The sequence below is a fragment of the Dermacentor albipictus genome, chromosome 3, assembly GCF_038994185.2.
Source record: "Dermacentor albipictus isolate Rhodes 1998 colony chromosome 3, USDA_Dalb.pri_finalv2, whole genome shotgun sequence".
Classification (NCBI taxonomy): Eukaryota; Metazoa; Arthropoda; class Arachnida; order Ixodida; family Ixodidae; genus Dermacentor; species Dermacentor albipictus.
In genome coordinates, this window is record NC_091823.1 from 163,571,220 (window position 1) to 163,697,744 (window position 126,525).

General features: G+C 45.9%; 1 protein-coding gene across 2 annotated transcripts; it reads left to right on the forward strand.

The window, feature by feature from the left end:
* The first annotated feature begins 24,013 nt into the window (after nucleotides 1-24,013).
* LOC135905166 (uncharacterized) lies at nucleotides 24,014-120,982 on the forward strand. Of its 2 annotated transcripts, XM_065436179.2 has the most exons (8): nucleotides 24,014-24,209; nucleotides 47,505-47,608; nucleotides 48,329-48,531; nucleotides 68,113-68,281; nucleotides 79,824-80,105; nucleotides 90,628-90,772; nucleotides 117,893-118,162; nucleotides 120,228-120,982. In XM_065436179.2, exons 1-8 carry the CDS (start codon nucleotides 24,053-24,055, stop codon nucleotides 120,344-120,346), a joined length of 1,449 nt encoding a protein of 482 aa, XP_065292251.1. In that variant the 5' UTR covers nucleotides 24,014-24,052; the 3' UTR covers nucleotides 120,347-120,982. The 2 variants fall into 2 exon arrangements, with proteins under 2 accessions (XP_065292251.1, XP_065292252.1); XM_065436180.2 differs by lacking the exon at nucleotides 79,824-80,105.
* Nucleotides 120,983-126,525: the final 5,543 nt, after the last annotated feature.

Consider the following 126,525-nt stretch of genomic DNA (forward strand, 5'->3'; position numbering starts at 1 on the left):
TAAGGGATAAGAAAATGGAAGATTGGGTGAGGGAACAAACGCGCGTTAATGACATCTTAGTTGATGTCAAGAAAAAGAAATGGGCATGGGCTGGACATGTAATGAGGCAGGAAGATAACCGATGGTCATTAAGGGTTACGGACTGGATTCCAAGGGAAGGGAAAGTTAGGTTAGTCAGAAAGTTAGGTGGGCGGATGAGATGAGGAAATTTGGAGGGACAACATAGCCACAATTAGTACATGACCGGGGTAGCTGGAGAAGTATGGGAGAAGCCTTTGCCCTGCAGTGGGCGTAACCAGGCTGCTGCTGATGATGATAACTGTGTTCTATTCTGCAAGAGATATTCAATCCGCTTAAGCAAGTTACAATGAAGATGGAGTGTGCTAAGTTTCAGTAATAGTAGTCGATGTGAGACGGTGTCGAAAGCTTTCGCGAAGTGAAGGAAGATGCAGTGAGTAACTGAAGCTCAATCTAAAGCGGAAGACAAAGCATTAGTTAGGGTAAATAATTAAGTCTCACTAGAATAATTTTTGCGAAAACCATGCTGCTGTGACGCAAAAAATTATTAGAATCGAGAAAGCTAATCAGGTTGCAGTAGAATATGCGCTATAATTTGCATGGAACAGAAGTTAAGGAGATCGGCCGATATTTTAAAGGGTTATGTGTATCACTAAATTTGTGGGCTGGAATCACCTTCGCCACCCTCCAGTCGTCCGGAAGCGCTGAACTCTGCATAGATAGCATAAAAATATATGACATGAAAGCAGATGAATACGCTACAGTACTCTTAAAGAATTTGTAATTTATGGCATCAACACCTGCCGATAAAGAAAGTTTAGCTTTCTTAATCAACTTGTATATGCCATCTAAGTCGATCGAAATCGGCTGCATCTCAGGGTACGTAAAGGCACGTGCGGACGGTGAAGTGTCTATTAGAGCGCCAGAAAAAGATAGAGAGAATATGTGTTTATAATCCCTTGAGCAAAGCTCACGGGGGACAGGAAATCCATCGTCAGTTTTCAGAACGATTTCTTTGGGTTTGCATAGGTTAATATCGTTCCAAAATTTCTTAGGATAAGTTGTGACCAGATGAGGTAGTGTTTCATAAAAAAAGTAATTCTTGGCTGAGCGGATGGCCATTTTATATTCAGATGCGATAGCTACGTAGGCAGCTTTTGCTTTAGTTTCCCCAGATAGCTTGAAGCGCCGAAAAATGCGTTTTTTCTTGTTGAGAAGCCGTTTCAAACTGAAGAGGCCAACAGGAGAGCAAAAGGTGAGAACAAGATTAGGCAGCACTGCCTTCACCTGTTTATTGAAATCGTGTTTATTATTTGCGTAGCGTCAGTTCACTCACTTTGTTATGTCAAAGTGTTCCTCTGCTCTTTTAGTCTTTAATCTGGTAGACCTGCCTGACTCTATGTGTGTCAGAGTTTGTCTCCCATCAGATATAAGTTCGACATAACCAGTGCACTTCTGGAACCATAGGACATACATATAGTTCAGTGCAAATGAGCGCTGCGAATTCAACCATTTTTATGAAGCAGCTTGCTCTTCGTGCTCACAAGGCTAGAACAACAGCAAAGTGATTCGTGCACTTGTGGAGCATTTTTTGGCACATGCTGTACACTGTCAAGGCCTGCGCAAAAGTTGCAGAAACGACAACCTCTTGCCTGGCATGCATGATTCATGATCGTGTGTCTATAATTTTTTTCTCCGTGTTTTTTCATCCCATGCCACCACACCCATCTTTTCTTGTTTAGTTTTTTTGTTCGTGTAAGAACCTGTCAATGCTGTTTTTTGTGCTTCCTCATTTTCTATGGCAGTAACTGGCATGAAGTGTCGCTCGCCTACGTTTAAGTCCCGATGACTTGATACAGCTGCGTAGACAGTTTAATCACAGTGTATTGGCTCTCGAGCATATAAAATTAAGGGAAACATCATTTAGTTTTGCTGCCCTTGTAGGAAGGATCCTAACTCTGAGTGATGAAACTTCCCTATGGTACCAAACTGCTCATACCTGACAAGTTGTTTCCGATGACTACATTTTCTTGTATATCAAAAGTTCACACAGTCACCACATGCCTCAAGGAACTTTACAGAATGCTTTATTTCTATTTATTTCGTTTATTTATTTACAATATATCACAGAAAGAGAGAGGTGCGTAAAAAGAAGGCAGGAATGTTAATCAGTCAAGAGTCTGGTCGGCTACCGTGCGCTGGAGGAAGGGAGAAGGGGAACGGAGAGAAGGGAGAGAGAGAGGGTAAGGTGATGTGCACGGACAGTTATTGAGTCAAAGATGCTCGTGCAAACCATATGTTCTCAGAAAGCAGTGAAGCGCCTTCTGAGCCGATGATCGGTGGGGACGGTGCTCTGCTACTGTCTGTTCACTCAGAGGACGATCATCTAGTTTCCTCAATGTGTTGGACACATATTGTCTTTGTGCTTAAAATTGAAGACCGTGGCACAATGAGTGGCCAATGTTCACCTCGCATCCGCAAACATCACATGCAGGACTATCAGTCATTCCAATTAGTGCTGAGTAAGCTTTCGCGAAGGAAACTGCCAGATATTACTGACACTGAAGAGACGCTTCGCGTCGGTGCAGTCTGGCCGGAGATCTGAGTTGTAGTGTAGGGTTTAGTCTGTGCAGTCTGATGCGCCTTGTATGTGCGGTATTACACTCTGCTAAGGAGAGCATGTGTGCTAGCATGCGACGTTGTCTCGCCGCGTCGGACCTTGTGAAAGGAATGGGGACGCAGCGGTCTTCTTTGTTGTATGTCCGAGCTGCCTTATCTATGTTATCATTTCCAATGATACCGCAGTGATCTAGTATCTATTGAAATAAGATATCATGGCCTTTTCCTCTCAAGTGGTGGACAACTTCCACGATTTCATACACGAGCTCATCGTGAGTTCCACGTCGGAGAAACGACTGCACACATTGCAAGGCCGGCCTTGAATCACAGAAGAATCATTAATTGGAGGGGCAGAGAGCTATAATCTGAGTTATATCAGCAGACAACAAATAAAAGCACCGGAGTGTTATCAGTGTACTACCCAGATCTAGGCGGTATATATTACATGGGAATGTGGAATCCTTAAGCAATTTTAAAATGTCTGCCCAGTTGTTCACGAAACTGGTTACGGTCAGTGGTCGTGACGATGGCTTCGGGAAGATCAGTCCAAAGTGCAATGGCGCTTGGTAGTGCAGATGAATTAAAAGCTTGAGTGCTTCCGGGAATGCGTTTGATGCTCATGTTATTGTGTAGACGCCGTGATGTGCAGATGGGAGGGAGACTTGGTAAGTGATGAGACGGTAGGATGAGAAAGAATCTATACAGTAGACATAAAAGTGAAACAGAGCGATAGGGGCTAGAGGTCTAGTTCTTGTTTAAGGTTAGTAACACTGAAATGGCGGTTGTAGTTAGATTATATTAATTTAGTGGCCCTATTACAATTTGGATCGACTCTATCTTCTTAGCAAGTACTGATGAGGAGACTAGTCTGTTGCAGCAAACTCTCGCTGCAGGCAAACGAAAGTTATATAGGCTAATTTGCGTACATATGAGTTAGAATTAGCCAAATTATAATGCAAATAGCCAAGCGTTTAGATGCCTTAGCGCAAATGGTACTTGTGTGCTCCTTCCAGGAGAAGGTATGAGTTCTCCTAGGAGGGTGTATGAGGAAGCATGACGTAACATTGTATTATTTCTAGAATAAGGGATTCTAGATGTAGAGTGATTACGACTGAACAAAACTGCCTTGTTTTTAGTTAAAGATCATTAGCCATTTATCACACCAGGAGTTAATAGCGTTAGGATTGTTTCGAGGGGTAACATGCTCATTAGATTTTTTAATAACCTGGTAGACAGCTCATTCATCGGCAAAAAACCTTATACTGGAAGTTATGTTAGTGCTAATGTCAATAACCTAAATTAACAATAGCAAGGGGCCCAGGACACTACCTTGTGGTACACCAGATGTTACATCGCTGAAGGAAGAAGAAAAACTATTTGCGACTGTGAATTGAAGGCGACAAGGTAAGAAGTTTGTAATCCATAAGAAAGTTAAACTAAACTCCAAGAGCAGATAATTTTGCAATAAAATGGCAATGTGCTAGACGATCAAACGCTTTAGAGTAGTCTAGGAAAATGCGGTCAGTTGAAGGCTATCATCGATGCTACAATGTAGATCTGTGATTAATTCAAGTATTTGTGTTTCGCATGTTAAAGTTTTCCGATTCCATGCTGGTTAGTGAAAAAGAAATTGCTAGACTCAAGTTGGTTGTAAAAGTGTGATGAAATAATGTGTTCGAGAAGTTTGCAGCCGATACACGTCTGAAAAATGGGATGGTAATTTTCAGCTGCCTGTCGACTTCAATATTTAAATATAGGAATACCCGTAGCAGTCATACAGTCGGCTCGTATATGTCCAGAGGTTAATGACTGCTTAAATAGGTGGAATATTATTCGACCTGAAATGTAAGAAATATTTTTCAGTATTTTAGGTTTTATGTTATCAACGCCAGTAGCTGTAGATAGCCTTGAGGTTATAAGTCACACACATTATGCCTTCCAGCGAGATTGCAATCGGCTCTATAAAACGTAAGTCCGTTTCGGGAACCGATGGCACTCTGGAATAATCTGCTCGAGTGAAAACAGATGAGAGAAGCCATTGAGTTCTGATGCATACTTTTGATCAGAAAGTCATTTAGGTCATCACGTTCTAAAGTAACATCACAGCCCACGTCATTGGGATCAATCGTTCAAAACTTTTTAGGGTTACACTTCAAAAGAGAAGACAGGTCATGCGAGTAGTATTTATTTCTAGCTGTTTTTTATAGCCTTAGAATGTGCTTTTAAATATTCTTCTTATTTTGCCCAAGAGGACAGAGTTTGGAGGTGTGCATAGTTGTGAAGAAGTTTCTTTTTATTTCTTAATTGTCGGAGTGTTTGATTAAGCAATGGGTTTGCTTTATCATTACTTATTTTATTTAAGGGAAGATACTTGTCCCCCAGAACCAAGATTTTGTCTTTCAAAAGAATCCAGTACTCATTTACAGAGCGAAATGAAAAAAAGTACCGGAATGTCTGATTGAAAAAAAAAACCTCTAACTCAGCATTTATTTCAATAAAGTTGGCCTTGTTATGATGAATATTTTTATCTAATTCCTGAAAAGGTAAGTGGGACGTTAAGTTGCAGCGGTAACATATTATGATCACGAAAGCCATTGATATGCGAAATCGAATTAGGATCATAATTTAATATGAGGTCGAGGATGTTAGAACCACGAGTGGGTTGGTTAACGACTTGAAACAAATTGTAATCCGAAGTTAGGATGACGAAATCTTTCGCAGCATAGCAAGAGGATGACGAGAGATCGGAAAATGTTCGAAAAATGTTCCCTGTCAGGTGACCTGAGTTGTTGATGTCAGACAGTGTTAGTGAAAGACAGCGTAAGCTTGAAACTCCTACAGTGGTGTTGTCCTCACCACATGAATTGCCGCGATGGCCAATTTTGTCGGAAACCATAGTTGTAGTCAGAAGAATGGCAGAATGAGAATGTCATTTATGAAAGCTCCACCCAAATGCTGCAGGCTATTTTTCGGCAGGCATGCCTCACACTGTTGGTCATATTTTGATGCTGAGCTAGTTTGATGTCATCTTTTCATAGCATTTTTCTTCGTTTTACATTGCTGTTTCTTGATTATTTGGATAGCGGCACATGCTTTCTTAGAAGCCATTGCTTCAATATGTGTTTCCTAGGAATAGAATTGTTGGTTGTCTATACCTGCTTCACACTCAGAAGTATACTTATGTGATGTTTTGTCAGCTGGCCTACATGACACATTGTGATTCAGACACTTATAATTGAAAGGCAGCGTTTATGGTACTTAGTGATGAAACTTCAAAGTAATTTTTTCTATTAAACATTGCTGAAGATCGCTCTTCCTGGTGTCTTATCATTTGTGCGAACCTGAGGCATTTGACAGACACTCGTGTTGTGTACTTGTGCTTGTATCTACCATGGCAATCAAACTAGTCACTTCATTTGCTTTGGACAATTAAGCCAAACATAATCAAACCCTTCATCAAACAAACCTTCACTTGGGTACTTAGCTCTCCCTGTGACTGCAATAGTGCAGAGGTATGTACCAATGACATAATCCTTGTTGATTGGGAATACAGTACGTTAAGAAGCACATCTGTGTCAAACAGATTGAGCATACATAATGAGAATGTTAGCATTTGTGCTGATGGACACATGAAGAATTTCATAATTATTATAAACTTTCTGGATCTTCCTCTATTTTTAGCTTGAACAATTGGATGACCTTAATTGCCCTTATTTAGGTGGGGTAATGGGATGTTGAGCATTAATCCGGCAGATTTTCTCTTGTTATTTGCAGCTGCTTTCCCTTTGATTAGGTGATGAATCTAAGTAATGTGTATAAAGTAGCACTGAATTCTTACACGTCAAGTGAAATAATACCGTTATATCTGTGTTAAGTGTCATTCCACAACACCACTAAACGATATTAAGCTACTGCATAGGATAGTTTCAAGCGTGTTGAATATACTTTAAATTTATTGTTACCCGCTCCTTTTTTACTTCTTTTCCAGAAAAGTATTAGATGTGTAGGCTTGGTATTTAGGTGTGCTGCGTTGGGGCCAAGACCACAAAGTGACACGTATTAATTTTGTGCATGCCTCCTCAGGCAGATGGCATTAAGCAACTAACTGCTGGCGTCAGGTACCTTCGTCACTATACGTGGCTAAGCACGTAAATAAGCGATCAACAAAGAAATATGCCTCAGTTTCGTATGTCCCTGCGTTGTCTTCTTTAACTCGTAGCTTCTCGGCAGCGTAGCTCGGCTAGTCCTAACATATCAGGTTGCCGGCATCGCCCTCTGCTCGGCAAAGCACAGTCTGCAGTGAACGCTTCGCCAGCAATGGATGCTTTTGCAGTGACTGTACAAAACACCCATATAAACTGGTGACATTTTACATAGGGTACAGAGACAGCTATAATCAACTAGAATATTCGAGTTCACTATACAGCAAACTGATGCAAAAAGTAGTTTGTCTCAGTTTCCTGTAGCTCGAAACGCCACCTGCTTTCGGTAGGAATGGTGTCAAGGCGGCTTCCTGTTACGAAGATGCCAAAATGAACAGATGCAATAGAGTAAATGATGCTGACTAAATACACAAGATCTCTACGTTGTGCCTGGTGCTCTCTCGGGACAAAAGATGCTTTACCGGCACACCTGCAGAAGTGGAGCGCTAGTCACACTTCGCCGTTTTCTTAAGGCCAAGGCGCTAGCCACTAAATCAGCGTTACCCGAGAATAATAGTCAAGCAAATACGTTTGTACCTTTGGCTGTCCGACCACCCAGAGCCGACAAGCAGGCTGTCTAGAGAGGCCATTAGCTGATTAAAGGGGCTAGTGCTGAGGACTTCTGCGGGAAGTGCATAGGCTTGAGGATTTCAAATTACCGCGTGGTTGCATCGAATGAGGGGGTGGTTTTGCAACGTTAAAGGCGGAGTTTCGTGGAATAGTGCGACGTCATGGGCGGGATTTTACAAATGGTTCAGTAGTTGTGATTGCCAAGAAGAACAGTGAATGCACTTGATGAGTGCAAGGGAGAAATGAACTCGATAGAAAGTAGAACTGGACTATTGTGGGAGAGACTTGGACATGGGGAAGAGACGGACACGTAGTCGGCTAGAGCCCTTCTTGTGATTCATGTAAATTTGTATGTAAACCCTTTTTTTCATCTGTGGGGCGCCGCTCTGGACCTCACTTTCACCTGACATATGACACGGCATCAACCATGGCACCTTTGTGGCCGCTCGGACCTCCCGACTTCACACAACAGTGTACAACACTGATGTATTCCATGATGCTATGAAATCATATTTACTCCCACTTGACATTTATGCATTTTGTAGATTTCCTTTTGTACTAAAAACTGCATTCTTCGTTCTTTAGAGACTTATGCATTGATAGGCTAGCTTTCTATTTGACCAGGCTTGTAACAATTGAGCAGGCCGTACTTATCCCTATTCAAAGAGACAAGGTTTGTCAAGCATAAAGGGTCCCTGAAATGGTTTTTGGCCTATACATAGACAGTATATCACCTTTGAGTGCTTTCTTACAAATATTTTATGGCAGTGCATTATAATAAAACAACTACAAACATTTCCCCTACTCTTAAGCCATGGCATTCCCCTGCCAGTTTTGCACCTTGAGGCCATGGCCATCATGTGGTTGATTTGAACTTTGTCTCCCGGTATCTCTCTCCCTCGCACATTTAATCTCGTTAGTGTGGTGATAGCGACTTCAAGAAGTTCACAGGATTCACTCACATTTCCCACAACGTGCAGTCGCTGCAGCTTACTCCCTGCACGCGTCTGCAATTCAAGAAGACGAGCACAGCACAGTGCTGGTACCATTCACGTGTTTGCTACCAAAAAAGATATGCATTACTACACCTATTTTTCATGTGAGAACCCCTCCACATTACTTTCACATAAAAACAGTCGAACTCATCAGCTGTTTCCGTCCCCGCGCGAGTCTCCTGAAGTGTGCGGTGTTACGACTTTGCACCGCTGCACCACGATTACGACTTTGTGGTCCCGTAGCGCTCGTCACCCGTTTCGTGACAGAGCATTGGTAGCGAAGACTCCGAGCTAGGCGTCGATGAGAATAACAAAAGGGGCTTTATACACTATATACAGGTCATTATACAGGACATGAACGGGTCGGCACTGGGGCCGAGATCTCACAGTAAACGCGCCTGTTCCCGCACGGCGACATCCGGCGAAAACGCGTGACACATCTCACCCCAGTCGAGGGCGGCACTGTGCTCCCGGTGGGTCTGCGGATCCGGTTTTCGAGGCGACCGCCTCGCGGCTTTATACTCCCCGAGAACCATTGTCACTCAAACGGCCCAATACAAAGCCAGCACCAGACGGTCGTCCGAGAGGTCCAACCAGCGACCGCGCTGGCCACACGGTATAAAGATTGCGCGCGCGGTGACCTCCAGGCAAAAGGAGGTGCGGCGCCGGGCTGTCTGGCACTTGCTGACACGTTTGAACATGCTGCCCGCCGATGCTTCTCCGCAGGACACCGCTGCCTGACGGCTCAGCATCTTGACTTGTCAAGGGAGAATTTGGGCGCCCGCAGGATAAATTCTGCATCTTGCAGATTGGGAATCCGGGCTTGTGGTAATGGCACAACAGCATCCCCGCCCTCAGATAAGGCGCCGGGAAGACGAGCTGCCTCCACGTGGCTCGGATGCCAGGCGCGCACGTTCGTCAGGCTCGTCCAAGTTCACGTCCAGTGTCGGGACGCCAGGTAACTTCACGTGCCTAGGTCCGACTCGCCAGGACAGGAGCTAGCTCTGCTTACCGCGTTGTCGCCAAGGCACCTCGACCAGCTCCGCTCGGGTCGTTCCTAAGCCCTTGCTTCTCGCCACTGGTCCCGGTTGGTCGTTCCGCAGCTTGCAAAACCGACCGGCAAAAGGCAACACCTAACACGAACAAGTGCCCTCTGTCTCCCGTCAAACACCAGACAAGGCCATAATCCAAATCAATCTAACTAAATTGCTATCCCCCCTTTTGCTCCTGCTGCAACAAGGAGGCAGGTGTAGGATCTGGTACACAAGGCTCAAACAACCAGTTTTCAAATTAACAACACACCAAAATATCAGAAACAATTAATAATCAGCAATAATAATGACGAATAGAATGGTCCCCTTGAAATCACTTGGACCGAAAACAAACTACTGAGGAACCAAATGAGGTCATTCATTTTTCCCGGCGATATTTTCGCGGAATCCGAAGCTGCCTATATTTGCGACCCTGCTTATCCGTGTAGCGACGGTACAATAAGCTCGATTCCTTGCCAAATGAAACCCTCTTTTTTTCACTTCCCGTTTGACGCTCTTCCTCAGATCGGCTAGTGAACAGTCTTCCTGTTGCTCGCGAATCAGAGTTTCTCTTTCAACTGCCGCCTGCTTCTGCCAGCTGGCGGAAACCGTAGCGAGTGTGGAGCACGCGTCGCCTAATTGCGGCGTCGCGTCCATATCGCGGCTAGCACTGCACGTGTCACTCCCACTCACTTCCAGGACCCGCTCGCCTAGGCCAGCCTCCGAGCTCTGCCTCTCCCGTGACTGCTCGCCACTCAAGTTGCCTTGATCAGTCCGTGTGCCGCACCGCCTTTCGCTCACCGACGCAAAGTCAAGTTCCCTCGACGGCGGGCGCGCTTTGGATCGCGTGAGCGCCATGTACGCCACGTCGGCAAAAAATGATTTGCCCTGATCCTTCAGCAGCTGCTCCGAGTTATTTGAGAAGAGGTAGGAAAATTGCTCCGGGAGGGCGGCAGACACAGCGGCTTCGGTGTTAAGTTTCCCAAACTCTCCTTCAATGATAACCGTTGCGATCGGTAAACAGACACTCTCCTCCTCGGCCACTTGCCGTATCCTAGCGCACTCTCCCGTAAAATCACTCGAGGAGACGAAAGACGGGTGGACAACGTCCATAGTTGCTGCAGAGTCTCGAAGTGCATGGCACTTCTTACCGTTTACCTTAATTTCCTGCATATACGGCTCCAATAGTCGTATGCCTTTGTGAGTTTCCTGTATTGTTGCAAAAGCAATTTTCTCTTCGCAGTTCGCAGCGATGTGCCCTTGCTTTTTGCAATTGTAGCAGGTTAACGGTTTCCGTTTTTCAAAAGAACGCGTAGTATCGTTTCGCTGTTTTGTTGCAAAAGCAATTTTTTTTGGGCAGTTAGCAGCGATGTGCCCTTGCTTTTTGCAATTGTAACATTTCCGTTTTTCGGGCTTTCCGGAAAACCCATCTCTCCTATCTGCTTTTTCTACGCGCACTGCCTTGCTATGCAAGCTGCGGCGGGTGTAATACTCTTCCGCTAACTCTGCTGCCTTGTTTAGCTTAACCTCCTTTAGCCTATCTTGCAGCCAGAGCCTGACATCCTCATCAATGAAACGGTAGAACTGCTCCAACGCGATGCATTCGACGATTTTGTCGCGGTCGTCGTAAACCTCTTCGCCCTTCAGCCATTCCACCAGGTCGGCTTTTAGACGAAACGCGAAGTCAACATTCGACTCCTTGCCCTTTTTGCATACCGGAACCTCTGCCGGAAAGCTTCGGGCGACAATTTGTACTGCCGCACTAGCGCTTCCTTCACATCACTGTAGCTCTCAAACGCCTCTTTCGATAAGCAAGTTATTACGTCTGATGCTTCCCCAGGAAGCAAGGCTAACAGATTCTGTGCCCAGAGGGATTGCTCAATGCTATTCCGTTCGCCCACATGCTCAAATTTCACGAGGTATTTGGCCATATCCTCTCCGACGACAAAGGGTGGAAGTTGATCGCGTATTCTTGGAACGTTAGAAGTGAGACTAGGCGCCGGCGAGCTATTTCGGGTTTCCAACTCTTTCATTTTAAGCTCGTGCTCGCGACATTCCCTCTCTCTCCTATCCTCCTCTTCCTCCTCGCGACGTTCCTTTTCTGCCTGCCACTCCCGACGTTCCTTTTCTTTCCTTTCCTCCTCGCAACGTTCCTTCTCCCTCTTTTCCTCCTTGCGACGTTCCTTTTCTTTCCTTTCCGCCCTTTCTCGACGTTCATTGATATCCGCCCAGGCCTCTGCGGCTTCCTCAGCCGTTACGTCCCCAGTCCTCATGACCTCAAGAAACGCATTCTTTCTTTTGGTTGAGCCCAACTCAATGCCCAACTCCTCAAAAATTTCGAGAAGTTCCTTCACCTTGCACTTCTCCATCGTTCACACTGTCCTCCTGCTGTTTACCCTTTTTGAATATACCTGCCGTACGCTACTATAACACTGCTAGTAAGACATATGCAAGAATTTCACACACTGCCCCGTTTACCCCCTCATCATCCCCTGGTTTTCAAAACACTCTCACTAGGCTTGAAACACACAAGGTTATCACAATGCAACACCAAATCCTTCCCTGAGCTACTATAACCTGTGTCAGAGAAAGTCTGGTGTTTGATGTAAACTTCAGGCACTCACCGCGCCGAGGTAGCTGATGCCGGTCAATCCCGCAGCTGCCATCCACTGTTACGATTTTGCACCGCTGCAGCACGATTACGACTTTATGGTCCCGTAGCGGTCGTCACCCGTTTCGTGACAGAGCGTTGGTAGCGAAGACTCCGAGCCAGGCGTCGATGAGAATAACAAAAGGGACTTTATACACTATATACAGGTCATTATACAGGACATGAACGGGTCGGCACTGGGGCCGAGATCTCACAGTAAACGCGACTGTTCCCGCACGGCGACGTCCGGCGAAAACGCGTGACACATCTCACCCCAGTCGAGAGCGGCACGGTGCTCCCGGTGGGTCGGCTGATCCGGTTTTCGAGGCGACCGCCTCGCGGCTTTATACTCTCCGAGAACCATTGTCACTCAAACGGCCCAATACAAAGTCAGCACTCGACGGTCGTCCGAGAGGTCCAACCAGCGACCGCGCTGGCCACACGGTTCAAAGTTCGCGCGCGCGGTGACCTCCAGGCAAAAGGAGGTGCGGCGCCGGTCTGTCTCGCACTTGCTGACACGTTTGAACATGCTGCCCGCCGATGCTTCTCCGCAGGACACCACTGCCTGACGGCTCAGCATCTTGACTTGTCAAGGGAGAATTTGGGCGCTCGCAGGATAAATTCTGCATCTTGCAGATTCGGAATCCGGGCTTGTGGTAATGGCACAACAGCCGTACTCTGAACGAAACAATGAACAATACATCGGCACAATGTAATGCTTTGGGATGAAAGTTATCCGAGAGGACACCTGACTTTCAAACGTATCCCCCTGCGACTATCACAATTTCATATGCTACCGTCGCAAAAAAAAAACGCAGCAAACTCACCTCAGACACGGCTCCCTGGCTACCAATTCTGGCGATTCTGTCTTGCTAGCTCTGCTAAGGGACGAACGGAGCACAACGTTTTCCCTCGTTGTACCTAGGCGAAGACAAATGCCCAGGAAGAGCGCTTAAATCCAATTTTGATGTGCTCGTGCAGACGAGAGGCACGAGTCCGTGCCCTGACGTCACTCATGCGGCGCTCGCAGTGCACCTGTAGTCCGCTCTCGGGGCTAATAACTCCCTGTTGAGCCGCGATCGTCAATTAACCTTGCGCCCAGTTCCGAAATACGCAGCTGCTATCGGATCCCAACACCTCCCTTCCACCTCCCTCTCTCCCATTCACCACGGCCTTTCGCGAGACGGAAGACGGCACGCTTGCTCTCCGCCTTACCTCGCGCGCGCCAGGGTAAGCTGCGATCGTCGGCTGATCTGGCGTGCTTTTACTCGCACATGCAGCACACGCCACGTCAATGGCAATATCGGCCTTGGATTTTATACGGAACATCACAACATCATGGCTACGACAAAAAAGCGCCTGGATTGTTCATATAATTGCTCCGCAATAAAACAGCACTAAAACTGAAGTCGAGAGGGTGACAAAAGCAGAAATGAGAATGTTCATTTAGAATAAAATAAACTCTTGCCACGAAATGTCTAAGCAGATGGCTCTTGATGAACTGGCAAAATGAAATGAATGCCGATGGAAAGAAATGTAGTAAGGCCATTATAAATAATTTGCCGTAATAATATTACAGAATCAGCTTCTGCGGAATATTTGGGGGAAATCATGAGTGAATATAAACCGTGATCAAAAGCCATGTGGTGATGAGTGCTTTATATGCGTTTTTTATTCCTCCAGGTGATTTCACCTACCGCCACCTGGGAGATGAAGATTCGCATTGAAGATAACATTATCTACTCGCCCTACCCAAGCTCTGAAATTCCAGTGTGCTCTTTTTACACTCTCGCAAAGGAGAGGCTGCTTGTGGATCCCGATAAGATTGCTCTTGTAAGCACAGCGTTTCCTCTTTTTTATATTATCGAGTAATATCCGGAATTCTACTCCTCTTAATGGCCTTGTGTACGTATATAATGAAATGGAAACGCTGGTAAGGTACAGCGATATTGGGGCATTCCAAGGCAAAATCAAAAGAAGGTGGCCGGTACGATTACTCACAAGCGGAGCTAGCAAAATTTCTTCAGCAGACCTGATTTTACTAATTACCCCACCCACGTCTACTTGATTCGTCTTTCGAAGTGCGGCAATATGACAACCTGTTTATTACCTTCGTTGAAAGCAAGGAAGGGTGATGGAAAATTGCAGTTCTAAACGCCAACCCTAGGATAGGCATAGGTTCTGAGACTGGAGAAAGACCTTCGGCGTGCTCAACCCTTGCATGACGCGGCTTCAGTGTTCGCATTCCGTGCAGACTCTTCAGAGTAATGACGAAAGAACGCGGCAGAAAGCTACCTGCTGAAGACAAAGGTTATAAAAGAACGAAACGTCCTTAACACATTCAGCAGAGACTGGTTAAGAAGCACGGATGAAGGGAGAAGCGAGAGAAGTGAAATTGGGGGAAAGTAACTGACATTGCTGATATTGTCAACGCCTAGTCTACATGTGTTTAGATTATTGGTTTCCTTAGGTGTTTTTTTTTACACATCCGGTTGCTAAGCTTAGGAAAACTCCTTACTTCGAGCAGCTGGTCCTTCGGCTCAATGACTACTTTAAAGACAGTTTCGAAATGCTTCTCGTGCAGAAATTGCAATATTGGCTTAGCGAACTCATCGTCCTTCCGCCAACTTCCAGAAGTGGGCGCCTGACCCATTCTTGGCATAGTAGCTCCAAGTATCCTCTACAGAAACAGAAGAGGTGGTGAATACTTGCTCATACGTGTTCTCACGGGACCTGGAAAAGCAACTACGTATCAGGAGTATGACGCATAAAAATAAGGGAAAAACGGCTATTCCGTAAATATTTTCACAACACGCAATCAACCTACAAACAAATGTGCTGCACGTAACGAATAACATGGCCCACATTCTGCCTAAATGTTAAATTGCTGCCGTTATTAAGGCATCGGGGAAACTTTTGTTAGCATTCAATATATCGCCTTGAGAAAGGGAGAGAACGACGGTTTCCCAACTTTTGTTTACCACATAATTAAGTTACGCAGTTAATTCATTCCTGTACCTTGTCCGGAACATTCATGTTCATGAATCTCATTTCTTCGCAATGGGAGCTCTGACTTTCTTTCCCTCACGACACAGTGAAAACTCGCACATAAGGTTTAAGCAGGAAAACAAACGCGATCCATCTTTTTGCGGTCATGCGCAAACACAGCTGCAACGCTGCGTTGGAGCGCAGCCGTGCTTGCGTTCCGCACGCTCTGACAGTGCCTGCCGGCACCTCCGGTGCGCGCGGCCGTGGCGTTCAGAAGAAGGCGACGGTGGCACCACCTGGAATTTCAATAAAAAATGCTTCATCGCGGAGCCTTTGTTGGACCCACTCTCCCTTTCTAGCACTCTCTCCTTAAGGCCAATTCAAACGGCGCGATTTTTACTGAGCGACACAGCGAATTCCACCGCTCAGCGACCGCCACGGCGTCGCGGACTTTTCGCGGCCGGAGTCCAGCAAGTTGGTCGAGGCGTCGCTGAGTCTCAGCGATGTGGGAGCGGCAATGTGTGTGACGAAACAAATCGCCGTCAAAATAGGCGCTTTTCTGTTTTACCACGCGTTGGTAGCTCTGTGGAGCAGTGCCGTGCGCCAACTGTTATGTTTGAATAGGGCGTACCCACCGAGCTCCATAAACGTATTTTTTCTTCCGCTAGCACAATTCGTTTAAAAGGACAAGCTGCATGCTATCCAGGCCGGAAACAGACGCCGCCTCAACATGAGGCACGTACCCACTTGATCGCCACGGTGGTCAACCTCTTCATCGCTACAAATTTTGCCAGCTGCTTATACATGCGCACGCAATAGTAGCTTGTTCTTCTGCAAAAGCAAATACTCCTCCAGGAAAAAGTTGTGGATTCCATAGTAACAACGAAACTAGAGTGCACTAAACGGAGCCACCCCACCACAGCCGCACAAACCGTACGCTCAGAGTTGGGGTATTATGCAGTGCCTCACTCACCACATCTGCAAGCTGTCTAAAGTCTCAGCGCTTTTAAACGTTAAGAAATGATGTACTTATTCTATTATCAAATAATGATAGAAACACTCGAATATCTCACTAGTTTCCATGTTGTTCTTATTTAACGATGCAGGCATTGGTACTTCGTGAGCAGGGGGCAACCATGCGCATCGCTGCGACGGAAATCGCGCTGCCGCAAGCGCATGTAGAAGCTGTCAGCGAAAATCGCTTGGCGACTTACGCGGCAGAACGATTTTTTTAGGCCCAATTGCGCCATGTGAAGCAACCTTTATACGCGGCCCGGTTGGGCGGACCACACAGGGGGCGTGGCTGGCTGCATCCGCCATCTAGTGGCATGCCGACGCTGTGAAACGGTGTCTGCTTGTAGAACGCCGAGCTGCTGCATTATTGTATCGGTGCGTTCCTCTCACTCAGCAATTTCTATTGCTTTCATGACGGTAAAGCACTGGCCGAGTTGTATTAGGTGGTGGCGAAGCTGATGCGACTGCAAGCCGCAAAGCTGGTCTTGAACCATGAGTGAGGTCGGTAGTGGTGCCAAACTTGCACCGTTTGGTGAGCCGTTGAACATCTTGAATGAATTCCTTAGTCGGCTCCTCAGGGCTTTGTACTCTGAGTTTGAAGTGGATGCGACTGCAAAATTCGTTTGCTTCACGAAAGTGCTTGTCGAGCACTTGAAGCGCCGCTTCGTATACGTCAATTCCTTTGAGTCCTCTGTCCCTTCGCCGGCTTCGGTGTGCGTCTCACCATCGATGAGGTTGTAGTAAACGTTGACGCCTTGCACCCCCAGCGCGTTGAGAAGGAGCGCTTTCTTGTCGCCAGGCGTAGCGGTCTTGGTGGCGGCGTCGACGTAGGCCTCCAAAACGCATCGCCATTTGAGCCAAGGAATAGCCGGTACGCCTGGACATGACACAAAGGGGGGGGGGGGCATTGTCGTGTTTGAAGCAGTAGCAGGCAGGGCCGAAGGGTGTGGAAAACAGCAAAGAAGACAGCGCAGTAGCGTCGAAGGTCAAGCAGCTGACGTCATAGTAGTGTTAAAAAAAAGCAGGAAGTGGCGAAATGCTGCTTGCAAGGAGGGCAGTAGAAGTGGAAGATGTAGTGGAGAATGTAGTTGGGAGGCGCAACTCACATGTAGCAGGGATGCACGGGGATTATCCTCGGTCGGGAATGGCGGCGGAGTGCGTTACGCAGCTGCAACGCTAGTAGCGTCGGGTCCGGCGTCCGCGGCAACAGAATGGCAGAACGGTAGATTCGTCAATTTTTCTGAGCAGCATGGCAGTATAGTCCAAGATGTGTAGCCCGCACGGAAAGTTAATCCTCGTCGCCAATGTTTTGTCGGCATGACCGCGCAAAACGTCGTGCCGGCAAGTTGGAATGTTTTGTCGGGGTGGCCGCCAAGAAGGCTACTCAGGGCACGTTGGGCACGCCGCAGACGGAGACCGAGGCTGAGAGAGTTTATTGAAGCGCGGCGTCCTAAATTGGCACAGCGTCACTATCACAGCGCCCTCTGAGGGCGAGTAAGTTTCGGTCTCGAAACCGAAACCCCTATGTAACAATAATCAGACCTCTCAAACCCTGGCAGTCCAGAGGGCTCACGACAGGGCCGTCAGGTTCCACCTGATGGTCCCCGAGTGGGCCTAGCCAGGTGGCGTGGCGTTTGCTTACGTCTCTAGTGGACAAAATAAAGTTATTTCACTCACTCACTCACTCACCTCGGCAATATGTATAAAGAACTAACGTATGGAAAACAGAAAGATATTCGAAAGTCGGTGGTACTGAATTTCGAACCTACGACCCCATGCCCTGATGCAGCGCGTCTTATCCACTTGGCTAAACCAGCGCATATTAGATAGCCTATTTATGCACTCTCCGTTATGATATCATGCAACGTGGACCGAAGTTTCCATTGCCATGCCCGGCATGACGAAAGCGGTGACGTTAAAATTTCCACGGCTTGCTCGCAAGCGTCCCCATCATATTGCTGCGTCCAAGCGCCTAAAAGGGACGCGGATATCAAGAAGAGAAGGGAATAGGAGAATGAAGACTGTGCAGCGGCCATTCTTGCTGTTCGTAGCCTGCTGTTCCTGCTCTCGCAGGCCTAAATAGACCCCTTTTCCCCGTGCTTGTAACGAATTGGTGGACGGTGCGGGGTACACCCCGTAACCATGGAGCCTACGCTGCTACAACTTCGCCGAAGCCTTCGAATTGCCGGACTTCCGCCACCCCTACCTCACATGCCTGAATACGCCTGCCACATTGCCGACGGATCTGACACGGCTTCAAGGCCAGCTCCTGGTGTTCCTTGTCAATAGTGCCGTGTGCCACTCACTTTCGGAAGAAAAGCCGCAGAAGATGTCGACGAGTGGCTCAAGAACTACCGAAGGGTGAGCCGGTCTAACGGTCGGAACTCGATCGCACAGTTGTCCAATGTTGTGTTTTCTCTTACCGACACAGAGCTCGTCTAGTATGAGAATCACGAAGACACGCTCACTTCATGGGAGCTTTTCGTCGAGGAGCTCAGAGCGTGTTTCGGAGACTCTAGTGCAAGATAGAAACGCATTGAACAGACGCTTTCGCAAAGAGCTCAGATTCCCGGTGATGCCTGTACGACTTATATTGAAGAAGTTCTGAAACTGTGTAAAGATGAATGTCTGAAGATGACAAAGTTGGACATTTGTTGAAAGGAGTAGCCGAAGACGTCTACAGTTTTTTGATCGGTAAGGAAAGCTTGTATTCCCTGTCTGACGTCATTCGCCACTGTTGGACCCTTGAGACGCTCAAGATGCGACGGATAATATCGAAGTTTGGTCGCCTGGCTAATGTCACAACGGTGGCAAGTGTAGACCCGAGCTCGTGTGTTGACCTTCCATCAAATATGGCAGATTGTTCGCGAAGAGTTGCTCCATCGGCAAGAGACGTACCGTTGCACACCTGGAATCACTGGTGCGTACTCACCACACGAGATGAGAAACACGCCATTTCGACCGCATGGTAATCCACGGTTCACTCAGTGACCGCTGAGTATAGGTCTACCCCACAAGCGAGAGGGACCATGAGCTATCAAGATCATGACCACGACCAACGCCCTCGCCGTACGCACGCCTCCCGGCGGCCGGTGCCAAGCCATGATGAATGTGACCCACCTGCTGGCTATGCAGTCGGCAGCAACATGCGTGACTACATGGAGGAACATAAAAATTTGTGGCATCTGCTGGTGTTTTCCAATGCGGTGTCGGGGGCAACATAGCGAGGTTTCGCAATCGTCGCCCAACAACGTGGAATGGTCGATCCGGCTGATCAACAAGGACCACACCTCCTATGAGGACCACTCAACAGCCGTACACCCCCTCTTGGTCAGCTGGCCTCCCTCTCCGCAACGATTACTGGCAGAGAAGCTTTCGAAGCCGCTCGCCGGCATCTGACAGGAGTTTGACGCCACCGCTATCTTCTCGTGCACCACATTTACGTCAATCTCCATCGCCAGTGTGCCGCTCTGCCTCGCCTTCAGAACCGGAAAACGAGCTAGCGTGGCCGTAGGGGGTGAGGTCGCTCGACACGTGCTATCGGCAGAAAGCGCCCCCTGCAGTTGCTATGATTAAGAACAAAGTTCATATACTTGTTGATGGTGTTTCTACAATGGCTTTAGTTCATACCGGAGCAACTGTATCCGTAATGAGTCTCGGTTTTAAAGGTCGGTTGGGGCGCAAAATTGTATTTTGGTGGGACCAGGCTGCAATGCATTGTGGAGTGAGCGGTGAGTCGTTGCGCCCTGTTTGCGTGTGCACTGCTGAAGCATCCATGGCTGGTGGAGTTTTCGCCATCCCCGATTGACGTAGGGAGTGATTTTGGGATCGACTTTTTGCGACAGTGTGGTGAGACCGTCGGTTGCCACATGGGGGAGGCTTGCGTCGATGGCCGTGTTTCGTCTGGGCTCTTAGAGGAGACTTGCAGTCAAGGTGAAGTTTGTGTATCTGCAGATACTGTTGTGCCTGCGTCCACCTCTGTGTACGTGCCGGTCGTATGTCGCGGTGAAGTTCCAGACAGTTTCGGTGGCTCCATAGAGCCAATGCACCTAAACTGGGTGAAGAAATTTTTGTCCCTCATTGTGTGGTATCCATCGGTTACGGGCGTGCTGGCTTGTGGACGGCCAACAGCTCGGTAGAACCCGGCCTTCTTCCAGACGGCTTGAAACTCGCCTGCTTTACAGAATGCACGACTTCGTCTGTAGTCGTACTAACAGACCCGCCGTGTGAACCTGCTGACCTTCGCCACGTCTCAGACAAGAGGTTTCTGTGTATGATAAACAAGTCGCTCAGCACAAGGGAGCGCCATGCCTTGGTGGATGCGCTTTCTAAGCATCTGTCAGTGTTTGACTTTGCGCAGCCTGACAACGCGTTCTCGACTCCCGAGTCGCGAACACGCCACCCTATGGATACGGGATCTGCGCGCTCGATCATGCAAAAGCCTTATTGCGTGTCGCCTAACGAGCACAAGATAATAGGGAAAGAAGTGAGTGACATGATGAAAAATGAGATAATACAAAAGTCTAGAGTCCTTGGGAAAATCCGGTCATACTCGTCAGAAAGAAAGACGGTAACTGGAGATTCTGCGTCGATTATCGAAGATAAAACGCCGTGACTGAGAAGAATGTCTATCCGTTGCCCCGGATTGATGATGCAATCGCCTTCATTCGGCCTCTTATTTTTGTTCAGTGCACCAACGCTCAGAACATTGACAAATCCCGATACACCTGGCAGACAAGGAGAGAACAGTCTTCATAACCCCGGATGGATTATTCAAATTCATTGTGATGCCATTTGGGTTGTGCAATGCTCCAGCAGCGTTTGAAAGATTCATGGACACCATTCTGCGTGGGTTAAAGCAGAACATCTGTATGTGCTATCTTGACGACGTTCTATTCGGGCGAACATTCAATGAGCAAAATACGCGCCTGGATATTGTCATCGACTGCATAAAAAGCGCTGGTCTCGTTCTGAACTCCAAGAAATGTAACTTTGGTGACCGTCAAACCGTAGTGCTGGGTCATCTTGCTGACAAAGACGGTATTCGGCCTGATCCCCTCAAGACGGCAGCTGTTGAGGCATTCAGTGCACCGCACTCAGTGAAGCAACTTCGTAGTTTTCTAGGTCTTTGCTCTTACTTTCGCCGATTTATTCCACGGTTTACTGACGTCGCTTATCCCCTGACAAATGTGCTACATAATAACGCACGGTTTGAGTGGACACCCGAGTGCGATTCTGCACTTCGTCACTTTAAGTTCTTGCTAACATCCCGACCTATCCTTCGCCACTTCAATCCTACTGCGCCGACAGAAATCCACACAAGTGCCGGTGGCGTTGGTCTGGGGGCCGTCTTGGTCCAACGCTATGACGACGATCAGCACGTGATTGCTTATGCAAGCCGCTCATTAAGCAAACCTGAACGCAATTGCACGGTGACAGAGCAAGAATGCCTCGCTGTAATCTTTGCGGTTCAGCGATTTTGCTCGTACTTGTACGAACGCCCATTTCTAGTCGTCACAGACTACCATTCCCTTTGCTGGCTCATGAACCTTCGCGACCCTTGTGGTCGACTGGCGAGCTGGTCTTTGAGGTTGCCGGCATATAACTTCACTGTTTAATACAAGAATGGCCGAAAACATGCTGACGCAGACTGCCTTTTCCTTATGTCGCTTACCACGGCGGACTGCGACGCAGACGATTTTGATCATCTCATCGCTTCTGTGACATCTGCTTTTCCAGATATCGATGCGTTCAAAGCAGAACAACGAACAGACACCAAATTTGAGCCACTCTTCATTTCTGCCCATACAAGTGCACCAAGCAGCTACTGTGTACGTGACGGGCTCCTGTACAAAAGGTACTTCTCAAGCACGGGTGCACGCTTCCTTCTAGTGGTGCCGGAGCGTCTCCGGCCAGCAATCCTTCAGGCTATGCACGATGACTCTACCTCCGACCACTTAGGCACTGTGAGCACCCTTTATCGCATTTAAAAACGCTTTTACTGGCCCCGCAGGCGACATTCGGTTGAGTTGTATGTCGCCAGCTGCATGCAGTGCCAACGTTGGAAGTGCTCAACCACTGCCCCATCTGGTCTCCTTCAACATTGCCGCCTCCCAGCTCACCCTTTCGGCAAGTTGGCATTGATCTGTTAGGCCCTTTTCCTCAGTCATCTAAGGGGAACCACTGGATAATTGCCTGCGCCGACTACTTCACACGATATTGCGAGACGGCGGCTATACCATCAGCCACTGCCACCGAAGTGTCGCTCTTCTTACTTCACGTTATTGTTCTGCGGCATGGACTGCCTGCTATTTTTATAAGTAACCGGGGACGTCAATTCACGGCGGATATCATGGAAGAGCTTGTGCATTTATGTAACTCGCACCTCAGGCACTCGACGCCATACCATCCGCAAACGAATAACCTCACTGAGCACACTAATCAAACAATCACCAATATGCTTTCCATGTATGTTGCGTCCGATCATAAGAATTGGGATGGAGTTCTACCATTTATTACTTACGCCTAGAACACCCACAAACACGAGACAACCGGCTAAAAGCCCTTCTTTCTTCTATGTGCTCAGCCGCCTCGGTATACGCTCGACACTGTCCTCCCTTTTTACCACCATGACAATCCTACGGTGGCCTATAGGCTATGCCTCACTGAAGGGGCTCGGAGACTTGAGCGTCTGCGGGCTCTGGCAACGCAAGAAAACTCCAAAGCCCTCTACGACACCTGACATCGGCCTATTACATATCACCCCGGTGATATTGTTTGGCTTTGGACTCCCACAAGGAAGCGCGGTTTGTGCCAAATGCTGCTGGAAAACTAAGATGGACCGTATGTTGGTATCGACAAAGTCAGTGAAATGAACTATACTTTAGCGTGCCTCACGAACACTGGCAAGCGTTCTGCTGGCATACAAGTCGCGTATGTCGCACGGTTGAAATCATGCACGCTACGACAAGCTAGTTGACTCGCCCAGTCGGGTTTGTCTGCGAGGAGAGGTATGTTGCGTCCAAGCGCTTAAAAGGGACGCGAGGATCAAGACGAGAAGGGAAGAGGAGAACGAAGACTGTGCAGCGGCCATTGCTGGTGTTCATCGCCTGCTGTTCCTACTCTCGCACGCCTAAATAAGCCACTTTTCCCCGTGCTTGTAACAATATTCCATTTAGGTATGTAGAGGTAGCACGACATCGTGGATCGAAGTACACTGGCCTTGTGCTATCTTGGAGGCATTGGCCAAGCCTCTCAACGCACTAGCTCGCCCCCGAAGTGTTCATAACTAGAAGGGCTGCTCAGCGGCGTTGAATTGCACAGTATTCTATTCACATTTACTACTCATAAGAAGTGCTCAAGCGTCCTGAGATTTTTTTCACTTTTTGGGCCGAGGGGAGGTTGAGTGGCCCTTCATTTTTATGTAAGCCAAAATTGCAACTCTTGTTTTTTTTTTTACTTGAGCATCCCATGCGTCAATAAGTAAGTGAAACTGAGCAAGCCACCACAACGCTTAAGGAGAAGCAGCAATTCCGTACCGCTGTCATGAGGAGTAACCGGCGTTGTAGCTTAGTGGCTAAGCGTTGCCCCCCCCGGCTGTGCTCGAGGTCACGAGTTCGTGCCCGACCGCGGCGACCGCGTTTCCATGAGAGATCAAGACAAGTATGGTCGTGTGCATGCATTCAGGTGCTAGTTAAACAACCTCAGGTGGTCGAAATTTTTGTGGAGTCTCAGTTATGGCCTACCTCACAACTTAATCGTGGTTTTGGGCACGTAAAATCTCAAATAAAGTTTTCGTGTGGGGAAGTGTTCTAGCCTAAAGAACAAGCGCGGGAACGGCGGGAAAATGTAACAGCTTTCATGAAGTCAAGATTGCGCTCACATTCGCAGCACTTCTGTTTGTCCTGTGAATACTTGCAGTTTAGTGATGCGATCAGTCTCACACGTGCTGAGGCACTGGCGGGCATGGAACGCTACGCCTTTGGTTTCCGGCAGCATGGCGTGCTTTCGGGAGACCGGATGTGCATTCACCTGGACAATACGGTGGAAAATTTATTGGCTATGTACGGCTGCGTCCTAGCAGGAGCTACCATTGTCTTAGCGAAGACATCGCTGACTGAAGGTAAGTAGGGAAATTATTCAGCATAAATTCCCAGTGTGTGGATCTCGCTAGAGCGCTCTGTGTACAAATACCTTCCTGGGAAGGGTGTGGAAGTGTTTCTGGAAAGCTAGTTGATGATGGGCACACCAAGGAACGCCTTTACGAAAACTTAATATTGTGAAAGACTGCCAGTTTTGCCCAAACGGCGTAACAGTGAAACGGATCGCAAGTTTTAGCGCAGCGCAAGACATATTTAATCGGTGTTCTAACAGTACTCGAAAATGACTTGGCGCGATGAAGCACAGTAGACTACTGCGGTGCAGCAGAAACAGCACTTCGCTACATACCATGTATCTAAAAAAATTGGCTGGGGCTTAGCCAAGGTTAAGCCTGGATATCTAAGCTGGAAAAGGTTAAGCCTGGAAAAGGTTAAGCCTGGAAAAGGTTCGGTGAGGCTTATGGTTTAGCTTATGGTTATGCTTTATAATTTAGCCTATGGTTATGCTTACGGTTCAGCTTATGGTTGTGCTTTATGATTTAGCCTATGGATATTCTTACGATTTAACTTATGGATTTGCTTATGGTTTAAGTTATCGATATGCTTACGGTTTAGCTTATGGTTATGCTTTATGATTTAGCCTATGGTTATGTTTACGGTTTCATTTATGGATATGCTTTGGTTAGCTTATGGTTATGATATAGGTGTGCCTTGTCTAGTTATGCAAATTGCTTATCAGTGATATATACCATAAGTTATGCAGGATTATTAAACTTCTTTATTCATCATTGTTGGCCACATCGTTTTGCGATTTCAGTACAGCCATAAATACAGCTCTGTGTATCGGTAGTATCACTCTCTTCTCCTTCCATGTTGAATGCACACGCCTATTCTCTGGCAAGCGGTTATATAGTCGGCCTCCGCGATAAACACGCGCTTGCGGCGAACGTCAAACGATGACGCATAGCTCGCGGCAGCGGCCACCTGCTCCGACTCCGAACCCGCTTACGGAGCCAATTCAGACATGCGCCAGCTCGCGCGGAGCGCGGTGTCAACTAGCGTAGGGAATGGATGGATGGAAAAACTTTATTTTCGTCAGAACGCATGTGCGGACGACTCCGTGCTAGATGGCCATCAGCTCATGGCTGACGGCGACCTGGGTGGCCCACTCCACAGCCCTGGTCTGGACGACCGGGTCTGAGCCGGCCAACACGGCCTCCCACTGCTCGAGAGAAGGATCGCGCATAATATCCGCCGGTGGCGGCGCTATGCTACAGCTCCATAATATGTGGTCATAGGTGGCCAGTTCCTGGCACCATTTGCATTCTGGCTAAACGTCCGGGTAGATTTTGCTTAACACGTATGGGTTATAGAAAGATCTCGTCTGCAATCTTCGCCAGACGCTTTCCTGCGCCTTCACCAATTGCTTGTCCGGTGGAGGGTAAATTCTGCGCTCAAGTTTGTAATGGTTAGTAATGTCGTGAAAGGACACCAGCCCATCTCTCGTGGACCTCCCTGGAACGTCCGGCTCACCTGCTCGGCTGACGAAACCTCGAGCATTCATGTGAGCCGCCTCGTTCCCAGGGTTCCCAGAGTGGGCCGGTACCCAGACAATTTCCACCTCCGTAGTCCCTCGCCCCATGGCCCGATTTAGTAATCCTGCCGCTGTGACAGAGATTCTGCCCCTCGCCAAATAGGGAAGCTTTTCGCTTCAAAAGCTGACGCGATGAGGAGTGCCAGCAGCGGCATTAAGGCGCCGCGCCTCAATGAATCGCGAGACGAGATCACCGGAAAACCGTCAGCGTTCGCTAAAGCCAAATGCAAAAAATAGGCATAGACACTTCGAGCCGAACGTTTACTATCCGCTGAGCTCATAGTAGTCGTCGCACCATGGTATGATATGCACATAGCTCATCCAGAAAATTACAATGTGCGCGAACAACTTACATCGCAACGCTGTGATGATTTTGTCGCCGTGGCCTTTCGGGATTAAGAACGAGGTGGTGGGTTCGATTCCCAGTGGCGGTGGGTGCCTTTTGATGGGAGCAGTATGCAAAAAAAAAAAAATCCTCGTGCACCGTGCACTGAGTGTACGTTAAAGAACCACAGGTAGTCAAAATTATTCCGGAATCCTCCAAGACGGCTTGCGTCGTAACATGTTTGTGCTTTTGTGATGTCAAACTCGAGTGTAAATTTGAAAGCGTAGTTCTTAGACGCCCGTTTCGTCGGCAAGCATGGGGGATGGGAGTGAAGGATGAAATTGAACGCGGCGCACAGTGGGGGATGAAAAAAGGCGTGAGCAAGTATCGGCGTGAGAAGGAAAGTGGAGGAAGGGAGGGAATGACAAAAGGCGTGAGAAAAAAAGCGTAGCTCGGCTCGAAATGTACTTGCGCTACGACATAGCGCAAGTACATTTCGCATCGTAAAGTCCCTTAAGTTTTAAAGTACCGCCAATCTTTGAACTCTGCCGCTGCCGCGAGACCTCCTCCCCTCCTCCGCGCCCTTTGTGCGTACCCCCCCCCCCCCCGGGGAACCAGTCCTGCCCCCATTTTTCTACAGGCGCAGAAATTCGCAAATCTTGCGTTTTGCTTGTCGTTTACTTTTTTGATGGCGCCATTTTTCTTCTAAGCTCGGCTGGTATGGCGCAGCGAACGTTGCACGCTTTGTTTCCTGCGCTGTTGTGGTAGGGCTACTCCATGCCGTAGCCCATACAACAAGAAGCCTGGAGATAGTTATGCAGTTTTCATGATACCCGAAAGAAAGCACGACGGCATGCGCCAGAAGCAGTGGTTGCACAAGATTGGCCACAAGAACTTTGTTCCGACAAACAACAATGTTGTTTGCGAGCTAAGGCACTTTTCTTATTGCTCTTTCAAATCATCCTCTGACGTTGCATTTTGCTAATTCTTCCGGCCTGGTCACCTCAGTTTTACCGCGACAATTTCTACGTTGCATAAAAATGGAGGTGTCCTCAGTATGCAGAATATTACAGCGAAGCTGTATACCTCTACTGTCCAAGGAAAGTTTCGTGTCGTTGTAAGCAAAAAACTCCCCCCACATGGGTCGATCCCGGTGATAGTGAAATGCAGGGCCGACCCGCGGCAGAGGTGAAGCAGGCGTTAAGCACTCCCAATACGTGGGCCGATCCCGAAGGTAGTGCAATACCGGGCCAACCCGTGGCTGAGGTGAAATAGGCGTTAAGCAATCCCCATACGTGGGCCAATCCCAAAGATAGTGCAATAGCGTCCCGATCCAGGGTGGAGGTGAAGCAAGCGTTAAGCACTCACCATATGTAGGCCGATCCTGAAGATAGTGAAATGCAGAGCCGACCCGCGCCTGAGGTGAAGCAGGCGTTAAGCACTCCCCATATCATCATCATTCATCATCATCATTTTTTTTATTTTCACCACTCGATACAAGGTGAAAAGGGAGAGAAGGGATATGTGGGCAGATCGCGAAGATAGTGCAATGTCGCGGCGACCCACTGTTGAGCTGCAGTTCGCCATTAGGGGCCCACATACACAGCTGCGCTGGTCATCCTTCTTCACAGAGTGGAAGTGCACTGAGATTTTTCGGCCGGTACCTGTAACTTCGCACGTCGTCAACTGTTATTCAGTCGAAAATGCAGCACTATAAGTTCTGCTTTCCGCTGCGACCAATTATGCGCGAAGATAAGGTCTTTCGATCGCACATTTTGTGACTCTTAGGATCCGTTGCCTGTTTTACTGAAAATCGGAAGAGCGGCTTGTCGAGAAGCTTTTCTTCCAGCTTCAGTGACGGTCAATTAGATACAGTGAATGCAGGCCCTGAAAGAAGTAGCGCCAAGTATAACCGTGGCATTTCAGGCGATCAGCGCCAGCTAGTCTACTTTGCGTTCTAATACGTAAGCATTCTTTGGCGTGTACTCTGGTCCCGTCACGCGAAATGTAATGCCTTATATCGGTATAAATATGCAGAATTTGCACAGTTAAGACATTTAAAATTTATGGTAGCGTAAAGGTAGATGATTGGTAGCTCTATAAGCAATAAGAAAGAATTTAAAGCCCCAGAAAAAGTAATAAAAAAAGCTCAGTGACCTTCCCTTCTCTGAAGGGTAACCAGCGAAGCTGTGTCTGTGGGCCCCTTAATGGCGAAGTGCATCTCCACTGCGGGTCGGCCCGGCACTGCACTATATTTGAGATCGGCCCACGTAGGGGTAGTGCTCAACACCTGCTTCACATCCACCGCGGGTCCCCCCGGCATTGCACTACCTTCGGGACTGGCCCACGTATGGGGAGTGCTTAACGTCTGCTTCACCTCCGCTGCGGGGACCGCTAGGTGGCGTCGACTAGAGCGGTCAGCTCAGGATGGGCTCCCATCTCTTTTCGTTTTTTGAGAGTTATCTTGTGCTGTGACCTGAACTTCGAGGACTTCACGAGGTTCGGCAAGCTGTGAGGACACTGCAGACATCAAACTTTCCAGTGAGCACCTCGCCAAACCTTTGTGACGGGCCAAAACGTGTGTGAAGTGTGAACGCTAACGGCGACGGTGAAGCGGCGGCCGCTGGTACGCGGAACGCGTCGGCGACGCGGCCGCGACAGATGGCGACGCTTACGCCGACTCCAGCTACGGAAGCGCCGAGAACGCCGACGACAACGTTTAATGAGGCAGCAGGCCCCGAGAAAACACCCAACGCGCAACTCACCTCCTCGGACGTGGACCGGGATGAGATGGAATACCAAGAAACCGCTAATGAGGATTGCATGGTCCTCCGGAGTACCGAAGCAACTGGCGGACCCCATGGACGCCAAGACGACGACGGAGATTGGCAAACGGTTTTGACCGTGCGCCAAAAGAAGGCGCTCGCACGAGCGGGCAAAAAGGCCACTCTTTCCGAGGGTGGCTACGAATCATCGGGCCCATCGTTCAAGCCCCCGGTACAACCAGCGAATAAAAAGAAATTCAAGACAAGGCGGCTTCCACCACTGCCTAAGGACGACATTAAAGTGATCGTGCGCCCTCACCAAGGTCTCCCTATCAGGGAACTTACGGCGCCACAGATCGCAGAAGCAGTTATAAACGCCTGCCAAGGAAAAGTGAATGGAAACCAGTTCCTGCTGAGATTGAAACCAGGATCAAACATTTTTATTATCTCAACCCCTACAGAAGAGGTGGCGAATATTGCAAGAAGAATTACAGGCCTCACCTTAAATGGTCGACTGCACGCAGTGAGTGCGTACGCAGCAGTAGGCGAAGACACAAAGAAAGGAGTGATACATGGCATCGCTCCTCACACAAGCCCTGAAACCCTTCTAGCCAACCTGCGTCTTCGTACGCAAGGCGTCGACATACTAAGAGCTAGGATGTTGGGTGAAACGAAAACAGCGGTAATTACCTTCTTTGGCCCCATCGTACCGCGATACGTCTACTATATGGGAGGGGAGCTTCCCTGCTTCCCATACAAGAATACCATACAATTCTGCAAGACTTGCAAGCAAACGGGTCACAGAACGGACGTCTGCCCGAATCCCCACCTGCCGGTATGTCACAACTGCGGCACTCGGGAGCCACAACCAGACCACGACTGCAACCCTGTTTGCGCTACCTGCGGAGAAAAGCATCTCACGGGATCCAAGGAGTGTAAACGTCGTTTCAAGCTACCACCACAGCGACCGCAGCCAAAATCACCAAACCGGATGGCCGTCAAAACGCCGGGCAAGGCGATCAAGTCATCGTCGCCAAAACGGAGATGGTCTGACACAGACGATACGGACGATGACGATTGGCCTCCACTGCGGACTCAAGGGGACATTCCAACGTCGCAACCCCAAATTCGAAAATCAAGATCACAAGAACGACAGAAGAATCCAGACCAAGGGCTCTCTGACCACTCCGCCTCCAGACACCACCGAATGTCCTCTAGATCCCCTACCCCATCCAGGACTACAGTGGCAACGGGAGACTCGACCCAGCATAAGGTGAGCTGGGCGGGGATGGCACAAAAAGGGGCTCCAATAACCGCCAACCCTGAGTACCAAAGAATCGTTTCTGAAAATCGTCAGCTTAAAAAAACAGTAGAAGAACTTAAAATAGAGATGGCAACGCTGAAGGCACAATTTCAGAATACCAAAATTGGGCAAGCTAAACCAGCACAAGGGGATAAACCTGCCGCCCAACAGACAACAATTAGCAACATTGAAAGAATGATGAATCAGGTAGTAGAACAAATTCAGGCTCTGCAAACGTTTCAACAGCAGTTATTTGCTGAGGTGCAGAACCACAAAGTTTATGTAGACGAACAAATGTCTAAACTGCAGCAAACATCACGCAAAAGAGCCAGCAGTAACCCCGGAACACCGACGGCGAGAAAGGTAAAAAACGGGGCTGTTTCCGATTCGACGGATACCGAAGTCGTACCTAACCATGGCCAGTAAAACAACCCGAACCACGGACACCGCTGAGATATGGCAATGGAACTGCCGCTCTTTTCAGAAAAGAGCGGCAGCGCTACAAGCTTATTTAGACGCCGCCATTATTCAACCGGACGTCATCTGTCTTCAGGAAGTTGGAAAGGGAGTAGTTAAGCTTAGAGACTACTACACCTTTCAAAATCCCATGTATCCTAGAGTGGCGACGCTGGTGCACAAGAATATCGCGGCCAGTGAACACTATTATCCCCAATGCTCAACGGAGCACCAATTGATCGAATTACACACTACAAAAAGGAGTAAAACCAAAACGTTTATTGGCAACGTGTACAGCCCACCGAAAGAACGGCAGACTGCGTTTCCCGAGATGCTTGAATGGGCGCTTGGACATCTGGAAAAAAAAGACAGGTTTATTTTAGTCGGGGATTTTAATGCTCCCCACACCAATTGGGGTTATAGGACAAATACAAAAAAGGGCAGAAACCTAGTAGAAGCAGTAGACAAATATAACATGCAACTAGAGACCTTACCCCTCGCCCCCACGAGACTTGGAAATAGCGTCTGCGGAGACACGTACCCAGACCTCACCTTTACATTTAACGTAAAAGAGGGACAGTGGAGGAACCTGGATGAAAATCTGGGAAGTGACCATTATATTATTAGTTACTCCACTACGACTCCCAAATTAAGAAAGCCTTTGAGAAACGCGAAACTTACAGACTGGACTGCATATAGACATTACCCGACCCCTCAGCATCCAATAGATTCAATAGAAGAATGGGTAGACGAAATGATGCAGGCATACCAAACTAACACAAAGCACGTCGCGCTAAGCGAAAAAACACCGGTAGTGGATCCCCACCTCGTCCATATGTGGGAAGGCAGGCGAAGTCTTACTAAACGATGGAAGAGACAGCGCTTAAACAGAAAGCTCAGAGCTAGAATAGAACAACTGACAGAACAAGCAAATGAGTATGCTAGGCAACTACAAGCGAACAACTGGATACAATTTTGTGACTCGTTACGGGGAACGCTCTCAACAACCAAAACATGGGCAATTTTACGGAGCATGCTTGATCCATACAATACAAAAACAGTCACTACTAGAGCATTACGCACATTGGTAGGAGAGTTTAAGGGGGATGACGCATCCTTGATCCAAACCCTGGCAGACAGATACATCGGGACAGGAGGAGATAACATCGATAAGAGAGAGTACAAAGGCATGGATAATCCCAAGCTTGATGCACCCATAACGAAACAAGAAGTATATGCCGCCGCTCTTGCATTAAAACGTAACTCAGCCCCAGGCGAGGACGGCATCACGAATGCTATGTTAAGAAATATGAGTGATCAGCAACTGGAACGCCTAACCCGGTACTTCAATGAGAAAATCTGGGAAACGGGAGAGCTTCCTAATCAATGGAAAGAAGCGACCATCATATTAATACCTAAACCGGGGAAAGCTAGAACATTGCAGAATCTCAGGCCAGTATCGCTAACCTCCTGCTTAGGCAAACTTTTCGAAAAGGTCCTTCATATCAGGCTTACCAGCTATATTGAAGGGCACGAACTTCTCTCGCACAACATGTACGGCTTCAGACAACATCTTTCTACACAAGACATATTCGTAAGGCTACGAGATGACGTGCTGCAAAATGTACCTACAGGGGGAGAGAACATCATAGCAGCGCTTGACTTAAAAAGCGCTTTTGATACGATCTCCCATACCCTCATACTTGAAGAGCTCGAAAGAATGGGCTGTGGAATTAGGATCCACAATTACATCCGCTCTTTCCTTACTGAACGTAAAGCCACAATAGGTATGGAAAATATTCGATCTTCCAAACTCCCAATGCCTAACAGAGGCACACCACAGGGTGCCATCCTCTCACCACTTCTATTTAATGTCGCAATGAACCGCTTGGCACGACAACTAGAGAAAATTAACGACCTCAACTTCGCGTTTTACGCAGACGACATCACGTTATGGGCCTGCAAAGGCTCGTTAGGGCAAAAAGAACAAACTATCCAGGAGGCTATCGACTCGGTGAAGGACTTCGCAGAACAAAACGGTATGCAATGCGCTCCGGAAAAATCTGAGTTTATCCGGATCCACGGGCGTAACTACAGAAACAAACCGAACATCCACCTAACTATGGGTGACCAGACGTTACCAGAAAGAAATATGATCAGAATACTAGGACTATGGTTACAAAGCAACAAAAGAGCCACTCACACCATTGCGACTCTAAAATCAAGCACGAGGAGCATCGCTAGACTAATTAGCAGAATTACAAAGAAAGGTAAAGGGCTCCACGAAAACGAAACCATAACACTAGTCCAGGCTTTTATTCTTAGCAAAATAACATACGGACTACCATATCAAGAGCTAACCCCGTCGGAAATCAAAGAAATCGACCTACTAATACGTGGCGCGTATAAGGCAGCGCTTGGGCTTCCTAAGAATGCGGCAAACGAGAGGGTGCAAGCTCTAGGCATATACAACACATTTGAAGAGTTAAGAGCAGCCGTTCTCATGACACAAAGAGAACGACTATGCCTCACAAGCACAGGTAAAAACGTTCTGTCGCGTTTAGGTTACCCATTGCGACCGCAGTACTCCAGGAACAAACGACCGCAATGCCGGATCCAATACGCGAGCGCATAGTGGTCTCCCCAATCCCACGCAACATGAACAAAACTTATCACACAGCGAGAAGACAAGCGAGAGCTAAACATCTTCAGAAAACCTTCGGCAGTAATCAAGATGTAATGTATACTGATGCAGCTAGATTTAGCAAAGGACATGTAATAGTGGCAGTTCAACCCACACGCCAGGGAACGCTTCACACATCAGCCTCGATACGTACTAGGTGCACTGCTACAGCGGAAGCAGCGGCGATTGCTCTCGCTATCGCATACAAGGAAAAGCAAAGCAGCTCAGCTTTAATAATGTCCGATTCACAAGTGGCATGCAGAATGTACCTACAAGGCAACATACCACAAGTCGCCCTTAAGATCATAGGCGACACATTGAAAGAAGATCATGCAATATTATGGTGTCCTGGCCACGAGGGTATCTCGGGAAACGAACAGGCACACACTCTAGCTCGAGGCTTTACTAACCGAGCTGGAGATACGCACAACGATGAAAAAGACGATCGCCTACTGGTCCGCGATATACTGGAGCACCAGCGAAGAACCCGGCAACAGTACGCCCCACCCCACAAACTACTCAATGTAGAGGAGGCGCAGAAATATAGAAGAATACAGACGGATACCTACCCACATTTGGGTAGATACCATAAAATAAACCCAACCTTGTACACTAACTCTTGCCCGTGGTGCGGGTCATGGCCTTCATTGCCTCACGTAACATGGGAGTGCGCCAAAAGACCTCATGCCATTAATTCACCTTTGGTACTCACCTTGCTAAGGGAGCCCTGGGAGGCCATCCTCGCTCTTGCTGACCTTGAGGCCCAGAAAGGCCTCTTGGACCAAGCTGGGCGGGTCGCGATGGCCACTGGAGTCTTGGAATAGGGACCCACCCTGCACCGCTCCCTTCCACCATTTTTTTTTTGCCTCATCAATAAATGTTTATTCCTCCTCCTCCTCCACCTCCGCTGCGGGTTGGCCCGGCATTGCACCATCTTCGGGATCGGCCCGCCTATGGGTAGTGCTGAACACCTGCTTCACCTCCGCCGCGGGTCGGGCCGGTATTGCCGTATCTTCGCGATCGGCCCACCTATGGGGAATGCTTAACGCCTGCTTCACCTCCGCCGCAGGTCGGCCCCGCATTGCACTATCTCCGGGATCGGCCTACGTGCAGCGAGTTTTTGCATACCACGCCAACAACGACACGAAACTTTTCTTGGACGGTAGAAGTATACAGCTTCCCTGTAAAAAATATTCCCGTACAGATATATAGGGCTCCTTTGAATATGCATGGGGATGCTTATAGTGGGGGAGTTGGGAGGGAGCGGGTAACTGATGTTTCGGCTTGCGTCAACTTGAAATTTGGAGGCATTTCCATTGAAATTTATGGGTGGGCCAACTGGAAATTTGGGAGTTGACAAACTTAAATTGTGCGATAAGCTAAGTTGCAATCTTGGGGTGTGCCATTATAAATTTTGGGGGTTGGTCAGCAGAAGTTTGGGAGTTTCTGAACTTGAAATTTCGGCGTGGACCAACTGTACATTTGGGGTGGGCTAAGGTAAATTTCAGGAGAAGCCAAGTGGAAATCTGTGGGTGGGTCAACTTAAATTGGGCGGGGAAGGCTCACTGAAATTCGGGGATATGCTTACGTATACTTAGACAACTCCAGTAGAGTTTCTGCGCTATTTTCCAATTTCTAAAATTGCTTCGAATTGGCGTGCGATGCATGCATGAGTAGGTTGCGATTATTATTTATTTTTCACATGGATGCAGGCAATGTGCAGGGGGTTGCGCAGGATCGCGCACGCTTGCTCTTACTGTAATTGCGCAACTGTCCTACTCAGTTTAGCGGCCACAGCGCAAAAGCTGTTTTCACATTTAGAAGACAAGCATATGGACGGATGATGCACTCGCAACTAATTGATTGTAAGAAAGCACGATTGATGTAATACCTGCGGCGCACATGCGTGCACAGGCGAGAAAAAAAAAACAAGACGCAGAGGGATGTTTCTCAAGCAATACTAGATCAGTCCCACAACGTAAACCATCTTATTATGCGGCACAAAAAATTGTGGGGTATACAACTCGCCTCAAAGCTCCTGCTTCATGAGTATGCCTCATTCATACGGCATTCATACGGAACGTCCGAGTGAGTAGGCGTCTGGTGTGTTGCAAGACCACAGACCCCTGACCCAAGCACATGAGGGTTGAACCATCCCACGTGTAGCTACGCGCGACCCGCCGTGGTTGCTCAGTGGCTATGGTGTTAGCCTGCTGACAACAAGGTCGCGGAATCGAATCCCGGCCACGGCGGCCGCATGTCGATGGGGGCGAAATGCGAAAACACCCGTGTACTTAACTTTAGGTGCACGTTAAAGAACCCCGGTTGTCCAAATTTCCGGAGCCCTCCACTACGGCATGCCTCATAATCAGAAAGTGGTTTTGGCACGTAAAACCCCATAATTTAATTTTTTTTTGCCACGCGCGGTTGAGCCGTGCCCGGGAAAAAGCGGATCCTGTGGGTTTGGCCCAAGCCGGAGGTGTGGACCTTTAGTGGCCCCTAGGCAGAGGCAGCGCACACTTTTGGTTTAATGTATACGGGACTTGCTGACCGACCCACCCGGGGGAAATCGGTAGTTTCTTTTTCCTGCACTTCCATCCTATCTTCATATTACTCACTCGATTTCTATCTTTCCTGTCCTCTTATTTCTTTGTACTACAGAATTTACGGGCAGCAACGGTTAACCTTGTGCGACATAACCGCCCTTCGGTATTAATATTTGGTTATAGCAGCGGCGTGCAGCTAGCATATGCAGGACCTGTCCTATCCAGGTTTAGCAGCATCCCTCATTGGGCTCCATAGTGGGCACTGGGTGGTCGGCCACGCTCGAACGCAGCATTGCAGTTGCGTTCGAGCATGACCGCAATCAGATGGATCGCGTTTGTGGTTTTCCTTTTTAAACCTTATGTTCGTGTTTTTAATGTGTCGTGAGGGGACGAAATTCAGAGGTCACATTGCGAAGAAATGGGGTTCATGTACAGGAATGGTCCGGACGAGGTACATGAATAAGTGAACTGTATAACCTAATTAGGCGTTTAATTAAAATAGGTAAACCGTCGTTCTCTGCTTTTCTCGAGGCGATATTTTGAAGGCCAACAAAAGTTTCCCCGATGCCTTAGTAACGGTAGCAATTTGACATTTATGGAGAAGGTGGGCCACGTTATTCGTTGCGTGCAGTACATTGTTTTGTAGGTTGATTGTGTGTTTTGAAAAGATTTACGGAATAGCAGTTTTTTTCCATATTTTTATGCGTCACACGGCTGAGACGTAGTTGGTTTTCCAGGTCCGCTGAGGAGCAAAGCAAAACACATTGTTTATATTTGCTTGAATTAGGAAGCATACTATCGGCTGCCTAGGTCTTCAAGCTCGCGCAGGTTTCCATTGTCACATGCCTCCAATGTCAATGACAGTTCAACCGAGAGCGGGTCTGTTCTCCTTGTTGACCGGCCTTCATAAGTTGCATGTGAGGCCATTCTCCTTTGCATGGGCTGGTCTTAGAGATACTCCGGAAGATACGGCAAGATTGTGAGTACCGCATCAGACCGAAGCGCCGGATTTGCACGCTGTGTAGATACTTCCTGACCTTCAAGTATATGCTACCTATATCCAAGTTATATGCTATAGTAGCCTAAAAGTCCGAAGTTTTATGACTGCCTAGTTGATAATTTTCTAAGAGAAAAAAGGGAAAAATCAGCGAGAATCATGTCACCTTTAATGGTCGCAAAATCAGTGACGAAAGCTTTTAGCCCATTTTATAGAGTCATGTTAAAAGTTTCCAATTTGGCCAACGGTGATCTGTTCTGGAACTCCGTGATAGAAAGCAGAGTGAAAAGCTACCCAATGTTGGGTCCTTCGGATACGTTCCAGTGAGTGTCACCCCGCACCGTACTACGAACACCATTCGGGCCGGGTGTCATTTCCGATGATGATCTGGTGGAGCTAACCGATACAACTTTTCCTGGGATGGAGTGGCCAGGATTTGATCAATGTTAAAAGAATTAAGATGAGGAGTGATGGAAAAGAGAGTAAAGCTAAGCATCTAATTCTAGTGTTTGGCTTAAATGTGCCTACCAGAGATTATCGAGACAAGTCACATTGGGATCCGGGGAGGCCTTATATCACCAATCCCCTTCAATGGTTCAAATGCCAAAAGTTTGACCACAGTTATCAGAACTGCCAAGGCCGACTAAACTGTGCCAAATGTGCCCATGAACATACGTTTGAATTCTGCGAGAACGGTCCACACTGTGTGAATTGTGATCGTGAGCAAGCCGCGTACTCACCGTCCTGTACGTCAGGAAAGAAAGAGGAAAAAATTGTAACAATTATAGTTATGGAGAACATATTCAAGGAGGCACTAAGGCGGGCGTCCTACCTGCTGAACAATAATAGCTTTGCCTAAGTGGCGCGTCAGGAGGAAGCGTCACAACGTCCCCGGCGGCTGTCCGGCCCAGTGTGCCGACGGTAACGCCATGCGCGCCTCCTCGGTGTCTGCGGCTAGCGTTGCTTCGCCTTCAGGGAGAAGGGTTCATCGACCTCAGGGCTGGTGGCCTCAAGAGTTTCGACACATGAGACCAGGCCCTCTCGTCAAACACACCGGTTGCAAAAGCGCCTGTCCTGTGTCTAGGAAAAGATGCTGGACAAAACACCCATTCAGATGGCGCTCTTAGCGCCAAATGAGCCGCGCCTATCTCTCGAACACTCCAAAAGAGAGAGACCTCGGATTACGGCACCCGGAAAGGGGTCTGTTAGCTTAGTCGTGTCTGTTAAACACACAGCAGAAAATCCATTTTCATCGGGCATACACATATTACAGTCGAACATCAGAGGACTCCTCCACAACCTCGATATTGTTAACGAAATCCTACGTATGTTTAATGCAAAGGTGCTGTGGGTTCAAGAAACACGCCGTATATCTACACAAAAGAACTTAATACAATACGCCATTGTTCGGAAAAATCGAGGTCACGCTGTCGCGTTGTCTAGTGGTGTAGCAATAGTTGCAGACAAGTATGTCGCTTGTCAACAGATTGCGCAACGATGTGGCGCTTCATATGACCCTTGAGGCAGTGTCAGTTCAGCCAATACTTTTCAATTGGTTGCTGTATGTTTTATATACATGCCACCAAACTATCATCTCGGAAAAACTAATTTTTATATGGTTGATGAGCTTCCAGAACCCTACATACTTGGGTATGATATTACCACTCACAACACGTTGTTGTGAGACCCGCAATGTGACCCGAGAGGTCAACTTATAAATAACTTTCTTCAGAACTCTGAGACGTGCCTGGTGCCTGTCCAATAAGAAGGAACCAACATATTACAATGTTTGTCACAATTCATGTTTATTAGTAGAGCTGCCCATTGGCGCTCCTCTCCATTCCCTGATTTAGAATGGCATGCAATCAATATTTCATTTGTAAGTGACCCCTTCTCGGTAACTATAGGCCTAGTAACACATCATGCCCCTCTCTTGAAACTAGCCTCAGCCGATTGCAGGTGTTTTAAGGTATCCACCTACTTATCACGAGATTTTGTAAGTAATCTCAGTATAGATCATGCCGTATCATCCCTTACCACTTTTAGTATTGACACAGTGGACAATTTCATCCGTTATAGAAAAGGTCGTTCCAGTGGAAGACGAGTGCCGTGATGGAACGATGACTGCAGACAAGCTCTAAAGAAGCAAAAAAAAAGCATGGGGCATTCTGCGCCGACAACCAACTGCAGAATACATTACTGAATACAAATATTACAAATCACAGGGAAGCACACGCTTTCTCCCCTAAGCTGGGAGAACAAGTGGTTTATAGGATTCGGAAATCGAATCCCATAACCAATAAACAAAATCGTGGGATTCGCTCAGAAGGCTAAAGGGGCAGCAGCTGCGTCCGCTGCCCTTCGGTGATAACCAAAGAAACAGGCCGGAAAACCACGCAGACGCTCTCGGTGAACGCTCTGAGTATGTATCTAGCTTCGCGCACTTTTCACAGCCATTGCTTAAAGACGAAGAAGTAGAACACGACACTTGACCGTAGATGCAGAGGAAAGGATCTATTTAGCCGTCCATTCACCGTCACCGAGCTTAGGGCAGTATTGAACTCCTGCAAAGTCTCCGCGCCAGAGTCAGGAAGATGGCATGTTGAAGCACATCCACGCCGACACAAAAATTACATTTCTCGCAACTTTCGACAACACTTAGGCAGCTGGACACCCGCCAGTTACGTGGAAAGAATCAATCGTTGTCCGAGTTTTGAAATAGGGTAAAGACCCACCCGTGGTAAGAAGCTACCGTCCTATAGCGCTTACAAGCTGGATGTGTAAGTTTTTGGAAAAATGACCAATTGACTTCTTTTGCATTTCCTAGAATCAAACAACCCGTTTGATTGCTACCAATGCGGTTTTCGAGAAGGCCAGTCAATAGCCGACCATCTTGCTTGCATTGAGGTAAATATCTGCGATGTGTTTGCCCATAATAAGTACTTTTTATGGGCAAATAAGTGTCATACGTGACTTCACATATGATACCTAGATATATGTCTTACATTCATTCCACATATAAAGTTTCTGAACGCCGAATGTCTGCAAACAATGAACATTCTTAAAATTCTGGTCCCACATGACATGGAGCAGTGACAGGGGTTGCCCAACTATCCTGTATAGGAGCATCATGCGGCCACGTCTGCATTATGGTTCCGTGGTGCATCACTCTGCCTTCCCAAGTGCATTTACACTTTTCGATCCCGTTCACCATTTCTGTATTCGCCTGGCCACAGGCACCTTCAGGAAAAGTCCTATAGTGTTTATATGTAGAATCAAATGAATGGTCACTCCAACTGCAAAGAAAATATATAAGCTTCAGATATTTTCCGAATCTGCGATCTAGTCCTGAGCACACGTGTTATGAAACCGTTCCCTATTTGACGTCTGCCACACTATTTCAATGCGGAATTTCAAGGAGAAAGCCGTCCTGATACACTTGAGGAAGCTGAGGAAATGAATGTTCGACTACATGTACATCCACTGAGGGCCCCAGAAAGGCTGTTGCCACTGTGGAATTTTTTTTTAAAGTTAGTTTTACGTGCCAGAACCACTTTTTGAGTACGAGGGACGCCCTAGTAGGACAGCGGAAATTTCGACCACCTGGGGTTCTTTAACCTAGACCTATATCTACGTACACGGGTACTTTCGCACTTCGCTCCCATCGAAATGCAGCCGCATGGCCGGGATTTGATCGTGCGAGCTCGTGCTCAGCAGCCTAACACTATAGCCACTGAGCAACCATGGCGGGTGCCACTGTTGCTGTGACAATTGATAGAATGCGACATGGCATTTGTCGAAGTTCCAAAACATGCTGCAGAGGTGCACATTTTTTTTATTCAGATACCCTAAAGACCCTTATGGGCATTACATAGGGGAAGGGGGGTTAACAAGACATGTCAAACACAATTAGGGGGGGGGGAGGCAATATAGAACAACGTGTTAAACATCAGCGAATACAACAAGAAAATATAAAAAGAAAAAAAGGATAGAATTGCATACATGATGAAAAAAAAACACAACAACAACACTCCGTACTTACACGGGTAGTTTGGTATGTATCGTATCCGTATATCCGTATGTATCGTATTCATATCCGTATGAACTTCCTGGAACTGCAGTTGATGTGCTCTTGTCCAGAGTTTTATACCAACGCATCAGTCAACTAATGGAATATTCTACGCGGCGGCAGTGGGACCATCCTTCTGGGAACCAAATGCTCTGCACGCAGATACGAGCATCTTCAAGGTAGAGGCTCACGCATTACTCGCGGCTTGAAAACGCATACGTGCACTAAAATTGCAAACAAACTGTTGTATTTATGGACTCTCTTAACCTAGTAAGAGCTTTAGTCTTTCCACTTAAACGTACGAATGAAGTAGTTAGTCACATCTACTCATCTCTGCGTGCGATGTATGCATCTATCCAACAGTGCAACACAAGACACAGACAAAAGGAAGGTTAAAACAACCTTACCTTCCTTTGGTCCGTGTCTTGTGTTGCGCTGTTACGAACCTTACAACGAATCCTAACCAACTGGCCAAAGTTGCCATTTTGATCTAACCAACATAACGTCATATGTTGGGTACCAAGGCACAGAGGAACAGTGGGTAACATGCTTGCAGGCAAACTTGCTACATTCATAACCACGAGAGCCTGTAACTCTACCATAGCTATGCCTACCACAGAGTTGAAGCCTTTCTGGCGCCTTCGGTAACAAAAGCGCGAGAAACTGATGTAATGCTCTGTCGAAAGAGAATAGAAGCAGCATACGGTACTCATTCTTACCTGCTCACTACTGGTGATCCTACTCTCTGTGGTAGGTGGCGAGAAGCTGATGGTCCTGCACGTCTTGATGGAGTGTCGGGAAGTAGGGTGTGTACAGGAAGAACACTTTCCCCTAGCACATCGATCCCACATTCCCCTTCATCCGGTACCTTTTCTTCAAGCAGAACCAATTCTTGGTCATAAATCTGTTACAAAATGTAGATTTATTAATTGCTTTCAAGCCCACGAGGTTCGTAGAACATCCTCTCACCAGAGGCTGATGCTGCGAGAGTAGCGACATGTATGGCACATGCCCCAAGCGCTTGTGCTTGAGGGTTCGGGTGAGGGAGTAGTGCTACTTATAGCGACCTATTTTAGTATGTGACTTCTTCGTAGTTCTTTGTTTCTTCATAGCACATGTAATGTAGCATTGTCTAGTTTTATTTTGAGTATACTTACGCACGTTTCAACGAATGTGTTTGCACGTCTATGTTTAATGCACGTTTCAATAGTTATTATCCATTTGCCAGTGACAGCCTGTTATCATAGGCCTGGCACTCTTTGGCCAAATCTGACCCTTGTGCCAAGAAACTTCAATACACATCATAAAATAAAGCATGGGGAAAGTTTCGTCTGTGCCCAAATGCAGAAAATTTAGTCGAACTCGAAAGCATCAAGTAGAAGGGAATGCGGACGCGGAGGCAGGCTAGGAGACGAAGCTGGTGGAAGTTTCTTTCACACATAAATTCTTACAAGGAGGAGGCGAAAATTTTCCCAGGAGCTTAATATGCTCCCAGAAGGCTAAAGCTCTACAAAATGCGCCTGTTGCTTTTAGGTTATTACCAAGGGAACCTAATCTTGGAAGACAACACCCGTGCCTTTGGCGTACACTTCGAACGTGTACCAGCCTCAAGACACTAATCACAACCATTTCGTGAATGCGAGCAAGTAGAAGAACTTAATTCACTGGATCGTAAATGCAGACCGAATGAACCACACAACCACCCGTTTAGTATTGCCGAGCTTAAATTTGCCTTGAGCGTATGTAGGAGCTCTGTACCGGGACCTCACAGAATCATCTATGAAATGGCCAAAAACCTACAAAACCGACACACACATGACACTTGTGGCACTTTTAAACTCTACTTGGGCTGCCGCATATCTTCCATCCACACGGAAAGAAGCTAGGTAACGATCCTTGACACAAGATAAAGAACCATCTGACGTATGAAGTTACCGCTGAACAGCACTCACAAGGTGCTTATACAAACCTTCCGAAAAAGTGATAAATTGTCATTTTTACAACTTCTTGACTTGAACGAAATGTTTGACCCTTAAAAGTGCAGTTTCAGAGAGGGTCAGAGTACTGTCTACCATCTCGTGCGCATTCAGGCACACATTCCCTACGCTTTTATCCATGAGAAATTATTTTTCTTTCTTTCTTTCCCTGTTATTAGATATGGAAAAAGCGCACGGCACAGCTTGCCAATATGGGATTTTACGACATCTCTAAGAAATGGGACTCGAGGCAGTGTAGTGGTTGTAACTGAAGGGTACTTATCACACCACACATTTTGTGATAGGGTTGACAATAATGTTCTCTCTAAGCAATTTATACAAGAAACTGTGGTACCGCGAGGTGGGGTGCTCAGCTGTATCTTTTTTATCGAGAAAGTGACTTCCAGGGCGCCTCAATACCACAGAGTATGTTTTACTCGGTATACAAAGATGACGCGCAGTTAGAATTCAAGTCATGTAACCTAGCAATCTGTGAGCAATATGTCCAGCTTCGCTTGAAAAAAGCCTGTAATTGGGCAGAAAAAATATGCCTTTAAGCTAAGTGCTCCTAAAAGATACTGTGTCATTTTTACGTAAAAGAGAGACTCATACTTTCAAAGCCCAATCTAGAACTACACAGACAGCACATACAAGTTGCCACAGAACACACATTTTTAGCCATCATACTAGGCTGAAAGCTAACTTTCCTCACACACATAAAGTATCTTAACAAATGCCTAAAAGCAATGAACATTCTTAAAATATTGTGGCAATTTACGTGGGATACTGATAGAAAATGTTATGAACCTATACAAGAGTCTCGTACGTCGCCATAGTCTGCTACACCAAGCGCTCTAAAGATGCTGCATCTCGTCCACCCTCTAGTCATCTCCTTTGCCACCGGTGCCTTTAGGAGAAGACCTGTGTGAAGCCTACGCGGACGCTGATGAGTGGTCACTGTGCCTGCAACAGTCATGCTCCAGCTTCGTGCACTTTTTGAAAGTAAATGCAAATTTTAAGAGTCCCTTTTATACAACCGTAAACAATATGACTGGTGCCAGACGCTTTCATAATTGACCTGCAGTGAGATAGCCTTTCTCCTTGCGTGTGAGGAGCCTCAGCGAAGGTGCTAAGTCCTTGAGCATAGTCTCATTGCTCCAGCGCAACCGTAGCCGTTGTAGCACTGGCAGGTCATATAATGTGACACATCGCTCGTAGAGGTTGCAAAACAAGCTCCAGAGGAACATATTTGACAGCATTTCCTCTAACTTCAGTCAAAATATTCATTCCAAGCATTTTACACTGACGTATCTAAGTCTTATGCAGCACTTGATTAATACTTCTTTGAATCAGATGTTCTGCAACCGGGAATGAATATCTTCGCGGCTGAGGCGTATACGTTATTGGTGGTTGTCAAACACATCCAGAAACCAAAGATACAAAGAGCTATTTGAATTACTATAAGGTTAAGTGCCGTCAAATCCGAAATGTCGTTCACGAAATATAAGAATCGTGCACCTAATGTTTTTTTATTCAAATTCGTGTATATTGTATATTTCTAACCAGCATGTCTGGGCATAGAGGTATTGAGGGTAATACCCTTGCAGACGAAACTGCCATATTAATAGCTACGAAAGCCACCATTTCTCTGTACACCCGTGAGCAAAAGTACACGGACCAGAGGGTTGCCGAAAAGCTATTTCTTCGTAATTAACGCGCATAAGCGGGAAATGACGAGTGCACTAGAAAATTTGTAATGCCAAATTTAGACTGCAGCCTTTAATTTCTAGTTTCATTCAGAGATATTGTAGAAAAATGAGTTTTATCGCGCTGTCCCTGGTCCATATACTTTAGCTCACGGGTGCACCTGTCCCTGCTGCAGACTTGAAACCAATATTATGGAAAAAGCTTAAGTGCTATCGGCAATGCTTATGTGACACTGAAACATCTAATAAGATGCATTTCATGAAATCACAGTAAGGGAATTGGCCACCCCTATCAAAAATATCTCGAAGCACGGTCAATCATAGGTCGACATAGAATGGACCACACATATGACCCACACTCGTGCTCGCTGACTGGTGATAAGCCCGGCTATCGGGGGTAAATTTGGCGAGGCACTGACTGTCCTCAACGTGTTGTGCATTAGAGGCTCAGTGAAAAAAAAAAAAACTTTCGTTTACCCCACAGCCAACAAAAGCCGCTATGTCGAGTAACGTTAAAAGGCAATGACCTGCTTTTCGACAGTAGCCTTATCTTTTTTTTTTTTTCAGCAGTGTCGGTGTAATACGTGTGTTACACCCAAGTGATCTTTAGTGGAGCCTCATATGAGAGTATCTCTATCAAAGCGATATTACCATTTGAACAACATGCTTCCCGCACCTTGCGCTCGGGGGCCAGGTGAGGCATAAGTGCAACTTGCATATACATAGAATTTTATGATCACTTCCCCACAAACATGTAATGTACGTAGTACACTCTATTTTTATTGCCATATCTTCAGTACATATATATATTACGCTCTTAGGCACCGACTGATCGTAAGCTATATTGCATTCATGTTACAACCATCTGATCATGTACCCCTGTCAGCTCATTCCACCGTCTGTTTCCCGCTTTTAGGCCAGAACTCGCGCTTGCGCCATCAAAATTCATTATTATTCAATCATTGTTTAATGAGTTTGAAGAACTCATAAACAAAGCCTAGCCCAAACAGGCCCTTGGTGAAATAGTTTTTGTAATTGCCTAACATCAAATGAAATTTGGTTTTCTTGCTGGCACGATGGTAGCTGAAAGCGCCAGTGATCATCAAGACAATTATTTCAGGGCGAATGCTATTGATTTTTTATTGTTGACGAAGTGCTTATGTTAAAACGAAGTGTCTATTTCAGAAGGAATTTTTCTGTTATTGGCAATCTAATAAAAGTCTTTACTGAGATCTTTCTGTCTTTACCTAAACAGTGGCGTGTATACAAATTGTGGTCCGCAGAATAACACATTTTTGAGCTGCTATCACTTGGAATGCGAGCAATTTCACGCTTTCTTTTTTTCTGATTAGTTATGAATAGTTACCTTTTTCTTAAAGCTATGAAAACTGCGTAAATTCTCCTTAGATATGTTTTACATAGCACACTTTAACAAAACGGTCGACAAAATATGGCTTTATATTTAGTGTGTAGCGCGTATGCGCGTTATTTTCCTATTACAGCGAAAGCTGTATATTGCTAGCCGATTCGTCCGTCCATCCTTCTGTCGCAAACGCTACATGGGCCAGAGGCGCTCTTTCCCTCCGATGGAAAGTTTACAAATCCTGCGACTTGGGCTAGTTGCATGGTTGTACATTCTTTCTTTTCTATGTTTTAGGCTTTTGCTTTTGACAAGCGAAGGTGAATATTTGAGCCAACCATTCACGGATCTAACCCTGGGTGTTATTCAAACAATGCATTCTGGCGAGAAAAAAAGCAAAGGCGAGGCGAATGCTTGATGTCTTGGGGTGCAGGTTGATCCGTCATCAACCCACTCATGTAAATGTACTGCTAAAGTGTGCGAAATAAAACAGTTGTTAGTTTGCGCTCCTGTCTGTGTCATGTTCTGTGTTCAGTGTTTCTAAACAGCACGGCAAGAAAACTAACCATGAAAAGGTTTTACCCGAACGTTGGACATATTCAGTGCTTGATACTTTCTCTGTGACATAATGTAATAGGAGAGGTTCATGCCTTTAGGTTGCACGGGTGATCCTCGGCAATCGAGAAAAAAAAAATATCACCGCAAGATCTCAAGAAAAAGCAAGTTAGCATTGACACAAAGTTATGTGCACGAGTCCAGGAAGGTACAGAAGATAAACAAGTGTATCCTGAAGTTCTATATATATATAAACATAAGTACTTCGAATTGTGTCTATACATATACAGAATTTCACAATTTTACAGACGAATGCACAGACCGCGCCTAAAACAATACACACCATATTATATAAATCTTTGACAACAAAGCAAGCTTAGATTTACAAGACACATATCTTTCATAGGACACTGAAATTTGCTATACTCCTAAGATACTGGTGTTTTGTATAAGACCCTTTAAAGTGACAAGCTTTTTGCCTGAAGCCCCGCTGTTTGTCATTGGGGAAATATTATTTTAATCAAAGGTAGGCACTGGCTCGCTAAATTGTGGGCGGCTGGCCTCCCTAGTCACCGGCCCTTTTCATGCACTGAGAGAGAAAGTGTTCATGTAAATAATTTTGAACTTGATTTCTCACTTCGATTTTTACTTTGCATGAGTGATGATCACTGGCGCTCGATGATCACCGGTTTTCCGCGTAAACAGCCATTGAAGTACAGCACTACTTTTCTTGTTTCGCTCCCATCAGTGTGTCGCTCTGACTCCTGAAGGTTTGACTGTATCACAGAAACAGCAAGAACCTCTATTGTTTTATTTTGCAGCGCCATCAGAATGCAGCCGCCGCACCCAGCATATCTACCCGCATCATAGACATTGCCAAAAGATTGCAATAGCCAATGAACAAATACGTCAGGTTCCTTGTAAATGCAACCTTGTTGGAACGAACGACTGAGTGCGTGGTTGCTGGCACATTGCCTTTGCAGGAGAAATCCGCTACCATGCAGAAGACGGTGACTGCACGCATATCATCACTGACGAGCAGTATGCCGTGAAGGTCAAGGCAGCAGTCGCAAGACTGAATATGAAGGTAAGAGGTCACGTGTTTACGAACTGCCTCGCATGCTTACTTACGGAACACCTGCGTAAATTTTCCTGTATTCCGAAGGGAAATCTGACCACCAAGTAATTGGCGTAACTTGTACTGTAAGCTCTGGAGAGAAATTTACCAGTTTCAAATTCCGCGCACAATAAAAAAAAATTGTTACGGCTAATCCATTTACGCCCCAAACAATGTAACCATTGAAGCTGCGGCCAATGAGTGTCAAAGCAACAGTGAACGTAGTCACAAATAAGTTTTTGAACACATTACATTGAAATGTGTGTTACCTATGCAAGATAAAAGCTTTCCGGCAACCCTCGACAAGAGATGCGTGGCGCATTTTGGGGAAAAATCTGCCCCCCAGATGTCAGCCAAGATGTCAGCTTTATGAGACACAGCACGTGTGTCTCATAAAGCTAGGTTTTCCGGCTCACTTTAATTGGAGCACCAGTTGAAATAATCCTAGCGCCAAAGAAATATTCTCCCCCCAGAATATTTATACCTAGCATTTTATCCCGCGTACCAATCCTAGTTTATTATGCTCGCAGGGGACAATACGACGTTGCCTAAATTCGTCTATAATAGATATGTGCCAGACCGCGACTAGCCGCGTACGTGTGTCTGGTGGTGTCTTCGGCTGTAAGTGTAATTCATTTTCAGTGCCTTATATATGCAAAACGTTCGCACTCGAATGTGCACCTCTCGCAGGCTTTTTTTTGCATGGGTCGTGCCACGGGCTTTGTGTCTGCTTCCGACTTTTTGAAGCTGGACGAGCAAGAATTCCACGAGTGTGCCATTGCCGACCCTCGTAGCACCGTTCTAGCTGTGTGCTACACGTCGGGAACCACGGGGATGCCGAAGGGCGCTGAGATTACGCACTACAATCTCGTTGCATGCTACTACATGATGAGGTAAGAGACGCAGCTGTACATTAGTGTAAGACATATCAAAATCAGCAACCGGCCTATTTGTGTACATGCCAGTAGGAAAATGGCAACGAGCCTTATTTTTAAGGACTGTACAACCTTATGCACTTCGTATGCTCCGTTCCACACGGTGGGAAGCATCGGCAAGAGTTGCGTCGCTACTTTGTCGATGGCCTAAAGAGAACAAGAAATAATGAAAAATGCAGGAAATGTTTACAAATACGGACTAACATTTTAATATAGAAGGTGTGTTCAGCTGCTCGCAATTTATTATAGTGGTTTTTGTAATGGTAATTAGAGAGGGGGCGTTACACCGACATTTAGAAAATAAAATTACAGAACTCATCTTAGGATGACTGTCGATGGTAGTGTGATTGGAAACCAGGCGATGCAGCGACGCACTGTATTGCTGATGTCAGGTTTGTTTAAAAGTTGTAGTGTTCATATTTCGGCTGCGACTGTGAGACATGCATTGCCTCTGTTGTCTGTCCGCTTTGGCAAGGTTTGACGCACTCGCTTGGCAAGGTTGCCCATGCACATGACGCCATAACGAAGACTGCGACGAAGTCGCAGTGAAGGCGATGTGATGGCAAATGAATGACATGCATGGAAGCATAGAGGCGGTATGACGACGACTGCATGGTTTAATCAGATGACAATCCTGAAATAATGACAATGGTATGACGACGACAGCACGACGGCTTCGGCATGAGGGCCATGGGATCGCGACGACTGCATGGCGATGATTGTTGGACGAAGACGCTACAATATGAAAACCAATGCATTGTGCCTTTATGACGACTATGCAATGACGACAACCGCATGGCCACGATGTGAGGACCTGGCTGGCGACGAATGTATTATCACGAAATGACACTTCAAGATGTGCACAGTGTCAGCAAGACAGATAGCTGGACGAGATGTCGTCGATACTCCAAAGCCTGCGTCCTCAGTCTCCGCTTCATCTTCTTTAGCACCCGCATCTTGCACAGCGTACGTCCCAGTCGTAACTTCTATCATGGCGCTGGCTCGCGACACCTAGTGTCATTTTTCCCCCGCCAAAAGAAGCGCTTTGACATGATGTCTACTAAACTAGAAAGCACAGAACAACAGAGTTGTGCGCGCATAGGAAGCGTCGGACAACATTTGGCGTTCTGCAAAGTAAAAGTGTAGGAGGCGGCAGTGGTCAGGAATGTACCACTTTAACGCACGAACTACGATTTGAGGCGAACAACGTGGATTGGCATTGTATGGTGCTTTCGACACCGAGGCGACGCACCACACGCAGACTTGGTGACCTGGCTCGTATTCGGCTTGCCGATGCCGAAGGTCGTAGCGCCGTGTGCCTGCATGCTACTGCACTGTGATGTGTGCGCGTGAGTCGACGAGCTTTGTCTGCGTGTTGAGTAAGCAGCTCAGCGTCGGAAGTATGTGAGGATCGATGTCATGCGGAAACATTGCGTCTATCATCGCGTCTATCAACGCCTCGATCTTACGCCTGCAGACGAAACGGAATGGCGCGAATCGTGTGGTTTATTGAATAGCTGTGTCATACGTGAATGTAACGTATGGCAGGACGTGGTCCGATGTTTTATGCTGGACGTGTACATATAAAGACAGCATGACCTTTCTGTTGTCTGTCGGTGGGCTTTGTTGGTGTCTGTTGGTGTGTGGTCTGTTGTGGTGTGGTGTGTGTGGTCTGTTGGTGTGTGGATGAGAGCTATTCGCCTTGCGAAGCTGCGTGCAGCTCAGCTTGAAGATATCCTCTATGAATTAGGCTGTAAAGGCTGTTCCTCTGCAGGTGATCACGTATGATGGGGCACCATGTCTGAGCACTGTGCGATCTCTAATAAACTTGGCAACTTCGTAGGCCGGGGCGTATATTGTAGAGCTTTCTTCCGGGCGTAGCGTGTTAGGTCGTCTTTGGCGACTATAATGTACTTCTTTACGCTGGCTGATAAGGGAAAGGGCCCCGGCAGATCAAGGCCAAATTGATCAAATGGCGCGCTAGGTTGTCCGATGGATTGCAGTAACCCCGTTGGCCGTAATTATTGATGGCTATTTGCTGCGTGCACATTCGCGGCAGCTTTGCCCGCAACGCTTGACCATGCTAGAAAGTCTTGGCCAGTAGTACATCTGTGCCTACTCTAACAAGAGTACGTAAAAATCTCACGTACCCAGATGTGGGCTCATCATGATAGGCAAGGAGAACGTCATCACGGAGGTCGGCTGGTGCAACCAGCAGAAGCTCTTTGTCCCTGGCACTCGAGTTTTGCTTGTACAACGTACCCTTTTGAAGGCAGAAGGTCGGGTGGGTTCTATGTAATCGATGAGAAGGCGCATTTCAGTGTCCTTGCGCTGCCGCAAGATCAGACAAAATGTAATGACAGCCCCGAAGAATCCGCTTTCTTGGTCCATGTCATTATTGCAAGGCTCTACGGGAGCATATGAAAACGTGCCCGCATCTTCCTGTTTGCGGCCCGATTTGCAGACGATGGTAGCATCAAACTCCTGCAGAGTGAGACTCCTCCGTGACAGTCACCCGTGCGGGTCTTGTAAATTGGCAACCCACACAAGGAACGGTGGCCTGTTACCGCAGTGGAAGGGTGAGCGTATAGATCATCATCATCATCATCATCATCATCATCATCATCATCATCATCATCAGCCTGGTTACGCCCACTGCAGGGCAAAGGCCTCTCCCATATTTCTCCAACAACCCCGGTCATGTACAAAATGTGGCCATGCCGTCTCTCAAAACTTCCAGATCTAATCTGCCCACCTAACTTTCTGCCGTCCCCTGCTACGCTTCCCTTCCCTCGGAATCTAGTCCGTAACCCTTAATGACCATCGGCTATCTTCCCTCCTCATTACATGTCCTGCCCATGCCCATTTCTTTTTCTTGATTTCTACTAAGATGCAATTGACTCGCGTTTGTTGTCTCCCCCAATCTGCTCTTTTCTTATCCGTTAACGTTACGCCCATCATTCTTCTTTCCATAGCTCGTTGCGTCATCCTCAATTTGAGTAGAACCCTTTTAGTAAGCCTCCAGGTTTCTGCCGCGTAGGTGAGTGCTGGTAAGACACAGCTATTATACACTTTTCTCTTGAGGGATAATGGCAACCTGCTGTTCATGATCTGAGAATGCCTGCCAAACGCACCCCAGCCCACTCTTATTCTTCTGATTATTTGCGTCTCATGATTCTGATCCGCCGTCACTACCTATCCTAAGTAGATGTATTCCCTTACCACTTCCACTGCCTCGCTACCTATTGTAAATTGCGGTTCTCTTGCGAGACTTTTAAACATTACTTTAGTTTTCTGCAGATTACTTTTTAGACCCACTCTTCTGGTTTGCCTGTCCAGGTCAGTGAGCATGCATTACAATTGGTCCCATGAGTTACTAAGCAAGGCAATGTCATCAGCGAATCGCAAGTTACTAAGGTATTCTCCATTAACTTTTATCCCCAATTCTTCCCAATCGAGATCTCTGAATACCTCCTGTGAACACGCTGTGCGTAGCATTGAAGAGATCGTATCTCCCTGCCTGACGCCTTTCTTTATTGAGATTTTGTTGCTTTCTTTATGGAGGACTACGGTGGCTATGGAGCCACTATAGATGTCTTTCAGTATTTTTACCTACGGCTCGTCTACACCCTGATTCCGCAATGCGTCTATGACTGCTGAGATTTCGACAGAATCAAACGCTTTCTCGTAATCAATGAAAGCCATATATAAGGGTTGGTTATATTGCGCACATTTCTCTATCCCCTGATTGATAGTGTGAATATGGTCTATCGTTGAGTAGCCTTTACGGAACCCTGCCTGGTCCTTTGCTTGACAGAAGTCTGAGGTGTTCCTGATTCTATTTGCGATTACCTTAGTAAATAGTTTGCAGACAACTGACAGTAAGCTGATTGGTGTGTAACTTTTCAAGTCTTTGGCGTCCCTTTCCTTGTGCATTAGGAATATGTTAGCGTTCTTGCAAGATTTCAGTACGTTCGAGGTCATGATGCATTGCGTATACAGGGCGGCCAGTTTCTCTAGAACAATCTGTCCACAATCCTTCAACAAATCTGCTGTTACCTAATCCGCCCCAGCTGCCTTCCCCCTTTGCATATCTCCAAAGGCTTTCTTTACTTCTTCCGGCGTCACCTGTGGGATTTCGAATTCCTTTAGACTATTTTCCCTTCCATTATTGTCGTGGATGCCACTGGTACTGTATAAATCTCTACAGAACTCCTCAGCCACTTGAACTATCTCATCCATATTAGTAATGATATTGCCGGCTTTGTCTCTTAACGCATACAATTCCTAGTTTCTTCTTCACTGCTTTTAGGCTTCCTCCGTTCCTGTGAGCATGTTCCATTCTATCCATATTATACTTCCTTAATGTCAGCTGTCTTGCGCCTTTTGATTAACTTCGAAAGTTCTGCCAGTTCTATTCTAGCTGTAGGGTTAGAGGCTTTCATACATTGGCGTTTCTTCATCAGATCTTTCGTCTAATGCGATAGCTTACAGGTATCCTGTCTAACGGAGTTACCACCGACTTGTATTGCACACTCCTTAATGATGCCCACAAGATTGTCGTTCATTGCTTCAACACTAAGGTCCTCTTCCTGAGTTATAGCCGAATACCTGTTCTGTAGCTTAATCTGAAATTCCTCTATTTTCCCTCTTACCCCTAACTCATTGATCAGCTTCTTATGTACCAGTTTCTTCCGTTCCCTCCTCAGGTCTAGGCTAATTCGATTTCTTACCATCCTTTGGTCACTGCAGCGCACCTTGCTGAGCACGTCCACATCTTGTATGATGCCATGGTTAGTGCAGAGTACAAAGTCTATTTCATTTCTAGTCTCGCCATTCGGGCTCCTCCACGTGCGCTTTCGGTTATCCCGCTTGCGGAAGAAGGTATTCATTATCCGCATATTATTCTGTTCCTCAAACTCTAGTAATAACTCTCTCCTGCTATTCCTAGTGCCTATGCCATATTCCTCCACTGCCTTGTCTCCAGCCTGCTTCTTGCCTACTTTGGCATTAAAGTCGCCCATTAGTATAGTGTATTTTGTTTTCACTCTACCCATCGCCGATTCCACGTCTTCATAGAAGCTTTCAACTTCCTGGTCATCATGACTGGATGTAGGAGCGTAGACCTGCACAATCTTCATTTTGTACCTCTTATTAGGTTCACAACGAGACCTGCCACACTCTCGTTAATGCTATAGAATTCATGTATGTTACCCGCTATGTTCTTATTAATCAGGAATCCGACTCCTAGTTCTCGCCTCTCCGCTAAGTCCCGGTAGCGTATTTGGAAAATCCAGAAGGGACAACGCATGGCAACCGCAGCGCCACGCTATTGGCTGCCGCCTGCGGGGACGCGCCGTGGCGTCATGCCTAACAACGTACTCTCATCACCAGCGGTTTCGCGTAGCTTGTTGCGTGTCGTGGCCAACGCCGTGGCCAACGTTTTGTCGTGGCTGGCACGCAGACGCGGCTACGTGAAACTGGCGTAACTGTGTGCTGGCGCGGTCGCGAGCCGAGGGTGACGCGACTTTCCGTCCCATCCATCGAAGCGCCGTCTCCGCCCTGCCGATTGATAGGAATCGCGATCTACGCTGGTGCGACAATTTACGCTGCGAGGATCGCTGGGCGAAACCCATGCCGACAACCGATTGATAGGAATCGGGATCTACGCCGGTGCGACAGTTTACGCTGCGAGGATCGCTGGGCGAAAACCATGCTGACAAGATCGGAACCTGTGAGATGGAGTCGTATTCCACCACTACTACTAATGATACGCAGCGCGATGCCCTCAAGAGGAAACAAAACGCCCTTGCGATTACTGTGCTGCTCACGTCCTGTTAATGCAATTCGGCATACATCGACACGGCGTGCAAGCACTGAATAGTGTTTTAACGTATGTGCGCTGGCACAAAACGTTATAAACAGTCCCGAAAGAGCCTATATTGCATTGGATGTTAAAGTTCACCCTAGATATCAATAAATGTTGCAGGTATGTGCCAATTTCTTCACCTAATTGCAGAGAACTCTCTCGGGCCGTTATTGCATTTTTATGGCTTCCTCCATGTCCCAATATGCTGAATTTCAAGTACATTGAAGTTGTTGCAGATGCGAAATGCCACTTTTATGATGTATTTGGTTCGCCTGTTAAATATAGTTTAAAAAGTTCTGTTCAAAAAGAAATTCCCATCTTTTTACAACTGGGATAAACAATGTTAGAGGTGGAAAGCTGTATAAGTGAAAACTAATACTTTAATTTACTAGCACTGCTTTAAGTGAATTTCTAAAGCACAGCAATTTTGCTTGCCTTTTTCTGTTTTATAAATTAAAATGTACATCTTTGAAAGGCAGCCTGACCCTCTTTAAATTCGAAATATTGGGCACAGACTGGGAACACTGCTTTCCAATACACGTGCTGAAACTGCCTTATCAGAACACCCTAGTACACAATGCAGATCCATTAAGAAGTGACAAGACAGTTTGACAATTTTAATCATTGAAAGACTTAGCGAAACCTTTTTTGGGTTGTTTTTCCTTGCTTTCAGACACTGCACATTGCCCTTTAAGGCATGTTTTCAGTGTTTCTTTTTTTATGGGGAAGGCGTGTTAACATCTTTTACACCATGTCAATTATGTTGTGCCGTAATGTGTTCTTGGATGGAGTCTTGCCCTTTCATTCAGTACAATATAATGTAGTTTATTGTGTCAGGCCATTATACATTTGAGTATGAGTGTAGCATTTTGCTAAGTTTTGCCTCTGTCACCCAAGCTTGCAAGTTTGCTACCCACTGCTGGTGACGTGTGACACGTGACTTTTGTTCAATAAAAGGAAGTCTATCACTTATCCTGTGCACGGGTTGTCTTCTTGAATTGCAATTTGTTGTCTATATTAGTTCTTTTGTTGCATCTCGGATTAGGAATGGCTATCATAGTTGACATCATTTAACCATATTGCACAAATGTAGATATGTACTTGCAATATGTGGCCACCATAAGTATAAATAGAAGTTAATAATTCAAGAATAGTGCCTTTGAATGGCGGGACAGCCATGAAATGTAGCTACAAGGTACCGGCGCTGTAAGTAGCACTGTTTGTGCAGAATATAGTTGAACTCAACTACTTTCAAACATCACTGTTTTTGTCTGCATTTGTATAGCTCCAATTCCTGTGAACAACACAAATCTGGTGGAAGAGTGGCTTGCACCTGCAGTTGGACCCAATGAATAGCCAAATCTCTGCACGTTTTCATGTTATTAGCATATTATTAGAGGCGGTCATTCTTGTAGTAGCCTGTTTGCCCAGTGTAGAAGCCACTACGGGTGTCAGGATGTTGTACACATCTTCGGCTTTGCAGGGGACACAGCATCTGGCACATAGTTTGTCACAGGCCATGTCTTTGGGGCAAGTTGGGTTTACTCACTTGCAAAGGGAGAACCAAGCTTGTTGGATAAGAATTAAATCGCCTGTACACTCAGTGACCTTCATTTTGTGTGACATATATGGTTATTGCTACCCTTGCTTTATGCACTTCTTGTCCGACAGCAGTCTTGCTTTTGAAACACTCGGGACAGCTTTCAGCAAGCTGGACAGGAATAGCACTGAAAAACCAGCAGATGTTAATTGTCGCACTTGTCATGTGAAACTTCATACAGTATGATGAGGGCGGAAATTAATGAGGGTGTTCCACAAGGCCTTGTAGCGCATGTCATGAGTTTGGAGCAACGTGATGTATAGCACTTTTCTGATCGCATACTATAGGTTCAGCAGGTGTGGCCATGGTTTAAGTGCAGTGCAAGGTCAAGAAAACAGATATCTATGAGCAGCACCCTGGTAAAGGAGACGCTGAGAAAACTAATGGGAAGCCTGTTGTACATCTAATTGACCAAGTTGCTGAATTATGGGGTTTTACGTGCCAAAACCACTTTCTGATTATGAGGCACGCCGTAGTGGAGGACTCCGGAAATTTCCACCACCTGGGGTTCTTTAACGTGCACCTAAATCTAAGTACACGGGTGTTTTCGCATTTCGCCTCCATCGAAATGCGGCCACCGTGGCTGGGATTCGATCCCGTGACCTCGTGCTCAGCAGCCCAACACCATGCCACTGAGCAACCACGGCGGGTGACCAAGTTGCTGGCTTCATCAGGCAAAGGGTGATAAAGAGAAGGAAGTCATCAACACATCAGAATGTTTTTGCATATAGACACTGCTAAGGTTCTCAGGCACGCCAACAAGTCTTAGTGCGTAGGCTATGCATGACCAACTACATATGCCTTCTGTTTGGACAAAGAACTGCTCATTGTAACTGGATGAAGATGGAGTGGACAGAAATAAATGGCAGCTCCATTAATCTGGTTTCACTGGCATCAACACTGATTTGTAAGTGCGCATCGCCATACTCCACAATGCCTTCTTGGGTGACATCAACAAGGACCAGCTTGAGGCAAAGGGTAATAGACATCTTTACAAGCTAAAAATGCATGCATGCATGGAGAGCACTTTGTGTACAAAAAGTAGGCACTTCCACAGGAACTGGAAAAGGAACATATTATTGACAGTGGGCAAAGACAAGCTTCTCTGCTACTATACACCCAGCATTGTTGCCATGTAACGACATCTGAAACAATCCCTCTCAAAGAGGAAATCATCTTTGTGTATCCATAAAGAGGGTAGCAGGCAAAGCCCCTTCAACAATGATGCCAGCTTCAAAAGGCCCACTTGCACATCCTGAATGCTTCCTTCTTAGACTTTGCTGGGTGCAAGCACTCTACTGTCCAAATGTTGTCATTGAGAGCACTGTTCGTTTGGTTGCAATACAGTTCTGAAGTGATTGCAACAAATTTCCCTTCCTAGTTGGTCTGGAGGCCTACGGTGCTCATGAAGCAACACCATGAGATAAGCAAGGTGACAGGATGCCTCCAAGCCCTTGTTTGTTTATCACACTGTTTTGTTAGTAACAACCATGAGATCTGAGACCAACAAGCTCACGTTCGGCACTCTAATGGTTATTGTGGAGGATCCATAATAAAAAGCACAAAACAGAAAACTCAACAGAAAGGATAAGGCAACATTTAACACTTAGTATTGCTGCAGCCCACCCCCTTTTAGTCTGGTCATGCTACATTTTTTTCTATAGATAGGCATGAACTTATCCTGTGCGCAGCTTACTGCAGAGAGCATAGGTGATGTTCCCAATCGGTGTCCGATGTTTATATAGACTATGTGCTGGCTCAAAGAGGATCGAAACACTGCAATGGAAGCTTCTAGTAGAAAAGGTACCTCGAAGAAAAAAAAAACTGTGCTACAACCATCTTGGCAACATCTTGTCTTCTTAATAAAGATTGTGCTTCCGTATCAACTTCAGCCCTCCAGTTTAGAGTAAGTACCAGTGCACTTATGAACAACGAATCAGTTCTCAAAGAGCACGTGCAGTCCAGCCAGAAGCATAGGCATGAATCCGCATTGTGCTCCTGCATTGAAGGTGAATAATGCATTACAATATGGCGAATGTGCCTTAGTAAGCTTCCTGGCAATATGAATTTGTAATGTACAAAGAATTGTCAATAAAGCTTACCAAGAGCACAGATGCACTTGCAAATTATATCACAATTGAAAATAATGAGTAAACCTATGTGCCCTTTCCACTCTTATTATGCTTTACTGCACGATGCTACACCCCTGTATTGCGGTGTAGCAAGCTACGAAAGAAACGTTGCATAATTGAGCTTTTTAAGATTACCTTTTTCGCAATACTCCTATGTACTGCGGTGAAGCATACTAAAGGGGAAAGGGGCCACTGTCACTGGACATAAAAAGAGTTCTTTAATTATACACTCGCGCAACCGCCGCCTCTCAGGTCACCTGAGTGGACATACTATGCTGGGTGATAGCGGTCCCCTCCCACTTTTAGTATCCTTCAGCGCGCAACTAAAATGTACTGCGGCGAAGAAGCAGTACATTTGTACTCCATGGGTGAATAAACAAATGGTTTTTACAACAGTACAGAAATAAACGCGCACCATGCATCAGTCTACCACATGGAAGAGGGTCGCAACAAAAGGTAGCTGATTCACACAGGCTGTGTAGCCCGCTTATCAGTCGTAAAGGCTATTATGGGAAATTCAAAATTTCAGACACACAGAAATATGTTTATATGTTTACGTTTATGTTTAAGACTGCCAGAACTTCCACAATAGGAAGTAATTTACAACACACAAATGCAAACAACACAGACATATGCCTTGTTTTCAACTCGGTCATCATGCAAATGACACATAGCACGGAAAAACGCGAACATGCTGTGTGTTAGCATCGTAAACTTCATACTAGGCAAGGAGCACACCACAATCGCGCGACAGCCGCTAATGAGACCAAAACGGGAGCACATATCTGTGAACGTGCAAATGGAGACCCCTAAGCCACTCTGCTCCTCCACCACCCCCCGCTGCACGGCTGCACCACTCGTTTCAAGCACAGCACACTTAATTGTGTACACAATCAGCGCTGAACAGTGCATGGGCGATCGACGCAGTCGCATTTACATGACTTGTAGCGAGCAGCACAACCCTCAATGTCCGTTAAGCAAAGTCGGACACGGCGACGCCACATCGCGGTTCGCAGAACTTCGCTGCCGAGGCGCTAGAAGCACGGGTCACAAGGCAGATTCTGTACTGCCAGAGCTCACCGAGGCGAAAGTCGCACTGCCGCACCACCACTACTCGCGGCTTTCCGCCAAGTAACACAGAACCTACCACCAACACACAAGCAACGCAAGCACGATCACATAAGCAACGTCGAACAACGCACGGTCCGCGCGAGCCGGAGAACGAACATGCCGAGAACGAACACGCCACGGCGTCGCTCGGCGCCACCATCATGCCTTCTCAAAAACCGTAAACAATCCTGTCCCTAGGCACCTATTATCAGGTCACGTGAGGGATTTTTGTACGGAGAGCACCGGGAACGAGAGTTATCGCTTGGCGCCGTTGCTAGGAGTGACATCACGGCGTCCCGCAGGCTCGTAAGCCAATAGCGTGGTGCTGCGGTTGCCATGCGTTGTACCTTCTGGATATTCCAAATACGCGTCCCGGTAGCACAGGACATGCCCGCTTTTTAGCACTGTATATGCTTCTTTTGTTCTTCTAGCTTCACTGAGCCCGATCATATCCCATTTACTGCCCTCTAATTCCTCGAATAGCACTGCTAGACTCGCCTCACTAGATAACGTTCTAGCGTTAAACGTTGCCACGTTCATATCTCAATCGCGGCCTGTCTGGAGCCATTGGTTTTACTTGTCACATTAGTGTTACTTGTGTATTAATCGTGTTGCGGCCATTCGCCGAATTTCTGTGAGACAGTTGTCATATAGGACGGGAATCGTGATATGCGATACGTTGGTGCCCCGTGATGGGTGTCTGACGTATGTTAGAAGTAGATGCGAAGCACTCCTTGAACCAAAGTCGCAACTCATGCAGTGCTTTCAGCTTTTCCTCCGAAGGGCCTGAATTGATTTCAATATTGCTGCGTGACGGGTCTTGGCCGTCCATTGTGATAGACGCAAACATCTTAGCAAGAACAGAGCAACACCTACTACTTGCTCAGCAAAAGCAATAGCACTACGACGAAGTAGGTACCGATGTTTCTGGCCGAAATTCATCACGAGAAGCGAAGTACGTGCACCTCGAAGCATGACGAGATTGCGGGCGGCACATACACCATGACTCGGCATAAGAGAAAAATTGTCCTCTGCAACAGCTTCGCCGTGACCTCGATAGTCCCACAGGACGGCTACCAGGGCACTTGCGCCTGGTGGTAACGCTATACCGTCAGCGTAAACCTGAAGCACGCTACGACGGCGATTGTCGAGGCTGTTCGCTGCTCTTTTTGCCGAGACGGTGACTGTGCGCTCTCGGAGGTCCACAACGGCTCCATACTCTCACACAAAGTCGATGCCCCAGATGAGATCCCGAGAACAATTGCGGAGCATAAGGCGAATTGCCGGAAACGCAGACCCACCAATTTGTACTTTCAATGTACACATGCCCTACAGTGTTACGATATGCCTGCCAGAAGTACAAAGTTGCGTACCAGACTAAGGCGTAATAACCTTTCTAAATTTTGTCGCTAGATTCCTGGATTATCGGTAGTCGGCACCTGTATCCAATAACGCGTTAATATTGTGGCCGCTGAGCACAACATGTATGTTTAACGAGAATTTGTCAGAGCTAAGTTGCTGTTGTCGTTGAATTGTGTTGAATAGACCGCACTGGCGTCGATGGGAGGTGATGTTTAGCGGACTCACCCCCGAAGGTCGCTCTTGTTAGTTTTCCCGGCGAAGGTTTGGCGACCGTCCCTGCGCTTCTATTTGAGGGCTTGGAGGTGCTGGGCAAGATGGCCTAGGAGACAGTGAGCAAGATTGCCTCCATGGGAACACTGGATTACTCCGCTAATTCCAGTATTCCTTTGTCGCCTCGGTCTCGGTGAATCCGTGGTGAAAGCTTGCAGTCCGAGCCGACGGTAGGGCAATTCGCGGTATAGATGAGCTGCTTCGCCACAGTGACATCAGGCCTCTCTGCAGGCCTCTCTGCCGCTGTATGCCAGACGTCAGATTTCCTCTGGACCGGGCGTCGATCCCCCATGCGTTGGATCGGTTGGCCGGATGGGAGCATGACGGGACGTATGACGTGGCGTAAGACTTGGCGGGAGCGAAAGGCGTTGGAGCGGCAACAGAGGCTCGCTCCTAAACTTACTTATATGCTACACACTGCAACTGTGCTAACAGAGGCGGCGCACTGCTGCTTGGAACGGAGTCTTGGATGGCTTGCTGAACTTCATTTTGCACGAGAGCAGAAATGGAACCAAGCGGGGCTGAAGAGGACAGCATATTCATTGAAGCTCATCACGCACCACAAAGCGCATAACGTCCAGAATAAAGTCGATGTTTCCAAAGGCAATAGGCTCTGTCGGTAAAGCAGCGTTCGCTTGCCTCTCATACGGAGCTGAGCGGTAGTCCGGCAGTGAAAGAGCGCTCTCATCGTGGTGGCTTCCGTCAAGAATTCAGCCACGGTCTTCTGTGCGCTTCGAACAAGGTCAGCAAATAGCTGTTCCTTAATCTCACGCATCAAATGGCGCAGCTTCTTTTCCTCTGACATGTTTGAGTCCACCCGATGAAAGACGTGCCTCATATCCTCCACGTACGACGTCACACTCACATCAGCAGATGGTATGGAAGGGGAGCGCCTGTTTGGGTCGTTTGCGGCGATCAGCATTCTTGAAGATTTGCAGCAAGGATTGGCGGAAATCGAGGGACTATTTATTGAGCCCTTCTAGGTTATCATACCAAGTTCGAGCGCCGTTCTTCATGCCAAAGTACATGCTTCTCGTCTTTGTCGCGTGTCTCCGCTAGTTGATCACTGCAACGCGCTCAAACTTAGCGAACCAGTCTTCTACATCTTCGAAGATATCTGCGTGGAACAATTTCGGCACTCGTGGATACTGAAGCAGGCACTGAGTGGCCGTTGTAGCAGTACCTTGCATAATGGTCCGTGGAGGCGTCGATGTTCCTTCTGAAAGAAGTCCTTCCATGCCGATTCGTGGGGAAGCCGATGTTGTTTCGGAGAGATGATCACGCTCAGCAGGCAATCCTCGGATTGGCCTACTGGTCCTGTGGACAGGTCTATTCATTAATATAGGGCTGGTACTCCTGCTACCAGGAGAGGATTGTGGCATCGGATAAACCGTACTTAGAACCCATGCCAGTTTCATCACGAAGTGATACTGATAGTAAGATGTGCACAGCGTCGCCAAGACAGGCATCTGGAGAAGATGGCGTGGATACTCTCACCTGCATCCTCTGTCTGCTAGTTGTTCTTCTGTGCCCGCATCTTGGAGGAAGTGCGTCCTAGTCGTAACTTCTTAGAGGTGGTTCGTGACACCTAGTGTATGACGAAAATGGTGTGACGAAAGTAGGAAGACCAAGCTGGAGTGAAGACGATGAGACGTACACGGCCGTATCGCGATGACGGTTTGATAACGCATTCATAATCACTGTATGGTGAAGATGGCGTGACGACGTCGGCATCAATGCAGTCGGATCAGAAAGCTGGATTCACAACGATGCAAGGACCACGAGGGAATCATGACGACGAGCAGAAACCTAGACGCCCATGCTATTAGAAAACATGGACTACTGGGCCAGCCTATGATGCGTGAAGACAACGGCATATGCATGACGACTGCATTGTGGCTACAATGACATGACAAGGATATGACGATAATGGGATGATGAAGCGCGCATGAGGACGACGGTGTTACCAGAGGCGTATAACGCAGCTGCGCTGAGGATGATGGAACTATTACGACTAACGTATGACAGCGAGCGTATTACGACGATGGATCACATCAGCATGGCGAGAGCCGTAAGACAAAGTTGGAATGGCGAAAATCCAACGACAACGTTCTTCCAAGATTCGGGTACGCTCGAGGTCATGAAGCATTGCGTATACAGGGTGGCAAGATTTTCTAGAAAAATCTGCCGCCCATACTTGAACAAATCTGCTGTTACCTGATCCTCCCCAGCTGCCTTCCCCATTTGCATAAGTCCCAAGGCTTTCTTTACTTCTTCCGACGTTACTTGTGGGATGTCAAATCCTGTAGACTATTCTTTCTTACATAATCGTCGTGGGTGCCACTGGTACTGTATAAATCTCTATAGAACTCCTCAGCCACTTGAACTGTCTCATCCATGTTAGTAATGATATTGCCGGCTTTGTCTCTTAACGCATGAATCTGATTCCTGCCAATTGCTAGTTTCTTCTTCACTGCTTTTAGGCTTCCTCCGTTCCTGTAAGCATGTTCAATTCTATCCATATTATACTCCCTTAATGTCAGCTGTCTTACGCTTGTTGATTAACTTGGAAAGTTCTACCAGCTCTATTCTAGCTGTAGGTTTAGAGGCTTTCATGCACTGGCGTTTCTTAATCAGATCTTTCGTCTCCTGCGATAGCTTACCGGTATCCTGTCTAACGAAGTTACCAGTTATCGTGCTGTGCAGCAGTTTAATACTATGCAGACACGATCGTCACAATACGACTTACACACCATTGCAGTCTAGCCGTCTCAATCCCCACACGGTAAGCAAAGACAACGTCTTTTGTGTCTTGCCCGGATGCCAAGTAGCTGGAATGCAAGTTGGAAAAAAAATTGTACTCATGTCTCAATTGTTCGCAAATTAATTATAATGACATGACTTTTCTTTACAATGATTTCCATGGCTTTGGGGCCACTTATTTGGTGACATACGATCAAAATTCTTATGCGTAAGTTAGCTACCACCTTTATTTATGCTACATGTGCGAGCATTCCTGAATGCATGTTTTACAAGTTGCGCAAGGTCAAAAGCGTTGAGGTAGCTTTTGTGCGATATCACTCGATGGCAAAGTTTTTCGATTAATTTAGCTAGAACTGCTACACTGTTGATGCACCAAGTGCAAGCTTTCAGCCTCTGTGATCATGTGATAATTTGTTTTTCAGGTATCCTTTTTCACGCGCATTGTCAGTAGCTTCATTACTATTTCTCTTGTTTTGTATCAGTTTTTTATGTCCCATCCTTTATGTTTTTATGAGTTTATAAGTATTTAGCTGCGTGTAATGAACTAGATCATATATTAGTATTTTTTGTGCATGCTTATTGTCAGTTGCTTCGTTCTTTCTTTTGTTTTGCTTCAATGTTTTGTGACCCCTCCCTACTTTGGCTGAACAAAAGGCGTCGGGTAGTATTATATAAATAAATAAAATAAAATAAATTATACTATAAATGACAAAGAAACGGTTTTCTTTTGTATTCCTCCAATTGCACATTATTACTGCAGGGGAAATATCCCTTACAAACCTCAACGCTATAGCAAGTCATTTTCCAGGCTCCAGAGATTTCTCGAATGTAGTGCTGCCGTGTGAGGTCCTCTGCGACAAAGCCCAATAGTGTCAAAGAGCTGCGGCGTCATGGGAAAAAAACTTGTAGAAAAATCCGCGGTCATCCTGACGCATTCGTTGCATCTGTAAAAAATAGTGCATCATTACTTGACAGAAGGCCCATGCCCTACACACAAACACGCGCAGAAACCTAGACGCCCAAGCTATTAGAAAACATGGACTACTGGGCCAGCCTATGATGCGTGAAGACAACGGCATATGCATGACGACTGCATTGTGGCTACAATGACATGACAACGATATGACGATAATGGGATGATGAAGCGCGCATGAGGACGATGGTGTTACCAGAGGCGTATAACGCAGCTGCGCTGAGGATGATGGAACTACTACGTAGCTGTACACTTTTCACTGACACACAGGCATAGCCACTAGCCATGATAAACTTTACCCCCTGCTTTGTTTATATGCTTGAATACAAACACTGTGTCGGCAAAAGGGGAGAGCCTGTCAACATTATATTAAACAAAAACAGTGCGGCCACTGCCGAGAAACTTCCGAAAGCAGTCGCACAGCATTTTAGCCTGCCAGGTCACCATGAAACACATTACACTTCATATTCTACAGGCACACTTCCTAGAGACAAAAAATATAGGAACTCCTATCTCGTTCACAAGTTCGTATATGACAAACAACACATATAAAAAGGTGTTCTTGAATCCATGTGCACTAAATGCACAAGCATAACTAGAAGTCCTTAACTCCCTTTGTAGGGGTGTGCTAATACCGAATAGCAGAATTAGAATAGAATATCGAATCAAATGAAGAAAAAATAAGCTGCATATCGAAAAAAATATCAAATATAGCGGAAAGTTTATTGCAAAACTTAATTCTTCCAAATTTTGTGCAAGAGAGTGCTACACAAGCTCTGTATAAAAGTATGGTCTACTATTAATAATGAAGGGAGCTCCAAATTAGTATTCCAGCAGTGGTTACACCTCTGTTCTAGTATATGAAGGTCTGGAAAATACCCCTTTTATTAACAGATTGTCTGTTGAATAGAATGAATGCTTCTTTCCCTCTGAAACTGAATAATTAGTGATGGTATGTTGTACTGCATACAAGGGTTAGACAGATGGCTCTTGAAACGGCGTGAAATATCGTCACCGCGTATCCGGTGGCTTATCAGCCCGATCTTCACCTATGCTTTCGCGCTTTTGGAAGTACAACCTGCTCTCGTCGTTCCCTCTGTTGGCGTACGTCACGTTATCATTTCGATCGTTGCTTTCAACCTGGACGGACCTTGTAACGACAGCGCGGTGCCGTTCTGCAAATTGTGGCGTTCGCGCGCTGCAAGTACGGTCCCCGCATTGCTATTTTAACCCTTTCACTTATGTCTCGTATATGTGCGCACTTAAAAACGCTGATAAGTAATTGTTGTCCCAACGAAGATAAGTCCCCATCTCCAAACGCTGGCTCCTAGTTCTACGACTGTAGATCATCGAATGGAAAGAAGTTACAGCCGTAAAGTCTTTCTTCTTTACGCCGCCGAAAGACGGGCCGGACCCACCAACGTCGCTGCAGACGCTTTCTGCGCCCCCGCCGTCTTTGCAAGAGCAGCAGCAGCAGCAAAAGCTTTCTCATGTGGTACATTGCGGGCAGAGAACGTTGAAGCCCGCGAAGCAAACGGCTAAGCAAAGGTTCGACCGCTGTGTCGGGCGAAGTCGCGCGCAGCTGTCAACTGCAGTCGTGGGCGAGCAGATGCTATCGCGCGTGATGTTGATGGTTCATGTAGCTTTGCTTGCCATAGGGATGTGCAGACACAAACGGCGCGTATTTATCAACTTAAAAACCATATAATAGCTCTAACATTGATAAATTAAATAGAAAAAGCTAGCCATAATGAAATTAAGGATAAACTTTCTTCAAACCCAAAGACGAACATTTCCGCCATCGCTGGTCCGCTGGTCTGTCAGCCCTGTTCTACGCGCAGTGAAGCGCGCACGGGTACGCGTATCGAGTGGCTGGCCGCGCTTCCCCTTGTCACCCGCGCATGCACTCGGAGACTCGTACGCTTACGTGTACTGGTAGCGAGACGCGTATCCCGTGCTACGTGTGGTTAGACCTTTAGGCGTCCATTCCTGCGACGAGCGTCGGCGTCATCGGCGGCGGCGCAACCGAGTGAACGAGTGCAGTGAAGTATGAAAAAGTGAAAAGGGCAGGAGCGAGGAGGCGCGAGGAGGAAACTGTAGAGGAGGGAGAAGCGGAGCCTAAAGCTCCTTAAACTTCGTAAAGTAGCGACACTCTCCTCCTCCGCCTTCACTCCTCGTTTCTCCTTTCACGCTCCACCCTCGACCGTGGCGCCGCCAACACCGCTCGAGTGTAGCAACGGCGCCAACATGCACTCCTCGCCACTCCGTAGACGCTTCTAGAGCAAAAATGGCGCTGATGCACGGCCCGAAGGCCCACGTGATGCTGTTAGGCCAATAGCGACGCGGCGTCGGCCTCGGCCAGAGCGCGCGAGGAGGAGGTGGCATTCTTCAAAGCGTGGCACAACTTTACAAAGTTTAAGAGGCTTTAGCGGAGCCGTCAGGCGGAAAGTGGAGGACGGTATGGCGAAAGCGTGGGGAGAAAAGTGTAGTGCGGTGACGATGGCTACGAGACGGCGCCCGAGTGGCGCGTCTCATCTGAGAGGTCTCTCGGCGGCAGGGGACCTCCCAGACGACGCACCCACGCTTCGACCAAGCGCTGGCTTTTCTGATTTTCAGATTAGCAAGGCAGTCGAGCCACGCTTCGATCCGTTTGCGACGTGCCACACAGAAAGGCTTTCCGCGCCTGTCTTTACATCTCGAAAAAGAAACACGTAAACAGCGGTGCTCAAACTTTGTATTAGGGTGTATCGTAATCGTCAGTGAATTTTTCTGAAGCATAATGTCCCCAGTCAGCGTATGCGAGATATTCTATTTACTCAAATTCGGTATGGCGTCTCTTTTGCGAAGTAGCGGGCGAAGTTCTCGCATTGGAAGTTCCGTGTACGACTGCTAATCAAAATAGAATATGTATATCCTCACGTAAGGACCCCAACACCATCTTGGCAGCTCAAAATTTGGAGAAAAAAAATTATCGGAGGAGCAATCGCGTGTTGTGTACCAATGCCGCGCACGCGGATCGACGAATTTTCGTGCGCTGCGCACTTCCATGTGCCCTGAGAACTGCGCGTTGCCCTCTGATGCAATGGTACATTCGGGGATCCGAGGTGTGCAGTAGTCGCCGGTAGGACCGGTACCATTTTGTCCAGGAGGATCGATTCCGTGTAAGGGCCGGACTTCGTCAAAATTGTAAAAAAGGGTGCTGCCCTTACACGAGTCTATGCGGTAAATCCCAGAAATTTTGGCATTAAGTAGACACTGTACAGTCAGGAATTTGTTATGGTTTATATTGCTTTAGTAAAAAAAAAAACTATCTGTGTATTTGAAAGAAATACGCAGTGCTAGTGGAACACCGGTTAGACAGCTACTGAAGCGTAGAATGTTGTACAAATAGCAATTTGTTTTTGGTGAGGAAAAGTGGACACGGTTGTGACTGCAGCGCTCAGTGTACATCTTCACGCAGGGGAAACTTACCGTGGGACGAAGGAGACATCTTTTTTGGCACATTGCCGATTACACACGTGTCGGGTATGGCGTTCGTCATGGCAGCTTTGCTGGATGGCACTTGTTGCGCTATCGTATCGGCCAAGCTGACTCCTGCAGAAATCCTGGACACTGTCGACAAGTACAAGGTACGCACTTTTTCAAAGTCCACATCTTCCTAATGGAAACAATGAACTCTTAATTTGCATCACTTTGTTTGCCATCGAATTCTTGCCTTCTGAAGAGGGTGAAAATTGTACTTGTTGGCACATGTTTATTTTTGTACTGTAAAAAAATGCAAAAGCTGAGGCAAGGCCAGAAAACAGATTTTGCGCGTATGCTATCTGGTATAAGTACGTTTAGTGACGCTGATTCCGAGCGGGGCAAATATGCTTTGCCGTTGTACAATGATACGCTAGAAGATACTCGGAAAACAAGTATTTGAAATACAGATGCGAGATACTACCACAATCATTGTATCTGATACGATACTTTCGTTTGTATCTTAAGGTTCTTCGGTACATTGGCAAAATTTATATAATTTAGCAGAAAGCGCATATGCACAAAACCTTTTGCTTTGACAATTTTTAACTCCGACCAACCTTGCTTAAACGGAATGTAATGTCTTTGAATATCTCAAAATATTTGCCTTTCTTGCACAAAGTATAATATTTTCATTCCTAAACAGTTTATTGTGGTTGTTTTAGCCGCTTAAAATGAAAACACTTTATACGCGGCGCTGCCAGTGGTTTTATTGCTTGTGGCTTTGGTAATTTATGAGAGTCGCAGCTTTGCTTGCCGACCAGCTAGCGGATCACCTTACAAGAACGTCAGTAAGAAGCCGCTGCATATCCGCCGTGGTCGCTCAGTGGCTATGGTGTTGGGATGCTGAGCACGCGGTCGCGGGATCGAATCCCATCCACGGCGGCCGCATTTCGATGGGGCGAAAACACCCTTTTACTTAGATTTAGGTGTGCGTTAGAGTACCCCAGGTGGTCGAAATGTCCGGTGTCCTCCACTGCGGCGTGCCTCCTAATCAGAAAGTGGTTTTGGAACACAAAACCCCGTAATTAAATTTTAAGCCCCTGCACGATGACGCAAATACCGCAGTAGACCTTTATCGCTTGCGTAAACGTAATACCATGTACGGAATACTGGATCAGTGGACAGGTGTACAGTCGCGATCAATTTGAAGGGGATCGCTCGAGCGGCGACCAAAACTAGGAGCAGTGCCATTTTACGTCATCACCGTCGGTCGGGAGGGAAACATCAGACAGCTCCCCTCTCTCTCTTTTGGTGTTCCCTGAAAAACTGTCACTCCCGTCACCGTTCACCGCATAACCTGCGAATTCATTTCGATTGCGTTATGAGCTATCGCACAGAGGCGTCATTGTTAGCCAAGATATGCATGAGGAAGCGACGCACACAGATCATTGCCATGAAAAGGAAACAAACACAAAAATGTGGCTAGTTCGTCTTGGGGGCTATGGTTGCAGCCTGGAAGAGCATAATAGGGGAAGAAGGCAGCGCAATATTTATCTTCGCAGTTCCTAAATTGGCCGCTCTGCTGCTTGGAAGGCCCGCCGGTCGATGCTCGCGCGATCACCTTCAAATTGATCGCGACTGTACGGCAGCAACAACGCTGGTAGGGCCATTTTTTTCTGATTCATCGGATATACAGAGAGCACGTAAAGCTACACTGGCCTTTAAAATTCTATATTGCTGCGGGTTTAAAGCGTTCGTTAGCGAATTGTTCATTTATTCAGGTGGCTTAGTAGCAGCAATATCAGCATTAGAAGCGGGGTTCAGCCAACCATTATACGTTTGCACGGTAATGTTGCGATAGCAGTATCTTGTATCTCAAAATACACGACACATTCTTCGATGTACCGGAAATACAGATATTGATATGTCGTGCCAGACGTCTCATGATAGAGAGACCAGATACCCAAAGAGTATCTAAGATAGTGCCTAAGATACATGTTAATTCCATACTTCCCAGCACTGCACTGAGTTCAGGTATTCACATAGATTTAATTTTTTTGCAATCAGTTTAAAGAAATAAGACACAAGCCGATCGATAAATAAAGCACATGTACGCAGGCCATATCTAAAGTGAATGGAATTGTGACGGGAATCACATAGTCATACATAAATGAAAGCGAAGCAGCGGGTTTGTGCACACCAATAAGAAAAAAAAGAAAAAGTGTCCTATACGGTAAAAAATAAAATTATGGGGTTTTACGTGCCAGAACCACTTCCGGATTATTTATTTATTCTATTTATTTATAGAATACTGTCAATCCCCCATGGGGATTTTTACAGGGGTGAGCAACAAGTTACATCAATGAACGCTACTAAAACATTCTATAGAAGAGCACATAATGATTGGATACTATTCAAGAATAGCAGCAGTACATTCATACATAATAATACACACAAGGAAACCAATCTACATCAACCAGCAGGAAAACTAGAAAGAAATGCAGGATAGGAGGCATCATTGAAATACAAAATGCACAAAACAGAAAGTGTAGGCAAGTGCTTTTCTATCAAAAACTGAATCGGGATGGATTGCATGGCGAAAGCAATTTAGTTACTTATATTGACAACTTTTAGGCTCATGCAGCATGCTCAATTAAATCCATAAACTTTGCTAGTGTTGCTGCTGTTTTGCGATTATATCCAGTGCATTCCATTCACGAATTGAGCGTGGGAAGAAAGAATAACGAAACGTATTATTATTAAACGGATATTCTACAAGTTCCCATGCATGGCGTCTTCTGGTCCATCTGGTATCACGAAATTTAAAGTAAGAGTCGGGGTTTATACGGAAGATCTGTGCAATAGTTGGTATAAAAATTTGAGCGGAAAAAGCTTTGCGCGACTTTCAAGGGTAGCTAGACCAGCACGCTGTAACAGAGCAGTAGGCAAGTCAAGGCGTCCGTATCTGTTAAAGATAAAACGCACCGCTTTCAGCTGCACCCTTTCCGTAATGACGATATCGTTCGCAGTGTGAGGGAACCACACAGTACTGGCGTATTCTAAGACTGGGCGGACAAAAGTGACGTATGCAAGAAGCTTGGTTTCATGTGTAGAATATGACAAGGCCCGTTTAATGAAGAGCAGTTTGTTTCATACTTTATTTGACACTTGATGCACGTGCTCTGTACAGCTGAGATTAGACGATATTAGGAGACCTAGATATTTATACTGGTTTACATTTCGAAGTGGCACATCGTTAAAGTGGTATGAAAAATCAAGCTTAGACACTTTATTTGTAATGGACATGAATACGGTTTCATCAGTGTTTATTGTCATTTGCCAACCTACACACCACTGAGCTATATTATTCAATGCATTATTTAATTTCATCTGGTGATCGCGGTGTCGTACTTCATTATAGAGCGTGCAGTCATCAGCAAATAGGCTGAGTTTCACGTCAGCATAGTTAGTTATGTCATTTATAAATATTAAAAACAAAACTGGTGCTAATACAGATCCCTTGGTAACGCCTGATAACGCTGTAGCAAGGTCGGACGAGTGAGAGCCGTACTGTACAAATTGGTAGCGGCCAGTTAAGTAATTAGTGATCCATTGGTAAATTGGGCCATCAGCTAATATGTAATTAAGTTTAAGGAGTAGTTTAGTGAGTGAGACGCGGTCAAAAGCCTTCGAGAAGTCGAGAAAAACGACGTCAGTTTGAATGCGCTCGTTAATGCCGAGGACCACGTCATGCATTGTTTCGACAAGCTGTGTAACAGTGGATAATCCAGACCTAAAGCCATGCTGATTCATGTGGAGGATATTGTTCGACTCAATAAAACTTATTAAATGAGTCACGCCGTAGTGGAGGACTCCGGAAATTTCGACCACCTGGGGTTCTTTAACGTGCACCTAAATATAAGTACACAGGTGTTTTCGGCCCCATCGAAATCAGCCACCGTGGCCGGGATTCGATCCCGCGACCTCGTGCTTAGCGGCCCGCACACATCCCCCCGTTGCCGCAGCCATAAATTCAGCTACCATTTTACTGAGTTTAGCATGATCGCGAGCAAATTATGGATCTATGGAAAATTAGCGCACCACGCCCGGTCTGGGGGTATGTTAAGGCAACGGCATAATAGACCAAATGGTGGCATGTGATCGGCAGCATGTACTTCACATTGTTTTCTGACCTCATGCAACCCACCCACGTCGGCAACAGTTAGATGTATAGATCTCCCGACTTCACAACGACTCGCGGCACCCTACCTTTCTGGAAGACGCGCAGATCGGCCCGATTTCGGGAGTGCTCGCAGCTTTCACGGCAGACCTCGAGACAACAACGCGTGCGATCACCACTACGTCTACCTATCCCGACGTTTACCCACACCTGGTCCACCTATGGGAAGATGCAGGAGGCAGCGCGTGAATTGAAAAAAAAAAAACTCTTCTCGCGCGGTTGCTCGCAGTGCGCGAGAAGTGTAGGAGCGCGCTCAGACACTAACCAGTAATAAGTGGAGATGATTTGTAAGCGTCTTTCTGGTGCCCTGCAGCAGTGCTGAGTAAGACGGACGTAATTTGATTCTGCATAATCTCCGCATGTCCCATTGCTTTGACGCTCTGTAGTTATATCCCTTTACATCTGGAATAAACGTTGTTCATATCATGACTGCCGGCTAGCTCGCATGGTGGTAGCGGTGCCCAGTCGCAATGTGTGCACCTTCCACGCTGCTGCTATAGCCGAAACGCCTGAATTCACCAGGAATTAAACTCATGGATAGGATGTAAAACTTAAAAAAGTGACTTCGGACTAATTTCTACGGCCAGCCAGCTCAGCAAGCAGTCTAAAGAAGTACAATCAGCAACATTACTTGCAATAGTTGCAGATGGCAGGAAAACTTAGTGCACTTTCAAATTCGAAACTGAGGCAGACAAGAACAACATTGGTATTTTGTTTGAGAAATTGAAGGAAGTATGCAAACCAGCGATGAATATTACCCTCAATGAGTTCCACTTTGGATCTAAAGGTCAAAGGAAGACGTGTGCTTTGATGACTGGTTAGCAGATCTGAGGCTTGTATCAAAGAGGTGCGAGTTCGGAAACCTGGAAGACCTCATGCTGCATAACGGCATTATTTTGAAGGTGCGTGACAATAACTTGCAGCAAAAGCTTGTTTCTGACAACGCGTCAACAGAAAGACCGTAGCTATATGCCGTGCCCAAGAGCAAGGAAATGCGATATTTGAGGATATCAGTGAAAACGCCAAAGTAGAGCACGACGCAGGAGCCCAGGCAGTCACTCCGCAAAAACAACCCTGCAGTCATTGCAGTCATTGTCGTGTCAAAATGTGCCTGGCTCAAGGGAAGACCCGCAGATAATGCTGTGGGCATAATCCCTTCGCCCTAGCTTGGAAAGCATCTGCGCACTGTCCATGGAGATGTTAGGAAAAGGAACTGCGCAAACTAGAAGCCTATGATAAGCGAAGATGTCTATGGCTAGGATCCGGGATTTTATGGCGTCCGCGCGATAAACTCCCCCCTAAAAAGTGAGTAAAAGAGCCAAGAACAAAATCAAACGTAAATCGCTGTTCACGTAGGCGCTCGGTTTAACGGCCACCTGAGTGTAAAACGGTGCTCCGTCGCAGCTGTGTCTGTGAATGTATGACGTACGGCGTTACGTAGTGTGCGCCTGAGTGAGGCGACCATGGGGATTTTTGGTACCATTTCTCTCCACTGTTACATGGGAAGGCATGATCCGTACGCCTGAAGAGCAGCGTATCTACGAGGAGTGACAGCCAGAGCAGTGAAGGGAGAGAGACCGTCGACGTCGTGCCAACCCGGCGGCCCGAGAAGAGGTATGCGATGAGCAAGAGCCGAGGATGCATGTCGTGACGCCGAGAATGCCGCAAGGAGATGTCGACGTCGCGAGAGCATGGCGCCGGGATGTGACGGCACCTGCGCTTGGTCCCGAAGAGACTTTCTCGATCGCAACTTCGGGTCAAGCTTCCGAGTGTAATCCCCTATGGTTCGATAACGAGCTATCGGAAATCAACTGCATATGGTCAGAAGAGTGACGCCGGAAGACGGTGTGAGCTTTCCTGGAGGTGCTTTCTCGGCGAGAACGTCGCGGAGTTTGAAGTCTGCGGCACGTCTAATGTGGCGCTGATAAAGCGTAACGCGCCTCGGTTGAATACAACGCCTATAAAGAGCTTGCACTAAAGGGTGCGGTTTGATGTTTCTCGATGACGAACGGTTGCGCGTACCCGCATGTGCCGGCGCATCTTCCGAAGCTAAACGCCAATCGGACCAGCTTCGTTGGTCATCCACCTTGAAGGAGTATAATGGCTCATTAATTTGTTGCAAGCCTTGACCATAAGCGCAGCGGCAGCAGACCACTGGAGCGCAGCTGTTGGTATCGAAGATAGCCTGTTCACGTTCAAGCTAGAAGCCGCAATGTACTGCTGTGTAATACCAAGCAAGGTTGTCTACAAGCTGCCGCTGAAGCCTCAACAACCCTGTTTGGTTACTCTAAAGACTTTCTCTGGTCATAAAACACTGACCAAAGCAAAATTTTCGCCGCGTTTGTGCAGAAGCAGGAAAGCGCGAAAAGATGCGTTTTTCGCGGTCGATTGAAATATGTCCGTGACTCTAAGGGGATCAGTGGCCTTGGGTTTACTTGTCGCTTGAAAAATATCCGCGTCGAAGAGCTGTATCCAGCAGCGCAACCGTTTTCAGTTTTCAGTGGACTGCGACAATATGAAGGCCTGGAATACACAATACCTGCACTGAAATGAAAAGAGAGATTGAATGGGATACGCACTCCTGTGTTCGATTTTTTTTTCAGATACATAATAACATGACCGGACTTAACAAAGACACTTACCTTAAACTACCACACTATATATCTAAAATAACTGATCATGACCTTTAATATTCAAGAATACTGGACTAAAACGAACAGTTATGCTAATTCCTATTTTTCTCAAACTGTACCACAGTTGAATCAGTTGTCTTGTGACGAAGTGTGCTGTAATAATAAAGAACTCTTTTTTTTTATTTGTAACCCCCCTGCTTACACGCCCTTGGGCAACGCGGGGTATCTCTGAATAAAGATTGAAGCTAAGGCCCGGAGCCATGGCAGTCGTAGTGCTAGGCAAAAGAGTTGCCGTGGCTTTCGAAGTAGCAGTAGTAGAAACTTTATTTTACTTCGGGATAATAGGACAAGAATGGTTAGATCCGCTAGTCCAGGGCTCCAGTAGCCTGTGCGACTCTCTGGGCTGGTCGAGCAGAGCAACTTCGCTTTCCCGATCCTTGCTCGCGAGCCAGACATTCAACTGCCTTTCAAATGTGTTTGTCCTTAATAAAGGTGAATTAATTTCGGGTGGCCTTAGGCTACACGTTCACAATATGTGAGTGCGAGATGGCCACTTCCAGCACCCCAGACATGTGTCGGGTTATTCCGTTTGGTGGATATTGTTGAGGATAAATAAATTCGCGTACGTATTTGTTTTAGTCGGCGCCAGGCCCTAGCGCTTGCCCTAGTTCTTGTACGTGGTGTGACGGGCTGAATTTCTGTCTTCTTTATGCCTCCGCGAAGCCACGCTGGTGATCGGAGGTTCTTCGCGAGTCTCGATAGGCGCCCGGATAGTGATTCCGCGAGCTATACCGTCTGCCCTCTCCTCACCCTCTATCGCCACGTGCGCAAGACACCAGGTGATGTGTGTTCCAAGGGTCGTCGTCGTAATTTTCGATACAGTTCCCCTCATGTATTGACGGCATGCTGGCTGCGAGTCAGACATGAATAGGGCGCCCTGGGTTTTGTATTCGGCACCTGAGATGGCCAAGGCATTGGCTGCCGATTGTGCCGTGCTAACCGGTTCTATTTGTAAGGTTGCCGTGATCGTGGTGTTTTGATTTGTAGCTACTACATTGTATTTGTCTTTGGCTATTCTACACGCATGTGTCCCGGATGCGTCCCGGATGCGTCCCGGATGCGTCCTAACTTATTTTGTAACGCTCTGGACCTGGTCTCACGTCTGCCCGTATGATATTTTTCACTCATGTTTTGGGGAAAGGGAGATACTGTGATATGTTCCCTGATTTTTTTGGGTAGAAGAAGTGTTTACTCTCCGCAGTGTTGAGATGTTGGGGGATGTCCTAGCTTTTGAAGTATGGCTCTGTCTTGCTCTGTTGAGTTTTAACCTTTCTCGCTGCGTGAGTATCACTGACGTTGCGTGTTCTTCAAGGGTGTTGTGTATTCCCAGGTTTTGGAGTTTTTCAGTGCTTGTATTGTGTGGTAGTCCTGAGGCTATTTTTGTATCATTTACCTGCATTCTCTGTTTCAGAGTTTTTGGAACGGGAGCCCGTACGTTACGCGGCTGATGACAAAAATCTGCACTAGCCTGGTCGTTTCCTCTTCCGTGCAACCTTTCATATTTCTGATCACCCGGTGTGCCACGCTTTTCGTTGTTTTTCCTTAGGTCAGCTAAGGTGTGATCTGCTTTGCCGTTCTCCTCTATTCACTGACCTAGCATCCGTATCCTTCGCACCACCTTTATGGACCGGCAGTTTAAGTGTCGCTCAATATGTGTTCGTTGCTGCTTTATCGAGTATTGCGCTTGGATTCTTGCGAATTGGGACTTTTATTGTGAGCAACAGCTAACTATTAGCACATAGAAGAACCAGGCGCCGTACGGAAGTTTAATGGGCCAGCAGAATGGTCTAGTCACATGGCTACGGTAGTTAAGGTAGAATAAAATACGTATCTGCCTTGACCCCACAGCACTCAATAAACCATTAGTCTGTGAAAGCTAACCTAACAATTGAAGGTGCTGAGCTAAGGCTTGCCGGAGCCAAATTGTTTTCCACTCTGGATGCGGTACCAGGGTTTTGGCTAATCAAGCTAGATGACTCTAGTTCGAACCTTTGTACAATGAGCGCACCGACGCTATCGCTTCCTGCGCACACGCCGTGGTTGCCTAGTAGCTACGGTGTTGAGCTGCTAAGCACGAGGTCGCGGTATAGCATTCAGGGGCTGCATTTAGATGGGGACGAAATGCGGAAACACCCGTGTACTTGGATTTAGGTGTACGTTAAAGAATCCTAGGTGGCTCCGATTTCCGGAGAGCCCCACTACCGCATTCCATATAATCAGGTCGTGGTTTAGGCACGTAAAACCCCATAATCTATCTTTTTTTTCACTTCTTGCCCATGCCTTTCGGAATTGCCTGGGCTGTGGAAATATTTCAGGCTTCGCTGCACCACGTGCTAGAAACACTACCAAATGTCACAGTAGCGATGGATAGCATCGTGTCCCGAGACAAGACTACGGAATAGCATCACTGAAGCTTATCAATTCTTTAGCGCGCTATCGGGAGCATAACCTAACACTCAACTTAAAAAGAAATGCTGCTTGTTACAGGTCGAGGTACGCTATATGGGGCAAATATTCAGCACCCAACGCTTATCTGTGGACACTCCGCGTGTGCAAGGTATTCATGAAATTCCAGCGCCTAAGAAAAGCAAGTCTTTCTAGACAGAATAAATATTGTACAGCGCTTCATCTCAAGTATATCCGTGGTGAGCGCCCCACTTTGAGACTTGTTGCGAAAAGAAAATGTGAGCATCCGGACCGAACACCAGCATGAAAGCTTCAAGAAGTTGTCCGAGGCTCTGATTACAGCACGGGTTGAGCGCGAGCGCATTCCTCACGCTCGATTTTAAGTCGACCTTCAATAATTTAGAGTCCAACCTAATCCTCGATAACGTGGCCGAATTCTGCTCCAGCATCTTGGTATACAACTACGTTCGAACATTCCTCCTAGACTGCACAGCGACAATCGGAATCGGACTTCACCGCTCCGGTATCATATAACGATATACGAAAAGCGCTTGCGCGAGAATTTATGTTCGCGAAGCTTGACACAGCTATCCCACGATGGCGAGAGTTTTAATGCATCCCATGTCTATTGCAGCAGCTGTCAAAAGAATTTGTAAACAATTACGGTTGATTTAAAGAGGAAGATTTTTTTTCTGCGCTCAAAGAAATTTCATAGGTTCAACAAATGAGAACGCTAGGAATCCCAGGGAGCGTTTTGCCCTCCAAAATACGGAAATTCAGAAACGCTCCGTTCACCTGTGGGAGAATTGTGCACTTGTCTTCTTCCTATGAAAGCTTATTGTGAGTAACATGAGGGTGAAACTTGAACTTCAAAATGAACATATGACAAATATATGTTACTGTGATAAGTTCTTAGAAACTTCTCAACGTACATTACATATCATTTGCTATCTTACTGGAATATTTGCTGACTTTACGAACGAAGTTATGTTTATCTTATTAACGATGCATGTACCAGCTTTGGCGACTTATATTGTACTTATGATGACTGCTCCACTTGACGCTCCAATGCAAGTAGGAAAGTGTGGCTGTGTGCTATCTGACACTATCTGCTCGTTACGCCAAAAGAGACGTACTAAACATGTGGGTTGTTAAAAAGCGGCTTCCCGTGTGCCGAACGAAGCACTGGTAAGCAATGACTTGCATTATAAGCTTACCGCCTCACAAGCGGGATGTCCCTCAGGTCGCACACAATGAAAATTGGCAATAAACAAACATTCAATACACATACAAGTCGCGGGGTGTGGGCAAGTTATAGCAGGGGTGTGGGAATAGGGATTTTTGAGACCGAATCGAATACGAAACGAATAGTGTCAGAAGCGAATCGAATCGAATGGTATCGAATAGTTTTCGAACAGCTTACGAATAATGAACAGTCGCTATCACAATAATACGTAACGATGTGTGCATCCTACTATTATTAAAGTTTGCAAGTTTCTGTGAACACACAGTACGCCATGAAGCTTATTTAGTGGAAGCACAAATGAAGCATTAGTAGCAAAGAAGCTGTTTCTACGCATGTCCTGGTCTCTTTAGAGTGTGCGAATGATCGCTGTATATTTAGCCTGTAAAGTATGCCTACCTAAGCGACATGGTCTCCTCAACAACGCAAAGTCTAATGTTTTATCTGTATAATGTGCCTGCGAGGGTCAAAGTTTACCGTACTTTTGCTCCCATTTCATGTTTAACTGGGCACAGTTCACGATTGGTAATATTCGAAAACCGAATCGAAAAGGGCAGTATTCGTTTCGTTATTCGAAAGTTTCAAATATTCCCACAACCCTATGTGTATAGTGCCTATTCCAGCACCTATGCTCCCTAAAACGAGACTTTTGGTGCCTGTTTAAGGCAGCTAAAGCCCAAATTTCTAGTGTCTAAAAATCTGGCCTCCACATTTGAATACGGCGCTCAACAAACGCCTCTAGGAAACACGTCTCACTGTGTGTTCTGTGTGCTCCGTAAACAGCAGTGGTGAATGCAAGATAACCTTTATCACCATCAAGTCACTCTAAAATCCCACTAAACACCAAGGAAATTAAATTTGCGCCGCCATCATTACCGGTAATTATCGTCAATCGAAGCAAACAGAAGAGAAAGCTTTGCTTACATCGACTTCCACAGTGGGCGGAATCGGCGGGATCATTTATTCTCTATCCCATGGCCAGCCATTGCCATTCTGTAAGCAGCTTTATCATATTCTATTTTTCAAGACACCTAGGTCACGCTGTTTCATAGCATAGCACCGCAGCCTATGAGTAATGTTTTTCTCCATTCCCTTCTCTCCTCACTATTCTCATCTCTGCGCAGTCGACGGCGGCGTTGTTCTTCCCGTGTCAGCTCCAAGATATCGTGCGTGAGATGAGACGCACTGGACGGGGAATGTCCAGCATGCGAAGAATCGCCGTGGGTGGGAGTGTGGTCTCACCTTCCACAGTGAAGGCAGCGCGGAAATCTTTCAGTGGTCTCAACCTCCTGCTGAATGTGTACGGATTGACGGAATCGTGCGGCATTATCACATGTCAACCAAAGACAGGCGAGCCCCAAACTACTGCTGATGTAGGGGTTCCCTTACCCGGTGTACAGATAAAGGTAGGCCACTCTTTAAATATCTTGAGACAGAAAACTACTTTCTACGCTCAGCACTTATAGTCTATACAGAACAGTCATTTAAATAGAAGTTGACACAGAAAAGCCTTGCTTTTGTGAGGAGCACCTAATATGCATGGCTGAGTGAAAAAAAATTAATTACGGAGTTTTACGTGCCAAAACCACGATCCGATTGTGAGGCACGCCGTAGTGGGTAACTTCAGACCACCTGGCCTTCTTTAACGTCCACCTAAATTAGGTACGGGACTGTGTTCGCCCCCAGTCGAAATGTGGCCGCCGTGGCCGGGATTCGATCCCGCGACCTCGTGCTCAGCAGCCCAACACCATAGCGACTAAGCAACTACGGCTGGTCACTGTTGACTATTTAGGGCGAAAATACAAAAGCGAGACAACGTGCACAATTAGTATTGCATTGTGATGATCCGCAGCGAGTTAAGCAGGTACGTTGACATAATTGTGGCAGTGTATAATACTTTGATGAGGCAATTGAATGAATAGCGAGAGGTGTCTAAATCTGTGCCCTCTTCTCAATTGTTTTGGCCATTTTAGGCGTTTGCAAAGATCACTGCGTTTTGAAAATATTCTTGACATTGTTTTCTTTTTATTCTTCTTAATTAAGAAGAAAGTGGTTCTTTAACTGCTTTAGCTGCAGTGACATGTTGAGACCCGGTAGTGACAGTGAATAACAGAGCGACAAATCTGTGAATGATGAAGCTAACTCCTATTGGGCGAACTTCTACCCAAAAAAGCAAGTTGCACAGAAAGCACAGAGATAGCGGCGAAAACGGTAGGAGATCGTAGCAATCTTAGCTGCCACTTAAGCGCGTCAGCTTTTGTACGTGAGTCACCGAAGGTTCCAGAGTAATCGCTGGTGTTCGCGCGTCTTCCAGGATATTCTGCACAATTCGTGTCGTAAATATAAACAGTTACGCAAGCTTCAGTGACAACAGACAGCAGAGAGAACCATTAATAACGTTCAAGAAACTTCCGATGCATGCGGGTGCGTCCCACGCTGAGCCATAACGTCTGTTACACGGTGAAAAGCTGCCACCCGAAAAAAATAAACAAGTACAGGTCTCGATGAACCACTCTCAAATAGTATTGCCTCAATGCTACAAAAAAATCGAAAGGACACTAATTAAACTAAAGCAACCGCAACGAAACGAAGTAAATATTGCTACGGTGCATAAAATTGATGTCTGCCTAACTACAATGCTTGTTTACAGTTTAGGTATTATTAAAACCACAAATGATAATTTCTACACCTGCTAGAAGAGATCACACTGCTAGTTCCACAACCGAATGCAGTGAAGACACGAAGCTTTTAGAACTGATACACTTTTTTTCTGAGCGAACGTGAGACCTACCTTTACTGTAAAAATGAATGCTCTAAAATAAGTGAAACTGAACAACAAGAACATTTCAATCCAACAAGTGCAGAATATGGTTGTATTATCATTCGTCCAACTTTTTATACATTAAATTCAGTACTTTCACTTCGCTTCACAAAAGGGGTATTCAGTTTTGTGGATAAAAGAAGTTGCTGGCAGACTCAAAAATGTGTGTATATATTTATGAGGGTACTGCACAGTCACCCATGGCTACGGCTACAACTACATGAAAATCGGGAAGTGCGTTTCGATATCGCTCTTTCTCTTTCGGGATTGTGTGTGCATAACGACGGCCTCGCAAATAAAGGTTTATTTCGGTAACAGCAACAGGCGGTCATGACTGCGGATATGCAATACAGCATCTAGTTCGTTAACTTGTCTCCGCCTGTAAGTTAAAGAGACGAATATTACCTAATGATTCAAGCAGTGATGTTAAACGACTCAGCGGTACTGCCATCCTCAGTCGCAGCAGAATATGGCTCCCGTTTTGATGCAGACGCGTTCCGCATGGCTCACGACCGAAACCTAACTTTAGGGCTTGCATCTCCGCTCACAACCACGTCACTTCACGTCAAGTTAAATAACGCGAAGTATCGAAGCACCCTAAATTGGTTTTAGCACAAGGTATGCAAACAGTTTAAGTGTACGAACCAATGAATCCTTGCATGCGAACATACCGGTAAAAATTTTAAATCCAGGCCAGCGGGCACGTGCGAGGTCAATGATGCTGAACATTATTTTGCGTTTAGGATGCAAAAAATAGAGTTACTACTCAATAGTACAATATATATTTAAAAGTAATCTTGTACCCTGTGTCATCCAACGAAAACGCTTCGATAAGTATAGGAGAAAGTTTGTAGGTTAAAATTACGCGCATTACGGCGTCTCTAGTGGGAAATATTGCACCCACGCTGGAATATCTTGAGTGAATGTACGATGCTTGTTTTATTAGCAGCCCTATGGCGATGTGCATGTTGGAGATCCTACGAGATGGAGAAAGTGTATCCTGAATTGCGAGATATCCTCCTGTTCATTTTGGAAAGATTCAATTTGAGGTATTAAAGCCCAGTGTTTCACTTAGGACCACGTTTATTTTTTGCAACGGGATTATGAGTCGCATTTTTGCTCGACCTCTGCACTCACTACTGGACATTGCGTGTCAAAAGCAGAAAATTTCGATTTCAGATGCGTTAGTTTTTTTTATACAAGAACGCTTTATTCTTCAGTTATATCTATTAGTACATTGTATTAGCAATCTTTAACTTGTCGACATAGTACGACTGATGATGAAAGAAAAAATGAGCTTGAACTCGAAATATCTTTAACTTTACATCGCCACCGATATCAATGCAGCGCGCGCCTTGACACAAATGCAGGTAATTTTACGCGCACGAGAAGCACGAACTGTGCTTCACTGGTGTGCCTTTCGACTTTTGTTTGGTTGACCATGCCTCAAGTACACATCTATTAGGCTGAACTGTACAGTCTTATACTGAAATTTAGAGGTATGCTTCTGACTGCTTTTCTGGGGTACGTTTGTTCGCTTTGCGGAGCGCTTTAGAAATGTCCTGGGGGCAACGTGCTGGTGGCTCATTTTCAGACAAATTTGTACGCTTGGTTTCCGGAGCTCCTTTCCAGTGTATTTTTCATTTGCAATGCTTTAGTTTAGTATCCCGCAGCAGTTATGTGTTTGGCACTTTCGTGGTGTCACAAGCTGCCTGAGCAAGTTGCTTATCAATATGAACATTCCATCTCGGGTTTCCGCTTGTGTGGATATTCTTTTATTATACATATTGAAGGACATGCAAATTGTGCGACCGCCTTTGAATGTTGTAGCGCGTAGTATCGCGTTACTGTGTGAATTTTCTGTTTTCCACTTTTTCCCTTTTCTTCTTCTTTCTCCTTTTATTCCCTTTATTCCTTTCCCCAACACAGGGTAGCCAGCCAGTACACACACTGGCTAACCTCCCTCTCTTTCCTCCCCTTTTTCTCCTCCTCATTTTTAAAGATGGCCAGAAATTACTGCTTTTCTCTCCTGAATCGCGTGGCCCCCGAAGCTGGTGCTGGCATGTAGGCCATGCGCTTTTCGTCACTCATTAGTATGTGATACTACTACCTTCTAACAATCAGTTTCAGTAACTTTAAATATAATTCTTACATTGTGACTGCTATTCATTTTCCGAGTGTTAACACCCTATTTTTGGTGCTTTTGTTTGAGAACAGTTAAATTCTAAAGAGTTTGTTTTTATTGCAGTTATTTAGTTCGCTTCTTTTTGTTACATACTCGTTTATCCTGTTCGTATGCAATTAGAAGCTGCAATTATTATTTCCTACATGTGCCTGGTTGGGTGTCAATCATTTTTCCAGTAAAGGTTTACCAGTTGTATAAGTAAAATTAACCCTATTATGACATTGTGAGCCTCACTTGTGTACTTTACCAAGTGCTTACTGAACTAACTTTTTTCATGTAACCATTGCAGGGTTTGTAATATTTGAATATACAGCTCTATGATTCTGTGAACCCAGTTTTCCCATTTTGATGAGCACTAGAACTTATACAATAAGATACGTCATGACTGTTTGAAATTATATTTTGACATTTATATATTTGCACATTCACAAACGTTTCAGACACGTTAACCAGCTACTTGCCGATAACAGTACAGTGCATGCCGTGCACTGTACAAAAGGTACCGTGCATGCCGTTGGCCACTCATTGTGCACATGGGTGGGCATTTCGCTCTCGCGTAGAGTAGAGCGCTGCTCACCCTACTGCGATAAACGTCACCTGTATTTTGTTTAAAAGCTGTTTTCGCATCCCTCCATGGCAGTGCCATTTGCGCCTGCCACTGCACTGCTATGGTAGCCAGCACCATCGCCGCATCTGTAGCATGACATAGCTGGCATGCTCCCAGCTCCTTATGTGCATTGCGCTGCTTTTGTTTCGACCATAAAAGCTGCCAGTGTATAATCATAATTTTAATTGCATGAAAAATGTATTACACTGGAGGAACAACACGTGCAAGCCATAAGCACTTTGTTTATGCAAAACAACAGACAGAAGAGAGACGACAGTACAAGGCACTACTCTCTTGTCCTGTCGTCTTTCTTGTGTCTGTTGTTTTGCGCTAAACAAAGTATTTATGGATTCACACTAACCAGCCCGCCAACGCAAAGTGCTAGCCACCTTAACAGTGATCGCAAGTAGAAATGGCACTGCCGTATCGGAGTGAGAATACAAGCTTCAAACAAAATACCGGTGTCTTAATGGCAATAGCACAAGCAGCCCTGCACTGCGCATCGAAACCACATGCACATGCAGGAGTACAATGATGGATGGCCAACGCAGCACATTGTGATTTAAGTTATGCTTCGGCCACACCGTCTGCTGTTCGCATTTCATTAGTATTCGATAGTAAATCTGCAGTGGCACTTGCAGGTATGCAGCTCATTATAATGTGGACAGGAAAGACCGATTAGATGGTGTATGAACCTCCTGCATTCCAAAAATGAAATCTATCAGAGGTCACTTAGTATGTCCCGCTGCGATATCCTTTCAACATTAAAGGAATGCGATCTGGAGAGTAGTTAGCTTAACCATGACACATATTTATAATGGTATTTGGAGAAATATAGAAATCTATAAAATGTGTGCAATTTCTAAAATATGATGTTCTCTGGACATATATGGCGCATAACTGGTTATCTGGGCTGCAGTCGGTGAGAGCAACGAAGGAAAGAAGACAAGAAAGCGGCACGGCATGTGCGCGCCCAATGTTTCAAAGAGCTAAATGCCCTTGCTTGCCAAGGCAATCGTGCAATCGTGGCTTAATTAATGGCTTGAGCACTGAGCTGCTGTGCTCGGCGGCAAAGTTTGGATTGCATTATCGGTCGCATATTCAACTTTTTTCCAGTTAAATGGAGTGCTTTCGACGCACATCTGTACAAATTGTGTTCAGGCAAGTTTGCCTGCGTAACTTGCAGCATGCTATGTTATAAGTAACTGAAGGCTCATGTCAGAAGCAAATCTTGAACGCTAGTGCGTACTCTTCGCAAGCCATCTGCTAAGTGAGGGAAGCCATTTTCAAAGGGATATCTCCTACGTCCAACAATACGTAGTAGAGAGTAAGGAAACTCGTCTTCTAGACGCTATTGTTGCTTCTTAATCTCTCCTCCTTTACTGCAAAAAAAGATATAGATCTACTTATAAAGCTTAATGCCTTCTCTCTCGGAGAACATATGCCCCCTATCCCTATACGCTATTTCAACAATTTCACCTTGCTTGATCTGTGGAAAATAATTCGCTGTCGTCAGCTAGATTTGCTGATCTAGACGTTGTTGACATGCACATTGTTTGAAATCGTGTATTAGCAAAGCGAGATACAATACCAGTACAGCACACATTTTTATGCGTGCCTTTTGTTGTTAAGATGCATCTTAAGTTCTCAAAGGCAATGGTAATATGTTATGGAGGACGAGATGCGTTTTCAACACTAATTAGGAATTATGCTGTATTATAAAAGCACATGAGTGCCTTTTGTCTGTTTTCATATCAGCAATTTTCTATTCACTTAGAGAAAAAGAAATGGTGAATAATTAACCTTATCGACACGTTATATCATGTCAGCTTTGAATGCAGTAGCTCCTAAGTCCTATTTTGAAATAAAAGAAATATCTTGAAGGTCTCTTAATTTTGCTTTTTTACTCATGTTCGCTGTGCCACTCATGTGAATGGAAAAGTATCTGGTCAGAAGGTTCAGACAGCAAAGGACTTCGAACACCTTTGGCTCCACACTAGTGGATGCTTAGTTTCTAATAAACTGTGGCTAAGTACCAACGTAGCTGTAATAGGTGTTTTTTCTGCAGGTCCGCTGCCTTCTACTGCAAGTGCAGCCTCCAGTAGTAGCCTTCATGCACTTTGTGGTCGTGACATGACATACTGTCACATAGGGCCCACACTACAGGAAAGCTGTTCGATCAGCCTTGGAGTCACAGCTGATGAAATTCACCTTTTGTTCTCTGATTATGCCACTGCCCTAGAGCCCAATATCCGGCCATTAGTAAGCAGGCAAAACAATGCATTGCTGCTCTACTGTCGTGACTCCTTAGTCAATGACACTAGGGGAAAGGAATGCGTGACAAATTGTGTTTAGTCACTCTTAAGCACCGTAAAGTCAATGCTTTAAATGCCTATGTGCTTGCTGCCTTACCATCCATAAAGCCAAAGCTTTTGAATAAATGGATAAGCGTATGGTTAGAAGTTCTTATCATTGCTAAAACAGTTCAAATGTCAGTGAGCGCAGTCGCATGACTAGAATGCATCCTTCTGAGTCGCGGTGGTTCCCACAGTGCGTTGAAGTGGCACACCAGTGACATACGATAATGATGGCAGTGAGATCCAGTGTGGCGGTTCTTCGTAATTTTATAAAAATGTTTTGCTGTGTTTCAAATTATATGTAGTGCCGTATTTAAAATGTTATGCGCAGAATACATGACCTTATAGCCATTTTCGTATACAGTCCTGCTACCATCTAACTTTAGCAAATCGTTGGAACTCCCAAATCACACATTTATTATTTGTACTGAGATTGAACAATTGCAGTTCTATGGACATGTTTTGAACACACTAACGCTTCAGTTTAAGATAACTGGAGCAAATGTCAAGAAAGAATGCAATTTAGATACCTATTGATGCTGCATGTTTAGGCTATGCAGGGACCATTTATCTGAAGCACCCATTTTATCTTGTTTTTGCCAGGACCATGATAGACTAATGAAGAAGCACGAGTGTTATGCAGATCAGCTCTCAAGAGGTAACGAACCTCTTCCACATAAATCATAAATAATCTGAAGCCAGCTTCTAAGAAAGTGTTCATGCTCAGCGCTGTAATATTGAGAAGTCCGTTCCAAACATATTCGAATAAAAGGAGCTGGTTTCAAGAATCTGTTGCAACATTTCTGACACCGTATTTGTATAGCGCAACTGCAGCCCGCAGGCATAAATAGGATGATGCTGTTCAGTAAGTGTGTTCGGCGTATTGTAAAGATCAATAGACGATGATGCCTTTCCGAGACAGGTGAGCATCACGTTGTCGCTAATATACCACTTGATGATATACCATCATGACATTGCTGAATTGATGTCATATGAGACTATGCCAGGTATGCCCACGTAGACATGTTCCAAAAAGCAATGAAGAATAAGCCACTATATTGAAGAGACAAACTGCATGCGTGTATGTACCACAAAGTTTCATATCCTAGGCCCAACCTACTGTCAAAGAAAACTGCCTCAATGAATGGTGCAGGAGGTTACTATAACAACCTGCCCTGTTTATTGACCGTGGATGTTTCTTTAAGATGCAAGTGTCTCGAACTCTCGCTCAAATTATGCACTGCAGCACGGGGAAGGTATTCAGGAGTTCATTCATTAGGGCCACATGCTTTTTCTATTCGGCTGTCATCATTGAAAATGGTTTCGCGGGGGGCACGACACCATTTTAGACATCGAGAGTTCACCAATTCTTCTGTTCCAGGTGCACCTTCTTGTGCTGGCTTTTCCCTCGTCTACCGCATCACGTGCTACTCAGCAAGCAGTCAGCATGCCAGCAACTAATCGTTCCGTGAAGTGCCCGCCATCGTCAAAGTTGGGATTCATTCCTGCCTGCTGCTAGCAACCAGGAGTATCAAGACCACATGCAGCCACTATCAGCACGGGATACGCAGCTTATAAGCCATCATTCAGCGCCGCCCCGCTGGGGCACGACACCGTTTTAGACATGGAGCGTTCACCAATGCTTGTGTTTCAGGTGCACCTTTTTCTGCTGGCTTTTCCTTTGTCTACCGCATCATGTGCTACTCAGCAAGCAGTCAGCATGCCAGCAACTAATCGTTCCGTGAAGTGCCCGCCATCGTCAAAGTTGGGATTCATTCCTGCCTGCTGCTAGCAACCAGGAGTATCAAGACCACATGCAGCCACTATCAGCACGGGATACGCAGCTTATAAGCCATCATTCAGCGCCGCCCCGCTGGGGCACGACACCGTTTTAGACATGGAGCGTTCACCAATGCTTGTGTTTCAGGTGCACCTTTTTCTGCTGGCTTTTCCTTTGTCTACCGCATCATGTGCTACTCAGCAAGCAGTCAGCGTGCCAGCAATAATTCATTCCGTGAAATGCCCGCCATTGTCAAAGTTGGGATTCATTTCTTCCTGCTGCTAGCAACCAGGAGTACCAAGACGATATGCCGCCACTATCAGCACGAGATACGCAACTTATGAGGCATCATTCGGCGCCGCCCCGGGTTGCAGGTTCGTGTAGGACTATGACAGACTATGACGGACTATGTGTGGAGTTAGTTACAGAATTTTTGAAGCAGCAACCGAAGGATTTGTATGAGATATCAAACACGCGACTCATTAGTCAGTAGGAAAAATGTCTAAGTGGTCATGGAGACTACCTTTAAATGAAGTAACGTGTTTTTCATATATTCGCTCGGCTAACTCTCATTTGGCTTGCCCTCGTATATGTATAAGAATTCCTGCTTTTTAGATGCGGTTTTGTTGCGACTATAATTTCGGTGCAATTACTCACAACACACCACCAGTGACAGCTGCTCCTGCGCAATACATTGGAACAAAGAACAGCGTCATTGCGATTTTTTCTTGGCCCTTGCATTCATACAAAAATGTAAACATTGTCCATTTCACGGCCTTTGCATTGTTTCATACCAGCGGCATGCACTGCTTTACTGGATTCGAACTGATGTAGTTCTAAAGTTCGTGTGATATTTTCTTTACTCATTAAGTAGACAAAAAACATGGAAGCATTGATATCAAGTATTTCGGGTACAATGTTTGAGACATACGAGTGTATTATTTCATGAGAAAGTGCATATTTTTCTTGTCTCGACAGTGTGTAGCGTTCAGATTAGTTTGCAGCATATTTGGCGATGGCTATGCAGGTATTATACATGTATTTGATTCCTCGAGAAATTCTAATTGTAGAACGAGCAGGCCGACCTGCTCGTTATCTGAATCGCGGGTGCATCTGCCCCGGCTAACGCGGTAGCAAACTTTGCGTGCTCAGCATCGTCATGCTCTCGTTTCACCGTCATCATCGCTTCAGTACCGTCGACCCATCATCGTCACGCCGTCGTCGTCATCTCACCTTCATCGATCTATTGACGTCATTCCTTGTTCTTCACTTTATCATAATCATGATGTCGTCATTTAACTGGGATGATGCCTTCATTGTAATGCCATAGTCTTTATGCTTCGTCGTCACACGCACGCTGTCATACACCTGTTGTCATACAGTCGTCGTCACGCGATGGTCATCTCATTTTCTTCACGTCGTCGTTGTCATGTTGTCATTATGCCATCATCATAATTTAAGAATCGGCATCTCGTTGTTGTGTCGCCGTTGACGTTATACGCCGTCCTCGATGCATCGATATCATTCGTTCTTCATCATTCCATCATCCCTGCGTCGGCGCCATAATGTCATCGTCATGCCGCCATGCTCATGGGCGGCCTGACCTTGGCAAGTGAGGGCTCTTCCAAAGTGGGACGATGCCGGAGTATGTGGCTAATAGCCGATGCAACGGAAATCTCCGAATTTCAACTAGATATGTTAAAGAAACGCGACTTCAGGAATATTGTCTCGCTACATTATCGATGGTATTGCAAATAGCCATCGAGGAGTGATAGTGATTAGTTCTGCCGTAATTGTTTCGCGAACGATCTTACAGTGCCTCTCGCCGACACACATTACATTTCCTTACCGGTACGGATATCACCTGGCAATGACGTTAAGCCGTTAAGTGTCGCTTGCTTAATATAGCGTACTTTCCCATTTCCGTCTTCGTTTTTCCGCGTATTTTTATGGGAAAACCTTTACCTACGATATCGCTGCCATCATTCGTTCATGCGCAGTCGCCGAAGAAGTATCAGTGTATTTTGCACGCCATCTATTATATTGTTGTTAAACAATTGCTCTAATCCTGATCCTTATGTGCACGAAGTCATTGAGGAGATAAAGTGAAAATGAATGTATGCTATTCACTTCCCTTTCACGTAATGAAAAGCAACGAAATGTGTTTTTCATTCCCAGGTTGTGGATGTGAGCACACGCCAGAAACTGAGTGCGCACCAGACAGGCGAGATCTGCTTCCGCACATTTTCTATGGTGAGAGGTTATTACAAGCGACCAAAAGAAACTGCCGAGCTTTTCGACGAAGAAGGCTGGTGTTTGTCAGGTATGCACACTGTTACCAATAACTCTGGACTTTTCGCTCCTTGAAGCGTTGGCCTAAGAATATGATTGCCTATACACATTTTCATTGGGTGAGGAGGAAATGACGTGCGGTGAACGTTGCCTCCTTTCTGGCTTGTACGACCAGCGCGGCGCTGCTTGAAAGTGTTGCTGTCGCGTGCTGCGTAACGATTTGCAGATGTTGTAGCTCGTTTGTGAAATGTATGGGAGGTCAGTTCCAACAAGTTCGTCGGGAACCACTGTATAGCCTCACGATGCAGCACCAACTACAATATGCGGAAATTTCTCTTGGGTGTGCAAACGGCCGACGAGCATCAACAGCCGCGGTGCGTGTACCTGTTGCGAACTATTTTGGCTGTATCGGTTTTTCACTGGACTAAGAGAACCGTCGTCTGTGAACTGCCAACTTGAATGGCAAACCGGTACGGCCCTCACGCATTTCATGTCTAGCACACTTGAATCACTGAGCGCTTGTTCTCTGAGGCATATGACAGTGCTCAACACAGCGATCAGTGCGGTTTCAGTGCGGTTTACCATGATGATGATACATATAGGCTTTGTGCTACGGCGTTGCCTTTTTGCTCTTCAAAGCGGCAATATCCCAAGGGGGTCGCGATCGGAGGCTAAGCAGGACCCAAATAAAGTACTCAGGAGCTAGCCTCTGGCTTAGAGGCCAGCTGCTCCACAGAGCACTGCCACCATTCAGCCATCAAGTGCTGAAAAAATGGAGTTGTGTTTAGCGGGCACTGAAACTGAGGGAGAGCAGTTCCTCTAAAGAGTTCTCACATCCTCTTTTAAAGGAGGCAAGAGAATTCGAACTCCTGTCATGGCCCCCACAAGGGCACGTGACCAAAAAAATGTCACCTAGGGTTTTAGCTGATAATCATTCGAACAGAGCTGATCCTATATTCTAATATCATGGCTTATTTAATGAAACACGGGAAGTGCAGAGGTCTTAGGTGACATCTAGGACATCTTAAGCAACTTCTCTCCTGGGGCTCTATGCTCATTAGAAACCAATTAGGCTAAAGGTGACTGGGGTAATCATTGTGTCACAGAAACCATCGCCAACTGTTCTATCGACATCGCAGCACATATACATTTCTAAACTGATCTGCAGGTCATCGCAGTGCAGCTGCCCAAGGCATTTTTAATAGGCGGTGGTATTAATGCACACAACGCACTATGGGGCAGCAAAACAAGAGACTTCAAAGGACAAACACTAGAAGATTTCATTCTAATTAATGACGCATGTCTTTTAAACATTTGTGCTGCCACATACTGCTCCCTAAGTGCAGGAACTGTGAGCTGTCTTGATTTGGTACTTTGCTTGGAGATTTTAAATGGGAAGCAATATACAACCAATATGGTAGCGACCATTTGCAAGCCATCGAAAAATTATGAACTGCGCGCCGAATGGTATCCACTAGACCTCCCCGTAGGAAGCTTCACTTCGCTAACTGGCCTTTATTTACAGATAAGGCTGTCCTCTAAAAGAAACACTACAGCAACTGAGCACTGTTGAAATAGTTGAGAGGGTCATTGCCTGCATGGGTACTTCCGGCGGGGGAGCAAGTTTAAGAAAACGGCTTAAATCCTAGTGGACTACCGAATGCACAGTAGCTAAAAAACATCAAAACAACGCATAGAGTACCTTTCGAAAATACAAAAAAAATAATCGTCTGTCTTTTAAGGAAGCGAAAGCAACGCAAGATATATGCGCAGACACAGATAAAGACGATCGTGGCAAAAGTGTAATCAACAAATAAAAAAACTGTGTTACGTCTAAAAGAACGTTGAGCAACTTAAACATGTCCTCGGGGCTTAGTGTTCTGATATGAAGGAAATTCCCAGAATAAAAATGGGTTGGAGTGCATACGGCAGATATTGTGACCTCCTGAATGGAAGCTCACCACTATCATTGAAAGGTAGGGTGTACAGTCAGTGTATTTTACCAGTGCAGACATATGGGGCAGAAACCTGCAGAGTGACAAAGAAACTTGAGAACAAGTTAAGAACCGCGTAAAGAGCAATGGAATGAAAAATGCTAGGCATAACTTTAAGAGACAGAAAAATAGCGGTTTGGATCGGAGAGCAAACGGGTATAGCCGATATTCTAATAGACATTAAGAGAAAGAAAAATGGAGCTGGGCAGGTCATGGAATGCGTAGGCTAGATAAGCGGTGGGCCATTAGGGTTGCAAAATGAGTGTCAAGAGAAGGGAAATGCAGTCAAGGAAGGAAGAAGACTAGGTGTGGCCATGAAATCGAATTTACAACAGAATGTTTGCCCACCTATCCCAGACCGCGGTACACGCTTTGTTGCTTTCCTTTAAGATATGGGAAACAGAAAAAAGTGCCCGCAGAGTGGAATAAAGCTGTTAATCTTGTATTCCAGAAAGCTGGAAAATCACCAAATACTCCCAGCAGCTACAAAGCTATAGCCCTGACAAGTTGCCTAAGAAAATTGTATGAAAGCATAGCAAGTATCAGATTACCATGCGTTCTCGAAATAGATACCTTACTAGATACTCACCAGTGTCGTTACAAGAAAGGCTACTCATCAACTTACCATATTGTCCACCTTGAACATACCATACCCGATGGATTCCTTTAATGACAACACTATCTAGCGGCTTGACGTAATAGCTGTGCGGAAAGCCGCAAGGTGGAGAGAAGTAATTCATTAAGGGAAAATGACATATACACCCAATCGTAACAATTCCTACACAGGAAACTCACACGGGTTCCTAGAGAGAAAAACCTGGCAGCTGAAGAAAGATTCATCCTGGTCTGGAACACGAGACCAGGGCCGCCGCCTTTCCGGGGCAGCCGCTCTACCACATGACCTAACCAGGCAGCTAGCAGATGGCAGAGCGAAGTAGAATTTGTCAACAATTCGAAGCAAAGGAACGAGTTTGATGTAATTGCCCTGCGGAAATCCGCAAGAGGAGAAGTAATTATTCAAGGGAAAATAATACACCCAATCGCAGCAATCGCTACCAAGGAAACCGACACGGTTTCCTCGAAAGAAAAGTTTCGCGGTTGAAGAAAACTTCGTGCTGGCGACTGGCAAGGAGTTGGCTCCGACTTCAAACACGCATGTACCCAAACCTACATATATTCACCGCACACGATACACTGACGAATGCTCTTGATGCGGGAACACGCGAACGTTACCGGACACCACGTGGACATGCCCGAACAGGCCGACACGTACAAATTCTACACAACCAAAAACACAAGATTTTAACAGGCAGTAGGAGGCTCGGCTTGCAGACTAGGATAAGGATAACCAACTGGGCTCTCCTGGACCAAGCCGAGCGAGCCGCTCGCGCCAGTGGAGCCCTGCACTAGGTGGCCCAACCACAAGACCTCAAATTTTGTTTTATTCTATAAAGTTTATCTCTCTCTCTCTTGCCAACTTTGGTCCCTGAGTATGTGCGACTGAGCGTCCTGAGAGTGAGGGAGCAGCTCTCAGCTTTCGCAGGCACAGGCGCGCCACGCTCCTGGTCTCGGAGGCCAGGCACATGCTTGTCGGAAACGCCACAAGACGGCGCACGCGTCCAGAAAGAAACGCAAGACGGGAGCCCGGTTGCCACATGACGCGTTTCTCAGCGTTCGCCACGCACCGGCCCGCTCCATTTCAGAGGTAGCGTGCAGGCTTCTCTGCGGCGTCGCTAGATGGCACCGAGGGTTCTTAGGGAAGCGCGAAAGAGTATTCGCGCTGCAGTGCACGACTCATAGATCACTCGTTTCGACGGTGGCGATACGTTGCGTCGCTATATTGATTCAATGGTAAACGCAGTACCGTCGCTATTCATCGTGAGATTGGTTCTGTCAAAATTTTTGTGCATTTCTACCTCATCAAAATTTGCTGCCGTCGGCCAGGTTCGAGGCTGCAACCTGGAGCTAAGTTGCACGTCGCCATATCCTCCGGGCTGCCGCTGTGGCGCAGAGTGGGCAAAACGGTACACCTGCCACAGCAATTATGTGCCAGGTGTTTCGCGAGGGGAGGGGGCACCACCGCTATGCCGCGGCACCAGCGCACCTCAAAGGAGCAGGTACGGCGACTAGACGCCGCGGGGCGTCGCGTCGATGCTCGGTTGGTGGATGATGGTGCTTCCTCGGTCTCGTCGCGCAGGACGGCTTTTGGTATACGCCGTCCTTGATTTTCCAGCAATATCGTCCAAATTATTGCCGTCTACAGCGAACAGGCTAACGTAGATTACAAAAAAAAAAATCTCACAGGCCTGCGAAGCGCGTGCAACAGTCAGAGCTAAAGTGTACCAGAATGTGGTCAACTGGGCCGTACGGCGCTCTCGCGCTGTGGCGCCCTGCATGGAAAAATTGTGCGAGGGCGCTGCGAGTGAACTGGATTGGGCGGAGATGCGCTCCGCAACATATTCAACGTAGTTTCGCGGCGGGCGCCAAAGACGATTGTGCATTGTGCGCTCTTAAATTAGTGCTTTATTTCAACTGCAAATAATGTTTACGCGATTTTGCCAAACATATATGTTTGAAGCATGGATTATACATCTCGACATTTTCAATTTTGGTGCGAATGTGAAATGTCTCGTCTGCTAGGAAGCGCGCGTTCGTAGCGTGGTCACCCTGTTTTTTTTTTCGTACAGAGCTTGCACAGTACATTACAATTGAAAGTCATTATTTGCTTTGACGTGCCCATGGCTCTTGCCGGCTTTTAGCAATCGTAATTTCAGCCCGGTGAACTGCTGCCTCGAACATGCATTTCTAAAGGTAACAAATATTTTTGTCACAGCTGCCACCAGTCTGCAGCATGAATTTACGTGCGAAAGTTCCATCGTGTTGTTTCGCGCCCGCTTCTTTGTGGTGGATGTGATGGAATAAGAGAGGTTTGTACCCAGGTTCACTGACAAAGGAAAGCAATCGACATCCGAGTGCACACACGATACATAATTTATTTCAACAGGACCAAATACAACCCTGATGCGCGACAGATACCTAAAGCGATTCTAACTAACAGGTGCAGTTCTGCAGCTGCTAACTACAATGTCTGTCTTTAGCTATCCGTTCTCGGTGCTTTATTCGAGGATAATTAACTGTGATGTTTACGGTTAAGCTTAATTTCTTCAACGTTTAGTCTAAGAAGAGAGTGGTGAGTTGATGTTAAACGTTACCTGGCAGGCACCAGTGCTGTTGTTCTGCGTAGTACACAGAACACGCAGGGGGAGGTGGTGGCTTGAGGCGCTGTTGTTTTGCGCCATATTTCATAACCTCTGAGAAGGTTTAGCATAGTCATTGCCTCACATGGCACTTCGCATTATGGTAGAAATATTAAACTTGAATTGGGGTATGGGACTGTATGTTCCAAAACACCAATCGGATAATGAAGCACGTCGTAGTGGATGACTCCGGATTAATTTTGACACCGTGACGTTCTTCAACGTGTCCCAAAATCTAATTGCACGTGCGTTTTCTATTTCGCCCCCGTCGAAATGAGGCTGCCGTGGTTGGGATCAAACCCACGGCCTCTAGTGTTGCCATAGCCGCAAAGCCACTGCAGCGGCCAGAGAAGTGTTGGTTTTACGGTCGACCGCTTCCGTAGTGTGGCGTGGACCCTGCAATGCGCTGTAATTAATACACACCCTGCGTAGTTTGTCCGCTTGACATGTCTGCACGGTGTTTATTTTTCAGAGATAACAGCAACGTACGGTGCCGTATATTCAGCTTAAGCTTGTCCAGTTTCCCAGCAACAGCGGTCGTATAGTAGTAGGGCTTCCTTGCCTTCTCACGTCACCTTCATACCCCCCTCCCCCACCCCCTTGTATGGTAACTGCCTCCCCTTCTCCCTCCTCTCTACTGTTCAATCTACGTCCTGTTTGGACTGGCACGCTAGTTGAAAGGGAAGCGTGCAGTTTCTGCAATGCTTCTGAGGGGAGTCACGGATAAAAACAGCTGTCAACAGCTGTCAAAGCTATCACAGCAGCAGTGCAGAGCCAGCAACAGGCGATAATAATAGCACACGCGGCAATTGAAATTTGTCGTCTTTCTGCCCTGTGATCACAAAACAACTAAGCAAAAATGACCTAGCACGAACTAGCCCTACCACAAGAGGGGAAGATAAAAGACCCAAGTTGTGAAACCGCTTTGCACCTTAACGCGCGCTCGATAGGTAACAAGCAAGATGAAATTGTTTGGCTTCTAAAACAATTCTCTTTCGAATTTAAGGTTTTTATGGTTACTGAAACGTGGCATCAATCTGATAGAAAGAGGCTAGAATTGCCTGGCTACGAAATATTTTTCTTAATAGACGTAACAAACGCGGTGGTGGTGTCGCTTTCTATAATCTCGCGTACAAAGGGTGTCACATTCTGCCTAATCTTAGTGACATTACCAATGATTCTGAAGTTCTCGCATTAGAAAATCAAAATAAAATCATTTCAGTGGTACGCCGCCCCCCCAATGGTAACATGGAAAATTTCACTAATTATTTCGACCACATTCTAGAATATGCGTCACTAAATAAATGTACGTTTCTGTGCAGTGGTGATATTAATATCAATATGCTTGACCATAACGCTACTGTACATGATTTCAACGTGAAGATTCTCTCCTGTGGATTTGTGAACTTAATAGAAACATCAACGCGTGTCACATTGGCCACTGAGTCAGCACTGGACCTAATAATTACGAATGTTGAAATGAGTGTGCCCTCTTCTGGTACAATCGCTTCTGATGTGAGCGATCACTGTCCGGTGTTTGCGGCCTTTCGGAACGAGCATGCTAAGTGAAACGATGTGAAAGAGTCTATTACTGCGCAGCGCATTACAGATGCCTCTTTGGAAGCATTTGAGCACGGCATTATGAACCTGGACTAATCCTCTGTGCTGCAGAAAAGTGGTGTCAATGATGCGTACAACCTTTTTTTCACAATTTCCTTCTTTCCTATTCGAAGCACTTTCCACTCGAAACGTACACGAAAAAAATACGAAAACATAAAACCATGAGTAACAATAGAACTTTTCAACATGATAAAGGACAAAAATCGTCTCTATCAAACGTTCCTTCGAACACGCGCAGAAAATACAGTGCTTCGCTTTAAAAAGTTAGGAAACCAATTAAACTCTCAGAGACGGAATGCTAAAACATCAGATTATGAGGGGGTCTTTTCTAGCGTCAGTTTAAGGAGACCAGATATTGCCTGGAAAGCTTTAAACGATGTCCTAGGCCGCCGTGCGAATAACTTTGTCACAAAGTCTATGCACGTAAACGGCGACGAAATGAAAGGGAGGGCGCTTGCAGAATATCTTAACAAACGTTTTCTTGGTAACATTTATTCATCTCAAGATCTTAGGGACACTGCAATCTTGACATATCCAAGTCAGCTTAGTGAGGCTATATTTTTCGAGCGTACTGACGCAAATTAGCTGTGTAACGTGTACATGAGAAGCAGTAAGAGGTAAGCCTTAGATACCAACAGCATGCTGATGAAACCATTGAAATATGTGTTACACATAGTGTGTCCTTTGATTTCACACATCTACAATCTTGCACGTAAGTGCGGTGTTTTTCCCAACGCAATGATAGCTGCAAAAGTATCTGTCATTTTTAAAGGGGGCTGCGAAAATGTACCAGCAAATTATAGGCCAATTTCAGCATTCCCTGTGTTTTCCAAAGGTCTAGAAAAAGTCATTTCTTCAAGAATAAGCAAGTTTTTTGACAAACATAAGGTACTATCTGAGCCACAGTTTGGTTTAAGATTGGGTAAATCTACAGAAACAGCGTTATTAACAATGATGGAAATTACGGAATCCGTGGTAAACCACTCCCATTGCGTAAAAGACATCTCCAAAACAGAAGCCAGTCGGTGTCTTTCGATAATGAGCTTTCATCCCTTTTGCCGATCAGTTGTGGTGTCCGACAAGGGAGCCTAGTGGGACCCCTTTTCTTCAAAACGTACAAAAAATGATATTGTAATTATAAATCCTTCTATTGATTTTCTGATAGACGCAGATGATAGCACACTACTTATTTCAGACTCTTCCTTAACGATTTAATAGCGAAATGTAATGGCCTATTAATTAAATTGTATAGGTAGTCAAGGACGAATAAGTTCAAAATAAATCCTACAAAGTCCAAGGCTGTAATATTTCGTGCAAGAAAAAAAGACGATAATACCGCACTGCGTGCTTCAATTTGAAGATCACCAAATAGAAATAGTTGAAGTGCACAAGATATTTGGAGTATATCTTTCGTGTTATCTAAGCTGGGATGTCTACACTGACCTTGTCTGCGAGACACTCTCTTCCGTTCGCGGGATTCTGTCGCGACATCGTGGAACTATACCTTTGAAATGTAAATTAGAAGTTCACTAGGCACTTTTTTTCTCACCTTAACAGCAGTTTAGTGTGGACCTCAATAACCAAAACAAACACAAATAAGGTTCTCATATTGCAAAAGAAAATTGTTCGAATAATCACCAATGTTGATAATACAACTACCTCCAAGTGTGCCTTTGACGCACATAATATTGTCCACGAGTCATTTGTATAACTTTAAGCTGTTACAAAAGATGTATTTTTTGACGGCATTCATTGCCGATTTCTATTCTACTCTGGCATCTTTGGACATGCGTTGTGTTAACATACACACAAGAACTATTTATAGATGGAATATACCTCATTTTTGCACTAATTATAAATTACAAATGTTGACTTATAACCTGCCCCATTTTATTAACACGTACAAATATAAAATAGGATATACCAAAGCGGAGCTGCGGAAATATGTTTTTGAAATGCGATTTTGTCTTCGCTTGTAGACGCTGCATGTTTGCTTGTTTATTACTACTAATGTTTCTTAACATATGTATGACCATTTCAGCGTTTCAATTTTCGATTTTATTGCTAAAATTTTGTGCGAAGATTATTAGACTCTGTATGCAAAATGGTTAATGTTTCTACTTATTGAATGTGACTATTGTATGTGGGCCAAAGATTTTCTGTACCACTCGTGTGCTACTTCTTGTAGGGGTTCTCTGACACAGTCAAGCTGCGTCGGGAGCTTTTTGCCAGAAAAGCCTCCAGTTGATCCTGGAAAATAAAATTATTATTATTATTATTATTATTATTATTATTATTATTATTATTATTATTATTATTATTATTATTATATTCGATGCGGTGCGGTCAAAATAAGTTTCTACCGTCGTCTTTCCTACCTAACTCGTCCCTGTCATGTGTACACACGCTCTGAACCACCCCCTCCACCCTTCAAGGCGGTGTGCCCGACTGGAGCAGGCACAGCAGTAGGCGCAGCGGCAGCAGTGGGAAAGTCGAAGGAAGGGACAAAGACTTTATTATAAATAGTCTCTCGCCATGCGTTCCTTTGTGTGGAGCCCCTTGACGCGTCGAGGGCGATGTCAGTTCCGAAGGGTCGGCTGACGTTTATACAGCGTCACGAGGGGATTCCCCACGGCATCACGGAACTCACATTCGCAGAAGCGATTGTGGTGACAGCTACGGTAGCCAAAGTAGCCGCGTTAGGGCCGATTTACGCTCGAGCCGCCCATCGCCGCAAGCCGCACCGCACGCGTGCGGTCACGCGAAATATTGCACGTATCAAACACTTGTGCACAAATTTCGGTTTACAATGTGTAATGTATACACTGTGCACACAGTGTAAATGGTAATTTGTGCACAAGTGCTGGATACGTGCAATTTTTCGTGCGACCGCAAGCGTGCGGTGCGGCTTGCGGCGATGGGCGGCTCGAGGGTAAATCGGCCCTTAGGGCCCGTACATGGTCGCTCCGCACGTCCGTTCCGCCCTCGTCCGGTCGCGTGCGGATAGCTCTCTACTGGCGAGCGAAGAGCGGACGCAAGTTTCCCGTCCGGCCGCCTGCTCGTCTCTCATTGGCTGGTCCGAGGCGGATAGTTCGGCTGTCGTCACAGCAAACATGGCGCGTGCTCGAAGCGAAGTGAAGCGGGGACGCAAGGCCTAGGCTACAGCCGCGTCAGAAACAGTCTATTTTTTTCTCCTTTTTGTGATTTTTACCAGAGGTATGTGGAACCCACGGAGATAGTCATCGGAAGAAGCAAGCCGGTGTACGCTTCCAGACCTCATCAGTGCGTGCGATCGCCAACAGAAACAGACGGAGCGCAGGAAGTGTGTGTGTTTACGAGAGCGTCGGAAGAAATATTTCAAGCCGTCGACTTCGTGATTTCTTGTGCCATGCTTCGCGTGTGCGTCGCAGACAAGAACTCCATCACATACACATGTATTCTGAGCAGCACACATGTTCAAGGCGTAGCGAAATAAGTAGCGTCCGATTTGCGCACCCAGCGTACACGTTTGGTTTCTGCTCTGTGTATGCCGATCGTTGCCGCGGTGTGGTGAACGCCAGCCCTTCGCAACTTACCAAAAGTAACGATACGATCAGTAGCGATAAGTTTTTATCGCCTAGTTATCGCTGCCATTCTGCGTGTGCTGTACTGCGTATGAGCCGTTTTGCCGGCTGCGATGCGCCGTGGTGACCGCGACGTTCGAGCTGTGCTCTTGCCGTTATGAAGTGCGTTTGCGAGCTACAAATCGTGATATATATGTGCGATATGTTGCAGCGTTACTGGGTGTAGAAGTGGTCGTACTACGCGATGTTCGTGTGCTCAGAAGTGAGCTGAGCATAAGTGTTGCCGATTGCGTTTTCTTATGTAGTAGCCCGATAGAGAAGCCCTATCACACCGGCCTTTTCTGCTTCGTACATCTATCGTTTGTTTCAGAAGTTGTTACTGCACGGTTAAAGATGCTTCTATCGGTGGGGGGAAATTAGGGAACAACATTATAATTGCATACGTCAAGACGTTCAGCGCTGTCGTGAAATGTGGACGCGCCTGAGAGCACTAATGTCATGAATGCAATTAAAATTTCCCGAGACAGTATCAAGAGAACGGTTAAAAAAGAAAACATATGAGAAGGTAAGCACAGCAGCTTGTGAACCCGCTCCTATAATACCTCGACCCGCGTCTGTTTGTAAATGTATGTTTTCTTGCGTTTGTCAATTTTTTTTCTATTTCCCAGATTTCTTTACGTTGGAGTTCTTCTTAGTTCTCGCATTTGTGTGTGAATACGTGCCTGTTTCCATGCGTGCTTGCGCTTACCATTATTTCTGTCCTTTTATATTATATTAGCATTTGCTTTTGCTAGTTTTCTTTCAGGAAAGTCATTAGACATTTTCATAAACCAATCTCATTCAAAGCACTAACTCATGTACACGACAGGGCAGGCCTCTTCCATCTCATTAAAACCTTTCTCACTGGTCTACCTCGTCTTCTCAGTCTGCCTACTCGCTTTGTTTTCTGTCCTTGCTTCTTGTGTTGTTGCTGCAGTGTGATTAACCAACTTGCTCAAAACAGATTTTCATCGCCTATGAAAACAGAAAGGTTTAGAGATAGATTTTCTTAAAAGCGTCATGGGGGTTGCACAGCAACTTAGCCTCTTACCTCAGTTCATGTTTATGCATCAGTGCATGTGGCAGCTCGCCAGAAGTGCACATGAAAGGGTGCCATATTGTGAAACTACACCTTGCTATGCTGTTGCATTTTTCATGCAATCAGTCTTAGTAAACGGATGGTTTCGCTGCCCATCACATATGATGGCAAAAAAGTTCAACACGAATAACATTGTGCAGTGGAGTGTCATTTCCTGTCTGATGCTTTTGTCGTTGCAAAGACATTTTTCAGTAAATGGAGCCAAGAAAAGCAGTGCACTGATAGCTTTTGCAACTTTCACCATTTATTACTTCACAAATGTCATTGTTTGAACCTGGCCGTCGATCACTATGCCGATGGCTTGTGAATTAAATAATTGCCTCAATAAAACACATTCAACTTCACTCAGAATTTTTAGTATAAACAATGCTAGCAAAGCTATTCAGGGTGAATAATTGTGCTTACATTGGTGTTACTTGCCGTGAGATAAACAAATACAACAGTGGCTGCGACGTGACTGTGATTTGACGTGCAGACTGCTAATGGCGCGTTTCAAGCGTGCCCTCGACTACTGCTATTAATAGTTGCCCGACTGAGTATTTTGGGCCTAACTAATCTAATGATGTTTGATAATTGTTCTCCTATTCACATTACTTGCCTGGGCCAGGTAACCAAAATAAACAATGCCACCACATGAATGTGTGTTTGCATGCAAGCTGCCAACAGTGGCTGTCATTTTCTCATTGAGTGCTGCCGTTTCACAAACAGTGGCGACGACTTGACTGCGCTTTGACGTGCAGACTGCTAATGGTGCCTTTCAAGCGTGCCCTCGACTACTGCTATGAATAGTTACCCGACTGAGTATTTTGGGCCTAACTAAGCTAATGATGTTTGAGAATTGTTCTCCTATTCGCATTACTTGCCTTGGCCAGGTAACCAAAATATACAATGCCACCACATGAATGTGTGTTTGCATGCAAGCTGCCAACAGTGGCTGTCATTTTCGCATTGAGTGCTGCCGTTTCACCAACAGTGGCGACGACTTGACTGCGCTTTGACGTGCAGACTGCTAATGGTGCCTTTCAAGCGTGCCCTCGACTACTGCTATGAATAGTTACCCGACTGAGTATTTTGGGCCTAACTAAGCTAATGATGTTTGATAATTGTTCTCCTATTCGCATTACTTGCCTTGGCCAGGTAACCAAAATATACAATGCCACCACATGAATGTGTGTTTGCATGCAAGCTGCTAAAGTGGCGGTCAATTTCGCGTTGACTACTGCTGTTTCACCTACAATGGCTACGACATAGCTGCGGTTTGAAGTGCAGATGCTGAAGGTGCCTTTCAAGCATACCCCGATGACTGTTATTTCATGGTGTACTTGATGTACACAAACGTGCACAGCTATTATAAAAATTAAAATAGCATTACAACATTGGCTCATGTCATTTAGAACATACTCAAAAATTTTTAGAAGTGGAAACAAAGTTTCCACTTACCATATGCTCATCGGATACAAAGGCTCAACTCTTTGTATCCCAGCTGCAACACATGTTGCCATTAGGAAGAGCTGCACCACAACTTCTGTGCTGTAGTTGGACCCCACTGAAACACGTGTTACATCAGTGCTTTGATACAGCCACACAGATTGCACAACCTGAGGAGCAGTTACCCGCCGTGATTGCTTAGTGGTTGTGGTGTTGGGCTGCTAAGCATGTGGCTACGGGATCGACTGCCAGCCACAGCGGCTGCATGCAGAGGAAGATGATTTACGTATGTAACAGTTACTCATCCCTTGAAATGTGAATGACCCAAACCTTCGCGAGCATATCAGTCGCAACCATCCAGCAGCACAAGTGGGAACACTTGTGCTATCACAAACGAAAACAAGTAGAATAGTACCACCGTCTCAGCTGGTTTGTTGTGATTACCTTGCCTGCAAGTTTCTTGTTTATATTGGATAGGCTTCCTACTTCCTACAAATAGCTTGTATACATATTTGATCTGCACCACAAAGAGCTGATGTGACAAAAATGTGTACACCGTAGTGTTATGTTGCTTTTCATGGTGTCTCAGTTTAATTAATACAGTTTTGAATTTACAGATTGCTTCACATGTTTATAGCTAAACACCACTGAAAACTACTTGCATTGTGACTGCGAGGTCACAACACGAGGATTTGTGTGGTATCCTTCCTGTTCATCGGTGTGTCCTTGCACTATAAATGTAAAATGTCACACCTGCAAACCTGAGCATCCACCCTTACATTTCAAACACTTTTTTGAATGCTCGGCAGTTATGCTTACAAGCACATTGTGACAGCAAATCTACACCACCTTAATTTAAGTGCGATGTAAAGGATTGTTTGTGCATATCCAAGCTGTTCTAGCGTGCCTGCAGGGATACAGCATTGTCCAGTGGCACCGTATAGTTCAGGCGTAACAGTGAACTAGTAAACAAAACGGCTGATAATACTAAGCTGACCCATATGTAGGAGCATTATTTTATCTAACCCACACGCAAAGTTGCTTTCAGTGTACTGAATAACCGCAGCTTTGATTTACCAAGTTATATTACTGCACACACAGAGCGCTGAAACAAAGTCTGTACAATGGTGAGAAATGTGCCAAGGAATGAAAGATTACTTGTGATGTGTGGATTTGAATAGCAGATGTGAATGCATACCCAATCCACCAGTATGCATGTTTTCTTTTGGAACAATTTTACATTTGGCACAGAGGCTGAGCCACTGCGGCCTCTTGACTGCAAATTTCTGTGCTCTCACAGTGCTAATGGGAGTATCGTTCATTTGGCTACCCAAATAGTGTATAGGTAATAGAGCACTACAATCTTTCAGTTTTACGCAGAACATTGTGCATTATTGTGCATTATTCACAAAACTGAACCTAAGGAACTATTCGCTGGTTTGTTATGGAAATAAAAAAATGACAATGAATGTTTCCTCGCTTTTTGTGTGGCCCTGTCTTCTGCCCTATGCACCTTCATTTCATTGTCATGTGCATGTTAAAACAGCAACTAAGTCAGAAAGACAAACACAAAACTACTAACTACATCAACCTTTTCACACCACAAGAGGTCACTGAGCTCACTGCTAAGCTACACTTGATAATGTCGGTTTGCTCTCAAATAAATACAGGCACTAGCCAGCTGTTTATGTTATGCTATGCATTTTTCATTTTCCTAAAATATGGCTGTGCATGAGCTAGCAAGGTTGTTACTACATAAATACATAAACAACATGCAGCTCATGCCCAACTAACTCGTATAACCTTATTAGAGCTTATTTTTTATAAGTAGAGAAATCAAAATAGAACACGCATGTATGATGCCGACAGTATCAAACAATCTCAAGTCGAACATCCTTGTTTGGTGCCATGGGTGAGAGAGGGAGCATGCCTGTCAAGGTACTGCTTAATTTTGTGTGCTTTGGTAATGTTTGTACATTGTTGAAATGTTAAATTAGGTATGTTAAGTAGTAATCTGGCAACATATTGGGTAGCCAGGCTGGCAAGAAAGAATGCAATTGTTAGATTTCACTCAAAATAAGTTTTCCTATCAGCAATGTAAATTATATGCTTTCAAATAAGTACTCCCCTTGGAAACATATCTCATGAGTATGCATATATCTGCATAAGGTCACCGCTATACATACATATTGCTTTAAGCCAGTCATAATGAATTGTAGATTCACTGCTTAACCTTCAATTCCTTGCTGCATGAAGTTAACCACTTATGCATAACTTTTTTTTTTGCACACGGTGAGAACTTCAGTCATCGCTGAGCAAATAATTTAAGGAAAAGGCATTCCATGAATCCAACTGCTTTAAGCACTCTTAAAATTGGCAGAGTGAAAAAAAAAAGCACGAGCAAGCGTGTCAGCAAGCTGTACTCGGAGCCTCACACGCGTGCTCAGTGGTAAAAAGGTGCGTCTTGGCGTCCTACGCAAATGCATTCCGCGACAGATGTGCGTGTGTTCCGTATTCTTGCAAGCTGTCACTAGCACTACAGAAACCGCGCCACCGCGCTTCCGGCTACACTATCAGTTTCGCGTGACGTAGAACGCATCACGTTGGATAATTAGAGAGGTTTTGTTCAACCAGCCAAGGCAGCGTGCACTGAAAGTAATCATCCGAGAATTGGCGCACCCAGTGTACACGTTTGGTTTCTGCTCTGTGTATGCGGATCGTTGCACGAAGTGGTGAACGCCAGCCCTTCGCAACTTTCAGAAGTAATGATACGATCAGTAGCGATAAGTTTTTATCGCCTCGTTATCGCTGCCATTCTGCGCGTGCTATACTGCGTGAGAGCCGTTTTGCCGGCTGCGATGCGCCGTGGTGACCGCGACGTCCGAGCTGTGTTCTTGCTGTTATGAAGTGTGTTTCTATACTGCGTGTGAGCCGTTTTGCCGGTTGCGACGCGTCGAGGTGACCGCGACGTCCGAGCTGTGTTCTTGCTGTTATGAAGTGTGTTTCTATACTGCGTGTGATCACCGGTTGCGACGCGTCGAGGTGACCGCGACGTTCGAGCTGTGTTCTTGCTGTTATGAAGTGCGTTTGCAAGCTACAAACCGTGATATATATGTGCGATGTGTCGCAGCGTTGCGGGGTGTAGAAGTGCTCGTTCTACGCGATGTGCGTTTGCTCAGAAGTGAACTGTGCAGAAGTGTTGCCGATCGCGTTTTCATATTTAGTACCCTTACAGATAAGCCCTATCACACCGGCCTTTTCTGCTTCGTACATCTATCGTTTCTTTCAAAAGTTGTTACTGCACGGTTGGAGATGCTTATATCGGTGGGGGGAAATTAGGGAACATCATAATAATTGCATACGTCAAGACGTTCAGCGCTTTCGTGAAATGTGGACGCCCCTGAGAGCACTAATGTCATGAATGCAAATTTCTGGCAGCCTTGATTTTCATAATGTGGACACTAGTGTGAAGATCAAGAATTTCTAGATTTCACGAAGTAAATTGCTTTATATTTTGTGATGCAAGTGGCTTACATAGCCAAAAATCTGAGCTGCTTGTTTTTGACTAGTGACTAAGCACAGAGTCTGTTTGTGAAGACACTAGTGGCATGGTAGATGAATATGTTATAGGTAGGAACTGGATACTACTTCTTATTAACTAAAAATTTTGCGCTTGCTGACAAAAAGCAATATGAATGTAAAAATGAACACGTAGGACGAGTAGTAACAAGTAAGTAAGTGTCACAGGTATGGTGTTATATAACATTTTGCTAGCAGCCAGCAGAACTGCGTGAAATAAATTTTGCCCAGAGTTCTTCCTCACTGGCCAGCCACGGTCACCTTACTAATGCAGGCAGAATTCGGTAAACAAAAGTTTGTGGTTACTTTGTTTATCCACTCTACTTGATTATCTGGTTCGTGTCGCTTGTTTTGGCACGAGCCTTCAGTTTAAAGCGAACAATAGCACAAGTACCAGCATTGTATGCCTGACAGGTGCTTTATTTTCTTTCCTCATGTTCATTCTGCCAACAGTCATTAGCAAATAATGTGCATTAAACTGACTTGGGCCTGTAAAGTTGGGCCTGTAAAGTATGTCCAATAAATGTTTTTCCAGTGCACTTTCATCTGCCAGTAAGTTTACTGCTACCTATCATTCGTGGGTGCGGGATGTTGGGCGCTATAAGTGGCTGTCTGACTGATCTTCATTTTGAATAGGCCACAGTTCCACTCACTAACTGAACCGTTTTCAGCTGCACTGCCAGACTATAGAAAGGGGGACCTCGCCTCTTGTCATTCTTTAGCATGCTCATGGCCACAGTACGTTGTCCCTGAGAAGTCAGCTGCTATCACAATTTAAAAAGTGCCTATTGGCTGCTATGAGTTTATCCTGAGCACGAATTTTCACAGTTATGTAAGCATTAGTTATGTGACCGAAGCCAGCCAATGAGCACGAACTGCTGGCAAAATTTTGAAGTGACTCTACAGGCAGAGTGTCTGCTCCCTATATTATGTTAGCCACACTGCTTTGTCAGTGTGCTGAATTGTTCTTTTTTTACAGAAATTTACTACCCAGCCAGAAAAGATATTGCCAAACCATGAATTTTAGGCCTGTACACATGGTCACTTCTTTATTTTATGATATTCTGGACATGACACCCAAGTCTAGCTTAGATTAGCAACATCAGCTTAACTTATGCATGGAGTTGAGTTGCTTCCTGTGAGAAAAAAAGTCACTGCATTGCTAATAGGTCACTGCATTGCTAATAGGAATTAGACTGGTACAAAAAATTATTTGTCTTTATGGCTTGTAGTATAAGTGGTGCTGTTCATTTGATGCACACAGTAACACGTGAACACAAATGTATGTGTACCTTGCATTTATGTGCATGTGTGTGTGAATAAAACAGCACAACTTCTAATATCAAGGCACGTTGTACCAACTATACCCATTAAAGATGTTCTATGTGGCATTCAGCCGATCTTATTGAAATTTTATCACATGGTGCAGTTACAACATTTCATACCTGTATGTAAACCAATTTAATAACTGTATTCACTGCATGTGAGAATGCATATTTTAGGCCAATGCAGTGCCTGGGGTACCAAAGTTTCAGTTAGCTTTGCCACAGCTTATTAGAGGGATCTTATTGATTATGCCATCCAAACAACTCGTATACAGGTTTGTGTTTAGTATACCAGCAGTGAAATACTGAATGCAGCTGCAATTCTTTGTATACTAGTGAGATTAATTCCACTGCTCATTGTTCTGTAACATGTTCTTCAGTCACACGTGTTGACAGTATTTGGCGTCATGAGTTCTAGGCTAATTTTCACATGGGCCTTTCGATGAAGTCAAATCTGCCTCTTCAACAGTCAGTTTAGTGGAAAGCCACCACTGAACCAATAGCTCAAAGACCAATACCTGCATGCTTTTTGCCAATTGGGTAGTGCGCGGAAACTATGTGTGATACATCACTTCAGCTACACCAATAATCACACAACTAAACCTGCCACATATAGTTAAGTCATTGATATAGGCAGAGGAACATGATGCACGTATGTAACAGTTACTCATCCCTTGAAATGTGAATGATCCGAACCTTTGCGAGCATATCAGTCACAACCATACAGCAGCACAAGTGGGAACACTTGTGCTATCACAAGCGAAAACAAGTACAATAGTATTGCCGTCTCAGCTGGTTTGTCGTGATTACTTTGCCTGCAAGTTCCTTGTTTATATTGGATAGGCTTCCTACTTTATAAATTAACAGCTTTCACAACATTTACTGTGCTAATGAAGGCACAGCACAGATACCAGTGCTGAAGGAGGTATATACAAGTAGGGCAGAGAACTTGTGGGTAAGCTCAAAAATAAACGGGTAAAACTATGTCGAACAAACCATTTTCACATTAGAAGATATTTCATCGGCAATTAATGCACATGCAATAAGTGCCCTGTGTGGGAGATTGAGACCTGTGATGCCAAACACCTGTTTGCCTTTTAAATATTGACATAAAGAAAAATTCCAGTCTGTACTTCTGTGTCGGAGGGTACAATATCAAAGGAGAGGTGCAAAACGGATTTTGCATGTAGTAGTCCCTTATGAATGCGCTACTCAAGTTGTGCCAAGCATAGCCATCTGTGTGCAAAGCATTGGACAAGGTACCATATGTATGTCTGACACATTAAAAATCTTTTGCATTGAACATTCTGAGCTCTAAATGTTATGCATGCTGTTTTCAGCTACAAATAGCGTGCATACATATATGACCGGCTCCACAAAGAGCTGATGTGACAAAAAAAATGTGTATACCTTAGTGTTATGTTGCTTTGCATGGTGTCTCAGTTTACTTAACACAGTTTTGAATTTACGGATTGCTTCACATGTTTATAGCTAAAAACCACAGAAAACTACTTGCATTGTGACTGCGAGGTCACAACACGAGTATTTGTGTGGTATCCTTCCTGTTCATCGGTGTGTCCTTGCACGATAAATGTAAAACGTCACACCTGCAAACCTGAGCATCCACCCTTACATTTCAAACACTTTTTTGAATGCTTGGCAGTTATGCTTACAAGCACATTGTGACAGCAAAGCTACACCACCTTAATTTAAGTGCGATGTAAAGGGTTGTTTGTGCATAGCCAAGCTGTTCTAGCGTGCCTGCAGGGATACAGCATTGTCCAGTGGCGTCGTATAGTTCAGGCGTAACAGTGAACTAGTAAACAAAGCGGCTGATAATACTAAGCTGACCCATATGTAGGAGCATTGCATTATCTAACCCACACGCAAAGTTGCTTTCAGTGTACTGAATAACCACAGCTTTGATTTACCAAGTTATATTGCTGCACACACACAGCACTGAAACAAAGTCTGTACAATGGTGAGAAATGCGCCAAGGAATGAAAGATTACTTGTGATGTGTGGATTTGAATAGTAGATGTGAATGCATACCCAATTCACCAGTATGCATGTTTTCTTTTGGAACAATTTTACATTTGGCACAGAGGCTGAGCCACTACGGCCTCTTGACTGCATATTTCTGTGCTCTCACAGTGCTAATGGGAGTATCATTCATTTGGCTACCCGAATAGTGAATACGTAATAGAGCACTACAATCTTTCAGTTTTACACAGAACACCTTGTGCATTATTCACAAAGCTGAACCTAAGGAACTATTCGCTGGTTTGCTATGGAAATAAAAAAATGGCAATGAATGTTTCCTCACTTTTTGTGTGGCCCTGTCTTCTGCCCTACGTGCCTTCATTTCATTGTCATGAGCATGTTAAAACAGCAACTAATTAAAAAAGACAAACACAAAACTACTAACTACATCAACCTTTTCACACCACAAGAGGTCACTGAACTCGCTGCTAAGCTACACTTGATAATCTCGGTTTGCTTTCAAATAAATACAGGCACTGGCCAGCTGTTTATGTTTTGCTATGCATTTTTCATTTTTCTAAAACACGGCTGTGCATGAGCTAGCTAGGTTGTTACTGCATAAATAAATAAACATGCAGCCCATGCCCAACTACTCATATAACCTGAGTAGAGCTTATTTTTTATATGTAGAGCAATCAAAATAGAACACGCACGTATGATGCTGACAGTATCAAACAGTCTCAAGTCCAACATCCTTGTTTGGTGCCATGGGTGAGAGGGAGCATGACTGTCAAGGTACTACTGAATTTTGTGCGCTTCGGTAATGTTTGTACATTGTTGAAATGTTAAATTAGGTATGTTAAGTAGAGAAGGTGGCAACATATTGGCCACCCAGGCTGGCAGGAAAGAATGTAATTGTTCGATTTCACTCAAAATAAGTTTTCTTATCAGCAATGTAAATTATATGCTTTCAAATAAATACTCCCCTTGGAAACATCTCATGAGTATACATATATCTGCATAAGGTCACCGCTATACATACATATTGCTTTAAGCCAGTCATAGTGAATTGTACACTCGCTGCTTAACCTTCAATTCCTTGCTGCATGAAGTTAACCACTTATGCACAACCTTCTTGCACACGGTGAGAACTTCATTCATCGCTAGGCACATCATTTAAGGTTATATTTTGTTTAGAAAGTTTACAAGCAGCAAGTATTAAATTCCTAAGGTGCATGTTTCATGCCTCATCTTTGGTGCCTTTATATCTGTAAAAAAAGAAAAGGCATTCCATGCATCCAACTACTTTAAGCACTCTCATAAAATTGGCAGAGTGAAAAAAAAAGCACGAGCAAGCGTATCATGTACTCGGAGCCTCACACGCGTGCTCAGTGGTAAAAAGGTGTCTTGGCGACCTACGCAAATGCATTCCGCGACAGATGTGCATGTGTTCCGTATTCTTGCAAGCTGTCACTAGCACTACAGAAACCGCGCTTCCGGCGACACTATCCGTTTCGCGTGACGCAGAACGCTTCACGTTCGATAATTTGAGAGGTTTTGTTCAACCAGCATAGGCAGCGCGCACTGAAAGTAATCATCCGAGAATACGTCGCGTGCTGCGACGTGATGCGATTGCAATACATCTGTAAACGGTGGCGCAGATAAGACGACTGCGCAATGTTTCGAAGAAGGATGACGGTGTCAATGCAACATATACGGCTGCAGAACAGAATGTGGCAGCCTAGAGTCGCATTTTCACCGGAACGCGGAAACTTGAAATCACATCGGCAAAAATATGCCAGTGTCGTCTGCTGTCAAAGGTCGTTGCCAACCTTGAACACCTTTGCTCCGCCGAACGGTTGCCAGCTGTCAACAGGCCGCGTCGCCCAATAGGAGTGCGCGTGCGTTCCGGTCGTGCGGATTGAGCGTGCATCGAATTTTGCGACACCTTCCGCCTTTCGGGCTTCCGCACGCGGCCGGGCGAGGGCGGAACGGACGGGCGGAGCGACCATGTACGGGCCCTTAGCCGTGCAGTATATCCAGCTACCACTCTCTCCTCCGGCAGCAAGGCTGGTTGTCGCAGTCGTAACGTTACCATAGCACGCTCCACGCTGCACACACCACTCGAGCTCAAGAGCATCGTGACCCCCGCTATGCGAACACGCCATTGTTTTTGTTTCCCGCGTGATTCTCTACATATAACGTCAATGGAATAATAAAGAGCACGGACAATAATCGCAGAAAACAATATTATACCGAAATAAAGCAGGTTCAATACTAGCTCAAGAGGGGGGAACTTTGAGCCAGTTAAATTGGTCCGACATCGTCAAAGGGGAAAATAACCGCGACTTCAGACAAGACGTGACGAAGGAGTGGACAGGATGAGCGGTAAAGAGAAAGAGAAGTGGTTGACTAAATTTCTCGGTAAATGAAATGGTACGTAGATATATTTACGACATATGTAAATATAAAAATGATCAAATACTCTAAATGCACTACTTGAAAAAGTTATAACTTTCGACCTGAATAAGCGTGTTTGCAGTGAAAAACGAGGCACCACCATATGGTGATGCCGTGTTCATCGGAGCGTGCACGGCAGCTTCTACTGACGGCCAGTGGCTGAAGCCAATAATTCTAGTACGCTGTAGATGGCACCGACGGCAAGTATATCAACCGGCTTTCCGAGAGAAGGAATCATGGCAATGATTGGACGCTATGATCAACAGTGTTAAGAGAAAATACATATTGCCTACATACATTAAGACTGAATCAGAGCGACTGTGCAAGTAAAGACCGATGTGATTCCATGGCTGGTCTGCCAATCTTCTTCAATGTGAGAGCATGTGAAATAAAGTACAAACATGCTATTCTCGTTGAATGTTATTCGCTATTCAGATCGTACGCCATTCCTGAATTCACTGTTAGTGATGCAGCCCAGTTACGGAGATCTCGTCCGTCGACCACTAGCTCCAATGACGAGGCCGCAGTATCACTAGCATTGAGCGCCGGCATCGTCTTAATACCGTAGGGAACAACCGACGCGACCACCGCTTCGCAGAACCGACATTTGGCGCCCAGCTGTCTCAGGCCCTTGTGCTTCCACTGTGGGGAAGCGGGCTACATCTGCCACCACTGTCCTTATCGCGTCTCAGGGTACCAGGCATTTCCATCCACTGCTTCTCTTCGTGCTCTCAACGGAAGCGGAGCGAACATTGGCGTGAATTCGACGAGCTGGCGAGCCGACTCTCCCGTTTACCGGTCGCGCTTCCCTTCTCCGGGACATCGTTTTCCAGCTGCGAGATGCAGTTCCGCCGACGTGGCCCGAGGGCAATCTCCCAGCCCACGCCGGGGAACTGAAGGCCACGACCTCATCCGGGCAAAGCAACGCAGCCATACGTCGAAATGCCAAAAATCCCCCATTGCCGTGGAAGGAGCAGCCGATGCAGCCAGATGATATGATGACAGACGGGATTGTTAGCGCCGATGTTTTTGTATCAATTGACGGCCATGACGTGACAACACTGGTTGACACTGGCGCGGATTTTTGATCGTAAGTGAAAAACTGGCGGACAGACTTCGCAAAGTGAAAATGGAATGGTCAGGGCCGCCCATTAGAGGTGCTGGAGACCAGCTACTGAGACCGACTGGCAAGTGTACTGCAAGAATCAAGATAGGGGGTTCGTCATTCGCCGTGATTTTGTTATTCTTCCCGACTGTTGCAAAGATGTAATCTTAGGTATTGACTTTTTGCTCGAGTACGGCGCTATCATCAACATACCAGAAGGTTTAGTAAACCTTTCCTGGAGACGAAAGCGCAGAACTGCAACGCAAGTCCTTGTGCATCATAGACGATGTGACCATACCACCATTATCTTGCCATCTTGTTTCCTTCAGACGCGACACAGAGTACGATGGGGAAGGCCTTGCTGAGCAGAGAATTACGCTGTCGCGCACTCAAGATGTTGGCACACCCAGAAGTCTCGTCAAAGTAATGCGTGGGAAAACAGAAGTACAGCTGACAAACTTCAGCAAGGAACGACGACGCATTGCAAAAGCCGCAACAGATGCTTACCTCGACGTGATTGCGGAATTCAGGCGAATGCTTTGCGATACAAGAGGGAGAGCGATACGATTCGTGCTGCGTCTAATTACTCAACCACAGAAAAAGAATGCCTTGCGGTGGCACGGGCAGTTATGAAGTTTCGCCCATATCTCTATGGCCGTACCTTCAGTGTTGCAAGTGATCATGAGTCACTTTGATGGAGGATGAGCATGAAGGATCCGTCCTGTCGACTAGCGCGTTGGAGCCTAAGGCAGCAAGAATTCGATATGACAGTGGAGTGCTGTCCAGACGACAGCACTCTGACGCCGACTGCTTTTCAAGGTGACCGATTGAACAAAAAGTCACAAAATATGACGAAGACATGACTTTTTAGCAGTTCTAGACACGGCCACCATTGCTTTTCAGTAGCGGGAAGACAGTGAACTAATTCCATGAATTCATCTTTTAGAAGGCTGAATTACAAGTGCATCCAAACCAATTGCAAGAAGTTTTCCATCATTCTATTTGCGTAATGATGTTCTCTACAAAAACTTCTCTGCAAGCGGAAGCAGCCGCCTACTCGCATTCCCAACGTCTATCCGTTATGAGGTCTTGCAATTCTGCCACGATCAACCGACATCTGGCCACCTCGGCTGCACGCGAACACTGGCCCGTGTAAACGAGAAATGTTACTGGCCAAGCCAAAGATTGCCGCTTTTTTGAAACATAACGTGCGCACGTGCCTCGATTGCCAACAACGCAAGCCACCACACATGAAGCCAGCTGGGCTACTGCAACCAGTCGAAGTGCCCCCGACCCAACTTGTTGAAATCGGGATGGACCTTCTCGTACAATTCCCGACTTCCTATACTGGCAGTAGTTGCCACTGATTACTTGACACGCTATGCAGAAACCAAGGATCTTCCAAGTGGCGCCGCCGTCAAAGCAGCGCAATTCTTTATTGAAAACGTGGTTCTGAGGTACGATGATGAGGGCAGGTTGTGAGGTGAGCGGTGATAACAGACAGAGGGACCACCTTTATGGCTACACTCCTAAATACAGCGGCACGGCTTACCGGAAGGGCGCAGCTTATCACCCGCAAACGAACAGCCTAACACAACGCTTGAACAAGACTATTGCGGACATGTTGAGTATTCGCGTAGACGTGGAACGCAAAAATTGGGATGGCATTCTACTGTGTATCCCATTGGCTTATAACACTGCGCAACAGGAAAGAACGCGGAAGACAACATTTAGCCTTCTTCATGACCATGAAGTGACGACGATGCTCGATGCGATGTTGCCACATGACCGCAGTGACCCAGGCACGGATGCTGAAGCTTTCGCTCAACGGGCCGAAGAAGCGAGACAACTCGCTTGCACCAGAATCACCCGGCAACAGGACTATGAGCCTCGACGTTACAATCTGTGGCATCGATACATCACATATCAGCCAGGCGGGGAAGTGCTGGTTAGGAGTGCCATCCGTCGGCGAAGGCTTTCAGATAAGCTATTCAGGAGGAACTTTGGTCAGTACAAGGTTGAGCGACGCCTTAGTACCCTGCACTATCACATTATCCTTGATAGTGCGGCCTCCTCCACGGCGAGGCAGCCTCCACCAGATGTCGCGCACATTGTGCGCATGAAGCGCTATTGTTCGGAATGAAGTGAAGTGCACGCACATCGCCTAGCACATCTTCCTGCCGCTAGGTGAGCATCGAGAGGATGCACTCTCTGGAGGGAGGCTAATGTCACCTCCAATACGCGGCGCATACAGAAAGACGAATATCTGGCGCATTGCAGAAGAGAATACGAGGTCCATGCTTGCCCGTTTTCAGTTTGCCTATAATTAAAGGGTCCCGCCCTGTTTTCCGAGTTCCTGCTCCATGTAAATCGTGAGAGTATGAACGAATAGTCATTTCTCGTCGAATGTAACGCGCACCAGCACTTTGAATTCTCGAGGGCGTGTTCGATGCAAGTGACGACTATTCCGAATGATTCCGCTGCTGACGAGTCGCAACTGTTGCGAAGAGACCCACCAGTTCCTGAGCAAATTAGCGCACGGCGTTTGATAACGTCTGCTTAACACATCCCTGGCTGTGAGACAATATCAACGGCCCATTTTGGGGCAGCCTGTAAATCTGATAACTCCATTCAGGCAAGGATTTTTTTGTGCAATCTGATCATATGTTAGTCCTATCAAAGCTCAGTAGCACACTTATCTCCTTCAACGAACAAAGCAGGTCTGTATATATCACTACGTGTATGTGAGGCATGCCATTCCTTTAACTACGTTATTAGTTTTGTTATGATGGTGCACCGGATAGCTGAAAGAGGCCGTTTATATATACAAGCTGCCCTTTTGGGCAAGGCGTACAGCAGAGAACGACATTACATGGAGGTTTGAAATATCAAATAGGCGTAACCTATTTCTGAGTCCTCGGGCTCGAAAATATATTCATTTTGCATTCGTTTTGTTAAAACCGCTCAAAAGAGCCGAATGACACAGCTACCTTTTCTTTTTTTTTAAATCAACAAATTCTCGGGTTTTACGTAGCAAAACGACAATATACCAATATGAGGCACTCGCGGCTTTTGAGTTTTCTCACCTAGGGTTCTTTACCATGCACCTAAATATGAGTACATGAGTGCTTTTTCCATTTTGTCTCCATCGACTTCGGCGGCCTGGTTTGAACCCGCAAGCATTTATTTTAAAACACAATGCCATAGCCACTATGGACACTAATTAAGTTACCTAGTCGGCTTCTTTCTGTTTTTCTAAAGCATGGATTGGCAAAAAAATTAACGCTGCTTACGGGCCAAATATTAGTATTTAAAATGGCTAAATATAAGTGTTTTCGGCACCCGAGGTGGAACCCAATAAAATACCGCGTACCGGTTACTTCACATACTATTACGCCAGGAAGACACAAAAATTAGCGCAAGGATGCTCTGGATTTTTTCCCTCTTAGTATATCTCACGTAAATCCGAGAACAGCTTTACGGGGGCTGGACGAGGCAAAATTTTTTTGTCCAAAATTAGAAGACACTGACTTCCACTGACGTGAGGTGTAAAGGAGACAGCTGCTGAGCAAGTGTTAGCACAAAATGCATACAAGCGGTAAAGGAACCAAGGCATTACGATGAAGAAGCAGAGAAATTCGAATAAAATTTGAATGCTTGTGATTAGCGCTCATGGATGTCATCATGACTTTGACGCAGGTGATGCAGGATACTACGACGATGACGGCCGCCTGTACATCTTCGATCGCCTGAAACAGATGATCAAGTGCATGGATAAGCAGGTCGTCCCCGTAGAGTTAGAAGACCTGCTACTCCGACAGCACGCGGACGAGATCGCCGAGGTTTGCGTAGTCGGCCTTCCGCACTCCGACTACGGTGAGGCACCTGCGGCTGCCATCGTACTTACGGAGAACGGCTGCATGCAGGAACTACCGACACTGGCCGAGAGGATAAAGGATACGGTCGCCAGTGAGTTTTCGTGCATACAAACGACGCTTACGTTAATTTCTGAAGCTGTAGACCACTCTCAGAACTCTCCGTGTCCCACGGGAACCTAAAAGGACATTTGGTTGTTGATGCCCTAAGCTTCCAAAAGACACTTTTTTAAGCGAAACTGCTACGCGCCCAAATTTGTTCCCATTGGGCAAGACGATTTCGTTGACAGGGTCTGTAGCACGCATATTTAGGATTATCATCATCATCGTAGTCATCATCGTCGTCGTCGTTGTCATCATAATCATCATAATCACCTGTAAAATTCACTGATTGTATAATTTCCTTGTGAATGCTAGCGGTAAGCTTTCAGTCAGAAGCTCACGATGTCTGCCGTATCCGATCCAACCCATTTTTATTCTGTGTGAGTTTATTTCTCATGGTCAGGGTTCCCTGTGATTAGTCAACCTAGATAAGCTTACTACTTGATAGACTTTAGAGGCTAACTTGCGATCCTGATTTCCTGATCCCTTTCCCGGTTATTTATCATTACCTTTGTCTTCCGCATAATAATATTCAGCCCCACTTTCAAAGTCTCCTTGTTAAGGCCCTCAATCATTTGTTGTAACTCGTCCGCAGTGTTGCTGAATACAGCAATGTCATCGGCAAAGCGAAGGTTGCTGAGGTATTAGCCGTCTATCCCTACTCCTAAACCTTCCCAGTTTAATAGCTTGAATACTTCTTCCAAGAACGCAGTGAATAGCATAGGAGAGAGTGTGTCTCCTTGTCTGACCACTTTCTTTATAGGTATCTTCCTACTTTTCTTATGTGGAATGAAGGTGGCTGTGGAATATCTGTACATATTTTCCACGGTACTTAGGTAAGCGGTCTGTACTCCTTGATTACGAAATGCCTCAATGACTGCTGGCATCTCTACTGAATCAAATTATTTTTCGTAATCTATGAAAGCCATACAGATAGGCTTGTTGTACTCTGTGGAGTTATCGATAATCTGAATAATGACATGGATGTGATGCGTTGTAGTGTATCCCTTCCTGAAGCCTGCCTGTTTCCTTGGTTGGCTAAAGTCCACTGTTGCCCTTTTTCTATTCGATATTATTCTGGTAAATATTTTATATAATACTTGGAGTAAGCTAATGGGCCTATAATTTCTCAGTTCTTTCACGTCTGCTTTTTTGCGGATTAGTATATTATTTGCATTCTCCCAGGTTTCTGGGACCCTTGCAGTCGATAGACACTTCGTATAGAGCGCCGCCAGTTTTCTTAGCTTATGTCTCCTAATTCTTTGACTAAATCGACTGTTATTCCATCCTTTCCCGCCGGTTTTCGCCGTTTCTTGCCTTGCAGGGCCCTTCTGACCTCATCTCTAGTGATAGGAGGAGTTTCTGCAAACCTTTCTTTATTGTTTCCAATAGAGTACTCCTGAGTCCTCTGGGTACTGTCCAGGTCAGTAGAGAATTCTTCCGCAGCTTTTATTATAGCTTCGAGATTGCTGATGATATTACCCTGCTTATCTTCCAGTGTATACATATTGGTTTGTCCTATGCCAAGTTTCCTTCTCACTGATTTCAGGTTGCGTCCATTTTTAGGGTTTCTTCATAATTTATCACGTTTTAATTTCTAGTAGCCCTTATTTTTACTTTGTTGACCAATTTGGACAATTCCGCGAACCATATCTTATCTCTTGAGTAGGACACTTTCATTCTTTGCCGTTTCTTCATTAGGTCCTTTCTTACTTGGGAGAGCTTGCCATTTGGTTGCCTTGATGACTTGCCTCCCACTTCAATTGCTGCCTCTGAAGCCAGCCTCTCTACGTTTTCATTCATTACCTCTATGTCATCTGCAACTACTTCCAATAGTCTATGTTACACTGGCACTTTTTAAAGTGGACCAAGAATTGTAGTACTAAATTTGTAACGTGGTTTAGAAGATTCATCATCTACCAGAAGATTTCGATTGGCTCAAGCATGACCTGCCTTTAGAAGCAAGGTGTTGTTTGCACTGCTTAAAATTTCTCAATTTTAAGGGACATGTGTTGATGAACAATGGGCTATAAGTAATGGCGTGCTTTGCTTTTCAGGTAACCTTGCTGTCTATAAGCACCTGTATGGGGGTGTTTATTTTGTGGACTCTTTCCCGAAGACGGAGACAGGAAAAGTCAACAGAACAGCTCTGGCTCGCTCTCTCTTAAGTGTTTAGCTGTGCACTGTATTCTAGTATATATATTTCGTTTTTATCATTACTAAATTTTTGTGTCACTAATAATTTCGTGTGTTGCTCTAGTAGGCATTCTACGTATTCAGGTTGTCTACTTACTAAGAATTTGATTATTTACACTACAGTTATGATTATTTGACCCCTTATATAAGTTTCCTACTTATGTACGAAAGATTCCTCCCTGTAATTCTTTCAGCATCGATATAAAATTTTGCCGCACTTGTGTAGCCTAACATAGCATGTTCCCCTTACTGTATGGACTTGAACGTGAGGCGCATAGCCGAAAGCCCCTTCCGTGTTTGTCCGTGGCCCCTCCACAATACGAAGCACGCCAAATCTCAATTGCGTTTTCATATTATGCTTAGTGTTTTGCACCAGTATGTGTCCGCTTTTATGAAGTCTCTTGTGTATATACTTTGAATTAAGGCAAAAAATTACAATTAAGAAAGCTCACAAAATTTTGCACCTAAGGTTAAGAAAGAATACCACTTATTCACCAAATGCATGCTTGATTGAGCAACAATCATGATCGCGCTGCAGGAAACTCGAGGGCTTGACAGAGGCGGACAGAGTGGATATACATCGGGTTATGTGTAGTTCGTAAACAGCATGATCTGAAGGACCCAAATAAAGTTTTTGATACCATACCATATTGAATGAGTAAATGAATGTACTCTTTTTTTTTTTTCAACAGGCAAATCCTGTAGATAAACACTCGCCCTAAGCTACCTTAAGGGGAATATCGCGGTTCGAAGCCTTTTTTTTCGAGTTTCGTTTTGTGTGCGCTGCCCAAGTGCGGGTATACGTTCCAACTCATTCGCATCACAATCCTTCGAAGCCTTATATGGCGCCTTTTTATTATCGCGTTGGCGGGCTTAACGTTCTGGCTTCTCTCCTGTTCGATTAAGGCAGCGCTGCATATCCCGGCTGTTCTGGCAAATAACGTAGAAGCAGCGGTCAGCTTGTTTGGCGGAGCCGTGTTTGCAGTGCTCCTGCGTGCAGGGCCGCGAGCATGGCCCCGATTTTGCTGCAATGCCTTTTCACGATGCGAGTGCGTTTCGGCGTTTTACGCCTTCGTGAGTTGTGAAACCTGTGCACCGCCAACGTACCGCCGGTGGCGGAGCGCCCCTTCGGCCGTTCATGAACGCGAACAATGCCGAAAGGCATTCGTGTCGAGAAAAGGCATCGCTACAATGTAGCGGCCATGCTGCGGATAATGCCAGGCGGGGTCCGATCGTGGCAACAATGTGCGCGTGCCTCGTCGTCGTTTCTGCGTGAGCCGCACTACTAGCGCGTGAAAAGGGGGCACAGCTTGAATTTAGTTTCGGTTGATGTCCTTCGTGTTCTCAGAATCCAGGACCCCTAAATTATCATACGACCCCGTGACTCAACCTAAATGAACCCTTACTACAGAGATAATACAGATGGGCTGTTTTCGAAATCGTAATTTAGCTTATTGCCTCACACTCTACATAAAATCAGGAGGCTTGGTTTTAAATTATATTTAAGAATTGAACCACTGCTTACTCCTCATGATTTTTCATTAATGTAGACAATATTAGGCCGAGTTTTAGATTTTAGCATTATTTTGACGGAACTAAAAGCGGAAAATTTATTTTTAAGGTCAACGGAAAAATTGAAAGTGGCCTCGCGTGACCTGGCGCAAAGTTTCCTAAATCACTCTTCGCACTACAAGCGCATCACAAAACTCTATTTAAGTTTGTTATGAGTGAATATATTTAAACACCTGATGTAAGCCTGTTCAGTATAAGCGGCTTCGACTGCATTAGGCTGCGTGCCTAGTGGTGTCTGTCACAGGTTTCCCCTGGCCCTGTATAGATGCTCTGAGAACAAAAAAGTCGCAGTTTTACCCGAAAGTCTAAACATCTATGGCGATAGCAAATTGGTACACAATTATGCGAAGAAAGGATAGCAGTTTTGTCGGCTGTGTGAACTTCTAAACATGGTCTTACTAACTAAATAACTAGCATGGCGTCACGTGAGCAGGAGCGAAAATGAACACATCTCCCTGGATGACCGGAGAAACTCGCCATCAAAACGCTGGAGTGAGGTAGCGCAGCTGCAACAGCGAGCCCAATTGATCTTCGTGGACCCTCTTGCTTTAACGCCAACGAAACGGCGACACCACATTCCTCACGAAGCTATGAGTCGTCGGCGCACCTAAATTCTGTACTGATCGTAGATCGCTTTCAATATAGGCCCGCGTGGCGGCGCCACATGCAACAGCCAGTGGCCGCGTCCGAGCGGCCACTGAATTGAACATTTCTTACATAAAGGACGCGCCGGCGTTTGTCGAAAAGGTGACAAAAAAAGACCGAATCTGAGAAGATTTCTGACATGTTGAGCGGAATAGCTGACAACGCGTTTATACTGCATGTATTCAAGGACTGTATAATGTTCAAAGACATTTACGAGGAATATCAACGCTGTGAACAAGCAATAGGGGCCGCATTACTCGCCAGTTCGTTCTGCTATCCAATAATCGCAGACACATTATCATGCCAAGGCCTAGCAATATATGCGCAGTCTGCAGCGTCAGAACATATAACTCGTATTGAGCACCCCGAACTAGAAGCTACAGCCCCTACAGCAGCTCTTCCAGACATTCAGTCAGGCAGCCTACGCACCGTTACGCTCATCGGTACAGTCGTCTGCCAGGGGTTTGCGAGCCTGTGTTTGTGATGCGCCTGTTCTATCTTTGCACCGAACGCACTCCCTCCAACGCGACCCTGATCCAGCTCTGATTGTCACGCTACTGAAATCCGGTTGAGTGGAGGACGGCAGACGACCGACCCATTTGGTACAAAGGCTCTCGCGTTAGAAACATTGCTTGTCACTGCCACAGTTACAGTTCGTCGCCTTCAAACTGGAGCACTGGAGCTGGGTGTCGTCCCGAAGGCTACATTGAACGTTCCTCTCCTCGCCCTGATCCACATGGTTCAGATGTTGCTGTTTCACACTCCACGTTTAGCCGTTCACTGTCGCTACAAGGCCGTCGACCTCTATCGCCCCAAGCATGCCGCTCATTGTCCACGGCGCGGCCTGGCATCTATGCTCCGGAAAAGTAAGTCATGCAGCTCTAGAAGGAGAAGCTGCTTCAATGACCCGGTATAAAAATTATGCGTTTCCCACGCATTGTCAGAATCGATGCAGGTGAAGCTTTGTGCGCTGTTTGCGTTCAGTGATGATAACTCATTGCCGCCCGCCTGCCATGACCCTCTGAACCACCCTCGGACGCGGCGTGTAAGACAGCGACAGCAGTAGCAGCAGTAGAAAAATTGAACGAAGTGGCCAACAAAGCTTCGCTTTAAAATCCTATGTTGACAGCATCTACGCACCGAAATCCTCGTCACATTCAAGGCGAAAACGTTATCATGACGGCCCTGAGAGACGTAGGAACGCAAATTTCATTGATGAGCGCTGCTTTCTTTACTCAGTTGCGCTAGTTTATTACGCCTACTATTCAGCGCACAGTAAGAATCACTGATGGCGACATTCCTGCCGTTCACGAAATTTGCACTGCCCGAGTAAGCATTGCTGGCCGTCAAACCACTGTTTTCTTTGCCGTGCTCGTGCAGCCCTCACGTCTTTGACGCACTTAGTCTTATGGATTTTCTACAGGTTTTCTTTAACTGGAATTTCCTTTCGACGCCCACATGATATCCGGTACTCCCAGCTACCTGTGTCCACTAGAGGTCCTCCATCTTCCACCGCAAGCGGCAACGTACGGCGCGTTGAATGCCTGTCCTCCTGTTTGGGATTGTGAATGCATTGTTTTCCGAGTCCTGACACACTCTGTCGTCCTCTCACACACTTTGGTAACTCTACGTGCGAACCAAACTTGTCCGCCTAATTTGAACTTTAGGTTACCTGCCCATACGTTACCTGCTGGTATTACGCTTGCCACCATGTCGTCGTTGCAGCAATCAGATATTTCTATGTAGTCCGTCAAAGGCGCTTACAGCGATTCAGGCTTTCTCACAGCCACCGCGTCAACACCTGCCAATTTTGCAAGAGTGTCTCCAAACCTCTCGCTTACACAAGCGTCGTGCCTTGCTTTCCTGCACCTATGTTTGACTTCGAAAGTGACCTATTAGGTCAAGCTACACTAGGTCAGGCAGCAGAGCGCGACGCAATCCAAAAAGAAGTCGAGAATCTCCTGTTGTGCTAGTCAAGAAAAAGGACACCACCTTGGAAGTTTGTGTTTATTATAGACACCTCAACAAAATAACCATGAAATATGTTTATCACTTGCCCTTGTAGAAGACTTAAACTACCGACTCACGGTGCCAAATGTATCTCATCTTTCGACGTTCGCTCAGATTAATAAGCGATTTCTGTTCATACACTGGACGGAGAAAAAACGCATTTGTGCTTCCGGATTACCTCTACCTATTTAAAGTTATGCGTTTTGGTCTTTGCAATGCGCTCCACATTTGAGCCTAGAATGAAATTGCTTTTTCACGGTTTGAAATGTTCATTCTGCTTGTGCTTCCTTGAAAATGTCATCGTTTTTTCACCTATATATGGCAGCCCTCTTCAGCGCCTGTCTGTCATTCTCGGGGTATTGGGAAATGCAGGCTGACCGATCGACTCCTCAAAATACTGGTTCAAACGCCGCGAAATACCGTGCTAAGCCATCATCAGCACGGCGGATGTTTCGCCAGTTCCTGAAAAAGTTCGTGCCGTGAATAATTTTCATGTACCCTGTCTGGCCAATGATATACGAAGCTTCAGAACGTTGTGCTCATATTTCCACAGTTTCTTCGTAATTTCAGTCACGTTGAGCGTCCTTTTTTTTCAGTGCGCTGCTAAAAAAATTACAACGTAGTCCGTCTCGTGATGACTGTCGAAGGTTGTGCGATTAGCCTTCAAGCAGTGCAGTGACACAAAGTATTGCAGAAAGTGACATTTATTTAAAATCTTTGGTGGCAGTCAAAGAGACTTCCGTTTGCTTCGGCTACATGCGGCATTCAGTGTCTCCTGTATTGGCCTATTTTATTGTGACACTCGGCTGCCACAATCACCCCATAACCATGACACATACCACGATGTCTTAGCGGCTTTGGTGTTTCGCTGCTAAGCACGAGATCGCGGGAGCAAATTCCGGCAGCGGCGACCGCATTTCGATGAGGGCAAAGTGCAAGAACTCCTGCGTCCCGTGCATTGGGGGCACGTTAAAGATCCCCTGGTGGTCAAAATTATTCCGGAGTGCCTCATTACGGCGACGTTATGATGAAATCGTGGTTTTGGCATGTAAAAGCCCAGAATTCATTACATTAATGAGCACGATGGCGTGAAGGCATGACGACAACCTCGTAATAGCAATGGAATGACGAGGGTCATAGGACTACGACGGCGTGATGACATTGAAAGCATGATCTCGAAAATCCTACGATGGTATTACGACAACAGGGATACAATGACGGCATGAGAACTATGGAATGACAGCGAGTGCATGATGATGATGGCAGGACCTAAATCGCATGGCGATGTCGATATGACGAAGGGTGGATTACAGGGACGCAACGACGACGTAATGATGATGATATGACAATGACGGCATATTCACAATTTATTCACGACAGCATGGTTACGACACGATAACGAAGAAAAAAGGACGTCGGTAGAAAAACGAAGACCACATGAGGATGACATAACGACCATTGTGTGGCGTTTCTGAAGTGATGACGATGGTGACAGGACAGGGCAACGACACAGGAAATGAAAAAAAGTTTCATAACGAAGTTAGAATTATGATGACGGAGGGACCACGATGACATCACGAAGAAGGTATGGCAACAAATGATGATGACGGCATGACAATGATGCAGTGACAGTGATGGAATGACAATGATACCGTGACAATGAGAGGGACTAGAACATGACTACGATGGTGAGACGAAGACGGTGGGACGAATACGACATGAGGAAACGGGAATGACGTTGTGGTGAAGGGCCAAGAGACGCCTGGACAACGACAAAGTGGCTTTGAAAACATGGAAGCCCGTGCGCCGCGGCCCCTGCATCGTTCACAACACGGATAACTGGCTGCACGTCCGCTCCTGGCAAAGAAAAAATAATAAATCAGGTGCAAAAGTGCGAATGAGCAAGCGCGACAAAACAGTGCGCAGCTAATC

Bases quoted from the DNA above. Each gene is read 5' to 3' on its own strand.
- LOC135905166 (XM_065436179.2), top strand. From the start codon at position 24,053: ATGGAACGCTACGCCTTTGGTTTCCGGCAGCATGGCGTGCTTTCGGGA. The intron at 24,210-47,504 runs GTAAGTAGGGAA...TTGCCTTTGCAG, and splicing joins GAAGACATCGCTGACTGAAG to GAGAAATCCGCTACCATGCA. The intron at 80,106-90,627 runs GTAGGCCACTCT...TTTCATTCCCAG, and splicing joins TACCCGGTGTACAGATAAAG to GTTGTGGATGTGAGCACACG.